The sequence below is a fragment of the Falco biarmicus genome, chromosome 12 (genome assembly GCF_023638135.1).
Source record: "Falco biarmicus isolate bFalBia1 chromosome 12, bFalBia1.pri, whole genome shotgun sequence".
In the NCBI taxonomy this organism is placed as follows: domain Eukaryota; kingdom Metazoa; phylum Chordata; class Aves; order Falconiformes; family Falconidae; genus Falco; species Falco biarmicus.
This window is the reverse complement of record NC_079299.1, coordinates 15,424,052-15,568,230: the sequence shown is the minus strand read 5'-3', so window position 1 is coordinate 15,568,230 and position 144,179 is coordinate 15,424,052. Positions and strand designations below refer to the sequence as shown.

Below are 144,179 nucleotides of genomic sequence, written 5' to 3'. Positions count from 1 at the left end.
GACTAAAGAATTCAAGGCAGTGGCAGAGTCAGAATGTGGCTGATTGCATTTTTTTAAATTATTAACACACTTATTCTAGAAAGTAAAAACATGGATGCTCTGTCCTGCATAGTCTGTTGCACTCAGCCATCTTTAGGGCTCCTCCATACAGGAAAACCTGGCACCCAGCCTGTTTGAGCTGTATCATTGCACAGAAGACAACTAGCATTTCTCTGCCAGACAAAAAGGTTTATTCTTTAGGTCAATAATGTGGATGGAAAGATGCCCTTGGTTTAACTTCTTTCTCCTAACATTGGACAGAATACATAAATAATTTCCATTGCATTTTTAAAATTAAGGTCCACATGCAGTTCAAAGTGATGAAAAAAAAAAAAAAAAAAGAACAGAAAATAAACTCATGGCTATAAATTGGGTGAGCTAAAAGGAATAGCTCCATTGAGTAGGATGGTGCTACAATTTAAAGGTTTTTGCCAACTAAAGATAAATCTGAAGTAAAATGAGAAATAGCTCTCCAGAATTATGAAACCTGAACCAGAAACTTTGCATACAGGATGCATACAACAAAATAGCAGGTCAGTGATTTCTTTGCTGCACCCAACCTTTGTCAACATGCTTTAACTGGAAATGCATTCACATTCAGCAGCCTTACAGTTTGGTGCCACGTCCTATTATTTTGCAGGATACTTGGAAATATTACATATGTGAGCAAAGCAATTGTATTCGCCATGCTGCTATAGTTTCTAACAGCAGGTCTGATGCATCAGGCTTGCTGCTTTTGGATCTGTTTCCATCAGCAGGTCTCAGCATACAAAAGGCCGAGGCACTTTCATCAAAGTATTAAAAATGTCTCTGTGCTGTCCACTATTTCTTCTACTTCCATAACACATGAGAAATATATACACATGAAGAAAATCACAAAAACATCAAAACAGGAGAACTAAATTTAAAAACTAGCAGAATTAAGATCTTCATGTAATAGTGGCATGCCTGGAAACAGAATGGACCATCTTGAAAACTAAAGAAAACCATGAAGACCCAATTTTCAGACATTTGTGTTTGTTTGGGGGCTTTTTAAGGGAAAGGCAAGCTACTACTAACAGGGGAAAAAAAAAATCCAGCAGTGACAATAGTTTTCTGTCCTACAGAGACGTCTTCTAGCCACTCTGAAAAATTAATTCTCTAGGTTAGCAGAAAATCTCATGAGCATTTGAGTGCTCAAAAGAACATTTCTCCCAGAGCCTCAAACTTGAACCAAGTGCTCTAAGATCTGAAAATTACAACAGCAGGTCAAATCTTTTAAAAACCTAAGTATAACAAAAGATGGAGCACAAAGGAAGAATATGTTACATTATTTATACCTAACTCTGTATTTTTACAGAAGGATCACAGTTGGTTTTTTTCCTCAAGTCAGTTTCTAAAAGCATCACAATTGTGCTACAAACTACAAAGTTATACTGCTGTTATAGTATAATCCACTGATAAAAAACAGAAGGTGACAAACCTATCTAAACTCCTAACACTGTTTTGAAGAGGCTGAAAGATAGTCTTCTCTATTTTCATGATGCCATTCCAATGAAGGTAAAGCTCCCTAACGTCCTGCACATTGCCATTATAAATGAACATTTCCCAGGGGCCTATAAAAGCAGTAGCCTATATGAAAGCAAGCTAAAGGCTTCTCAGTAGAATAGACACAATTCCTGGCTTTAGGGATAGCAAAGAGGAAGAACTATGGTGGGGAAGGAATCACCGGACACTACTGTGGTTGGAGCTGGTGGCCTCTTCATCTTCTCCCTCAGTAACTTTCAGCTAAGTTCCTCTATGTATTTTTATTAAAAAAAAAAAAAATCCAGATGCCTTGTTTCATTCTCTTCAAGATCTTCTTTTGGTATGGAAAGGTTGTATCTTCTACACAAGATCTTTACAGGTGTACACAAGCACTGAGCTTGTACACAGGTCACACATAGTACCTCAATAAATAATACTTTATGTTCTGTAATGAAAGATTCTCTTCCAAAAAATAGGTTCCTTAAAAGAAAAAAATACCAAGAATGATGACAAAAAGCCTTCAAACAATGCAAGCTCACACTTCTGCCTTGCCGTTTTCCCTCTCTCGAACTTGCATTTTCTTTCCTCTCTAACTTCACTTAGCAATATAGAATTCTAAGGCAATTCTTTCTTCATTAACACACAAGACATTAAAAAAAATGTATCACCAAACTGCCTCCTGTTTTAGAAAGATTCTAGTAAAACATTACCACAGATCTCAGTTGCAGAGCTCTTGGTATTTAAGCACAATATCAGGACCACATTTAGGACTCCCTATAAAACCTAAAGATGTTTGAACTCTCTTCAAAAAAAACCCCAAACCAACAACTACAAAAAAACCCCAGCTGAACCCAAACAACATATGGACAAAGGCAGTCACCTGAAATTCCATATATTTGCTTGGGTATCTCATTGTGTATGGCCTAGCTGCACTAAAAGCCAAATTCAGTAACTTAAAGAGCTTATAAACCTCTGCTCAGTTCTATGGCACTGACTGTAACGTGTTATTTTATGCATGCAAGAAAGCTTCTACATAATTAACTACAGCATAATCTATAACTATCTCATCTCTGAATACCATCAGTAGGACTGTGCATTATTTATTTTTACAAATAGTTTATTTACTAAACTGTTTTATTTAACTGTAAACAATTTACAAACTTAAGACTAACAAAAACAAAAAGATACGGAGCACAGCCACCTTTCACAGAGAAAGGAGCAGGAAGAAAAGAAAAATTGTTTTGAACTTCTGTTCAGGGAAATAAATAAATAATAGACCACTGCTCTGTCCTTACTTTAGCTTTTATGTTTCAATTCTGGAAGCTAAAGTACATTAGCAGGTTAGCAAGACTTCTGTGACAAGAAGAGCAAGAGAAAGGTAACAGCCAGAATAAATATATAAAGCTTTCAGATTTCAGGGCAGTTTTCATTAAACCTTCTACAGGAAGTACATGTACATATAGGGAACAACTTAATTTATGCCTGTTCCTCTAACTTCCCTGCCCAAAACTACAGATTGGATAATGCCATCAGTTGCACAGACTGGCAGAGTTCAAAACACAGCCTTCCAGAATTTACTCCAGTCATTTATAAATGCACACTACGCGTGTAACATCTTAGCATTTTTTTAATGCAAAAAATACTTTCCTTGATCTGACAAGCTAAATTTAAAAATATCGCCAAACTTCAAACTTAGTACATACATAAAACATTTTATTGATACAGAGCACAGGTAATTATGCAAACCCCTCGTTTTTTATGCTAGCTTCATAGGATACGTGATAAAAGGGCCTTTTTCTTAATTAAATCAGCGAGCACGCACTCAAGCATCCTTACCACAGCAAATCGATTTGTGTATGCACTGAATGGAAGCAAATTCAAAATACATGAAATCAGTTCTGTGGTGTGCTTATAAGGCATTATTAGAAGCAGTGTGAAAAGCATTTGTAAAAGCACTGTAAGAAACACTGACAGTGTTCCTTTAAAGAAAGGATAAAGGAAGTTTGATACCTTCTTCCAATCCATAGATAGATCCAAGCATCACTGTAGTAAAGAGAGCAGAACTGATTTTTACTTCAGATATACCAGCAAGATTAAATTGATCCTTGCTCATTGTACCATACAAAAATCAACAGAAAAGAACATGGAAAAACCCAGAGAATCTGCAGAGGAAAAGGTCACAGACACATGAAGTCTGAGGAAGAAATTGAAGCCTTCTCCCCAAATACCTATACGCACCCTCCACACCCTCACTCTATCATTATGCAAAGTTCCTTATGATTTTAAGAGACAGGAATATGCCAAAGGCACTATGTTGAAAAGACCTAACAGCTGGAGTAGTCACGGAGGGCAACTTACAAGAAGCTGCTGGGATGGAAACCTACAAAGACAAACCTGATATTCCTGCCTGTCAGTTTCACATTTCCTGCTTTAGAGTATTCTTGTTGAACAGGACTTGAGGATTTACAAACCAAAAAAACACAAAGAAAGGTGCAATATTAACCTTCTCACGCCACGACTGCAGCCAGGTGCCCCCTTCAGCCCAGCGGCCTGCTGCCTCCACTCCGCCATCTCGGGACAGCCGGTGATGGGCGGCTCCAGCCACCCATTTCCACAAAACCAAACATTGAACCATCGCGTCCAACAAACAGCAACCGATTTTTAAGCCTTTACACATGTGCTCTTCTGTGGAGGAATCCTTCCCAACCTTGCACCAGACCCGAAGGCAGGCAGCGCCAGGTGAGCGGGGTCTGGGCCCAGCTCCCCACAGCATGCAGCCGGGCAGGGCAAAGGGCGGGAACGGGGCCAGCAGCCATAACCACCCCAGCAGCAGCGCTGGTGCAAGGTGCGAAGGCACAAGCTACCACCCTCGAGCAGCGGGTGCAGCGTCCCCGTCCCATGAACGCTGCTTGGAAGACCACAGGCTGCTTTTGGGATCCCTTGAAGGCACACATCAAAGAGCCATATGTCCCTATGTACGTATATATTTTTATTACTACTGTTTTTTCCAGGAAGAAGACTGCAAACCCCTTTGCAAGCCCCAGCACGCTACTCCTCACAGTTCTCCCGCCACGGGTGCGGACAGCGCCCCGCAGCTTCCGGAACCGGCAGCGTTTCCCGCCGCCCCCGGCCCCTCAGGCGCTGCAGCCGCCGCCGGTGCGCAGTAGCCCAGCGCGGAGGGGCGAGAGGGGACAGCAGCGCCCCGGCCCGCGCAGCCGCCGCGCCAAGGCACGGCACCGCCGCCGAGCAGAGACGCGCTCCCCTCCCACGGCGCCGCCGGCCCGCCCCGCCATCCCGGCAGCCCCTCCCGCCCGCGGGCTCCCCCTACCTGTCCGAGGAGCCGCCAGCGGGCTCTCGCCGCTCCCGCACCGACCGCCTCACGCCTGCCCGCGGCGGGGCGGCGCGGGGAGCCGGCAGCCTCAGCCATGCGGCGGCGGGGAGCGCCTGGAGCTGAAGCGGCGGGAGCGCGCAGGCCCCCGCCTCCGCGCGCGGGGAGCGCTGCCGTGGCCGGCGGGGACTCGCCGCTGAGCCTGCAGCGGCTGCCAGCAGCGGCCGGGCTAGGGCTGGAGGGCGCGGACGTGGGCGGCCATCTTTGTTAAGGGCAGCGCTAAGAAGGAGACGGGCTACCGCCGCCCTGCGCCTGGCTCTTCGGGCGCAGCGGAGGGGCCGGAGCGCGCTTCAGAATGGGTCGCCTGCGGCCTCCGCACCCAGGGGCGAAACCGTGTGTGAAACGGGAGGGTCTTGAAGCTGCGCCAGGGACCGTTCTAGCCGTCCCGGCGTGCGGGCGCTCCGCGCTGACATCAACTGTACTCGCCCGCCGCCGCTTCTGAAGGGCCCTGCCGCCATCTTGGCTACGGGCAGCCCTGCGAGGGAGCCGGGAGCTGCTCCGGTTCGCCTGCCATCTTACCCCGGGCAGCCCCGCCACAGGGAGAGCGCGTCCCGTCCCGCCCGCCGCGGCGGGCCCTTCCGCGGGCGCTGCCCAGCCTTGGCACGGCCTTTCGGCGGCGGTGAGGGCAGGGCTGGCGGGAGCGGGGCCGGGCCGGCCGCTCTGGCCCTCGCCCGGGCGGGGCGGCGGACGGGGCCGCGGGCGCCGTGGCGGGGGGGCCTTTTCCCTGGCAGAGCTCAGAGCGGTCGGTTCTCCTGCGAGATGGGCTCAGTTACCCTCCTGAGATAAAGTGATTTTATCGTTACATGATACTTATAAAGGGGGGGAAGCTTGCCCAAAACCTTCCCGGTTTTTGGTTCTTCGACTTCTAAACGTGCTCAGTTGCACCTTCCTTCCTCTTCATTGGTCGTTTCACTAGAGTTAAACTTCCAGCTGCCAGCAGCCAGTTTTGCAGTAATGTAGCAGGTTAATACACAACTTAAGTTGTGTGTAAGCTTAAGTTTTGCTGTTCCTGCTCATCCGATTTACCTAGTGAATCAATTTCATTTCCTGGAAAGAGAGGAAGTTTTACCTGCAGTTTATGTCATGTATATTTCACATACACAGTGTGAAATGATCAGCGGTTTCGGATTTTCAGATATTTCAGGTTGACTATCAAGAAATGAAGGTCAGGACGTCATGCGTTGGACTGCAAAATCTCCTGCAAAGACTGAGCTTCAGTGTCAAACACTACTCTAAGCATAACCATCTTCAAACAGTATGTTTTTATAGTAAACTAAAACCAAAGAAATGCCACATCCTGGACTGTTCGGGAAGTACGTTCACACACTGGACTGTGCCACCTGGAACTATCCTGCCGTGGAGATTCTTTTCCTGCAAGGTATGCTGTTTTAGACTGAATGTCAACAACCACCTTGGCACATCTGTTAAGGAAGCTAGCCATATTTTTCGAATGCTAGGGAACAATTTTCTGAAAGGGTTTGAAGCAGGGGGATAAATACTAGGATTCCACTTATGTTCAAAGGCATATACCATTGTTCAACTTTCCTATACTCTTTTGATGTAAATCTGCATTGTGGTTGATTTTCTTGTCTTCTAGAAAGATTCTGATAACGTATCAGGAGAAGATTGCAGGGAGAGATCAGCTAGTGTAAAGCGTCCGAACTGGTGACGCCAGACTTAACTACTTTGAGTTGGCACAAGAAAAACTTGACTTTTTCTGTGCTGGCCAGTACATCATGGTTTGCACCATATTAAATATTAAAATATTTTATTGACTTCTCATAATTGTATTCATGTTATAAACTACACTTTAAAAGGTAATTGGATTTATTTCTATAAGTAAATACTGTGTAAATGGGTGGCAGTGTATCATGCACAGAGTCAGAAAACGGTCTGAAGTAATTTTGGGTTTTCTGTTCCTGCATTTCTAATACAATTTGTTAAAGGTATTATAAAAGTTTAATGCAGTATGACAGCCTGTAAACCGATTTATATGCATAATGCATAAGTACTATTTAAAAAGAGCGCTGTTTTGGTTTATTTATTTATTTTACCTTAAACATGTTTTCAGATGAATGTGGGATTGTTCTAAAATTGTTTCAAGTTGAGAGTGTTTCTTAAAAGTTAATACAAAGTTTATTTTTTGTAACCCTCTTATTTCTAACCATAATATAAACAGTTCCTAAGTTTGTGTCAGAAATGTAAACAAATGTTTCAAGAACAAAGGCATTCCTAATGGTGAGCAGGTATGGTTCTGTTTATTCATTGGCAGTTCACTAACACAGTTACAAATGCTGGTCTGCAACACTGGTTCCAGGATACAAACAGGTGGCTTTTACCTGAAAGGAAGCTGTGCCTTTTTGCTTTGGAGCAAATGTTTACAAACTGATTGAGATCCTCTGCTATCATCAAAATCTTTCTAGATGCATTTCTAGATGACTTGTTTTTCCTTAGGCAAGGAGGTGTACAGTAACTGTAATATATACCTACACTGTGGCCACCAGCTCCGTGTAATATTTGCTAATACATACAATGGGAACTGTTGAAAACAAAAGGAGGAGAATCATCAAAAGACTGACAAAGTGTGGAACTTGCCAGAATAAGTTGTGGATGCTAAAATTTTACGTAGGTATAAGGGAAGATGATACATGTACGTGAAAGAGGCTTTTTAAATATCCAGAAACCACATTCAGCTCAGGAACTTCCAGACCTAAAATCATTGAAGGCTGGGGAAATACCTCTTGGGGAATATCATCTGTGCTCGTCCCGTTCTTATGCTTTCCCAAGTATTGTTTGGTTGCTTATGGTTTGTGAAATGGTGTTTTCTTATAGCAATTTTTCCAGTGACTGAGGAGCAGGTGGTACACTAACACATGCTACTATTTCTTTACCTTGACCAATTACACAGTTGCTCCAGAGCTTCTCTAAGGGCTTTCAAGGTTTCTTTGACTTGTGCTTCCAATTTGATACACTAGGCTAGAGGGACCATTGGCCTGAATCAGTAGTGAACACTCATGTGCTTTCATGAATGATGTGATTTATATTCATAAATGGAGCAAGTAGTTTCTCCTTCTTTCAAAGACTACGCATAACATTCACATTTTAGATCTCGTGCATTTGTGAGGAACAAACCAGTTCTTAATGCAGAGTGAGGATGGGTAAAAAGTATATGCTGCTTTTTAAGTTTAGACACGTTCATGTAATACATTATTATAAAATTTTGTGTGATCTATGCAGTGTTCTGTACTGTAATGTATGTTGTTAAGCTTATTATTCAATCAAATGAGATTTTACAGCAAGCAAAAAGAAGTAGCATTATTCTAGCAGTTTTAATGAATTTTTAACATTTTTACAAGAGAAGACAGCTTTGTTGGCAATGGGGTAGCTTTAGTCTGCTCATGGATCGTGGAAAACCAGATCCTTAAGCTTATTCCTGATAAAACTATTGCAGAACCAGTGTCAGTTCACCGCTTCACTTCATTCTGTGCCTTATGAACATTTATACTCACACTTTTGAGGTGGTGGAGCAAGAAGCTGAACAAGCTGCTAGGACTTCTAGGAACAGGGACAGAGGTGTGGGCAGCATTGTTGTCTGGGAGAGGAAATGAGAAGTGATAGTCTTAAGACAGGAATACTATGGGAAAGCACCTCTGAAGAAGGAAAAATAACAGAATTCCATAAAAATTAACTAAAAACTAATTCTAGAATGAGAACAAACATATTTACATATGAACAATTAAGAGCATATGTTAATAGTACCCTAAATTTTGAAGAGAAGACCTCAATATATGTGTCAAATAATGCAGATTTGACAATGCCTCCTTAAAATATCAGGAAGAATTGAAGAGAAAAACTTCCTCCGACCATGTGTTTTTCTTTTTAATAGCATGTACTGTTGTAATAATGCGAAGTCTGTAGCTCAGGAAATATTATTATTGCCTCAGTATATTCATATTGGAGTACAGAGTGCTGGCTTGTAGCCATTGTCATCTTTCCTTACTTAGCAGGAAGGAACAAAAATCCCTTCCAAAAGGAAGCAAGATACATCCATAGCAACATCAGAGCTTTTGTACAAGAATCTTCTGAAACTGGAGCAGGAAAACTGGAATGTCATTTCAGCAAGATACAATGCTATGACAAAAAGAATCAAGGAAAAATTAGAAGAATTGCACAAGTATGTATTCTGTTCAGGAAGCCCAAGGGTAAGTGGCAAAAAATACAAACATTTCTCATCACTGAATACAAATAAAAGGCAGTGAAGCCATTTCTCCTATAAAATGCTGGTTTACTGATTATTTTATGGTGGTAGTTTTGCGTTTTGAATATTTTAAGAATTGTGGATAGTAACAGCATGTGTTTAGAACAATTTATACCTGTTATGATAGTGCATTTACCTTAATTTCTCCATAGGCAAAAGCAAGTAAAGATACAATAATCATCTGACTTTTGGATAAAGAATACAGGACATTGTAAGTTAAAAGAGCAATTGCAGGTGATCTGAGCCTTTTGTTAAATATAGAGCAGGTATAGGTAGCTTCAGTACCCCAACTTTGAAAGAATCTGATGCGTGCAATTCCTTCTTTAGTATCAAATATACATGCCATATTCTGTCATTTGTGTATGTTACAATTGTGTTGTATGGAACAATGATTGAATATAAGGGATTCTAAGGAAATAGTCTTAACTATACCTTGGACTTGAAACATGATTTTGTATTGAACAGATCAGATTTGGGCAGAATGTGTACTTTGAAGAGAATGGCTGCATATTTCTTTCAAAAGCAGATGATGGTAAGGGATTTCTTAACATAGTATGATTGTTAAAAATGGTGCGTATCACTGTATTTTTTTACATTAAAGCTTAATTGTTCTGTTTCTTAAAATAACTAAAAATACTTCTATAAAATGATTTAATGATGAATTAATAATTCTAGAAACGTGAATCTTGAAAGGTGAAGAGAGTTAGTATACATTGATACTAAGGCAAGTTTCTGGAGAGGAAAGAAAGAAGTCACTTCTTTTCAGAGCCCTAACAACATTTTGAAAGAGGAAATGCACATTCATGCTTTTTTGTTTCTGAGAGAGTGGGAAAAATTACTGATTGTACTTAGTAAAAACAACTGTGCTTTAGGTATCAGAACTTTAGAATGTAATACATTTACTAGAAGCCAAGGTCTACACTTTTAAAGTGTTTTAAATAAAATCTACAAGACTTTCCCCCACACACACACACCCCACCCCCGGAACTATAATTTTTTATTTGTTTTTACAGAGTGCATTTGCAAATATCTTGCAAGACAAATATTTGGTGTTAATAAATACCTGTAGTATGCTCGTGAATATTGCAGGCAGACTTGTTAAATGCTGGCATTAACAACCACTGTTCATTTTGACAGTGCTGTAATTACAGGATTTTTTTGCAATCTCTTTTTATGTAGCAGATGAAGGAAATGTTGACATTTTATTCAGTACCAAAGATCTTGGCTTTTCTGATGCCTTTATTCAACGGATCAGAATTTCACCAGATCAGAGATACATGGCCATCAGCTTAAAAAGTGAAAATTCTGAAGAAGCAACCTGTGTTGTTATGAAACTTGGTCATTTTCCCATCATGGAAGAAGTAATTCCAAGTGTATTTAGTTTTGGTAAGTTGTTTATAAATATCCTGTGAATCACACCAGTTTTCAACACAACATTTTTGTATAAGGAAACAATGTTTAATGTAATCCTTATAGCTGTTGAATTATTTCTTATATACTATTTCTTCCACGCTGCACAAGTACAGGTTACCTGATATGGATCAAAGTGACTGCTTTCATGATAAAAGTTTTCCTTCATTGTAAAAGCAAACATTTATATATGTTTGAACAGTCATGCATGTCATTCTTTTTATTTAACTCAATATGCTTCTTTATATTGCAGTTACGTCAGTAAATTTTTAAAGATTTGCTCAAGAAATGTTCTAATTATTAAACCCTTACCGCTACAACTGAAGCCACTGACAGCTGTATGCTCTTATCTTTGCTGAAAAGTGTGCATGTGCTACCTACTATTAAGCATTAGCTGGAATTTCAACTGGACTTTAGGATGTGGGTCACAATTCAGAGCCCAATTAAGACAGTCAGGCCTTGAATCAGTTTACTCAAAATACATTACAGAGCTCTACACTGCTGTTAAAATAAGCAGAGGTAAACTGAAGTGAATGGGAAATCTTTTTTTTAGAGCATATTAAAGAATCTAGCAAAAAGAGTGCAATAGTATGTATACAATGTTCCACATCTTGCTTTTTGGATCATATTGTTATATGTCATCAAGCATACATAGTGCAGTAAGCAATTTGCTTGGGCAGGGCAAAATATTAGAACTGTAGGTAAAACTTCCTAGTTACAAAAATGAAGAGTAGCAATAATTTAAAGTTGTAAGTGTTTGCAAAATTAAAGTTTATAATGCCTGTTGAAAACTGGGCCTGCAAATTTGCCAGTGACATTTTTCACTATATTTGATTTAAACATCTATCTAGGTTTGTCTAGAAGAATCAGTACATTTAAGAAACCAGCTCCCTGTTGCCTACATAGGTGTGACAGATCATAGCAGATAGTAATTTTTTTATACTCTTATTATCAGAATGGTAAAGATTACACCCATTTTGTAAACTTACTCAGGTGTAAGTGAGGTACAGCAGTACCTTGAAATACAGAGGTACCTCAATCATAAGCAAGAGAATTAGGTCTTATGACCACTTGCATGCTTGTATTGCATGATATGCAATATCAGGCAGACAAATTAAAGTTCTTGAAAATTGACATCTGTGTTTTTTAAAATGCTAGGCTATAGAAGAACTATATAATTCCCTTCTAAAGGCTTGTCTTCACAGTGAATCCTTAGCTGACTGTGCACTTTGGAGCCACATTGCTGTTGAGATAGCAGGTTGTTTGCATCACTTCACTGTGGTACTTTGGGTTTTGTACTGAAAATTAGTATTTATACATAAGACAGCATACAATAACTTTTTAAAGTGTATGTATTAAACATCATTCTGGTGGATAAAGGAACAGCAGAGATGGTAGTTTGGCTGGATCAGTCAGCTTACTAAACTTCAGAATAGTAAGGTTCCTGTATTTACACATTGCTAATGCTGGTGAACACATACATCAGCATAGAAAACTGGGGAATTTTTATCTCAGCAGTACCCATGGGACACATGCATCATCTCTTTTGTCCAAATGGTTTGCGTGCAGTCACATGCAGTGGTGCAGAGCTCATACTCTTACCATCTCACTGACTCCACGTAAACCTGTTTCTCTGCCCAGTTTTAACGGCCACACATCTTCTATTTTCCTTTTACCTCCAGAACCTCCACAGGGTCAAGAGCTTCCTCTTCCTGGGTACTGGAACACTGTCCTCTTCCTGTTTTTTTTTAAAGATATATTACAAAAATTCTTGTTCTGTGAGATTCAGAGAAAACATGGAAAAATCTTTTTGTGGCTTACCACAGCCTCTGGGATGTAGAGGTGCTGTCTGCAGTTCCACATCAGCTGCAACCCGTCTTTTTTAGCATTTGGTCCAGTGTTCGTGGAGCTTCATTTTCTCTCAGTAATAGTATATACTGTTCCAAATCTGATATGCATTTGTCTTTTTTCCAGAATGGGCTACAAATGATGTTCTGTATTACACCAGTCAGAAGAACCTTAAATGCCAGAATGTGTTTATGACCACTTTCACTGATCAGAAACATACTAAATTAGTTTATACAGAACAAGATGCAAGGTAATACTTACCTAAAATATAAAAAGTCCTTTACATATTCTATAGTATTTTACCTGTAAAATATAACTGGTTTGGAAAACAAATTCTTCTGTATCATATTCCAAATGGTAAAAGGCATTTTTAAGTTGTGTTCTGCTGTCAGTAGTGCCTTATGCAGTCTGAGAATGTGCTCTGTTCTCCTTTTGATATATGGTCAACAGAGATTTAACTTTCCTCTCTTACCTCATGAGTTCAGCTGAGTTTATAAATGTCAAGGTCAGTCTCAGGTCAGGGTGTCCTTTAATGAATGTGTGACAGTTTCATACAGGGTAAATCAGACTGTGGATTTCATTTTGTTTTCTCTGCTATTGATGTCTGATACATCTTTAAAAAAAAAAAAACAACATAGAAGTTCAGGCTAATCCTTGCTCTGGGTAATGGATGAGCAAAATCATTACAACATTCCTAGAGATAGAACTATTGTTGACTGAATACCCTCTCAATAACCTTTCTTTAAGCAGTGGTTTAGGAAGACAAGAAGGCTTTTGCTAAATTGAGTGCAGAACTAGTTTTTCAGCCATGTAGCATATGGTAGATTTATACAGCATTCCATACATATTTGTGATTATTCGTAATTCAAGTTATGTATTCAGTAAAGAAATTTCAATTATGCTTTCATCTAAAAAAAACAGAAAAAAATCTGCAATTGAGATGGAGTAAATAAGATCCTTTTGTTCCAGTTGCATTTGATGCATACTTTTGGAAAATCAAGTTGCACTGACCTGACACTTCCCCACAGGGAAACTGTTGGCATAATTCTGAAGGTCATAGTCATTACAGTAAATCTACTAGAAACTTACTCTAAAGGTTCATATGCTATTGCAGCTCATAACTGAACTCGTTCATTGGAGATGGCAAGACATTCTTTTCTGTTGCCATTGAGCAGTTCTGTTCTACATCTCACCAGCTCTTTTAGGTGCAGTCAGATTTATTACTGTTTTTTAAGAAGCTGAAATTTTCTTCACTTCCTTTTTTAAAAAAAAAAAAAGCTACAAAGACAAAAAAAAAATAGTATCAAGCAGAGTCCTTGGGAAGAAGTCTTAAGTGTGTAACCTCCATCAGCCTGATTCTCTTAGAGGTAAGGTCAGCAGAGCTGACCCGTTGGAAACTATTGAATGCAGTGCCACCCTGTGCCAAAATAGAGGCAGGAAGCTGATTCCTTGCCGACTTTAGATCCCCTGCTGTGCCTGTCCTCCTAAAGATGTTAAGAGAGTGCAATTAGAAGAAAAACCAATAGTACCAAAAAAATTTGTTCCTCCACTTGCAAATAATTAAAGGCACTGATAATGCCATCTAAAGCATCCTTTCCTTCACCAGTCAAATATTTTTGAAGTCTAGAGGTATTATTATTGCAGATATCTGTCTGATCTGTATAAGGCAGTTTACAGTACTCAGCCCTGCAATTTCTTGATGAAATCTTCTGGATCATTGTGTTGGACAGTTTTGCTTTTAGAGACATCCAGTCTTAAAGATTCAAAAGAAACTGATATGTATTAAGATTCCAGTTAATTAGGGTGACTCACAGAAATCTGAATCTGAATTTCAGCCCAAAATTGTCTGTTAGCATTCAGCACTGGTTAGCATTCTGTTTCCTGTTTCTAGATTTTAGAAGCATTTCCAGTAGGTTGTTCCTAGTTTATTATTTCCAAAACCAGTTTGTAGTTTCCAGCTTTATCATTGCAACACTGTCTGGCCTCTACTTTTTTGAAAAATAGTCTTTTTTGCCTTACTTGCTTCAAACAAAGTTAGATCAGTAACACTTGGGCATTTTATCAATTTGTCTTTATAATAGCTCTTACTTTTCTTTGATTACTGCTGTTCCCATATGATGTCCTTTATTAATTTTAATTATCCGTTAATACTGGGTTTTTTTTAAATAGCGTTACAAGCTCAATAAACAGTTATGCATTTTGCCTGAATTTTAAAGCTTGTATACATCAATGATCTTCAGCCTATCTCAGTCATGCAAAAACCTGGGTTCAGTTGGGCAACAGCTCAACTGCTTTCATTGAGATTTCGGGTTCCACACACAAGAGTGTGGGTTTTTGAATCCCAGGATAAATGCAGCAGGAATGAGTTTGGAAACCAAGTAGTCTGGAATTTTTCCAGCCTACTGACAGGCATGCTGTTTCTTACCTTGGAGATGGAAGACACAATTCTGAAGCAACTGATGGATTTTTAAAATGGTGATCATTTAAGCTCCGCCCCCCCCCCCCCAATTATTCCTGAACAGGTTCTTTGTGGACATATATTGCACAAAAGATAGGCGGTTTCTCACTATCAACAGCAACAGCAAGACAACCTCGGAAGTTTGGCTAGTTGACTGTAGACATCCTTTTAAGTTGCCAGCTCTTGTACAAGCACGAACAAAAGGGGTCATTTACCACGTTGAACACAGAAATGATGAGTTATATATTCTTACTACATATGGAGAACCTGCAGAATATAAGGTAATTTTAATTGATAATAAGATTCATGGGTTTTATTCAGATACCTGTTGCAGACCATACAGAAATAGTAAGGCTTTTAATTCTGTGCTTCACAGCTTACCAAAATAACGTAAGAGAATTATATAGAGAGCTGCATGGATTGAAAGACTGATAGTAGTACATGGAATCTCACCTGTAGCATACTAGTTTGATTCTAACTTCTTTGGCAACATCAAGAAATGAGTATGCTTTAACAGTCATTTCCCCTGTATTGAAATTTAAGTTGGTGATCTGTCTATATAATGAAACCACTACAGTTCTGCTGGCCACACTGAAAGTACTTGTTGCTGGAAAATCTTCCATAGATTAATCTGTAAGAATTCAACTAACTTTTTGAACTTACTAACTTGATGTTACTGAATTGTTCTTCCATTTTGCCCAAGTAGAGGGAGTTTAAAAACCTCCAGGTTTAATCGGGCAAAATCTCCCAACACAAACTAATAATTTTTTACAACAGAAATGTTGCATGAAATCACCTGTATGTCTGTACCTCTCATTTGTAACTCTTACTACATCTTAGTAATATGCAGGAATGGGTTTTGTTTTTATAGTTGATGAAGACACCAGTAGCTTCCAGTGGCATGGAGAACTGGCAGTTAGTTTATGCACTGGAAAAGAAAACCAAGCTAGTAGACTTGGAGATGTTCAGTGATCACTGTATTATGTTCCTGAAGAATGCTGGTCATCTTTACTTAGACGTGATTTCTTTTATTTCACATTCGGTTCAGTCAATAAAGGTATGTTTTAGCTTGACTTAAGCAGCCTAACATTTTTCCAGCACTATTTAATTTTTTTTTTAACATAACATTATAATAAATCGAAGCTCAATTATAAGAGTAGAAGTGGTTTGGAAGCTATAATACTGTCAAGTTTGTCATTATGACTGATTGTATTACCTGTGACTGTTCAGGATTTCACGTGGTTGCTTATCGCAGCATTTAGAAAGTTAGAAAGCAGCTACTCTACAAGTCAATTCTTTCTCCAACTTATTACAGTCAAGCTCTTTACAGCTTGTAAATAAGCTTGTAAATAAGTAAATATTATTTACAGCTTGTAAATAATAATGTAAAGTAAGACTTGATTCCCTAAACACTCTACTTAGTTTTACTGGGCCTATTTTTGGTTACACCCATCAGTGTAAGGCAGGAAACGAGCCTGGCCCTCCCACAGAAGAAGGATTGGAACATTGAAAGGACAAGTATGTACACTGTCCCATAATAAATGGGAAGAGTTTGATAACTGCAGTACAATTTGTGCTAAGTATTTCTTCCTTTTTCTAGTTGTTGCTAAATATTTGTGCATTAAAACCAGAATGACTCAGTTCAAAACTGATTTCTGGAGACCACTGGATGAAATATTTAATTGATTTTTTTTTTTTTTTCCTGAAAAATATGATCAGAACTACTTACAAGTTTATTGCAATAAGCTACCAATACTGCGTTCTATAAAACTGCTACAGAAAAAGGTTTTCAAAGTTCATTGTATGGTCTCTGAAAATTTTGAAAATGGTTGTAGTTTATTTATTCAGAAAGGGTCTGCAAAACCTGGACTTTTGCTGCAATTTCAGAAGTCTCTAGCAACTTAACCCAAGGAAGCAGTGGTCTGGCAGAGGGTTTGACTGTGTCCCTGCTGCTCTCAAAGAATGAATCTTGATTTCTTTTATTCTTAGCAGAGTTAAAAATCTTAAATATAATAACAGTGAGTGTCTGAGGGTGAATGTGCCAGGAAAAGGTTTTGTTCTTCACAGTGGCTGGCACTAGGAACAAAGTTAAGAGGCAGGGGTTTTCAGTGGCTTAGCATTACTGAGCTAACTCAAAGCAAAAGCCTAACAACTGACATGGACTTGGCGTGTCCAACATGTTGAAGGAGAACTGGAAGTCAGAGGGGAAATAGGATCTAAAAAATAGAAACAATGCAGAATAATTTCAAAGAATGTTTTATTTTTTTTTAAATGCACTAATGTCCATTTTAAACTGAATTTGGATTTATTTTTCTTTTTTATTTCATTGTTGAACTTTATCCAATGGCCTTAGGGGAAAAGTTTGGCAGAGTCTTTCACTTTTTGACTGTTTCGTTGCTGATTTAAAAGAAAGAGAGACTGTGCTGCGTACAGACTGAAGATAATTAGCTTGATATTCAAAATCTTTTCCTCTGAAGGACATACTAGGCAAAATTTACAGAAGCAGTGTAAGGGTCTCACTTGAAATGCCATGTTTTTCAGCTACCTACATGGGCCTGTGAATTTGAATTGGAATCTCATCCTGAACATACCACGAGCACTTGCTATTTTCAGCTTACCTCCCCAGTACACCCCCCTAAGCGTTTTGCATATTCATTTAAAGAAAATAATCTCATTGAACAAGCTGTGCAAGAGGTACCAATTATTATGAATTGTCACACTACACGTTTACTAGCTAAAAGCAAGGTAAGATTTTTTTCCAGTCCTTTTCCCATTCCCTTTATTCTTCCCTTCCTCCCCACCCGTTTAAAGAAAATGTATTTGGCAGGGAATAGAGATTAAAAAAAATGTAAAGAGCAGTTGGTGCTATAGTTACTAAACAGTGGGTGTTTTCTTCAGTGCTATAGAGAAGAACAAGAAAGATTCGTGATAAGATTTTGATTATTTTTTTTTTCCATTAACCTGGGTATGCTAGAGGAGACAGGAGTACACGATGAGTCAGGGATCTTAGTATAGTATAACTTAGAATTGCTAATTGATGTATGGTATTGTACTCTCCATGATAAATGAAAAAGATGCTAGCTGTTGAAAAGAACACCCCACAACCAGCTGTACAGTATAGCTCAAGAAAGGAAAGTTTTAACAGCCTAAGTTTAAAAATTGGAGATGTTAATAAAGAGTTTGTGCTGCAGTAAGTGGTAAACTATTTTGTTAATAATAGATATTCTTGGTGTTAAAGGGGGAAGGAAGACTTGGGTGCTTGGGTAGTTTAAAAACTCCTCAGGTGTTGCACTTAAATGAATTTTATACTCTGTGTCTGTAAGCCTACACAGCAGAGGTTCAGTCTCTTGCTTTATTTTTCAAGAGTGCTTTGTACATTCTAAGTGAAAAAAATTACTGTAATCACAAAAAACACATTTTAAAATAAATAATTGAAGTTTTTATTGCCATGTGTCATTGAGATTTCTGCAATGTCCTTTACTATAAAATACTCCTTTTCCAGGATGAAACTTTGGTGCCAATTACAGTTTTTCATAATATGAATTCTAAAGAGCTACACAGGAAACCACTTCTAGTTCATGTATATGGAGCTTATGGCATAGATTTGAACATGAGCTTTAAAGAAGAGAAGTTGATGTTAATTGAAGAAGGTTGGATATTAGCGTATTGCCATGTTAGGTAAGTCAAATATAAAATCAAATGAAGATTTTAATCTGTGGGATATACAGATATTTCTTGGTATGCAACTGAAGAGGTAGGGAAATAATTTTTTCATGTAGCTATCTATGCCTAGTTCTTCATGCTTTTCACTTTCATCTCTTACTAGATTTTAAGTAGTTTTTAAAATAAATTTACTTCAGAAAAAAAAAATTCAAGACCACATACAGCATTAAGTTTTTTTAAATCAACAGGAAGATTGTATGTAACTTCTAATCTTTTGAAGTCTCATTACTTGTCTCATCTTTGCTCAAGAAAAATTTTGATAACATTCAAACTGCAGTGACATGCTACCTCCCTGTCTTTCCAAGGACATTGTGTACTAATGTTCAGTCTGCATCTTCTGAAAGCTGTTTGCCTTCCACAGCAACAACTAAGCATTTAACATGTGTCTCTTGTTCTTTTATTGGCTGTCCTCTGTCTCCAGTTTAGCTACAGGTCTACTAGTTTTATAAAACAATGTACAATAGGTTTCACATTTACATTAAGATAACAATTCAGTAGGTAAAAAAGATAACAAAGGAATCACTTTAGAGAGGGGAAGGAAGGGGGAGAATGAGCTATTGTTTGAAACACCAGTTCCAAAACAAATTCAGCATACAAATATGTTGTCTGCTGTATTAAGTGGCAAACGTCCTGTTATTCCTCCCACCCCTCTAAGTAACTTAAGATGCAAATCATTAAGATGGATTCTTAATCTAAAGATGAAGAATTTTGGTAGACTAATCAGTTAATGCATTTTAAACTTGAAACCTGAATAAGGAAACTTCAGGTGGCTTAGAACTAGAATTGTGGTTGCGTAGAAAGCAATATAAATACATTTTAAAATTCTGTTTCACAAAATACAATTTTATGTAGTATTTGAAATTTACAAACTAGAAAAAACTACACTTCTTAACAGACTCAGAATTTAAGCTACACAGTAGACAAGTTCTGAGAGTCTCAGTGTGGAGCTGGGAAATAGTATTTAATGTCTTTAACAAATGCTAGTGTTAGTGATATATGTATTGAAAACGTTTTAGGTATCTTAATAGTTTCCTGTATAAAAAGATAGTATTATTGTCTGATTTTGTATTGCCTACAATGACAGTATCATTTCCTAAAGTAGTGCTTTTCCTGTGAGTTCCAGGACACAAGTAGCACACAAGGGCACAGAGCACCCTTAGGGAGTTAGGATTTTCAGCAGTCATCATACATGGAATTTTTTTGTTTGCATGTTGTGTATTTTAGCCATAAAGCAGGGTAAGGATAAGAATAGAGAAAGGAAGAGTTAACTGGGAAAACAAACTATGGTTTTGCAATTCTGTGGCTGCTGCTGTCCTTTCGTTATCTAAAGTTTTGCCATGTAATGTTTTCCAAAGAGACTCCAACTTGAATTGCTTTAAATTTCAGGGGTGGAGGAGAGCTAGGCCTTAGTTGGCATAAAGATGGATGTCAGCATAATAAACTCAAAGGTCTCCATGACCTTAAGGCTTGCATCATGCTGCTGCATGAACTAGGATTTTCTCAGCCGAAGTACACAGCACTAGTAGCTGCCAGTGCTGGAGGAGTTCTTGCAGGAGCCCTGTGCAACACCGATCCAGAACTTACCAGAGCCATGGCTTTACAGGTGAGGTGCTGCAGGCCTTTTATGGATTATGACATTAAACTGTATTTTGTGTTTCATTCTACCAGTTTCAGAATTGGAAACATTCCAATTCAGAATTCACTTTCCTCATTTGTTTGAGAAAACCTTGACTTAGACATCTGAGGTCCTCTGTCCTATTTGCCAACTTTTTTTCTTTCTTTTTTTTTTTTAACAACTTCTAAGGCTCCTTTCGTAGATGTTCTAAATACAATGATGAAAACTCATCTCCCATTGACAATTGAAGAACAGGAAGAGTGGGGAAATCCATTAGCGGATGAAAAATGTATGGAGTATATCAAAAGCTATTGTCCATACCAGAATATTAAGCCACAGGTAAAATGATGTTTTCTGTGTGGAATACTACCGTAATAAAGTGTAGCAGTTTATAAGAAAACAAAAAGTGGATAACTGGAATTTAAAACAGAAAATCTATTTTACCTTTTCAGTGCTTTAAACCCCGGTATTTTAGAATTGTCTTAGCTGCTGCTTTGTGTTAAAATGAATCATTAATACAAATCGAAGCTATTTGAGTAATAATCTTAGCAATATTTGGAGTCATAAATGACTACTGAAATTAACAAAATGCCTTCTCCTAAATAATCAATAGATTTCAAAAACTGCTTTTGTTATAGGATTGCCAGGAAGTTGTAATATAATCTCAACAAACCTTCTGTGTTTTCTCTCTGAGTTAACTCAGGAGAGTTAACTTTGGCCTCTTCAAGGACCTACTTGGAGAAATCCCATGAGTTAGGATTCTAGAAGGTAGGGGAGTCCAAGAGAGCTGGCTAACATTCAAGCATGACTTCCTCCAAGCTCAAGACTGGTGCATCCCTGTGAGTAAAAAATCAAGCAAAGTGGCAGGAGACCTGCAAGGATGAGCAAGCAGCTTCTGGCAAAACTCAGAAGAAGGAAATTAACAGAATGAAAAAAGGGACATGCCACTTAAGAAGAATATAGGAACGTTGTCAGAGTATGCAAGGAAGGTTAAGGTCCATTTGGAATCAAATCTGGTGAGGGATGTCAGTGACAGCATGAAGGGCTTCTTCAAGTACATCAGTAGAAGAAAGAGTTACTGAATGACTTATTTGCTTCAGTTTTTACTGGATGGGATGCATCCTTGAGGGCTGAATGAGCTGGCAGATGTTATATCCAGGCCACTCTCCATCATCTTTGAAAGGCCATGGAGAACAAGAGGGGTGCCTGAAGACTGGAGGAAAGCCAATGTTGCTACTGTCTTCAAAAAGGGCAAGAGGGAGGACCCAGGCAATTACAGGCTGGTCAGCCTCACCTCCATCCCTGGAAAGGTGATGGAACAGTTCACCCTGGAGGTCATGTCAAACCATGTGGAGGAAAAGAAGGTTATCAGGAGTAGTCAGCACAGATTCACCAAGGGAAAAATCGTGCTTGACCAACCTAATAGCCTTCTGTGGTGGAATGGCTGGCTGGGTAGATGACAGGAGAGCAGTGGATGTTGTGTACCTTGACCTCAGCAAGGCTTTTGACCCTGTCTCCCATAATATCCCCATAGGGATAGATGAGCAGACAGCAAGGTGGATTGAGAAGTGGCTGAATGGCAGAGCTCAGAGGACTGTGATCAGCAGTACAGAGACTGCCTGGGGGCCTGTAGCTCGTGCTGTTCCCCAGGGGTCAGTGCTGGGTCCAGTTTTGTTCAACTCACTCATCAGTGCCCTGGATGGAGGGACAGAGCGTACCCTCAGTGGGTTTGCTGGCGATACGGAGCTGGGAGGAGCGGCTGATACACCAGAGGCTGCGCTGCCATTCAGAGAGACCTGGGCAGACTGGAATGCTGGGTGGAGAAGAACCTGATGAAATTCAACAAAGGTAAATGTAAGGTCCTACACCTGGGGAGCAAGAACCCCAGGCACCAGTACAGGCTGGGGCTGACCTGCTGGAAGGCAGCTCTGTGGAGAAGGACCTGGGCGCTCTGGTGGGCAGCAAGTTGCCCACGGGCCAGCAGTGTGCCCGTGCGGCCAAGGCCAATGGGATCCTGGGTGCATTACAAGGAGTGTGTCCAGCAGGTGGAGGGAGGTGATCCTTCCCCTCTGTGCTGCCCTGGTGAAGCCACGTCTGGAGTGCTCTGTCCACTTCTGGGCTCCACAGTTCAAGAGGGACAAGGAACTACTGCAGAGGGTCCAGCGGCAGGCTGTGAAGATGATTAAGGGGACTGGAGCATCTCATGAGGAATGGCAGAGAGACCTGGTCCTGCTTAGCCTGGAGAAGACTGGTAGGGGATCTTGTCAATGTATGCAAATATCTTGAGGGCGAGTGTCAAGAGGACAGGGCCAGGCTCTTTTCAGCAGTGCCCAGCAACAGGCACAATCTGCAACACAGAAAGCTCCATCTGAATATGACGAAAAACTTCTTTGAGGGTGACAGCACTGGAACAGGCTGCCCAGAGAGGCTGTGGAGTCTCCTTCTCTGGAGTCAATCAAATCTTGCCTGGGTGCAATCCTGTGCAACCTGCTGTAGGTGAACCTGCTTTAGCAGGGGAGTTGGACTAGATGATCTGCAGAGGCCACTTCCAACCCCAGCCACTCTGTGATTCTCCTTTGGGGGGTGGGGAGCAGAGTTTACTGGGTTTGCAGACTGTCACGGAAGGAAGGAAGTGATTTCCACGGATTAAATACCTTTTCAGAAGCAAACAATGATATGGAAAAGGAGCTATAGCTTTGACATTGTCATCTCAGAGGAAATCTTTATGTGAAGTAATGTGTGAGCTGTGTTGCATAGCTTCATTAAGTAAAATCTTACTATATAAAACCAACTACTTTTTATGTGTAGAAAGATTGCAGAAGTAAATCTCAACTACTGTTCTAAGGTGAACCATTCCGTGACTATTACTCCTTTTTTTTGCAGTCATCAGCAAGCAGATGGTATCAGACCTTTACCAGCAGGGAGAGGATGTTGTTAATTAACTTTTGCAAGTAGATGATCCCTTAATATGAAGTAATTTTTCAGACCAAAATACTTTTTGCAGTTAGAGTGCTAAAAGTGTTTTTTTAAGAGTAGGTAATTATATAATAGGTGCAGTTTTAGATACGCCATAACAAGTAGTACAGTAAGATAAAGAGAGAAAAAATTGTTACTTCATGAGAAAAATCGGTTGTCAAGTATTTAACTGTTTTTGTTTTTTAAACTCAGTGTTACCCTTCAGTTTTTATCACTGCATATGAGAATGATCAACGGATACCACTAGCAGGAGTTTTACGATACGTTCAGAAACTTAGGAAGGCTGCACTAGATCACGCCAGCAGAACAAGTAAGGAAGGTAAGAATATGAATATGACAGATACATGGAATTAACAAAACCAGAATATATAGTCATGAATTAAATACCATAGAGATTAGCTCCTCATTTAATGTATTCATTTGTACAATATGATCCATTTAAAGCTCAGAGGTAATTTCTGTTATCGGTGAAGATGAGATGTCCTGTCATATTGACAAACAGATAAACCTCAGCTTCTAAGATGCACTCACCAGAGCCTTAAGAGGGACTAGTTACGTATTGTAGACCTGCCTGAAGATAGCTAAACCCATGTGTTAAATATTAATAGTGACAAACCACAACAGGCTCAGGAAACCCTCTGAGGTGAAAAAAAACATAAAGACTGGGGGAATGAGTGGGGCTCACTCTTTCCTAGGCCTCAACATACGGCAACTGTTGGACAGTGATAGGTGAACCCATACTGTCTAGTCCAGCTGTTGGTACAATCATGCTGCAGTTCTCTACAACACATGGATTAAAAAAAAATAATCCTATTTTTACTGCTCTACAAAAAACTACTTTTCTCAGTTTGCTAAAACTGCAGGTGTTAGTCCAAGTTAGAATAACAACAATGCCAAGGCATAAATGCTTTTATACCTGAAACTTAACACCAGCTTTGAGACTTTCCAGCAAAAGGTACATCCAAGCCTTATTATTTTCTAATCTAATCTGGGGAGAGGCTTTTACTGTCAGTACCAAAAGAGAACTTGAATTAGCTTTTCTAAATTTTTGTTATGCCTCTTCTCTGCTAGCAGCACAACTCAACTACAGTGGTTGAGAAAATACAGCACGTGCTGCAATTTTTGTTTTGGTCTTTGCTCAGGAAAAAAAGCGCATCTTTCCAAAAAGACCTGGAGAGAGAACACACACACACTAAATATATACACATTTTTTAAATATGTAGTTAATAGCAATACAAACAGTTAATCCAGCAAGCCCCTGTATGATTCTGTTTTTTTCTTAAGGAATAACAGAAGTGTCAGGACAGAAGGCAGAATTATCTATCCTTAAACAACTCGCATCCCCACTTAGCTTTTTCCTTGTTCATTCAATGTTAAGTGATTGCTAGCTTCATTGTTCCAGGAAATTGGATCCCTAATATAATCTTAGACATCCAGGAAAATGGCAGTCATTGTGATTCATCCTGGGAGGATTCACTGAATGAGGTATGTTCCCTTTATTGCACACATCTGTAACATGTTGGAGGGAAGTGTCCCCTCTGTCGATACTTCAGCCTCAGTAGTTCATCCAGTCATTGAATGTGTTTGAAGTATCAAAAGAAAAACACTGCTTGAATTAAGGCTGCTCTTGGAACCTGTTTATATATATTGCAAGAGCAATTATATATCTATATAAAAACAGCAGATGTTTTATATATATAAACACATAATTATATATTTATCAATATATATATTTTAGATATGAGCCAGTGACAGAGCCAGATTATTGAACCTCATTGTGCCTTAAGCCTCAAAGTACTGTTAAACTCCCACTGTAACGTGCTAAGAGCTTTGAATGAAATGTTCCAAGTTCTGCAAAATATTGTTCCAGCAGGAAAAGTCTTGCGCTGTACAGTATAAAGTGTTTAAAATTGTCATACTGTCTACTTCCATCTTTCTCATGAGTAAAACATGTATGATGGGTTTGAACTTTACATTCTGAAATGCATGGTCTGTATTATCAAAGGACATTACTACAACTAGGTTTCCAAGATTTTGCACTTTATACAAGTGTGCGTGTTAAAAGCAACATACTGCCAAGACCTGACATATTGTTACTGATATCTCAGACTATCACAATTAGATACAAATTTTATTACTGTTAACTTTAAGAAATCCTAGTAAATGTTGTTTGGTTGTTGTGGCAGTTATTCCCAAAGTGAATTCATTCTACCCTGAGGTAGAAAATTTCCTCATTCCCAGAATGAGGAAGAGCCTCATTCCATCTTACGGCAAGGTATTGCTTGGCATTAGTATGGGAAAGGAAGAAGGTTAGAACAGCTGTACAAGAACCTGAAGTTTTATAATGCAAAGAATATTTTTATTTTTTTTTAGGTTGCAAGGCGCCTTGCTTTTCTGAACAAAGAACTTGAGGAAGTATGCCATCTTGAACATCATAGCAAATCCTGCAAATAGCTAATAAACACATTGACCACCTGAAGAGTTTCAGGTCAAATTTTTGTTTATATGAAAAGTGCACAGCTCTTCCAGAGTATCTCTCCTCCCTGCTTTGTGGGCATAAGAAGGCAGGAAATTCAGAGACAAAGTTGGGTGTGGCATTGCTTTATAAGCATACAAGCTAAGAGCTGACTTTCTCCCCTGCCAGACTACAGAAGTAGCCACCTGCATTAATCAATTTGTTCAGCACAGTTCTGTTCACATAAGCAAGTGGTGCAGCACCGTACAAGCAGAGGTGAAGCACAACAGAAATGTGTAAGGCCTAACCTGTGAAGTTCATGCACGTTGTACAAGCAGCCTTTCCAGTCTTAAGACCTCTATTCCAAGACCACATTTTACACAAGTAAAACTCCCAAGAAGTGTTTGATTTAAAAGTCTCACTAGGTTCTTCTAAAACTAATTCCCATACATAGGTGCTGATGACTATTGCTCTTCCTAGTTACAGAGTAGCCACTGATCATATGGTGGGATTGAACAACCTGCAAAGAAGAAATGGAGTCTCAAGAATAGGAATTTTAGCTGCACTCTTTCATCTGAGTAGATTCAAAATATTGCAATTACCTTAACTGCATGGTAATCTTAAAGAGGAGGTGCTGGAGTCCCTCTGGAAGACAAGACAAATGCCCCAGAAGGAGATGCCAGTCTTTCCAGAGGATAAAACAAAAAGAATGGCCCTACTACAGCAGCCTGATTCAGAGCTTAGCTGACCTGTGAGCAAGGCATGAACCTGCTACACATTGCTTATTAAGACAGATGCATGGTGAACGCACCTAGGGCCAGTAACTGGTACAAGCAGTTGGTAGAAAATACCCTGTGTGTCTATAAGGTCTTCAAACTGAAACAGAGTTCCCCACAATACCCCCAGGTCCAAAACAGATGCTACCAAGTTAAATGCTTATCCTGCCTGTGTGTCACATAAGCCACTGTAGATGCACCAAATGCAAACCAAAATGTGAAGAGGTATGATGTAGTTCTTACTCTGAACTGATGTATGCACACCTCACCCTCAACCTTATGGTAGAAAAAGAAAGAATAGAATGCAAATGTATTCTGACTCAGTAGGGGCAGAATCAATTGGAAATGCATTCCTAGCATCGGAGCCAGACGTATTTGCTATATTTTGTTCTTTTCTTTATTAACTCTGAGGGTAATCATACTTGTTAGAGTTGAGAAAAGAGGTGAGCCATCACAGCTTTACATACTAGTCTTGCTTGCTTGCTTGCTTGCTTGCTGTTTTAAAAAATATAAGGCCACCCTTCAGAATAAGTTTCACAAATCTACAGACTTTTAAAAAGCTACTACGAACTGCTACAGGCTTTCTACTCCACAGGAGCTCTTAATGACGAGCAACTGTAAGGGGCAGCACCCAGGAAGCAACTGTTCTCTTTCCTCACAAAAATCCACACACTTAAAACAAGTTTCTTAGGACAGGTTTACTTTTCTTCTCCACAGACCCTAAGGGGCAGCATATATATACTTACATTGCCAATATAGGTGCGAGACAATTGGGTATCTGTTTTATTTTTCAGAATGTTTATTTTGTACACAAAGTTTTAAAAGCCAAAGAAAACTGACAATTGTTAGCATTTCCCTGAAAGCAACGCTTTCTAAATTAACACAAAAGCTTGGTTGGGTTCTACTCCTGCACTTAACAGTTCACATAGAGTAAATTGAAAGCACTGGAATAACAAGCTTTTTCTGCCACAAAACAATTTCCCTCAAAAGCTTCCATAGTATGAACAGGCTTTGCTGTTTTATATTCGAGGACCAGGCCTTCTCCCGTTTCAGTTTTAATTAGTTCGGTATTGATAGCTTTACCAACATTGCTAAAATTAGTACTTAGTCTTATAACAGCTTCAGATGGAAGGTTAGGAACTATAGCTTTCAGGTCTATTGTTGATTGCTGCCCAAAATTGAGAACCATCATAAACACTCTGTCTAACCCATCCAATTCCCTCACATACACAAAAACATTACTGTCATTCCAGATATAGCACATCCACCCCCGATGAATGGGGAGCTCGTTGTTGCGAAGTGAAGTTAGCTCTTTATACAGATTCAGGGTTGAGTTGGACCAGGTCATCTGGATCTGCAACAGTCAGCATTAACACCGTCATTTCTTTGCAATGAATGCAGAAAACACTTCTTATCTCTCACGCCCACACAGTCTGCTAAGACAACATCTATTAGAATTCTGTTTTGACAATTATCTCTCTTCAAATTTGTCTGCAAATTCCACTGAAAAACTGCTTTTTCTCCTGTACTTCCTTGGCATTTGTGGAGTGGCAGAGACAGAGGTTATTAGGCATGACAATTTCCCCAGCGCTAATGCTATTTCTTCCTCCCACAATGTCCTTATGGAACCATATATTCAGGAAAAAGCCACAACCATTCAAAGCTTGATACAGAATTTTTTTCATTGAGTCTCATCTACTGAAGTCACAGGGCTTGCTTTGTGTTTTATATTTTTCATATCTTAGATTTATTTCTTTCTGTCTTCAGTTCTGGACAGTACTGTAGATCAGCAAAATTTGTGATTCACTGTTCTACTTATGTTAGAGATGTTCTGTGTTAAGTCCTTGTTACAGGGCCAGTGTTTTCTATACTAATTGAAATGAAGAAAAAAAAGTCAGACCTCAATTTAATGTTAAAAAGATTAAAAGGATGTTGAAGAGCCAAATTGCTACATCTACATCATAATTGCAGTTGTGCTGCTGAAATGAATATAGATGAAAGTAGGCTTCTTGCTGGTGCAAGGATTTCCTTTTCTAATAAAATTTACGAGGATTCAGTGCTTTTTCTTCCCTTGAGTTTGTTCTTACTGCCAATTCCCACTAAGAAGTTAGAGCAAAATAGACATATTAAAATATTTTTAGACTATTAGTTTGTCACACATAGAGATACCTACCTCAACATTTACACTGTGGTAGTCAGAGTGGAGGGGTAACCAGCTACTGTTGCCTTCAGTAAAACCAGCATTAACTCTGCCATCCCACTGCATAGGGGATTTCTCTGGAAAGGTCGCCTAGAAAATTAAGTGGTGACTAGTATATTAAAAAGTTATCCCTTGAACAACGTGTTCTCACGTCTTCCAAACGATCATCATTCCAGTACTGCTTTCTTTGGTTTAAGTTAAAACTTAGTAAGGAGGCTGTAATCCTGCTCCAAATCTAAAGAGAAAGTAAGAATCAAGACAGTTCCTGAAACAGACTGGATGGTCTCATGGGTATGGCATCACTGGGTAAAACACAGAATTCCCAGATGACTTTGTTGGAGTTGTTTCCATTTGCAACAGATGGCTGGATACAAGTTTACTAGTGACAGCTAGGAAATTCTGATAAATATCTAGACATGCAGTGAGTGGATAGATGAGGTAATGAGTCCTAAGAAGAGATGCTGTTAAAATAACAGTAAACAACTAGTGAACGCTATTCAGTGTCTGTTCTTTTATAACCATCACACTTTTCACCTTAAAACTCTTCAAGCTTACATTTGCAAGAGGTACAACTTGGACAGGATTGTCTGTTAGAAAGATAAAATTATTTCCGAGTGCAAAAACTTTATTGAAAACCAGCTTTTAGCTGATTAAAAAGTGTCAATGTAGAGTCTGAAGTTCTCATTTGAAGAATTCAGAAGAATTCTGAAAAAGCTTCCTCATTGTTATTGAAGAGCTGCCAAAAGAACTGACACTTAAATTTAATGATATAAGAGGGCATAAAATATTTTGCACGTACTTTGAGTGTTTGTTTTCCATTAAAACTGTTTTTCATATAAAGGGCACTTTCAATACAATCTGTCAGAATAGCAGCTCAACAAAAGAAATTGTCACTTTGCTTTGTGACATTATAAGTAACGGGTTTCTCCTTTTAGCATGCTCTGAAAAGCAGGGGGAAAAAAAATTTCTAAGTTTTCAACACTGGTAACTCTCCCTTTCATCTTTACCTCTCTTAGCTTCTCCTGAAGCATTTCAGATGCTGGGGCTAAAAACTATACCCTGAGCAAATACTCTCCATCTTTCCAAGACACCCATTAATCAGGGAATCTTCCTCTCCAGATTGAGCGAAGAGTGGCTTTGCATTGTTACAAAGCTGTGAGCCGCAGGGTAGCCACTAAAAGAGAGTAAACCCTGAGGAGCCAAGGGCAAGCCACTTCTCTGAAGAGTATCATTCTGTCAGCAGTAATCAGCAGCGGTATGAAAATGAAGGAGATATTTTGACCTAGGTGTTTCTCAGAAGAAATGAGATTTCCTTTTAAATCGGAGAATCATTTCCTCACACCTGAATCAGCCAAACCTGGCAATGATCCCGTGCTGCTTTAAGTACCTCTTTCCCTTGACACAAAGCTAGCCAACACCACCGGTAACATCATCAGAGGCTGTCTCATTCCCTAACAGAGGCTTTCCACAGGGAAACCAGCATCTGCCATAGGACCGTGCACGGTCCTCAAATATGGTCATGAAAGGCAGTGCTGAGCTGTTCCCTTTTGGGCAGGATCTTTGCCAGTCATGGCCACACGTCTTGGACAACAAGACACAACAGAAGTCAGGTGTGATCACAGAAGAGACAAGAAATTACGGGGGCTGAACGTGAAAGCTTTGAAGGTACACAGGTCAGCACTGCAAAACGCACACTTTGTTTAATCCCTTAACCCTGAACAAACTTCTGAAAATGTCTGTAATCTAACAAACATCCTGTCGTGTGTTACTTCTAGCTACGATCAAGTGAGCTAGGCGCCTGGCTCCCAGGCTCGGGTATCTAAATCCTTTATAGAAAGGGATCTAAAAGACGGATCAAAAACCCCTGCATGACAAGCAAAAGCCACTTCTGCTTGCCGCCAGGCAATGCCAAGCAGGACTGGTCTGTACACCCACTCCTTTCCGGAGATCCCTTCTTCAGAGCTTGGGCACATTGTGGAGGGCTGTGGCTTAGGCATGTGCCTTTGCACAGTCAGAGGAAGCGGTCTGCAGGAGATGTGACTGTGGCTACGGTTTCTCTTAAACCCTGCTTTCCTTTAAATAGCAGCCAAGAAATAATGGACTTTGACACAGCAATTAGGGTACCACTGTGGGAGGAAGGAGATAATGACCCGGTTCCCCTCGCCTCGGATGACTGCCACACACCTCTCCTAACCACCAGCCCAGGCCCAGTGTTGGCACTTGCTGCCCTTTCTACTGAAGCGAAGCAAAGCGACACCACTGCAAACCATGCAAGACTGATTTGGCAGAGGACAGAAATCAGGGACCATGGCTGCAGTCTAGCAGTTTAGATACACAGCAAGGTCTTGTTTCTGGTCTCTGGCCTGGCCATTTCCACATGCCGTCCGATGGTTTTGCCATGGGGAACACAGAAAACCATGTCAACAGTAAGAGAAAGACTGAGTTTGGTTAACAGAACAAAAGTTCTAATTTTGAAAGTTCTATTGCTTGGAACTAAACAAGAACAAGACCAGAGTTTCTATACTCTTCACTTACATTTTCTGAGGCAATGTTCTCCATACCTATTTCTTCGCCATAGTAAGTTACAGGAGTACCAGGGAGGGTTAAAAGCAGCATGTTCATAACATTGACATACTCCTTCCCAATCCGAGATGAAATCCGGGCAGCATTAGGGCTTCCAACCTGAACAAAATATCATTCTCTTAAACACATCTTATAAAATTCCATGCATATGTGAAATTGATTAAGAAATTTAACAAGGCAGTAGCTGTTTTGGTATTTTTTGTATTTTCCCTCCAGCCTTGTAAGGGCAATTATCTTTTTTATCTTGGTGCCAGTACAAACTTCTGCCGCGAATGATTTAGCACACAGAAGCCCTGCCAGCAGCGACGACGCAGAAGAGCCGAGAGATAACAAATAACAACTCTCCACGTTAGAGTCCCTTTAGATTTCTGACATTTTCTCTGCTGTGTGAAGGTGGTACTTGTTTTGAAAAGATCTTTTGCACATCCCAAATGTGCTTCCTAGCAAAGACCAGCAAGGTTTTAAGTTAACTGCCCTCAGCTGCCTGCTCTGTTCTTCCCTGGCCCTAGGAGGTTTCCGGAATCCATTGCAACGAGTCAGTTTATGGCCAAAGATAATTGTACCAAGCCCATCCTCACTGGTGGTTTAGTCCAACACCCTGTGCTACATGGGAGACACTGAGGGAGAGACATGATCATCAGTACTCTTCCGGCCGGTGCCAACAACTGGCCACAGCAGCTGAGAATTTTGCGTAGAGATCTGCTGCAGCTCAGCCATGGGCTCAGGCTGCTGCTGATCCCACTGACATCGGTGGTGGGAGGGGCGTCTGTGTGGTGGTCTGTCATCGTAAGAGGAACTATCACCTATAGGGACAAGCCTTTCCTATATGAGGTTGGCCTAGAACCCTTACCGCCCAGTTTGGCCACTTTCCTGCAGGCATGTTCTTCATCCACAAGTTGACAGCTTCAGAAATACTGTTGCCCGATAGATTTTTCATATTAATTAGGTTGAAATTGAAGGGAAAATCTGCTTCTTGGATAAAAGTTGTTCCATAATACATCATTGTTGCTTCAATGTCTTCCTTTCCATCACCATCAGAACCCATAAATCTACAAAGTACACAAATACCTTTTTTGGCTCATTCTTGGTTTGCACAGAGCAGAAGGAAGCTAGGAGTGGTGTTGGACACACATACAGAATAATACAGTATTAAGAATTACATCCACTTCCCTCGTCCCCATCAAAAACAATTAATACAGAAAAACCAATACTTTGTAAAGCAGACAAGGAGAAACACACAGAAATTTCTGGAGAGAAGTCTACAAGAGTCAATGCAAGGTTGTAAGTATCTGACTGAAGTTATCTTTCTGAATCCACATCCACACATGTCATTCCAGCAATTTCTGTACTTTCCTTTACAGAAAAGGACCTGGGGGTCCCCCAAGCTGAAGAAGAGCCAGCAATGTGCCCTTGCAGCCACGGTGGCTAATGGCATCCTGGGCTGCGTTAAGCTGGCTGTGTTGCCAGCTGATGAAGGAAGGTGATCCTTCCCCTCCACTCAGCACTGGTGAGGCCACATCTAGAGTACTGTGTCCACCTGGAGTACTGTTCTGGGCTCCCCAGTACAACAGAGACATGGAACATTCCGGAGAGGATCTAGCAAAAGGCCACTAAGACCGTTAAGGGACTGCAGCATCTCTCCTATGGGGAAAGGCTGAGAGAAGTGGGACTGCTGCGTCTGGAGAAGTCTCAGGGGCATCTCATATGTAAACACATGAAGGGAGGGTGCAAAAACGACACAGCCAGGTTCTTCTCAGCGGTGCCCAGTGCCAGGACCAGGGGCAACAGGCACAAACTGAGACACAGGAGGTTCCCTCTGAACATCAGGAAACTCCTTTTCACTGTGAGGGTGATTGAGCCACAGGTTTCCCGGGGAGGTTGTGGAGTCTCCATTCTTGGCCATGCTCAAAAGCCGGCTGGCAAACCCCTGAGCAACCGGCTCTAGGTGGTACTGATGAGGGCCGGGGGGGACCAGATCACCTCCTCGGGTCCCTTCCCAACTCAGCCATTCTGTGATTTCAACAACCTCTGACCATGTGTCTGACGTTCCCTGCGCTGTTAATACTATACAATAAATCAGCCACAGGGCTGGTTAACGTCAGTGTCTCTGTGATCCACACGGCTGCCCGCCCTGCTTGCTCGCCTACAGCCTGCAGGTACAGCACAGCTGCTGGGGCCACTTCATCCCCTTTCCCTCGTCCATTAGGGGAGAGATAGCATAGCCTACGCACCACCGTCTGCATTTGCGGAAGAAAACTTTTTATTGCATATTATGTTATTAAACACACCCTACCCCCATTTCACTGTTAGCAAGAGGGTTACAAATATTAGAGAAAAAAATCACTAGCTGTAATACTAATTACCTGTATCGGCCAGGTTCGCTGCTGAACTGATTCATGGTTTGACGGAAGCTGCGGATGATATCATGCATACCCACCTGCGTGGTCGTGTAGTCATGGTAGAGCTGCGAATAGGCTGTGATACTCTCCTTAAAAGGAGGATACAATATTTCCCATTAGTTCAGCAATATTTTAATTTCACAACTCTCCAAATTCTTCCCATCCTTTCCTGATGAGACAATGCACCAGCCCAGATAAATTTTAAGTGAAATGAGTTAAGCATACCAACACTAACGGCACAGAGCCGAACTGCACTTAGGAAACTATGGATAATGACAGCAGAGGGCTGATTAGTTTGGATTTCAGGAGGGAGAGTCTACCGGCAGCACTGCCCGGCCAAGTCCACCTGCAGCAGCGAGCACAGCAGGTGCTGCAGCCACACGCCGGGCTGGAAAGATGGACAATGCTGTTGTGGGAACTTACAAAGGCAACAATACTTGCAGAGCTCACCGGTTTTATGCAATCCCCAGCACCGCAGGGGAACAGTGTCTCAGTGCTGGCACTATCTGGGAACATCACCAAGTTCACTACCTCAACAAAAGCAAATAGCATAAATAACAGGGTGCATGCTTCTGAACGTGTCTGGCCACCTCGCACTGTGACATGCTGCCGGTACGAGGCTGGTTTTGTTTTAATCTAATTCCTACTAGCAATGTCAAAGAAATATGTGCTATGGCTGCTACAGAACCCCAAGCAGGCAAGAGCTCTGAGCTTACCTCCTGTAGCGGGCTCCCCAAAGACAACCAATCAACTCTTACAGTCTTTTTAGAATATAAATTGAAAAGCAAATTATTTTAAACAGAAAATTCAGAGCAACAGCGTCAGAACAGAAATAACAAAGTGTGTATGGACAATTCACCCACCCACAGCACTCCTGCCTGCAGGTACCTCGCTGACCTACACCCCAGCGCTCGGGCTCCTTCCTCGTGTGTGTGCTCCTGCAGAGCCCAGGAGCCACCTGCCCGCCATGGGACACAGCTGACCTGGTCTTCCCAACGCCACAATTAAGATCCAAGAGAGTAAAAACATACATTATCTTGCCCCAGCAGGAAATAAAGGAAGAAAGGGCAAAGACAGAAAATATACGTTACTGGATTCTGGGACTTGTTCACTTGAGGTTCATCTCGGAGATGCGTTGCTTCTAAAAGAAATTTAACAGCGCTGAAACTAAATCCATCAATTCCTTTGCTGAGCCAAAATTTGATAATATCCTAGACAAAGGTAAAAATTGGAAAGTCCAAGTGAGCTCACCCCTTTCAAAATAGTATATGCTCAAAAAGAAAAGTAAACCTATTAGGAGGTATTAATATGTAAGATTTTATTTTTTGACTTCTACTTCAAATTTTACTAGAAGTTAAAGGGAATCACATTAATCTAAGGTCAAACAAAGATCTATATAAAGCATCTCTTAAGCTTTCATCCAGGATAAAAAAAGAAAAACTGGTCTGTAACTTCTCTCGTAATTCACGAGACCAAAGGCAGGGCATGCCTTGCTGAAACCTGTTTCTAATCCCATCTATCAAAACAATCAGGCTCTTGCGAAGTGCTGCTGTTGGTGAACACCCAACCTGGCTGCACACGGTGAGAACACATTGGCTCAAATATGCAGGAATATGTTGTTCTGCACAGACCTTGGGCCACTGATTTTCTTTTTATACAACAGAACTCTTAAAATGTTTGTTCTCTCTTATTTGACTGACGTGAAATTTCTTATTTTCAGGCTTATTTGTTGATTTGCAGGAACGTGAACAAATCATTATCCAAGTTAACTGCTATCGATTTGCAATTTCACTATGAAATTCAGAGGTTAGTCACTACCAGCAAAATTACATCCTACTTCAGTAGCTGTTATATTACTACAGTTTAAATTGTTGTAGTTTTAACAAACAACTCTAAAGTTCAGTCCCTCTGGAGCGGTTTCTTCAAATGTTCTTTTACACCAGATACTTTTCTTCATCTGAGGACAAAATTATTTTTTTTCCGAGACAGCTATTCAATTGCCTTTTTTAAAAAATGTCTGAAGTACATTTGCCTGAATCGGCTGGAGTAGAACCAGCCCACACTCAGGCTTTAGAGATTCTTGTTTGGCAAATAAAGACTCCTCCTTGCTGAGCTGTACTTTCTCGTTGAGCCATTCTTAAAACAGCAGCCCTCGATATAGTGTCTGACCAATACCGCATGCACCAAAAATTAAATTCATGCTTATGCATGTGCTCATCACAAAAAACAAGGCCAGGTACCAGCAATGCAAACATCAAGCACTGATGCACCACTCACCGAGACTGATCTACTTTTATTTATGTAAGAAAGCTGCAACATGCTGGCTGCTAACTTTCATTGCTCTTGCATGCCCTGTGGCTAAACCAAAGGTCTGACCTTCTCTAGAAGAGCCTGTTTGCTTCCTGCTCGGTCCTCCAAACCATCTGAAACAGGATTTTGAATTAAAATACTAGAAAAAGATTATCCTTTAACATGCTGGAGCAAGTAACAATGTTCCTAAGCATTTACCAAAGTTTGGTGTTACCGGGACACACTAACTAGTTTTATTTCTCTGCACAGGAAATGCAGCATCTATTTGCTGCTGGAGCTTCAGCAATGTTTCAGGTACCATTAAAAAAAACTAGCCAAGACCACTGAAAAGTAGGCGTAATGCTAGGAGAAAAGGTGCCACTGGCAAGACACAGCATTAAGGGAAGCATCAAGGCTCAGAGAGGTTACTAGTGGAGTTCTTCAAGGATCAGTCTCGAGAGCAGTCTCATTTCACGCTTCAGTTAACAAGTATCACCAGAAATGTTTTGTTTCTTTGTGCATATGCAGTGCCCAGGGTGAGGGGAGAAGCCCCGCAGAGACAGTGATACCATCACAGCAAAACTGGGCAGCTGTGAAGCTCTGCCAAAGAAATGCACCAAAATTCAGCAGTACAAAGTAGCGAACACTTAAGGACTAAATCAAAACACGAAGTAGCCGTACTACTCGATGGGGTATAACTTTGGGGGGGGGGGGGGGGGGGCAGAAAGCAGCAATTGTCAGACTCCCCATGTTCAGGGCCACTTCCCCGTATTTTAATGAATTACACATCATCTGCTGGGAAGAGACGTGATGCAGACAGGAATGAGGTTTCAGCAGAGTACCAGCACCTTGCCTTGGTGAAGCACTCTCTCTGTGAAGCTGTCCAACTGTCTCTCCCCTGTAAAGTCATCAGAGATGCAGACAGATCGAAACTCACTATCTCCCCTTTATCCACAAGCCCAGGCATTCCTCCATTCAAATCAGCATCACCTCACTTTCCCGAAAATGCAGACATCTCTTTGCTAAAGCAAGGTGTGTCTCCAGGTTTGACTGGCTAATTAACAGCCCTTCTATCAACAGAGATAAAACCTTCTCTCCACTTGAGTGATTCAGCTCTTTCAGCAACAGGCTTCAGTGCAAGAGCAGCTCTATGTTTGATGTCAATCTTTCCCTTCATCATTGTCCTTCATGCAACAGCCCAAAGCACCAAGTACTTTCACCCTCGGCTCTTGATGGAGACTAAGGATGAAAGCAGTTAACTGCTCCCAGACAGCGGGCATGTTGGATTGTTTTGAGTGCTAGCACCAGCTTCAAAGCAAGTAACAGCAATCTTGGGACACAGGTGGAGAAGTACCTGTGCCATTGTACAAGATTTGGCTCAGATATCTTTTCCATTCAATTTGTTTAATTCTGCATTTGAGAAAAACCTGAGGCTGGAAGCGCTGTGAGGAGCAAGTAGCAGCTAAACAAAGGGATGGAGAGTCTCACTTCAGGGAAGACTTGAGAGCCCACCCCATTTAATCTATCTTAACAAAAGCTGAAGGGAGGTGTTGTCAGAGCTGTAAAACAAACAAGCATAAACAAGGGTGGGAAAAGCTATTTCAGCCGAAAGTTTGATTCATAGAGCATAAATAGTTTGCCAGTAAAGTTAGGCTGAAAAGCAGAGTGCTCCTGAAGCATCAAAGCAATTTTAAGATAGCCTTTAGTGGGAACAGAAACGGAAAGGGAGCTCACTTTGAAGTGCACCAGCCTGTTCCAAAACTTCATCAAGGTCTTGCCAGGCACTTGTGAGAGCAGGTGACACTTAAGCCAGCAAAAAAAGCAATAGTCATACCTTCTTAAAACCAGAGGACTGCAACACCACCCGCTGCCAGTACTTCCACTCAAGGACAATTTTATTTGGGGTTTTTGTTTCGGTTGCTTGTTTGCTTTTATATTAAAAAGACTTGAAACTCCCATGCTGGAAGCAGTACAGCGTAAAGCTTGAATTTTGCTTATAAACTTAATGTTTGTCTAGACACCTTTTTGTTTCCATTGTTTACATACGTGGCAATCCTTGAATTGCTTCCAACTAGATTGTAAATTGTGTATCACAAACAATCAGGGAAATTAAGTGTAGAAAGAGCTGTTTTGCTATTGGCACAGCAGCGGGTTACGTACTTACATGGATTTCTTGTTGGACAGCAAGGTTGTGAAAATTTAAGTCTGGCTGTTCTTTCCCAAACTGATGATAATAACATTGCTTTCTCACATCATCAAACTGCCAACTGGAATTTCCAAAGACACTGACCTGCTCATACAAGGGAAGGGAATAATCAGAACTAATTTAACAAACATTTACTCCTATGCATACTTTAGGATGTGGTGCATTACAAGCATGTAATAAAGCACAAAATGCTTGATCAGTGGACTAAATTTTGAGTAAATTTTGGTACTTATGTTTTACATTTCCCTCCCACTTGTTGCTCTCCCTTTAGTTGTGCTTCGCCGCATGTATTTCCTGTTCAGTGTTCCGGGTTTGTTTTTTTGGTGTTTTTTTCTTTTTCTTTTTTTTAAGTAGACTTTCACTGGGAATTATTCAGACCAGAGGAGCAAGCATGGGTGGGAACATTTCTCTTGGGATTGTTTTTCCTAAAACTTATTAAAAATAGCTTTAGTTAACTGAAAGCTTTCTGCAATCTGGTATTCTCCCTTGAAGCGCTAACACCAGTCAGCCTGTTAAAATGTTAACTTTACCATAATCTCTGTAATAAGAAATTCCAAAAGCTAAGACAGCTCTTAAAGACTTGAAGTCTAGAGAAAAAAATTCACTAGTAGGTAAAAAATATTAATTCCACCTTGAGTTTCTAGAATATACAAGTTCCTAATCATGCACCATCAGTTCAAATCTCAAATAAATATATTTGAAATAGGTAACACCTGGCCTGAACACCTTCCAGAAAAAGAAAAAAGCCAAGGACATGCTGTTTTGTTTCCCTCCCCACCAGTTATCATTTCAGAGGAGCGGAGATGAAGTTTCAGGAGCGGAGTGCCCAGACACAGAAGGCGGCACACGTGAACAACCTGTGCACAGCTATCCCCTTTTGTGTTTAACAAGTGAAGATTTATCACTGAGGTAAAGAAAAGTAAATTTTAAAATTTTCTTTGACCTAGGAACTCCTCCTCCACCCCGAGGTGGTTTAAATCTTAACCTGCACTAGCTCGTTTAGTAACACCAGTTTGTAGCCCGCAACAGTCATTTCTAACCCAGCGTGCACTGGGACAGTTCCGTTACGGTGGCTTTTGCTATGTGGCAGTCTGCAGCCAGCCCGGGGTTAGCACGTGTCCCTTCCCGTGTTTACCCAGTTGTTCGGAGGAGCGACCGCTCCAGCAGCCTGCGTGCAGTCCCGCCAGATGTAGTAGTCCGTGTACTTCCCGGTCCGATTGCGGCTCAGCTGAAACCATCGGTGTTTGTCACTTGTGTGGTTTGGTATTAAATCCATTATCAACTTAAGCCCTTAAAAATCAAACCATAAAAAACCCCAAACGTTAAGTTTAAGACAAAGTTCACATTTTTTCTTAATGCAGCATCAGAAGAGTTTGGGCTTCTTCCATGCCAGAGGTCTAGCAAAGGAGAGGGGCAAAAAACCCACAAAAAGCCCCAGACTACCAGCACAGACTAAGCGGAGTCTGCAAGTAGCTACAGCGTGTCTTGTTAGTGCTGATCCCCCCAGCCCATTGCTGGGGAGGGAACGAAAGGGGAGGGAAAAAATCAGAACAGATCTCTGCTGTTAGGAACCACTTCCACTAACGCTGACTTCAACATCTGCCTCCCAGCTCCCAGGTGGGAAGGGCACTTCGCCCGTCTGGCATCAGTGAACACACATTCTCCCTCACCCTTCCCAAAGCCTGGACATTTTTAGAAATCCTAAACATTTTCAGGACCGGCAAACCGTTTCCTACCCAGCCTGGCAACTGTTAGGGGAAAGGCTTGAGCAAGCATTTGGTCTAAGGCATACGGGCTCCAACTGAGGATGCAGGCGCAGGAAGGAAGCGTGTGTTCCCTCCCGGCCCTGTAACTGTTTTCCTGCTTTCTTCAGAAAGCAGCCGGACACAAAATTCAGCCAGAAACAACTCTGCCTTGATCCCCCAGGCCATTGGCACCCGCACCGTATACACCAGGGGGCACAGCCGGTACCTCAGCCCGCCACCCATGACCATCCTCAGACGGGACCATGCCTTGCAGAGGACGTACGGCCGCCCCACAGGGCTCCTGCAGCTCCCCGCGCCCCCCACCCTGCTCCCAGCGCTATCCCGGACCCAAGGGCAGGGCAGGGCAGTCACGGCGGAGCTAACACGTACCCTTCACCGGCACCTCCACCTGCTTCTGCTCCATGCCACCGGGGGGGAGTTGCCAGATTCAAATATTGAAATCTCAGATCATAACCTAGCACTACCAGGTACATCTGTATAATATAAGCGAACATCTTTTTAACGGAGTTATTTTGCTTGGAGTTGCAGCTTACCTCTGTCATGAATGGCTGCAAGCAGATTCTCAAAATCTTTCATTGATCCAAACATGGGATCAATATCATAGAAGTCTTCAGCTCCATATCCAAGGTCTTTTAAGGGAGACTTGTAGAAAGAGGTGATCCAGATGGTTTTTATATTCAAATACGCAATATGGTCCAGTTTTTCTTGGATACCTGTTTAAAAGAAAAGTGTATCATCTCTTTAGGAAAGACAAAATATTTTTGTTGAAATAAGTTTGCCATGGGCTTTCAGTCAGACAGTACACAGGTCCCTCTGATACACAACCGTCCCGTTTTCACCGATGTCAGGTAGCAGGGCAGTCTACGTTTCTTCAGGGACAGCATAAGATCACAGCACATAAACCATTTGAAGCCACTTTTACAAGGAAGATAAAGCAGAAATTTAAAAAATCAGATTAAAACGAATTTCTATTCTGTATTACAGAACTATTTACAGTTTCGTTTAATAAATCTAACAATCACTCCTAAAAACATGCTCCTATGTTTTGCTAGGATGCAGCAACAGCATTGCTTTCCCATTTCAAGGGATATCAATTAATCCTCAGACCACCCAAGGGGAAGCACATTTTTAATGCAAAAATGACAGGGTTTCCCGGCCCTAGGAAAAGTCTCTTACAGGTTTTTTTTCTGCTGTTTTCTGTAAAGGACACACTCCAATTTTCCCTAGTATTTTTAAAGCCAAGTCTTTCCCATCTTCCTGACGTGTTACTGCTGGCATGCAACTACAGAAACAGTTTCTTCTCGTCACTTGCCAGTAGAGTACGTAATACTAGCGCTTCTGGTTTAGAAATGTATTGTCCCTGTGGTGCTGAGCCTTCCCTTTCTGAAACTTAGCCTCAGCTCAGCTGCTGGCAAGTGGCATTGCCTCGGTATCAGGTACCCCTCCTCAGCGCACTCAGAGCTCAAAAACACCTGGACCATGAACAAAAAGTAACGCATCATCCTCTCCTCTTTGTCATTTTTATTTTCCCTCACTATCGTTATGGAAAGGCAGCCAACCTAACACGACAAAGTGCTCTGCACCACCCATCCTCTGGAGTGACCTCAGTTTTGTGGAAACTTCACTCTGCCAGCAGCCTTGCTGCTGCTTGCTCTCGGCCCCACTTCCAAACGTCCGTGCTAACCCCAGCCTCAGACCCAGCGACTTGAGCAAGCGACTCCTAGATTATTATTTTTTTTCAGGACAATGGGAGTTGCCATTAATAACTGGTCAGGGAACTTCCCTTCTCCATTAGGGTGGCTTTGGAGAGTATGGTGATTGGTGATTTATATATATATATATGTATATACACACGTACACACAGAGACAACTGCCACACAGCTCTGCAAATACCTGGAAGGAATGGAAATTCACCCACCTTTCAGATCCCCATTCCCGTCCATGTTGCTGTCCTTGAAGGATCGAGGATAGATCTGATAAATTGGACTAGCCTGCCACCAGTCAAGGCACTTTGGAGAGAGCGCAATAATCGCAATTGTAGCCCCCACAAGCACCACGGCAGCAGCAATTACAAGCCAGAAGAGAATCTCCCTGGTGACTCTGTAACGGGCTTGGCTGGAGAACTTCAGCAGAACTTCCTTTGGCATCCCCGCATAGGGCTTTAGCACTGGCTCCTCTGCAGCTGCTGGGGCCACATCAACAGTGCAGGTTTTTGGCATTTCTTGGCTACTGGTATCTGTCTCCTTGTCATCAAGAGCCTCATTTTGAACAAATCCGTTGTTCTCCACACCCCTCTTCTCACTCAGCTCCATAGACAAGCTCTTGGTTTCCTCCTCGACCATTTCACTTCACAGGTCTTATCCTGGAAACTCCGTCCACAGCAGGGAAGCGTTGCCAACACACCTTTGTTCAGTGAAACAAGAAGCAGCAGAATTAGCATCTGGGTTTATAATCAATCCTGAGCAACTGGTCAAAGTTCAGAAAGAGACAAGAAGGGCAAAGTGCTCCTGCTCTTCTGCGAAATAGGCATCTTCAGCAAGATAACAAGACGCTACTAGAAAGAGCAGTCTTCCAGCTAAGTGAGCTTATTGCTCGTACCAGTCAAGCAGTTGCTTGCTGTTGCTCCCTCCAGTATACCAAACTTGTGTTCCTTTTGACTGTAGGGGAAAATCTCGGGGCTTTAACAACTGAAAGGTTTAGTAAATGTGCGGTCCTGGGCTCCCCTGCCTGAAGCAGTCTGAGCATTAATGAGCCATTTAACACGGGCAGCAAGGGAATGAGGTGTTGATAACTTCTGGCCCAAAACTAACTAAGAAAAGATACAAAGGCTGGTTGTGCTTTGTTTTTCTAAGCTGTGAGAAACAAAACTCTCCAAACTAACCTAAACCAGCCCACCCACAACCTTAAGCAGTAGGAAGGCACATACCGATCCCGTGATTCACAGCATGTGACAGGTTGCTACACCCAGAGCTGTCCCTGGGTCTGGACAGGATAGCTCTCTCCAGGCACAAGCAAGACTCAAGAGGGAAAAACCTACTGGCCACTACTAAAATATCTGCTGGGTTTTTTTTTTAAACTTGTTTAAGGTGAAGTGACATCTCCCTTCTCCCTCTTTACCCCCTGTCTACTGCTCTAGGCAGGAGAAAGCTTTGCCCAAAGTCAGCACAAGCCCGCACGGGTTCACACACGTGTGCCCCAAGCCCCAGCTGCCCTGGAGCCAGCGAGGCCACATCAGCCAGGGCATCCCCTCCAGCCCCTGCCCTCTACCCAGGCACACCAGAGGAAACGCAAAGCAACACGTGTTTGCCAAGGAGCTGCCTTATCACATGTAAAAACAGACACCTGCCCATGACCACAGGGTCAGGGTCCCAAGGAAACTCCCACGGGCAAACAGCAGTGGAGAAAAGGTTGGGTTTGCCCTCATAAAAGTATTTGTTATGTTTGCCTGAAACCATGAAAGAAATTTACGAGCTAATGACTGAAAAAAATCCAGCATGCAATATTCCAAGGATTCAAAAATGTGCTATTTATTCAGTAGCTGAGCTAAGAAGAGGTCTCTGTCGGGTTTAACTCTTTTCTTCCCCTTCCTCACAGTAGTGCCTGGCAGCAACCTTGGCCTGTGCAAAGTCAGGTGGTTGCGGGAGCATTTGAGATAATGGCAGTAGTTTCAGTGCCTGTAGCTCAGTATTGCTGGGAAACTCAGAAGTGGGAAGTTATTTGAAGTAGTCTCCCATCTAATGACTCTACAGCCTTAATATCATCGTATCTGTAAGCTGTAAATTTTCCAGGCAGGCACAGCACGCTCAGGGCACAAGGTTGTATTCAGCACAATGCTAACCCCCCGTTTCAAGTGTTTCATTTCAATTATTTCGTTTCTGATTAAAATAGGAAATGCGTAAATACAGAAAAAAATTTTAGATTGCATCACGCACACCTCAAGACCTTAGTACTCCCCACCTTGCTTTTTGCCCAGATTGAGGTTTAAATGTGCCCGTGGCTTCCTGCACTGCCCAAACGCTCCTTCAAGCACCCAAGCGCAGCAGAAAGCAAAGCGAGTCAGAGGCAAGAGCAAAGGACAACCAACGTGCTGCCGCCTGCCATGGGCACGTGGGTCAGCCCAGCCAGGGGGACTCGGGACAGCTGGGCACACAGAGACGTCTCGGAGCTGGGGCTGGGAGAGTCCACAACCAGGCTCACAGCACCCTCAGTTGTGGGTTGCTGGGTTTTGTTTGTTGGGCGGGTTTTTGCAATTGTTTGTTTTGCCTTTTTCCTGCCCCCCTCTCCTAAACTATAAACGTGCTTCTAAATTTTGGAGTTGCCACAATACCGAATCAGAGCTGAGAATACAGATCTCTCTCTAAAAATATAAATTCTGTGCCTTTTTTTGTTATATTTACATACACACACACCCAGCAATGTGGCTGACACTCCAAAAACCTCAACACTCACAAGAACAAAGCCAAGTCTCTCAGACCACAACACTGCAAGACCAACACCTGTAAGAAAAGGCTCAGCTCCTGTTGCGATATTAAGAGGTAAACAGTACCTAGATGTCAAAGAGAATCTTCACTGAAAAAAAGTCAATTAGGAGCTACCCTGACAAGCAGATAGTTATCCAAGTAGCTGTGTTTACTTATTTGCTTTTTGTTTATTTTTAAAAACTGTTTCCAGCCATAGCATCACATCCAACAGGGCCAGCCACCACCCTGCTCATTCCAAGTCCTTCCTCCCAGGCTAACAGGAACTGGGAACAACCTTGCATTTGCAAAAAATACAAAGAATGTATTCATGGTAGAAGACAACTGCATAACCAAACAGCAAAGCATTAACAGGGACGTCTTAATCAGATTTTGCTGCTTCTCTGTCCTTTCTCCCTTCCTCTCTGTAACGTTGTGCCTGCCAGGTGGGCCGGCACAGCCAGGCCAGCCGTGCTGTCAGGCTGCTCAGTACCATGTCGTGACTGCATCACGCAGAGCTTGCAAGTCACCGTCGGCACCTCTTTTGAAGAATGCAGCCCAGGTGTGAGGAACTTCACATCTACCATTTTGCAGCATGGGCATACAAATGAGAGAAGGCAGATGTTGGAGCATTTACGTATTCGAGACACAGATCAGCACTTCTGCAAGTCCCAGAAAGCATCCCTGGCACAGTACTGGGACACAGGCGTGGAATGTATAGCAAGTAGCTGCTCAATAAGCAATACTACAAGGCCACGGCTGAAGTTGCAGTTCTGTGTCTAATTCACCAGCATTTAGTGCTAACCTAATCTACTCTTATCCCTGGCTGCTTGCTCCTTCCTTGCGTCACCTCCTGCCTTGTGCCAGGTGAAGCATTTAGGCAACTGCACAGTGAACCAGATCGGGAAACAGATTTGGCTGAAAAAAAATTTAATTCTTCAGACAGTTCTATTCCTAATTGGCCTGGTCCCCATGAGAGCACACCAGCGCTTCAGCCAGCCCCACACAGGGAGGAGGATGGGGGCAGACAGGGAGAGAGACCAGGGTACAAGGCACAAGCCCTTGATCGAGCAGCTCTTCAGTCAAGTTATAGCCTTTGTGTCTCACACTTGTTTTAGTATATTCTTGTCTGTCCCTTACAGAAAGTCCTACCATTTCACTTTCAGGAGTAGAAAGCAGTACAGCTTCACACCCACAAACATCACTAGAATCAAAGATGGGGAGAGGGTTGCAATTCTGTTAACAGCTTACCCCTAATCACGCATGAAATTGTGGAGGATCAGGGGCTTAACCCCACTTCACCCAAGTACTACATTGCCACTACCCAAAACACCGTTGAAACTCTGGTTCCAAGGGAGTATTTCAGCACCTGCCCCCCCAGACACCCCCCTTCTTTAATCCAGTAAACTTAACAGTGATAACTGCCTGCATGGACATGTGCGCTTGATCGAAAGGTAGAGGGAGGTTACCCCTCGTACACACGCTTCTTACAGCTGATAAAGGCCAACTTGGTATGTTGGGAGGCAGAAGGTGCCACCGCTCTCCATGGGCGTGGGAAGCCATTACTTCCTTCTTATCCGAACATCTCGCGGGAGCACAGCGGCCAACACCTGCTCTGCCAGCCCTGCTGTACGGGAGCCCTGTCTTCAAAAGAGCCCCCTGTGGCCCAGTGTAATCCCTAAGTAACTTTAAAGGCTTATTAATACCTTAAGTAGGACAAATCGCGTGTTAATTGCCAAGCATCTGGCTGAAAAGAGTAGGATTATGCTGCTGTGGTAGATGCACGGAGCGTGCAGGTGAGTCCTTGGGCCCAACCTTCCCCTGCTGGCTACAGGGTTTAAGGTACAGGGACACGTTCTATTTTAAGGTTAAAACAGAACATAAGCCATCCCGGAAACTACCAAGTAGCTGTCCTAGTGAACATACTGGTTTCAGAGTCGGACTGCCCGCGTTTACAGCCAGGCTTCAATTGGATTTCAGATCAAGTCCACATTGCTACGTAAGAAGAGCTGAAGCACAAGCAGGTACCAGCGTGTGGGCTAGACATCTGCACCCTGAACGCTAAAAATTCTCCTAGGAAACCTGAAGGTAAAATACAGCCGAGAAGCTTAAAATAGGCCTGGACAATCAATACCACAGACCCTGGAGAACAAGCTCAAGAACTGGTACCTCCCTCCTGTATGTTTTTCCTCACTGACTAAAAAATAAAACCACACAGGTGTTTCGGTTTTATTACAGACTTTATTTCTCTCTCCTCAGCTCGAGGAGTTGCTCACCTTAAAATTATTTGATAAAGGGAAACTGCAAACTTCGTCTTAAGAGAGGCAGATCACCAACAATTCCCGCTGAGCTTAAACTTTTTGCTTTAAAAACCCATTTTATGTACGCAGGCATTATGCTCTGGCTTTCTCTCAAGCAGTTCTGAAACGGTTCCCTCCTGAGCAATTCTATAGTTTAGCAGGAGTAACTAGCCAATGCGACTGTGTTAGCAGAATCCACTGAAAAGCATAAAATAGTAAAGAAAAGACTTCAAATCCTGTGCCAGTTACTCTGTTTACCTCAGGGTTAGATAGGGAAACAAAACCAGTCGGTATGTGGGCGGTAATAGCTGCTATCTCCATACAGAGTGCCATGGTTATTTCTGCAAGATGGAGGGGTTAATTTCCACAAGTGTTTCTTATATATAATTATTTAGATGCACTGGCTGACTAAGTAGCCTGCCATTTGATGCTATACAAATGCCAAGTAGCTTGCCAGTTACTTGATACCACATGTATTACACCAAAAACCATACAGAGGGGTGATTAAGCACCCTAACGTGCTAAGTGTAGGAAGAAATTTATTGTTAAAAAGTTCTCCTGCTTAACGCTTTTTCATTAAATGCTTTGTTACCACTGGAATTGGTCTGACGATGCACTTCGCCTCTAAAAATAACCTCATTACTTACAGAATCGGGGCCAGCTTTACACCCATGTAAAGAGGCACACGCTGCGGTTGTCAGTTTTTCCTTCGTGGCTGCCCCCAGCGCGATGGCTAGCCTGACCTTTAACGCTGTGTTTCGTTCAGCACCAAGACAGTCCTCCCAGACAGCCCTCCCTTGGCGCGGAGGGGCTGGCAGGAGAGCCACGGTGCCCAGAACCAGTCTCCGATGCGATGCCTTTTACCCCAGGCATCCCCGAGAGCACGGGAGCTTTCTGCCACCAGCCTGAAGTCCTGGGGGGTGGCAAAATGGAATTGCGTGGGACACTGTGACACTGTCTGGGATTTTTTTTTTTTATGTTTTAATGCTCTTAGTCCACTAATGGACTACGTGATTAAAGGTTAATGGCGTTATAAGCGCTGTAATTAGCTACTGCTTGGCTCATGTAATGTTTCAGGGGAAGGAGGCACCTAGCCCCTGCCCCCCGTGGGTGAGCAGCATGGCTGGCCTCCCCCACTACTTCTCATGGAAACAATTATCCTCTAATTCTTGCCATTATCATAGCTCCAAGAGCAGCAGCACGCAGAGCTGCCTCCTTGTGGATGCCCTCCCCCTACAGAGGGTCAATCACTATCCTGTCACACATGCATAGGAAGTTATCTCAACTCCAGGTTTTTGTCCCTCCGGGAGGAAGCTCGCTCACATCACTCGGATCACACCCCCCCATTCCCCCACCCCGAGGATATTTCAGGCAAGTCTCTGTCCGTTATGTGAGGCACGCACGCTCTCACAGTTCTCGTGCTTTCAGCTCTGCCACGCTATCTAGGCGTCCGCAGCGCCAAGTACAGCGGGACCCTAATCCACCCACAACAAAACTAGTTTGCGTTTCAAAGACAGATCTTCTAAATGTACGAGTACTGGAGGCTGAACAGAAAGACAGCCGTGTAACATCTTTAAGTCTGCAATAACACAAGACCCATTTTGTACTTATTCTTCTACTTTGTCTAAATTTCATCCAGAAGCTTTTATTTAATGCAATTCAAAGCACAGGGAGCTACTGAGACCATAGCAGAAGTTACAGCTACAAGACAGCACTTTTCATTCAGTATCCATGACAAAGTAGACCGAGAAGTTGTTGTGAAGCACCACGCTTAAAATAACCTCACACATTGTTTGCATTAGCAGAGTATTTCCTACAGCTATATCTTTCCAAATTAAATGCAGATGTAGGAGAGCTAGAAATAGTATCTTGGTTTGATTTCACACATTCTCTGCTCTCAACACGTAAGCGTTATTATTATTTTAAACACACTAGAAAAATAGATGTGCTTTACAAACCCAGACCAAAATCTTTATTGCACCATCAAACTTAGATGTGTTTATGAACTGAAAATGACCGTTGGATAAAAGATCAAAAAAAGAAAAATCTGAGGACATTCTCCAGTTTCTCTTAAGGGCAGCAAATTAAATACTATAGATTAATGTCCAAGATTAAGCAGACACCCACCTGTCTGCATGCAAGTAACCTGCCAAACCAAAACCAACATTCACAGAATGAATTTGAGGAGGATGGTGTTAAGAAAGTTTCCTTACAAAAATAATGGGAAGTATCTTTTCATTAATGCAACCAGACGTTAACATGTACATATTTAGTTCAAAGTTTTCGACTAACCTCTAAATATAGGATGTTTACTAAACTACATGTTCACCTCGCCCAAAAAACGTAGCTAAAACACATCGATGTGGAGAGGCGTGTTCTTACCACAGTTTCTTTTTTAAAAATACAGTTCAGATTTTTCAAGAAGTTAGTATTTTTACAAGGAATATAACTTACCCGAACATTTTTGTGTAGCCTTTCTAAGTTCTGGACACTAACTCCTGAAAGTAGTGTTTTATCTCACAAGACACAGAATTTTCGTTCTATGAATTTGTCCAGTATCTTTCACTTAAGCTTTGCAGCTCTTCCAAAATGATAAAAGCAGATCCCATTTCGTCTGACATAACCTTGCATAGAAGTCCTTTGAAAAATACTTGTTTGAAAACCCCCTGTAACCACTCCCCAAGAGAATCCAGAAGCCACCCGGAAAAGGCCAGAAAAAACAGTATTTCTGTATTTACAGGCCAGATGAACTTCCAAGATGATCACTTTGCTAAGTTTTAAAAGCAGGTGCTGATGCAATCACTAGTTAATGCCAATTCACGGTCCAGAAAAGCTTTTTCTGTTGCAAATTCCTAGTCAATCTGCATGTAGACAAATCAGGACAGAAGCAGGAAACGCTCATCAGTGAAGTCCTCAGTAATCCCAATCAGTCTTTAAACCTAGACATCACAGCAAAAGAGAGCTTCAAAAATATTTTTGAAGAAAGAAAAATAAGGTATTTCGGGGTACGTGACCTTGCAGACATTAAAAATGAAGTACAGCAGCACCGATTAAGCATGCAACGAAGTGCATGGTGGACATTACAGATGACCTGGAGGAGGAGCTAAACACAAAAAGGAGGCGCAGTCACGCTAAAATGCAAATGCCACTTGTCTTTTGATTAGCAGAGAAGCAGCTGGTTTGGAATATAAAACGGTACAAGCAAACCATAGGGCAGCCAGGTCTGTACAGCAACAGTCCGAATAAACGCGAGTAGGACAAGATCAGATGGGCACACAGAGAAAGGGCTTACAAAGATGCATGAGACCCCGGGAGGAGTTTCAGCTGCATAAACTACATACTTACCTGGATTATACTGCAAGAGTTCAGTGACCTGGGTTCGTTCCTGTGATTTTTGTCAAACCGCTTTCACCTCTGGGAGCATCCCATGCAGCTGCTCACCTGCAGCAGGGGAGCTACCACCCTCTGACTTCATTTTTATTTTAAAGCTAAGAAACAACTATAAAAAGCTAAAAGCAACATACCTTCAACAGACAATCCTTAAATCCATAATCTGCTTTTTAACTTAATGAAATTCAAATACTTGAAAGCTAAAACTGCTTGGCACTCTAGCTTTTTTGCCAGAATAGACCTGATACCTAACGTTAGGCAGCACTGGTTTTTGCTGTATCTTCCAGAACTAAAAATTGCCCACTAAAGCTTGGCTCAGTGCTGTAACTAATCTTGAGTTCCTATTGATTTTGGTTTCCATTGCAAATCTTTAAAGTGCCAAAGAAAAATGATTACATTTCTGGGGCTAATTTTGCCTATAAGATTTAAGCAGGTGATTACGGCTGACAGTATAAGAAAGCTCGCAGATGAAGCGATTGACTTAACCCCACTTTGCAGCTGACACCAAGGAGCTACCCAGCACCGTTAGCCTGTGATGTGCTAAAAGAATTGGCATTTTACCCGTTTCAAGTGTATAGTTTGTTTTGATTTGGGTGTTGATTGGGGTTTTGTTGTTGTTGTTGTTAACTCTTTCACCTGAATAGCAACATCAGCATCAGATTCACCTAAGGGCCATGACAAGGATGAATATTTTGGCCAAGTCCTAGAACGGTTTGTATGCAGGCTCAAATAAGCACATGAAGATCGTGAAGAACATGAAGCACATGAAGTGAAAGTGTATTAAGAGGAGACTTTTATTGTAGTTAACATCTCATATGAGCCTTTTGAGAAGATCAGGATGACACCACTTACATTTGTATCCATTTCTTTATTCCCTATTCCATTAAACATGTTAATGAGGAACAGTTAAAACAAACCTTTATTTTGCTCAAGATTATCAGAGAGCAGATCTAAGAACTGACAGGGACTACTTAGTGTCTGTTACAGGAGAAGTCATAAAAATGAAAAGAATCAAGCTGAATTTGATGACTCAGAAAGGCCAGAGATGGAAGAGATACCCAATCATTGTTCTATAGAACTATCTTTATGTTAGTTACAGGATGGCAATACAATTAAGATAATTTTTTTAATATAAAAAGCATGTTAATTGACAAGTTATGGCAAATACGTGAACAAATTTTATCAAACATTCAGACTTCCCACGCTAAGAATACAAAGTTAACAAGCACAGTTATTTTTTTCCAGGCTGCTGAAATCTGAACAGTATTTTCATTAAACTAAAAACATTATTAGAATTTGGAACCCAGTGGATGTATGAATGGAAAGTCATGCTGATTTAGAGGCAAAAAAGGGGTCTTGGTTTTGTTGTAGCTGTGCAAACTATGGTCCTTCTCTTTGAAAAACCTATGTGCACAAACCCTATTACTTCAGGGAGACTATCCACATGATAAAAAAGCCTACACATGTAAGCGTTCACAGAGCCTGTGGAGTACAAGCACTCTTACCAGTGGAACAGGGTATTACAACTGCAGTTCATGAGAAATGCATGCAGGGGTTATGCGGTCAAAGCAGATCCAACAAAAAAGTTCAAAGAACTTAACAGAGCTCATAGACTCAAAAATTTACAGGTTGTTCTTAAACACACCTACTCCACGATAACACTGCCTATTCAGACAGGTTATTGCCATGCAGTATCAATAACACGGAGGATTTCATTTTCCTTTTCCACCCAGCTAAACAACTTCATTAGTAAGTTTTTTTTTAAAAAAAAAAAATCAGTAAAAAATTTAATATGAGAGTGTAAACATTAGAGAAATTTCCATCCAAAACACGGCACAAAAGCAAACCTGTATAGGTCTAACTTCAGATCTTGAAGAAGCAAGTTAACTAAGAAGTCAAGTTCAATCTGAATTTTTAGACTTTAAATGAATACCCTCCCGTAGCTGGAATAAGACTCATCCCAGCTGAACTGGGGATGGATTTGCCCTAGTAACTCTAAATGTTGTTTGTGCTCTTCTGTCTCACAGAGAAGCCCACTTTGAGACTTCTGGCTTATTGTGACAATGCTGCATTCGCTATAGAACACACACAAATCCATCACTAAGACACCTCATAAATCCTATTTGGTTACCTTTGTATACAGAACACCTGCACCATCCTGAAAAATCCCTCTCAAGAAAATATAAAGCATATCACACTGTTTTAGCAATCCTTTATTGAAGATAACAAGTTGGTTATGTTCACTGTATTGTATGAAACATCACAATATCATACTGGGAAGGTACTATCAGTACAGGGTTGGACCAGAGCGGACAGTCTGAACAATAAACCATTTTGCATTCTTCATTCCCTATCTTTTAACAACCCCAAAAAAACCAGTAAAGGGACAAATACCTGTTAACATCATCATTTAGAACACTTTAACTTACAAGGCTAAAATCTAATGAATAAATAAAATATACTGTGGCAATAATCCTCTCTAGACCAAAAAAATCAGATACACAGTGAATCAAAATGATTGGGAAAGCTGGCCTTCGGCACCAGTATGAAAGAGCATGTGGTTTTTACAGACTCACCATGGGGATAAAGTTACAGAAAAACACCATGAATTCCATTTCACACAAAACCAGTTGATGACTGTCATTAGCTTAAAACTACACACAAGGGCAATTACATCCTCGCTGAAACACAGTTTAAACAAATAGGAAAATGTTTACAAGGCATCCACAGCATGTAAATCATGTACAGATGGATACATTCATTGTTTCCCCTCCCCAATAGCTTTTATTTTAGATAAATACTTTACTCTTCCCCGTTTTCAGCATTTACTGGACTCATTACATGCACAACTCAAAGAAGTCAGAAAAAAGTCAAGGTTATTGCAAAAATAGAATTAAACTAAGAATCTTCAAGTACCTTACATGACAGCCACTCTGTACCATGCCCATTGCTTATAAAATGAAAGGTCGTTGAACCCATGAAAATATCTCTAATATTTTCTTAATTTAAAATAGATAATTTTAAGTGTATTTATAGTAATCTCAAAGTGATAATTTGAACTTTGAAAATAATGCAAACAATTAAAAATTATACCCATATTACACAAGACTTCTGTCCGTATTTTAAGCTGAAAAAAAATCAAAAAACTATAGAAAACCACATATAGAACAAAAAAATAATCACAATTTACATTATAATAAAGGCAAAATTTCAGCATTTTTTAAAAAACCTGCAGCTGTGAGAGATGTCAAAGCAAGTCACTACTAACTATAAATTCATCAGTTTGGTTTGTAAAGATTTTCTCTAGCAAGAGTTTAAGGGTGTGTTGTACACATGCGTAAAATTCTTACTGTTTTTAGATGCCTAGAATCTTCATATATTATTGCCAAATACACTTATCTTCAAGCAAGCAGTAGGCAACGTATCACAATTTGGACACCGCAGGGAAACCTAACGGTCTGGTAATACAGGTAAAACTGGAAAATTAAAAAAAAAACAAAAACAAAAAACAAAACACACATCTGATAGCGTATTGCCCAATTGAAATTACTTCCAAGCCACAGAGCTGCAAAGCCTTCCAACTCGTTAAAGTGAAATAAGTAATGTCTCAATTACTTGTACTCTCTCATGCTTGCGTGTTGCACGTTTCATTTCGCCACAGTGTATCTTCAGAGTACACCTACGATCCCACGTACCTCAGGTACATTACACCAATCTGCTGAGAGAATCACTCCTTCCTTCCTTAGGGCCAAAGTTCATTACAGATGTAATCAGTATGCCTGAGGCTGGTAAAAATACTGTAGTACAGGCAATGCTAAGAGTGGCAAGATCAGAAAACACAAAAATGAACAAATGATGGAAAATTCTAATATCTTTCTGCCCATTTCACAAAATGTTGGAAATCCACCAGAATTTTTCCCTTGTATTGAAGAAAACAGATTAAAAGTTTTTTTCCCCCTTTCAGAATCAAAAGCATTTTAGTAGATTTGTAAGGCTACCACGGATCTTCTAGATCTCCAGCACCCTACAGGAAAAGAAGAGGAGAAATATTACTACTCACCAATACAAATGAAAACATTTTTGTTGCACTTTGGATTGCAGTGGTATAATTAAGAATACAAGCTTTAGGACAGGCTACATATTCCTTTTTTCCATACTTGCCCACTTCCACCCACAAACATTCTCTGTTCTTCAACTTCATGAGGGAATTTACTTTTATAAAACACGAATCCAGTAAAGCTACTATAGCACAGACTTAAAAACAAGTATTAGCTAAAATTGTACTAAATCATAGCTATCAATAGATACCAATACATCTACGGACTACTTAAAAATAGCTGAAAAATACTAAGGAATTGGGCTCTTCAGGTATTCCTGGTCTGCAAGAAATTCCCAAAAGCTCTTTTTTGTTAAGGCAGTGAAATTTGTACCTATTCTGAACAAAGATATCTTCCTGCAAGTGTGATATTACGAACTGACCACTGATACAAGAATTCAATATTTAACTTATGAGCAGATTAGTTACCACCGCTGTGAATTCCCAGTATTATTACTGATCTACCCAAATGCACGTACACATCCACGGGTCTACACCAAAAGACACAGAAAAGATTTGGTAGGAAGTAAACTTAGGCAGAATAGCCAGGTTATTTATTTATTTATATGGCTGATGTTGAACTTGATCTTGAGAAATGTTGCCCAAATAGAACATTATAGTCAATGTGACAAACCCAAAGTTACTGAAATATTTGTAGAAACGAATGAACATCTTGAGTTATTATCAGAAGCTATGAAAAGTTTCAAGCCATGTCAGAATGGTAGCATTTCAAAGAAAGCTTAAAAGAGTCAATATGCATAGAGACATTATTCCACAGCATATTCTTTATTTTCACTTAAACACAAATTCTTAGAACTTGACACTAGGTACTAAATCTAAGTACATTTTCATTTCTGGATATAAGTTATGCTACAACCTGGGAAGTAATAATACAGTCATCTAGAAAAAATTATATTTATGATGAACAGTGGATACAATCTAAATTGGAAAAAATCAAACACGTTTCATGAAGATTAAGTGACAACCTGAAATGTAATAGCTTTTGTAACTTAGTTGTAATATAAACTATACACAATTCAAATACAAACATGCAGTAAAAGATGCTGGGGAACAAAAAAGACTGAAAGTTTTTTATAATTCAATTTGCACAAAAGATACAATTAAGATGTGAATTACTTTACAATTAGCAAACATATACCATCAGGATTACTATTTTTAAATGTTCTTAAAAGAAAAGATTTGAAAATTTATTTTTGCATTAGCATGTTAGATTCCTATTGTTGGTGTCACAGGATTAAAAAAGAAATCAATCTCAAATGGGAAATGAACTGCTTGCTACACAACATAAGATGCAATTACTATAATACACTACAGTAGTTGAACTTCTAAGGAAGAAAGAGCTTTGTATAAACAATCTGTACAAATAACTGAAGTAAAACCAAACAGACTTTAGGATAGATGTGACAAATGTTGAGATATAAACAAAGGAAAATATGCCAAGTGAAGCGAAGCGTTAAATCCGCTATGTAAAACATTATGTCTGTTTCTCACTCATCTCATTCATCCCTGAATCTTCGTTTGAGCTCTGTATTTCAGCAAGGAGATTCCCAGATTCTGTGTGGGTGTCTGGTACGGGGTCACTGGGTCCAGCAAGAGTATCTGAAGTAGATGCTGCAGCTGATTCAGCAGTGCACTCTTCTCCCTGCATCTTAGCTAGCCTGTAACTAGTCAGCATCTCTTCCAGCAGGTGGCGGTAGTTCCCCCTATGATTAATTCTCATTTGCCTGAGCGCTTCCACCAATTTTCCCTGCGTTCCACTTTCCTCGGCATCGCCAGGGTCCTTTTTTTAAGATTCAAGACCCCAAAAAAATCAGTAATTAAACTAGAATATTTTCTAACGACATTTAAAAAAAAAAAACATTTTTCCTGATTGAGAAAACATCAGCTTTGCTCTATTTTAATATAAAAGACCTTATTAGCAACATACATCTTAGAAAAGTATCATCCATCTTTGTCTACTTAATACAACATAAAGATTTAAGAAATGGTATCTATTCAAACAGCATCTTTAATAATTTCAATTTATTATGAGCCTGCCAGTGTCAACATGGTACTTCCCATTAACTTCATCTTGATTCAAATTGTCTTTTGATGAACATAGCTGATATTCCCCACAACTTTGGTCAGCTGTCAGTGAAAATTTGAAATTTACGCTTCTTTAGCCATCAGATCAACATACTTCGTTGTGAATTTCTGCACAACCAATAGCAACACAGTTCCATGAAAAACTTAAGGAGAATGGATAACTCTACTGCTAGCAATTTAACTGAAGCATCACATCAAAATAAACGCTCAGAGTGTTTTAGAAAACAACCCCTGATTTTTGCATGCATGATGCTGCCGTAAAAGAAACTAGCAGCTACCTATCAGCACCAGGAGCGGCGGTGTTTGAAAAACATGAGATGCTATTTTTGGCAGATATGTGTATTGCCTAGAAAAATTAATAGCTAAAACAGTTATTTAAAGTCAAATCTAACAACCTACAGCACAAAATCAAGTAAGCAGCGCCGATTAAGAAATGAAGGTCAACTCTGCAAACAACTATTTCGCCACAAGCCTCCAGCTGAAAAAAAATGGGGGTTTGTTGGGTGTTTTTTTATGTGACAAGACTCACACATCTGTTAGTGCTCTGACACTGGTACTAGGTATTTTAACTTTCAAAGTGCTAAAGGAGAACTGCTGCTTTAAGGGAATAGTACATTTTAATTATTAATATCTAGTAAGTTACCAAGCCAGACAAATGGAACTGTATCTCTGGAAGCTGGCAGATTTTGCAATACATTAGAGGCAAAATCCAGACTGCCTTGTTCTCATGCTGACCTCATTTAATTGTCATCCAGTCCAAAAGCTTCACAAGCTACAAGTACTGCAGTCACTCATTTACAAGCTTAGTAGCAGTATTAAGACAGTATCTTGGGTTCAGTAAGATTTTGGATGTTGTAATTTTTCTTGAATAGAAGCCCCAAGACTCAATAGCACAGTTTAAGTTAAAAAGGGGACAATTTTAGCACAAAAATGAATGTTACTACATATAATAATATCCCTCTAAGCTTACTCTATTGCTTAGACAGATACTACTTCCACTGTGGTTTTCTGGTCTTAGTCTGAGATGTTTTGACCCCCATGTACTAGCATTTTCAGATTCAGAGAGCTCTTCAAGGGCCCAGTGAGGGGAAGCAAGTTAAAGAAGGTAGCGTTAATGTAAGACATGGGACTGGTTTAATGCCTCATGAGCACAAAGTCAGTGAAAACTCAGGGTATCAAGATAAGGCTACAGGTGTATCCTATCTCTTAGAAGTTTTGACAAAAAAAACCCAACCAAACCATTCCTCCATCCTATCAGTTTTGCTCCGAAGCTGACATTAGCAAACATACAGCCTGAATCTCCACATTTCACAAAACTTAGATTTTTAAAAATTCTTTTTGGCAGACTGAAGTGAATAGTTTTGCTGCCGTGCAACACTGCAGCGTAAAGGCAATAAGCAATATCATAGCAGCCCTGACTCCTAAACAATTCAAATGCTAGTAGGAGTCAAAGTAACAGTGGTGTTAGCATCTGATACTCAAACTCACACCCTGCTTTGTACCAGGTTTGATGGCAGGCTATTTTCTGCTTCCCCCGTCTCCCTCAGTGCTAGCAGACAAGAAACACCACAAACAACAGTGAGACAGAAACCGCCTCATATACTACACACTACATGTACACTATAACAGATTTCTCTCTAAGGATGTGTGGCTAGAACAGGTCCCTGAAAACTATGATTACTGTGCAAGTTAACTTTTGTCTTCCTTCATGTTCTAATTCACCTCAGCGCTACTGAGCATAAAAACAAGAGTAAGTTTGGGCTCGCTACATTGAACACGAGCATTCACGATTTTTACAGAAGTTCTGCTCTGTTAAATTATATATATAAAAAGGGCTACTACATATTAGGAACAGGATTTACAATGTTCAAGGGTGTAAGAATTTTGTCCATTTACATTTTTTAAATTATCTGTAGCAGCCCTTAATCACATATTTGATTTAGCTACATGACTGGTTTCAAACACGACACTCAAAACACAGTTTTAAACAAATACCATTGAAACTATTAACACAGCCACTGTAACCTTAACATCGTTCCCTGTGTTTGAGGATACATGTAGACCCAAGTAGCCTAACTGCAGAGTACCCTCCTAGTCTTCGGAACACATTAAAAAGAATGGTTGAAGAAGCAGAGCCATTAAAGAAAGAGTAATATTTTAACATGTTAATTAGAACAACAACTCAGTGGTATTGGAACATTAGTGGTAGCAACTATTTAGCTATGAAGAAGTTCTTTTAAATTCTCTTTAAAGATCTGAAAGCACCAGGTTCCAATACGTAAGATTTCTATGATTTTACTTGCACTTCTAAACGCACAAGCCACAACATCTTCAGCAGAAGTCTCTCTGCTCAAACACTGGCAATGTTGTTCTCTGTGAGCCCAAAGCAGGGCTCTCTCCAGCCCTGGATTTACAAAATACTCACACTCTACTGAGATACTTCAAAAAAACCAAACAAACCCAAAATCAAACCACCACAACATATGACTGCTATATGCTGAAGCCACACTAGTGATCTCTGAACACTACTGTAGTAAGGAATCTTTCACTTCTCACTCTCTACATAACAACTCCTTATTTAGGCTGTATGTTAAGGATTCTCAGAACACACACGTGAAGAATTGGAAGTTACTCTACAATCACCAGCTTGGATGACCAAAAAAAATTATAAAATCCAAGCAGAACACTACCTGACATCTTGAGCTTTGTTTTTACTCAGGACTGTGATCTAGAAGAAGATACCACCTTGGGCTGACTTATATACTAAGAACTTACTTACAAACCTATTATTATCCAGTTCACACTAACTCAGGGTAACTAGCTTAGATTGCTCAATACTAAAAAGTATATTCTTCAGGAGGAAGTAATTCTCAATGGCAAGTGTTAAATCTGTTTGGTTTGGGTAGTTTTTGTGGGTTTTGGTGTTTTTCAAAATTGTTACTCACGTGCATTAATATTTTAGTAACCAATTACATTATTAACTTGTCAAGGTAAAAAGAGTGGTTCTAGCCTTATACAAAATCATCAGATAGAAATGACTGTCACAGGCAGATTTTCCAGTTAGCAACAGCAGCATTCTGCACTGTGCCCACGCTCTAACAGCATACGTGCACCGTTGTTCTCTGCAGACTCAGCACCTGTGTCTGTAGCTCCTAATTTTTCATATGAAGACCCGCTCTTGCGTCACACTAGTTTAAATAGGGGCATTATTAGTTAGATTTCAGGCTCACTTGGAAATGTCATCATTGGTATGTTTCCTTCCTACCTTTGCTTCCTGTTTAAATGCGAGATGTGTAGCAACATTATCACAGTGTGTAGACATTGTGGAGAGTCTGATGTTGAGTAACTGAACACCTTCCTGCCATTTCACCCCACCTCCCCATCCCCCCAACCACTAGAGTATGCAGTTCAAAAGACTAAGAGATCACCACATACATACTTGGAACCAAGTAAAACTAGCAAGGAAGTCATGTTCTCATCACCTCAGAGATGTGATTCCAATTAAATTAATAAACATCAATCCACTTAAAGAACAGTAAGATAACAATTCCTGCTTGCTGAGAAAGTGCAAACAGGAATTGCAACCTTCACCCAGTGGCACATCCTTCTCTCTCACTGCTCTGCGTGAGAATCGCTTAGGATGGAAAGCAAAGGTACTGACTGGGAAATGACATCTTGCCACAAGATCAAACTAAATTTTAATCCAGTGTACTTCAAACACATCATTCAAATCATTACCAACATTTGCATTAAATACTTTTGTAAACTTTGCCTTCTATTGGTAGAGTGGAGTATACGGCTCACATCTATTAAAGAAGCCAAATTAAAAGGACTCGAAACAACTACCCAGGGATTCTAATAGCCATAAAGGTCAAAACTATTAATGGTAGTAAGGGTTACAACTATATTCTTATACGAGTAACTTGCATATTTAGTTCAGTTACTTTGTTTTATTAAATTATAATGGATGACATACAGAAATTTCTTGGAAGTAGCCAATACCCAAAAGGCTGCTGTATGTTAGAATTTTCAGCAAGCTTGTATGACTATTGAAAGTAAATTAGGACTTCGAAAAGATGCGTCATAAGTGCAACTATGGCACATGGTATTTCTAAAAAGTTACCATTAGATAAATTTTTTTCTCTTAAAAAAAATGACCAAACAACTTACAAAACCTATGCTACAATTTTCAAATAAACCACTTTCACCAGTAACTTTACCCCAAAAGCAGGAACAAAACTACGGCTAAACATGAAAAGTAGTAGCAGGCTAATAGAGGTGCAGAGTTTCCTGAAGGGCTAAAGAAGCTGAAAAGAGGACACTTTTGTCTAGCTTGTTTTGGGGGTAGTGTCGCACAATTTGTTGAAAGTTAAATCAAGAATGTACACTCATCACTTACAAACTAAAAAACAAACAAACAAACAACAAATCCTAAAAAATAAAAAAGTTAAATATACAAATAGAGAAGAAATCTCTTAACAGAACAGTGGTCCCTTCCACCTACACAAGCTTTCCAATTTAAGAGAATAAATCAAATGTAGGTAGTCAAGAGAAGATGAGAGTGGGAAAAACAAATGTGGCCATAGTCACAATCTCAAGGCGCACAACTCATCATTTCAATGTATTTAAAGTAAAAGTTGACATCTCCCCAACACCATTTATTCTAATGACTACCTAAGGACCTTGTAGCCATCTCAGAAGAGCAAAAATGTCAAAGGATTTACTAGAAGATGAATTGTACCTTCACAGATTAGTTCACAAAATACTAGCAGTTATGCTTGTTAGTTTTTAAGATTTCCAAAAACTTGTTTAAAAAAAAATATCTAGCCACATTTGATATAAACACCAGTTACTACTCTTTATGCTAAAGAACCACCTATCAGGTTTAAAGTTATAGTAAATGATAGTTTTAACATACTATTTTAAATCCAGCTTATTAGGAACTGAGCAGAAGAATGTATGTCATTTTAGGAATCAGAACTGAGGTAAACTAAAGTCACTTCACACTTGCCTTAGACCACGGCACATAGGATATTCAAAGGTAGTGTAAACTCTAAAAAGGTAGTCAATATTATTCTTGTTATCTTTTAAATTCAGTGTACCAAGGTCTTCCACACTTACAGAAGACAACAAGAAGCATGCTTTCCGTTCTTGGACTATATTTCTGGTCAATAAACATCACAGCTAGTTAAGTAATTGATATGCTGACCATAATTTTTGACAATAATAAACTATAATTTATAAAAATGCTGCACTGTTGCCTCACAGGTTTGACTGACAAAGCAGTAGTCAATTAAATGTTTGAAAAGTCTTTCAGAATTGGGCGACAGCTTGCTGTCTTTTTGAGGATGAAATTCTGCATCAGATCCATCCAAAACAAGGTCAAAATGAACTGTATGCTACAATATTTTTTCGTGTTTATAACACTTCATTAGCAGTGATGTACATTTTTGCTTCATGTTTGACACTACTTTGATGTTCTCATTAATAAAGAGGTGTAGCAATCGAAATGGGAACTTACCCCCTCATTCTCTCTGTGTGGATTCAGCCTACTATACACAGCTTCAATAATATTACGCCTAAAAAAAAAGGAGAAGTTGTAAAAAAATTTAGCACAAAGTATTTCAAAACATTGAGAACTTAAAAAGGTCTGAGCACAGTAATAGTTTCAAAGCGTTTAAAGAATTTTGCCTTTAACCTGCCTCTTAAAAAAAGATGAAGACCACTCTCAGTGTCTATTCCCTTTCAATATGATGTTTGGGATTTTGCAGTACATCAGGTTTCGTAAAGATTAAGCGTGGCAAAACATTTTTTTATCTCCCCACAGTCTACCTCTTTACACCTTTGGAAGTTCCAGCCGCACAATCAGATTTTGCCAAGATAATGGTTAAATCTGTATTTTGCTTACTATAACAAAATTCTTCAGGTTTGCTGGTTTTCTTGCTTTATTTCTGGATGTAGAACTTGAAGACAGTTGGGATACAGGTTACTACTTGCCTAAGAACTTTTGAAGCGTGGTGCCCAGAGTACACAAACCTCTGAGGTGCGTTGTCCGGTGTCTATTCACATTGAAGAAATTAAAACCTAAATACCACTAGCTAGACTTTTTTCTGGTAGTGCCATCTAAGGCCACACCTTCACAGGCAGGCAAAATAAGCACAAAAAGCTTTTTTAAAAAATAAAACCCATGGTACAAATAGACTTCTGAGAAGAAAAAAAAAGTTACGTCCCTACATCTTCACCTTGCACTAAGAACTGGGGAACGTTCAGATAAATATGATCAAAGTTATGGATAGCTTCAACAAAAAAAACTGCTACATGAACTAAGACCCTGAAGTCTGGAAACAGCCAAGATTATATATACAAATGATGCCTTACAGAACGTCAACCAACTGTTGACTCTTCCAAACAAAGAGCACAAGGGCATCAGATTAAAGACAGCAGCAAATGTCTCACAAATACATATTGATGACTCTTGATGCAACAGAACCATCTGCCCCAGAATATTAGGGATGCTAAAAGTTTCATGAGGCTCCTTCTGAATATATTTAACTTCATGGAAGAAAACTTTTAAAGTCACTAATCACAAACTATCTCAAGATCAGGAAGCACCTCAGCTGTAAGAAGCTGAAAACAAAAATAATACTGATAGGGGAAGTTTTATATTCTTCCCTAGGCATCTACATTCAACTGTCCTGTGGAGAAGACACAAAACTAGAACAATCCTTGGTCCGGTCCAGTATGATGAGGCTCTTAACATTCACACCATGGAAGCAAAAGCATATTCAAATCAGAAGAGTGCAGTTTTTGAATGGAATATTGCAAGTGTGGCCACTTCTGAGACAAAGCAATAAATCAGGTAGTCTCATAATCTAGTGTCCAGAATCAGAAAATATTGTTCCAGCCATGATCCTGCATTTAAAATAGTACCTACTAAAATACTCAGAGCTCCGGGAGAGGATTTGCGGACCAGTGAATGCAAGGGATAGTGCTTCAGATCTCATGACAACTACTAACCTGCAACACCGAAGAACGAAAAGACATTGTGCTATCATGTGTTCAAAAGCAATATACATCAATGATGAAATTGGCATTTAATCAAGACATACCACACCCAGACAAGAAGGCAGGCACAACAGATACACCTGAGAACTTGAGGCCTCAAGACACCCGTGTTAAGTAGTTTGTACTTGTTCACACACAAAGGTTTTGGGTTGTGTCTGAATGAGCTCCCAGAAGGAAGTTCCGAATTAATTTTTGAAAGTGTCGCTATTAATTTATGTCTGATATCAGAAGTCCTCTGAAGAACAACTTCTCCAAGGGCCTATCAGTTAAAGTCAATGCTTTACGAAGAAATCTAGAAGAGATGCACAGCTGAACTAGTATGGAATACATCAGCACTGATGGAAGATTTTCCTAGCGAAAAGAAATAATCTTTTTGCAGACACCGGAAAATGTTTTCTCCATTTTGTCCCACATTTATTGATGGTGGAATGGCATGATTTTGACCAAATGTCTGTACTGCAGAGAGCAATGGCACCTCACACCAATGTAATAGAAAACACCTAGACAGTTCAAGCAAGGCTGCCATAGAGCAACAGCCAGCCATTGCAGAGGGTTTAAATCAGACTTACAACTCGGGCCCTGGGGAATTTCTCTGCCTTTTCAATTGACTTTTCTTTCTTCAAGTGGTGTATTTATCCATGCCTTCCTTTCACGGGAAAACTCAGGAGCAAGATGTTCAGTGCAAGTATTAATGCCCAAGTGACACAGTGGCTCAGGACTTTTGTTTTCTTCAGCGACCAGTGACCATTCTTTTGGCAGCATTTGAAGTTAGTGGGGGATCAGCGTCAAACAGAAGCCAGCCTTTGAAGAATAAGATTTTAAAGGATAAGACACCACCATTAAGTGCCTGCAGCAGAGTTGACACCTTTGGATCTCCAGTCTCGAAGAACAAGCCAGTAGGGACTTCTACACACGCGAGATGTTTGAAGTAAGCATACAAGACCAGTAGAAGCAGAGCTACTTTAAGGTTCCTAAGGTATGCAAACATACTCTAGTCCAGGTAACACAACATGGTATTTCTCCAGCTCGGACATACTAGTACCCAGGAGCACCTGCAACTGGTGCACAAACAAACTCTTCCTGCAACCTGTGAGACAGGACTTGGAGTTCAAACAGAAGGACAAAGTGTGAATTCTTCATGTCCTTGTAACATCAAAGGATAAGGATCTCAAGACAAAGAATGCTCTTTTGCTAGGTCAAAAGTCTTAAGTTACATGGTATGTGGTTTTGGGTTGTATAGTTGTACTGTTTCAAAACTTCCATTCAGGAGCTCCATCCTGCAAGTAAAGTTAACTAAAATATATCACCGCCTGTCTCTGTCCCAAGTTTGAAGGACAAAACAAAACAAACAAAAAAAAGATTACTGAATACTGTATGATATTCCCTTAAAAGAAGCTGCAGGTACACGTCCTGAAGTCAGTTTTCTGTAAGACAGGACTTTTGAAAGTCAAAATGGAGAGAAAAGCATCGAAGGGCAAATTCTAAACCTAAGCCCAATAAAAATGTAACCTGGGTCACAATAAATTAAAACAGGATTTATATGCAAAGGTTCCAGAATAATAAAGCAGTACATGATGCAATTATTAACGAACAAAACAGCAAAACACACCAACTCATTCAGCAGTTGGGAGGCACTAAGAAGAATAGGCACACCACAACTTCTCTGAATGCCTAGAATGCACAAATGGAGAAAGAGGCCCAGAACATACAGGTAATTTTCAAGGCTAGAAAAAAAAATAATCACGGCAAACAGCGCTCATTAATAAGTGCATGCAATAAAAATACACATATACACAAACGTTCAGAGGATAAGACTTCATATTTTGAAAAATACAAAGATTTCAGAATCAACATGACCTAAGCCAGGGAGCAATAATGGGTCCCATTGTTTGGGGAATTCTATATGAACTGTTTATGCGAGCCTAAATTCTGTTAATGAAAATCCTTAAAATAAATGTTTTTAGAACATCACCATTAGTCTCCCCAGAAAACCAAATTTTGAAGGTTTATTCCAATTAAGTTTTAAAGGGCATATCCTAGTATAATATTCTTGCTTATTTAACATTCAGTTTAAGACTAAGCAAAGAAAAACAATTTTCCTTTGAGAATGTTTGCTGAACAAACAAGCATTGACCCAAACTTATAATAGACACTACACGGTGGAAGGAACATGACATCAGGAAAATTGAGCTGATATTTTGATATTCTGGTTACATTATTGATAGTTCTTAACAAACGTAAAGCAGTAAAAAGCCAAGACAAACTTTTTTTTTCTTTTTAAACTGGCCATATGGAAATAGTAAATTAGTACGTTATGTACCAGAAGATGATAAATCTGTTTCCCCTCACCATTCTGGAATGGGAACAGTCTCACAAACATTCATGTAGTACAAAAAGTAAACTAGCTTGAAATACAAAAAACATTTTTTCTTCGAGTATAGCTATTACAATAAGAAAGCCTTAAAACATTTATTTAGAAGTATTTGTTTCAGTGAACTACACAATTCAAGAAATTCCAATACTGTACTCACTTGCCAGCTAAGCCACCTCCTGGTGGTAAATTAGGGATATTCTCCGCAGTTAAAATACGAATAACATGAGCAAGATCAGGCATTCCTTCTTCACCCGATTTTTCCATAATTTCTATTTTAAAAACAGAAGAAGTCCTTAGATTACTGAATTAATACCACCCATTCCTTAAGACACTAAAATACAAAATGATATCACTTTAACAGAGACATTATGAAAAAGTTACATGTAAACAGGAAAACAGTCTTTACCTTTTAGGTAAACAGTCTTTGTACGGTAGAACAGAACTATCTAAACCCATAGCCTGTCCCTCCATTTTGCTTCTAGCTATCCTCTCTCAGAGAAACTCAGAAGCAGCCTGTGGACGGGATGAAATACCCTGGAGACAGCAGCCTGTTCACCTTCAAAAAGAGGACAGCTGGGAGCCTGTTTGTTACCTCTCCATTGCATTGCAACGCATACTCAGAAATTACATGCCATAAAGAAAATGCTTCCCAGGAATTCAGTCATTGTGAGTAACACCTTGTATTCTCAAAAGGCCTGAATCTCCAGTACATAAACACCAAGAGCATCATGCAATGAAGAGGAACATATAATGGCCCATTATCACTCAAGTGGCCAAAACAGACTATAGACCTAACAACAAATAATAATACGGTATTCCATTTTCAAAGCCTAAGTATCACACAAGTCCAGTGCTACCAAGTTCTGCCTTGGAAAAGGACTGCCTAAACTGAAGTCAGTCTTCACATGTTCTTATTCATCAAAGCTGCTATAAGGCAAAAGCATAAGAGCTGCAAATACATTCACACAGGCATAAAAATACCAGCTTCCACTCCTCAGCCTCTAGTCATTCACCTACTACCATGGCAGAAAAAGGTTCACCAAGTTATCTACAAACAGTAGTTGTATACACGTCACATTATTTTTTTCCTGAAAAGCAACTACATTAAGGAATGAAATGCCATTTCCTGTAGACATTGTTCAAGGTAAAAAATTCTTTGAGCCTCAGAACAAGAGAATTAAGAAGGAATCCTCTCAAATAACATCCTGAAAAAAACCTTCAGTCAGTTTGTATGTAAAGATAAATGACTGAATTTTTTACATCAATTGATTATATTCTGGATGTCTGATTTGGAGCCTGCAACTAAAGCCAGAAGCAGCTACAATTGAAGCTTCTTAAGTTAGTAAAGCACATCACCTACCTACTTTAAACACTGCATCCCAAGTTTCCTGGTATTTAAACCTCTCTTGACCTATCACTTACCTAAACAGCAAGTGATACGCAGGCTTCTCTCAGGACTACTAAACCCAAAGTGCTTGCAAGGTATTTGCTGACTCTGTATCAGGGAGATCTGTCGGAAAGCCCCCAAAAAGCAATTCTACTATTAAAATAGCTTTACTACCCTGTAACAAATAAGGCACTATGCTTCTAAGCCCCAACTTTAAGTCAGCATCGTATCTCTGCAGTGAGTAAACTAGGTATACTAGTACTAGAAACAATTTAACATTCTTCCACAAAACTATCATCCATCCATGAAGAATGACTCATGGCTAGCAAAGGAAATGACAGCTGAGCATGTACACTTGAGTCTTAGGATTTTGATCATTTCTTCCATACACGTTCACACAAATCAGCCACAAGTCCTTGTCTACACTGTGTCCTTTTGTGCAGTTCTACCTAGTTAGAAGTAGAGTGTACCACTATAATTGTGCTGAGTCACATCTGATAGGAAACGTGCCCTATGCATACGCTGCTCTTTATACAAGAGCACACCTGGTTCTGTACATACTAAAAGTAGATGAATAGTAAAAATTTGTAAGATAGACTACAGAAGTAAGCAATCACTAAATACTAATGCAAGTGTAAGATTTTTATATCTTCTTAAAAGGAAATTAAAGCAATCACAACTAAGGATTGTTGTATACTTCTTGGTACTGGAAACTTTTACTTTATGGTATAGCCGCTTCTCAGGGAGTGCTGAAATGAACCACGAGCATCTTCTCGCCATTTCTAGGTGGTGTCAAGTCAGGAATTCTAGTGGAACTGACTATCTCCTTTTATTTCTCCTGATATTAGCGTGAATAACATCATCCAGAACATGTCCCTTTCTCTTCAAAAGAAAAAAAGCTTCCTAATAGAAAATCCGAGAATAAAGCAAATGACCAAGCATGACCTTTATTCGTTACACATCAGTTAGCAGATACACACTGTGGATTTGTTTGACAAAGGCCACTAGAGAAAGAAACCAAATGTTTTCAGAAACAGATTTATAGGCATTTACAAGGTTTTCACCTTTATCTCTGTACTAAGAATAACTCTGCAATTAGATTTTCCCTGAATGTGCAACACCACAATTGCAGAAACTTTTACATCTGGATTGCTAATGTAATTCAACCACTTAAAGAATTATTTCCTGATATCATCACATATGCAAATCCCTGAAGTCCACTACAAAGCCTACTACTTAATTCCTGAAATACTTTTCACTGAAAGCCTAACATATAACTCCAAGGTAAACATTCTGAAAATTCAGACAAATTTTTATTTCAATTTCATAAAATGCAAGCTCCCAACCAGACAGCATTACAAGTTTTCTGTATTCCAGTTTTCTGTGCTCCTTTGATTTCCAGCTATAAGATTATGACACATCAGTTTTATACACAGTATATATTGCATATATGTAAATGCACCAACCAACTATAACCAAGTATTCATCTTCTACAAAGACTGTTTAAGCCTATAAAGAACATATGCCCCTATTTATGATTGGGGGTGCTAGTTGAGTTTTGGTTTTGGTTTTTTTGTGTTTGTTTTTTTTTTTGGGGGGGGTGGGGGTAGGGGGTGGGTGTTGGTTGTGTTTTTGGTTTTTTTTAACTGCTAGTCTGATACGCTTTCAAATAAACTGAAACATATCACAGAACTGAATTGCCTACTGTGCCTAGTCTTCTCTTCCTGTGGCCAAGCTCCAGACCTCTAAAAAACCAAAGAAAAACTGAAAACAGAAAGTAGCTTTTGAAAGCGGCAGTAAGAAAAGACTGACCTAGCATAACTTGACTACTGTCCAACACACCTGCACTACTTTGGAAATTAACCAATTAAGTGACTCAAAACAGAAGCATGGCTGTGCTCTCACCATCATAAATGACTCAATCACAAGTTACTGACTACAGCATCGTACCTATTTCATAATGCTCTTGAACTGGCAGCTTTGGAATGCAGTTATACACATCCCATCAACCTCAAGACCCAAACTAGCAAAAGAGCTTTGGTATACAGTTCTTCCACTAAAAATCTCTGTAAACTATCACTTGCTGAGTTTGTTTTTTAATAACTCTGTTAAAACAAAAACTGTGTTTTGGTACTAAAATAATAATTCTCTTAACTCTGGAAATATCTTATGAAACTACTAACTCAACTCACTGCACAAATACACAGGATCTCAGCATTCTACTTAGGAACGTACAAAGACAGACTACAAATATTACAAGTGTAAGTATTAAACTGCTCTTGAACACAGATTTTAAAACAAACAAAAGCCTGCCTCAAACAATGCCTTCCTCTCCAAGCCAGAGCTTAAAATGCCCAAGCACAGCAGTGAAAAAAACCTGTTGTCTGAAAAGTTGGATGGGTTAGTCCAGTCAGTTTGAAATTCAAGGTCCACAAGAGAACAGAGAAAAGATTCTATGTTGAACAGTGTACTTTCATTAAGAACAAATACCACTGGTCTAACCAAAATTGCTTCAGGAAGTCCCACAGGATTTTATACTAAGTGCCAACGTTGCCTTGATTTAAATTAGTCACTTACTGAAAGATGAGATTATCCAAGAACTCATACACTGTATTTTTGACATCTCCATCTTTCCAACTTAGCAGTTCTAAGACAAGCTGATTTTTTTCACAATGTTATTTCTACAGGTATAAATAAAATTGTTATTGGCTATCAACCAACTGCACGTAACTTTTGAGCTGTTAATTTTTTAACAAATAAAAAAACCCATTGTTGTTCATGTTAAATTATTCTGTGCGAAGTCCAGTATTTCCCTTTTGAAAGGAAAAATCATCTAGCATGCTATTTTAAACATTAGTAAATCTGCTACAAATTCTCACTACATATAATTACTTGCTGTAACTGAACAGAGATTCTCGGACTTAGCTGCCTAGCTTACAATGTTCAGAGCTTCAAAACACATCAGAACTACAAACTATAACCAATACACTTCCCTGAAGACTACTATCCTAATATGTAAATTACATTCAGAATACATCTAAAGAAATACAAATCCTGTCTTTTGAAGATAACTGGAAGAGATGATCAAATCCGTATTATCAACATCACAACTTATCTACCAGGCGAAGTTTTTAGAATTAAGGGCAGTTTAAACACCTTTCAGGCACAGCGCTTCTACAAACTGCTTTCCAGACTACACAAGTCTACAGATGAACGCAAAACCGATTATCGCAGTTGTCCTTTCCTGATCAAAAAGATGTTACCACCTTCCCAAACTTTTCTGTACTACTCCAACACCCGAGATCATACTCTTCCCTTCTTTTTTAAACTAAACCTTAAGTAGTGTGCAGAAATACTTATGGATTGGAAGAATCCAGCATCTTCCCAAACAATCCTCCCCATGCTGCTTAGTGGTTCGAAACACTTGTTAAAGCTTCTCTGTATCATTCCTGAACTAGTAACACTCAAGACTAATGTAAGGTAAAAATTATAGTCCAGTATTTTATTCTTTTTTTTAAATTAAGGAAACAGAGTCAAAATGACAGTTTCTTGGAATTATGAATGCAAAAATTTATTAGAGAAAAAGTAAATATTTCAAGTTCTTTTGGAGTCTGTTTCCTTTATTTTCTCCACTTCTTGACAGCATTTCCTCTAACATGCTAACTCTCATTCCTTGCTAAATGCTTGACATTTAAATGCCTTGTATCCTGTCCAATTAGCAGAACATGGAATGACACTGGGAACTCATGCAGGGAAAAAAAAAAAATAATCAAGAAGTGCTGAAGAAACACGAGTCCAAGCTTTGAAGCAATTAATTTCTCTGGAGCAATTCAGTTAACATTTTGAGTCCAAATGGCTCTGCATCAGTTCAGACTGCAAACTCTTCACTTTAAGTGCATGTAGTATTTGTTAAATATGACAATATAGGTAAAATACATTTCTGCTGAGTTATTTTGATAGGTTAAAGTAGTAACTCAATTATGCTACAACACTGCATTGTTACTACCTCCTACCTCATTCTCAGTTAATAGGAAAGCTGTCAAATAACTTCTGATCAGAGTGTCTATTAATCTTCTTCACATTCACTTATGAAAGCAATAAAATACACCGCAGTTCCATATATTTTTCACCTATCTGCTAATTGAGAGACAAGCCACCAAGAAGCTGGGAATACTAACAAGTAACCACCGCGTGCACACCTGACTGCTATCAGTGAAGGTAACTGCTCCTGGCTCTCTCCCAGAGCCCATTAACAGCTCATGTACTCAGACACAGGAAGATAATAGGTATTTATCTTAACTACTGTCATCTAGGAAGGCTGGGCAGTAAGCCAACCAGTGAGAAACATGCCTAGAGTTAGCATATGAAGTGACCATTAGCGCTCTCTAATCTCAACAGAAACTACAAACAGGCAAGCCATTTTAATTTAGATCCCACTTAAGAGGGAAAGGCACCATACAGAAGAGCAGCACTTTCACAGAGAACTTGTATCATGGCCTGAAGGCCTTCTCATGTGTATTTAAAAATGAAGGTTTGTTACATCAACTGTCTGATTACTGGGACATTGAGCAAACACAAAAACATTTCTACATTTACCTCATTTGGTTAAGTAAGAGTGCAATTTGAAAAGCTATACAAAGAACATGAGTGATTTTTGCAGCTGTTCCACACAACTAAAAAAATTAAATGATACAGTATCTACAGTGTGATTTCTACCATGAAAATACGTTTGAGAATTTTTGATCCTGAAGTGGCAAAACTAAGCTGTCCGCAGCAACCAGGCTGCAGCAGCAGCATGTACATTTCCACATCACTGGTGCATTTCACACTGAATTAGTGTTAAGAAGTTACGAATGGTTAGCTGTGAGATTTTCAGTTGTGTACTCTCAGAAGATTCCTGATCTCAGACCTGCTGTGCCAGATTATTTCTCATATACCTAACGTTACTTATTTGGATATGAACTACTTTCTAATAAAAGCTACATGCTAATAAAAGCATGTCCCATCAGACTTTTCAGTATCCATTACAGCATGTTAAAAAGCCAGTGGGTGTCTTATTCAAATAAACCGAACCGACAAGAAAAACAGAAGTGGCCTCTATCTCCTGCGTGATAGTGCAAGAGTCCTGTATTAGTAATTCTCATGAAACATTCATAAGAAAGGAAATTTAAATATTTTATCTTTACAGATTATACACGCCATGGACATGTAAAAGTTTCCAGATCCATGTTGAGAATATTTGCTCAGTCACACCTTCGTTCATTTAAAAAATAAAAAGCTTTAGCGGTCGGCAGCCAAAGCTGTGGTTTATGTCATTGAGACCTCATTAAGAGTCTCAAGATGGTGGTTTCACACCGATTCTGACCTGCAAAGTCCCAACTTCTTGGCACCCAAATTTAAAGTTACTTTCATGGAATTCTGCTGAACAGTCCTGTAGACTGCCAACACCACATTTTTCAATATGAACACAGACAAGTACCATCAGGAGAGCAATACTACAGTATAAAGCTAAACCACTGGTCTTATCACCTGGGACAGAAACATCTAAGGCGGCTAAATGACTCAGTCTACAAAGGGACCACCTCTTCATGAAATCACAGTTAAACCTGGATCTAGTGACAACGATCAGAATATTCTAGTCCAGGCCTGGAACAAGAAAGGGTACAAGTTATATCAGCCAGCTTTCTCTTCAGTACACCCTCTCCTTCCTTGAATACTGTTGCTATAACTGATAGCTTCAACAAATGGGTTAATAAACTGCATTGCCATGAGCGGGTGACAGTGCTTCAGTACTCTTCTGATGAGATTATGGAAGTTTAAAGAATCATGGCAAAAAGGCTTTCAAAACCTCTGATGACTACTTCTCTCCAAGGATGCTACTTCATGGTATTATTCCAGCAACATTTGTAACAGCAAGACAAACTGTTCCAAGAACTCAGTTCTTTTCTTGCCTGGGCTGTTTCTGCAAAAACCTGTGCCAACATAAGAATCTCATAAAAAAGGCAAACTTTCAGTATCAACCCTGAACTTCAGTCAATTCTACCAAAACTGAGCTCTATCTGAACCACTGGAATAATTGAGAAGACTAAAGAGGAGGCTACTACATATAGCTGTAAATCAGACCTTCGAACAGCCTTAATCATTCATAAAAGATTTTAAATTAGAAGCAACAGTTTGAAAGCCCATTCCAAACATCAGTTTTTCTGACCTTAGGAGCACTGCAGAAAAGGAATGAATATACAGTGGCAAGCCTTCCATTCTTCAAACTAACCTTCCTTTAACTGTTTCTGCTTAAGGGAACCAAAAGATTGAATGCAACTTCTTAAGTGAAGAGTTATAAAACGAGTCACTAAATGAAGCTGGTTAGGAATTACATTTAATCCTCCATGAAAGTTCTAGATGATTATATGGTTTTTAGTCACACATACACACACAGTTGCTAACCACTCAGAACCCAGAAGGATGACTTAAGGCTCTTGCATTCATAGGTATTTTTATCATTTATACTCTTAAGTTTTCACAAAAGTACATTTTTAAAAGGCTGTCAGTGTGAGAAATAACTCACAGCTATGTTAAACAGAAGCAGTTAAAAAAGCTTGGATAATTTAATAAGTTGTCCCTTCACGAAAACCCAGTAGAGCTTTTTCTTTGTCAAAAACTTTCACAAAAAAGGAACAAGTATCCCTTTTAATACTTTATAAGCAAGATATTAGCAATACCACAATTTACTTAGTTGATGTAACATTCTGCAAGGCCAGTGGTTGCATTTTGACCTGTAAAGACAGAAGTAAAAACCTAAAGCTCAATATGAGAGAATGCTTGTGGAATACCAAGATAAACTAACCACATGGCTTAAAAAAATTTTCTTGACACAAAAATCTGAAGTCACAATCAGGCCTGAATTTGACCCAACATACAGTGGCATGATGGATTTCAGGGGTTTTGTTTTCATGCTGAAGTAGGTTATCACAGCATTTCTAGTTAAGAAAATGGATTTCTTACCTTCAACCCGTGATTCCAAGTACTTATCCAACTCTGCATCTTTTTTCACTGCTTCATCTGAGACCTTAGGAGCATTTGAAAAGCAAACTAGTACAATACTCATGTTATCACGACTCCCCTATATGACAAAGAAAAAAGAACAGTTATGATCTTAAGACTTCTTTCCATTTTTCTATCCTAGTCACATTTTTACTTGTTCCAAATACACTACTATAGATATACCTGTGAAAAAGGAAACCTTGCAATAAAACTGTATTTTGATTAATAAGAACCTCTAAGTTTCCCAACTAAACTACTCAAGTTAATTTTACTGATTTTTTTATTGTACATTAAGTCTAAACATTTAATATATTTAATGGACTGACTTACATATCAACCATTGAAATACAGTATCAAGAAAACAGGTCAGAAAATGGAGTCATGTAACATGACATTACATGACAAATTAAGCCAAGTTAAAAACAACTCATGCAAAATGAAATGCAGAATACTTATTGACTACTAGAATAGCTAGCTCTAGCTACTAATTTATTTCGGTTTGAGAGCATTCATGTAAGACATTACATTCATTACAAGTCTGTTTATCAGAATGCACCTGTGTCGTACATCACACTTTGAAAAAAAGTACAAAATATGAGTTCATTTAATACGGCCAAGATGATCTTACAGACTATCATGTGCTCATGAGTATCAGGCAATGGCTTTTTTAGGTACTAATTCTAATGCCACTTTCTTCACTACTAAGCTCTGATACCACTTTCCTGCTCATATTTTATTTTCAAAATTACAATCCACAGCCAAATTTAAGAACATAGTGCCTAAGTCTCTTACAAGGAGATCCAGCAGAACCATAATCTAAATTCCTGGTTTGAAATCAAGACCTTAATATACTACCAAAAAAAAAAAAAAAAAAAAGAAGTTAAGTGCCATCAGTCACTGTACATTGTTTCTGTGTAAACCCAACCTACTGGATGGCTCCTATCATCTGAAACAACAACTCCTTCTCCTGAAGAAATTAAGAGAAGGAATCTGACTTTAGAGTGAATTCCTTCAGAAATGCTCAGGAGTTATTCTACATTCCTTTTCATACCAAGCATATGGGGACAACTATCGTTTACAGCAGTTAATATGATGTGGTACAATTCACATCCTGAAGACAGGTGACAACATTATGATATCATTACAAACTGCACAGATTCGGGATCTAACTTCGTAAAAGAAACACGAGGTCAGGAGTCAAGTTTTACTGAAAGTATATTACAGTGATCAGCCTTTAAACAAGGCTGTTTAAGTGCGAGGTCAGAAAAGCTATGGCATTTAAACCAATCATACAGCATATGGTATATGCTGGAATACAACCCCATTTTGAAAAAAATTACTTACCCTTTAGTATTAAGAACTCTGATTTTATTATTTTCCTCAAAACTCCATGTTTTTGTCTGTGGCCTAATGAGGGAACTATTTGCACTAGTAGGAGCTGTACTTTTTAGGGAATACTGGAAATGGTATACCTATGAAACATTTGTAGACCAACCTGTATTGCTCTGAAAAAACTCTAAATTTGAGGAGTGGAAGCAAGCTCAGACGCTGAAGTAGTGCTTCTCCATCTAAGCAACAATAAGCTGAGGACACCACTTCAGAGGACAGACAAACCATAGCATACCTTGAAGAGGAGATGGTGCAAATGCTGGTTTTATGCAAACGATACAAACAGTGCTCAACTTCAAAAAAACCAGAATACCTTGCACAGAATTTATTCATTTTACAAATTCTGTATTTGGAAACAAAGTTTAGAGCTAGAACCATATACAAGCATTATTTGAGAAAATAATAAAACTTTGTTTTTGCAATCGCTATTACCTCTCCAGGGACAAAGAATGAGGCTGTATATTCTTCAGCAAGGATATATCTGCAAATGGGTGCAGAAGTTTGAGGGAACAGAGAGGGAGAAGGGGAAAACTAGGCCAGGAACTTCTCTTAACACTGTACCCATCTCAACAGATCATTTTAGAACAGCTGCTTGGGGAAAACAGTTACATACCTTATGTAAACAAGTGTCCACTACCCAATTGCACACTTTTTCCAGGTCATCTGATACTTCAAGTCTAGACTTAACAAATTCACAGAGCTCTTCATTGCTCATTACATCCCAGATTCCATCACAAGCCAAGATGATAAACTCATCTTCTTCTGCCCTTAAAATTTCACAAACCTCAGGCTCTGGAGAAACAAGTTGTTCTGTAGGGCCTTTACCGTCAACACATTTGTAGTCATAGTCCCCCAGAGCTCGAGAAACTGCCAATGAACCATTAACACGCTGAATCATTACACTGCCTCCTGCATTCTGGATTCGCTCCTTCTCCCTTGGGTTGCAAGGTTTGTGATCCTGTGTTGAAAAACAGACTTGTCCATTCCTATAGAGAACAGCACGTGAATCACCACAATTGATAAAGTATACATGCTCAGGTGAAATCATAACTCCCACTGCTGTTGAGCCACTTCTGTCCATCCCATTTCTGAGGTCTGAGAAATTGCGCATATACTCATCAATTTTCAAAAAGCCAGTTCTGATTCCACTCTTGACATTTTCCACTGAAGGTTCAAGAGCAGATCCAGGTTTTTCTGTCGCCCTAAAGTCTTCGTTGTTAGTGATGTGTTCTAGTAAGTGCGTGGAGCAATAATTTGCAACACGAGATCCTGCGTGACCATCATAGACAGCAAAAAAGGACCAATCCTCTAAGCCATGGGGAATACCTACAACAGCTGTGTGAGCATCTTCCATTTCCACTCTCCATCCCTGCATACTGCTGAGGCCATAACGCAAGCCATTCCCTGCACCATGAGCATTATGTTTTTCAGTTTTTGGTTTATCCAAAAATGCACCCATGTTTATGCAATATTGAATCTGGAAAACAGAGAAGAAAAGTCTCATTTATAAAACCACCACTCTATATAAGCTTTGTTCTCATTTTCCTGTGTTTCTTCTTTACAAAACAAGTAATAAAGTATGCACATGTGCAAAAATCAACAACTATAACAGGAGAAAAAAGTAGTAACATGAATGAAGTATGAACTTACAGATCCCTGCTTGAATTTTTAGTGGTTTGGGTTTGAGGTTGTTTTTGTTTGTTTGTTGTGTTTGGGGTTTTTTTGAGGGGTGTTGTGTCTTTTAAAGAGCTATCGCATCAAAATTAAAGGCTCTACATACGAAGGCAGGGCAGTTAATTTTGCCACCCTGCCAATTTTCTCATTCTCTGCATAAACTAATTCATGCTGGAAAAGTAACAACTCTACCATTCCTATTCTCTTTCCAGTTCTATTGTGGCATGAAAAGATAATACTTCATAAATTAGAACTGACTGGCCTCACTAGCTTTGCACATACTGTGCTACTTCTGTATTCTTGTAAAGCATGGCAAAAGTGACAATAGGGGAATGCAGACCATTTGCCAAAGGAAACAAGGTAGCAAATTCCCCTTCGATCCAAGACAACTTTTCACAAGATTCTCTTAAATTCTACTTAGTTCTTTGTAAAACAATATTCACATTTCTACCATCCCTAAAAGACATTCATGTCCTTATATGTAATTTTAAGTTCAAAGACGCACTGATCTTGATTTTAAAACGTATCCAATTACAAGGGATACAAGCTATCTAAGGGAAGAAAATAATTCACAGTAAATTAGAAGTTCTTCAGTATTTGGAGACCTACTTCAAAATGTATATGAACCATCTCTAGAGAACAAGCTTGCAGGTAAAATGTGAATAAACTATGTTGAAGCTTTAGAGTACTTCTGACTTCCTCTCCTGTACCAGACAATGTTGTCCTATGTGGACCTGAAGAACTACCTCTCACTTCACAAAGACAGCGGAGAATAAATTCTTTAATCCACAGATCCCTTAGTACTTTCCCAAGAACTTCAGAAACAAATACCACAACCTCTGATCATGCTAAAAATGACTGCCCCATGACATGCTTTATGACTGGATGTGAAAGTTATAGCAACCTTCATCCAAAAGGAATTTGGGATAATTCTCCCATGACTGATCCTGAGCAGTCAGTCACTAGGTCTCTGACACACTAGTACCCACCAAGCCTGCAAAGTCATGATAATTTAGTTCAACTGTTTGTTACCAGGTCAGAAAAAGAGGTTAAAAAATCCTTACTTCTGCCATTCCCTTCATCTAAACACATTCTCAGTATACACAGCTTACTCTGACAGGAGAGATAAAAAAAGAAATAATACAATGCAATGAGGAGAAGATTACAGTTAAATTCTGCACCCCGCCTCCCTTTTTATGGTAAAACTTTAGTATTTTCCTCCAGATAATTCCAACTTCACACTACCTCTCTGCTACAGTGACCTCCATAAAGCATCGAGGTCTTTTTTAGTTTAGTTTTACCATTTGTATTAATTGACACACAAATACTATCTATATTCTTTATCTCTACTCACCATCCACTGGCCTCTAATTATATTACCTGGGATAGCAAAGATGAAGATAAAGTGACTATACAACCACATGTTACGCATTGCAAGCTTCACACTATGTAATTTGCAAGTGAAAGTAGTAAGTTACATTCAGCTTTGGTTTTCCTTCTTTTTCCAAAAAGAATACTTGCAACACTGCAAATCAGTGGAAACAACAGAAATGAGGTATCCATTACCTAGCCAGACACACAGCCCAAACACTTTACAGCCCTTTCTCTTGCAAGATCTGATTTTGCTTTGAAAAAAAACAAAGAATCTGTGTCAAATGCTGTCATAAAAGCAGAGCAAGACAGTGCTACATACCACCACAAATAAGTGTTCTCAGCAATTGATGTTCTCAGTTAAGAGCTGAACAAGTCCCACAGTTTAAAATACAACTAACTAGTTGGATCAAATACAATCAACAGCAGCAAAGGAGACTTGTGAAAGGATTCTAGTAACTGATGACCACTTATTCACATATTACACATAATACAAAACTATTCTAAAAGCACACAAAAACATTTAACATTCAATATGTAATATAGAACTGAAATGCTGCCAAAATGACAGAAGTCCTCCAACACTTCAGACCTTGTATGAGATTCCTTTGAGTTAAGTATGTCCTTACGTTCTTAAAATCAAAAGTATGGAAGAAATATCAATAAGGAAAAAGATCAAACCCTATCTAACTGCAAAAGCCTTTAAGCTCAGTATTGAATGTTGTGTTTTATATCTATAAAAACAAAATGCACTGTTTAAAAAAAAACCCAAAGGCCCCTTTCACATCTTAGTTTTATCTATTTAATAAGTAGCTTTAAATTTTCCAGCACAAGAGCGAGAAACTTAAAAGGTCATACTATTCAAGGTTATGTTATTGACATTCTAAATATCCTTTTTAATATTACAAATATTTAATGAAGGATGCAGAGACTGACTTGCAATCAGTAAGAGAACAGACAGCTGTTCCTATAAAAGACACCGAACACATAGAAAAAAAAAAATCTTTCTACCATTGTGTATATTATGTCAACTATATAAGGCAGCAACTGGTTTGAAGACCAGCTGGAAAAGTCAAGCCATTTCAGTAAGCATCAGAGAAACAGTGATTTCACCAATTCATTGAAACTCAGGTTTTTGATCAAAGTTATCCGTGATAGTAAAGCACAAAGACAACTTAAAATGGATGAACACCTGTTCTGTTAAAAACTTAATTTAAAAAAACACTACAAAGTTACAGAAAAAAACAAGTAAATAACATGGCATACAGGTGAGTGCAGTATATTCCTCCCAGCTGTTATGCACAAATGTAATTTGAACTTCACACCTACAGTGCCACCAGACACAACTATCTCTAGCAGTAAACCCAGCCATGTATTTATCTATGTACAAGGTAGTTAAGTAAATCAGAGACACTTTAATGAAATCTGTGGTATCATACCAAACTTTACTTTTCTTAGGAAATCAGTCTTAAAAAAAACCAAAACCAAACCCCCCAAAACAAAAATGGACAAACACACACCACCACAAACAAAACATGGCTTGTTTTCTTCAAAATGAAAGATCACAGTAAGAAAACAGTTCCACTGGAAAAACATTACTCTGGCACTCCCATCTAGTTTTGTCCCTCTTAATCTCAGGCTAGATTGGTAAACAGACTTGAGCACCTAAAAATGGGACTTGGCCAAACAGACCTGCAAAAATCCTACAGAAGGCAAAGCCTGTCATAGGTCTAACCTGGTGTTTCCATCTCTTAATTTAACCATACTAGGCTAGATACAAGTCAATCCTGACACAAGCACCTAGATAAACATTTAAGTTGGGTCAGAATTCATGAATTACAGAATCATGGAACAATTCACATTGGAAGAGACCTCTAGAGCTTACCCAGTCCAACCCCCTATTCAAATTTTAATCAATACGATATCCAACAACAAAGATGGCTCAGGCTGTTTAGATCCTTGCCAAGTTTTGAACATCTCCGAGGATGGAGATTCCATAGCCTCTGAGCAACCAGTTCATGTCTGACCACATTCACAACAAAAACAGAACTCCCGTCAGTGCAGCTTGTGCCCTTTGCCTCTTAACTTCTCATTACACATCTCTGGGAAGAGCTTAACTCTACCTTCTCCACACCCTCCCATATTGCATAGTTGGAAGACAGCAACTGCATCCACCCCTTGGCCTTTTCTCCTCCATACTGGAGGCACTCAGCTTTCACCTCTCCTCATACATTACATGCTCCAGCCCCTAAGTAACGGAGTGGTCCTCTACTCTACTTGCTCCACTACGTCTATGCCTTTCTTGTACTGGGGGCCGACACTCCACACTGTATTCCAGATGCAGCCTTGTCAGTTCCAAATAGGCTAAAATAATCACTTCTCCCAATATACTGGATACACTTTTTCTAATATGGCCCAAACCTTCATCACTACAAACACACTGCTCCCTAATGTTCATCTCACTCGTCGCAGTTGTCCACCAGCACCCCATGGTTCTTTTCCTGCAAAGATCATTCCTAAATAGTCATCACCCAGCCTGTATCGAGGGACAGTTACACTATTCCAGGTACAGGGCTTGATTAAACTTCCTGAGGTTACTATCAAACCGCTTGTTCAACATGTCAAGATCTTTCTACCTGTTAAGGCCTACCCTTTGGCTTATTTGACGATTCTCCTTGACACGGTATCGCATGAGCTAAGAATGAATACTCTTTTCACTGTCCAAGCTGTTAATGAAGACTTCATTATGCTTCCCCTCAACACTTCCTGGCAGCTTAAGGAATAAGCCCCAATCATCTTTGTAGAGCAAGGTTCAATCTTAAGAGAAAACACAGCCAGCAGAGGAACAGATAAAGTGCTCACCTTCAGCTAGTAATTCAGCCATGATTTTTAATCATTACTTGTAAGCTCAAAAATTCAGTACCTCTTCAGCTTTTGGGACTTGATTTCCAAAGATCCCATTTTTAAATGAAATTTAATTATGTAATACATTAGTTTGAGAAGAAAATATTTTCATTTCCTCCTGATGAAAATGTTTTCCCTGCATGAGATTATTAGCTGAAACTTCCAAAATCTGGAAGATCCTATCTACTATAATTCCCCAAACATTCTTGGAAATTGAGAAGACATTAGTTCTCATCCATGCTCCACAGATCATTCTTTAAAACAGTATGTATTCTTCATATCAATAATGGAAACCTATGACTGACTCCCTTCTTTCAGTAGCCTTCCCAACTCTGGGGAAAAAGAGGAGTAGGAATAGTAGTAGTAGTAATAATAACAACAACAACAACAATGAATCTATCACCTGGTAAATGCCAATAATCACTGAGGCTCAAAGGCTTTTGGAAAGCCTTTAGAGGAAAATACTGGCCTTTTCCTCTCTCTGGCCGTGGAAGAAACTGAATCTGAGCAACAGGCTGCTAAAGCAGTGGCTCTAGCTACCACTTTACTGTACACTCTTCAGCTCTAGTTCTAAATCAATAGCTAAGCCATTTCCAAGAGTTCAGGGCTGAGTCTCTAACGAAAGCTGACACCCCTTTGCCAGGGCAAAAACCTAACCCAAGGCTTACTTCTCTAAAGTCCTAACATATATTCTTCTCTGATATTTCCTACCCGATACAAATTTTACATGAGGTCCTCATCTCAAATACAGAGATGAGCATTACTTCTGGCTCATGAAACCAAAGACATCTACCTTTTTGAGGTATGAAGTATGAAGACAAAAGCCATGTCCTCTGACATGCAATAAAAATTCATGATCAGTATTCTTTTCCACAGTTACGTGGTGAAGACTTTCATTGGTATTAGATTAGCCATATAGTAAAGGGTCTTAAAATCGGGTCTGTGCATAAGTTTATCTGTTTAAAAGAAAAAAAGCATGACACTCAGATCTACTTATAAAATGGCAGATGGCTCCTGTGAGTTACAGATATCCATGATTTTCTACTACACCGTGAAGGGGAAATAGGCAGCTACTTTAAATGAAAAGCATGCTCCTTGCCATATAGATTTATATTTAACAGGCAGAAATATTTACTTGCTGGTGATCATGAAGATGGACAAAATGTAATTAGATTATAAAGGTCTAAAAGCCATAATCAAAGTTTTTTTTAGAAACTACAAAATAATTTTCAGATTACATATCAGTTTCAAAGAGAACATCAGAACCAGACTAATAATACCTTGATGACCAAAAGTCCCAAAGGCAATAACGTTATCTTTTCATATAATGAGAATGGTCCAACACCAATCTTTTAGGTTTAGGTCATAAAAGTGTACTGTAAAATGTCTCTTCCTCAGAAGCATTCACTCAACGGGCCAGTCATTTTTAATAAGTCAGTGTTGTGGAAGAGAAACAGTGCCAGAGTTTCCTGTTACAAAACACATGTGTTCCTGCTATAAAAAAAGAATGACGTTTCAACAGAGAAAATGCTGTGCTAGATATTAAAGATGTAAATGATGAATAAATTATCCAAATAGCTGTGACAATTTCAAAGCTTATTGAAAAGCACAGAAAGGAATAACTTTCCTGGTTCAAGTAAAAAATTACACCTTAGCCTTAGTAGAAAGCTCCTCTGTCTTCATCTTGCACTCACTCTACTGTGTATGTACGTGCATACACCCCCACCCACCCCCCACATCACATGCGTCTACACATACCACAGGTTTGACATTCGTAAAGATTCCCTGTACCCTTTAATCTACACAAGAAAGTGATAGAATACTCTAAGTAATCTTACTAATCTTGTGTTTACTTACAATATACTATCATTATATCATCACCATACTTAGATTATACTACATGTATCCTAAATACAAGTTCATTTGATGAGTGAAAGCAGCTTTACAGATCTTTATTTTTGGTCCCAGAAAACTTGGGATCGCTTTTGACTTACTGACCTTAAAAATGCTGGCACTACATAAATGTACATTAGGCAAACAGTTACTGAATTTTTGAGCAAGAGCTCTGAAGCTTGGCTGCAACCTCTACTCTAACTAGTACAAGTTAGCCACAAGTACTGGCAGAGCCAAACAGCAATTATTGGAATCCAAGAATGTGATCTCAATATTTTATGTAGTTCATTGTTAACTGAAAGTAAAAGGACCATGATTATCATTCATGTTCCACTCACTAGGGGATTTATTTGTTTTGAGTCACTCGTGTTTTGTTTGTTGTTTTTTGGGTTTGTTCGTGGGTTGTTTTTTTTTTTTAATAATCTGTGGCCATAGGAGTCACTGTTAGGAAGGATCTCGGCTGACCAAAAGACACTGATCACAAAGAAATAAAGTATCAATATAAACCTTTAATACAGAGCTTATGCTAAGTAACTGTTTCCTGCCAGAACCACATGAAAGCAGCCCAGTAGGCTTCTAAACCAGGAACTGAAAAAATTTTGCAAGTTATCCCCATCATGACGTAGATTAAGTGCCTAGGAGCTGCCACTGTAACTTTGAAATTAATTTCTGCACCTCTATTACAACAAGTTGGGGGAAAGAAACAAAAAAAAAAAACCCCACCCAAAACACAACATCCCACCACCACACTACTTTTAAACCAGTAAGTTAAAAAGGAGATGAAAGAGATGTCAGAATGTGCTTCAGCTGCTTTAAACTGGTCTGGAGGTACAGGCGTAATTTAACACTGTGGATTCACATCTATTTTCAATGTCAGTGGCAATACTTGAAAACATTACTGCTTTTGCTCTGCCTCAGCTACTCACCACTACATTGTGCCAGCAATTTATTTTTTTTTTTTCTTTTTTTCCCTCTCTCAGAACTGCTGGCTGAGACGTTTTTGCCCTTTCATTTTGAACTGTTTCACTGAAGAGGTGCAAAGTTAGCTTTAGTATTTTGAAACTCTGTGACTTCAGCTGCACTGATCTTAGAAGCCAGCAGCTTAGACAGCAGATCCAAGGGGGTAGTAACCTTCAACAGAAGACAGTGGGGGAAAAATAGAAAGGAGCACCAGGAACTAGGTTAAGAGATATAGCCTTTTTAGCCATGTTGTTAACACCAGAATAACATGCACTCATGGTCTTTTCAGAGGTTTTTATATTCTGCTTTCTTGTGCTTTATTAAAACATGGATAAAGCTAGGCAACTACAGATCTTCAAGCTCAGCTTATATGGCAACCACCCGTCTGCGTCTCATGGACAAACTGCACACTTCAATGCTGTGGTTTCTTATTTTTCTGGAATGCAGTTTGGTAGGTACAAAGCGAGAGATCATACCCAAGATACCCAAGATGAATTTCACAAAACACGGAAGCAGACTCTGAATCTAGCTTTGCAATCATAGCATATAGAACAAAGCCATCGGTGCCCAGGCTGATGCATTTAAAGTCACCAGGCTTTTATCATGTAGCTTCGCTCTAGCTTAAGTCACAGAAGTCAGCTTCACATGGTTTTGTGGCCAAATGAAAGCTTAAAAAAAAAAAATGCAGTGTGGTTCCTAGTTAGCTACACATAATTCTGTGCTTGCCAGTGTGACTTCCGATGGCCAACAGCCCTTAATTCACAGTGGCACTGCAATGGCACTAGGGACTGAACTGAAGAGGAATGCAGCATCATTCTCAGTAAAAAACACTCTACTGTAGTCGATGTCTCTAATGTTACTCATTTTAGTCTTCCAGGTAAGAACTTCAGCCTTTCTTTATATTATTGCTTCTAGCACCTTGATGGGAACAGAATGAAGGCTGAAGTCTCCAAGAGCCAAGATAGCTCTACGTAAACCAGTGTTTATGCTCTTGTACTACGTTCTTGGAGTAAGAGTTTGCTGCACTGGCACCTGAGTGAAATGGGCCTACTTGGTCAAACCAGGTATTACCTGTTCAGGCTAATAAGCCCTGAAGTCACATATTGTCCTTAACTCAAACTCTGCAACCCAGTGTGGCTTTATTATACCACCCGGAAGACTGCACTGTACTTTTGTTTATCCCTACTGACCATACTATGACGAGATTTATATCCCATGATATTAACTGAAATTCCTTTTGTTTGCCTGCATCCGCTCATGCTTCCTGTAGCTAACAAGCATGTTTCTCACTCCTTTACTGGGCTGTTGAAAACAGATGCACGTACTGCACTTTGATATTACAAAACATTGACATAGTACAAAAGTGATCCTCCCCTAATGAAGTTTATAATTATTTCTATGCAGAATCATTTTTTTTTTGTTCTCTAAATTCAATAAAGACCAACTATTTTGAATTAGTCTGCTTCTTTTCAATCCAACCACCACCGGGTGGGTTTTTATTAAAGAAATAGCACCTAAGATTTTGAAGGAAGAGAACAAATGTTTAGCCAATATACTACTGGTACTAAAACTGAATATTTTACTGATTAGCATGAAGCAGTATGTCACTAAAAATTATTTCTCCTTTATTCTAAATTTTAGCATTTAAGAAAACTTTTTTTACCTTTTTCAGTGTTTGTTTACTAAAAGCTTCAAACACATTTTCATGAGAAAACAGCAGCAATGAATCACCAATTCATATCATCAATAACTTGTTCCTAAACAGGTCTGAAAGACCAGAGTAAGTGTTCTGCAGCAGGTCTACAAAACCACAGTAAAACACCAAACCATTTATTTACATAATTGAGGGGTGACTTGTTGATTCACACAGAAACCTGAGGAAGTCAGACACAAGGGTTAGGCTAGATGAATACTAGAAGTCCATTTCAACATAGATTAGTCTATGACTCTCACAGAATAATAATAAGAGTTGTGCCTTTTTTTCGACCTGTTACATTGCTGCAAATTAGTACTGACATTCAAATCAAGACAACAGTAACAGAAAAAACCCAAAACACTGTAGCAGCAGAACCATCGATGCCACCCTCCTTGGCAGAAATCTGTCACTGACCTATGCACCATCCAGCTTCACAGCAAGACATCAGACTGCTTGATTCAAACAGTCCAGACTCTTGTCCTGCCACTATTGACAAGTGCAGCCTAAGGCAAGCAACTCTTCTCATCAAAGATACCAAAGTAAAATCAAGACTGAAAGCCTTAACTTAATCGTATTCAGCATATGCAATGAAACCATTTCATTGATAGTCTTCAAAACACATATCCCCCGTTTAAAGACTGAAATATTTTTTTCAGAAACATACAAATTAAAATACACAGTCTCTGCAGCAAGTATTTGTGGTGGTATGTGCTTTTTTTCTTAATTAATATAGCTCTGTAGCATTGACTTTATCTTTTTTTTGTTAAAAAAGTCAGAGTAAAAGGACATTGACTTAGTTCCCTACAGGTGAGTTTAGAATATAGTGATTGAGTAGCAGGACAAGAGTTATCACCATCATTTTCAGATGATTATGGTAGTTACAATAGAAAAGCAGCAGGCAGAACATCTTCCCTGACCTGGAAGAAGCCAATCTACCCTTGAAAAGGGCATTGAAGAGTTGCAGATACAATGGACTTGTAACAAAAATGGAGAGATTTTCTGTAACTGATTAAAAAAGTCAACTTAAGCAGTAAAGCTGCCATTAGAGCATTTAAGGAAACAGCGACCTTGAGGGGAAAAAAGCCACATGCAGACAGTAAGCGGATCTCAACACAGTGGCAAAACACTTCATTGGCTTTTACTGACTGATACTGTGCAGTTTTGTGTTAGAAAATACCTTCCTCACAATCTAAGTCAGCACACAAATAAATGACAAGTAATTTTTCAACACCAACAGTGCTTTGTACTGTAGCAGAGAGAAGCTACACTTTGTTACATTTCCTCCCTATTAAAAATGAATTATGCAAAGTTCAAATAAATTTAAAGAAGAAAATACACCCTTTTATCAAACCTGTTATGAAATTTCTCTTAAATTCTTGGTCAATTACAAATTGCAAGTTAAAACAGTCAAAGTGATTATATCTTCCCATGATTTTTCAAGTGGCAGAATTTGTTCTTACCTGTAATTGCAACCTTGTCAAAGGTTCTAGTTCAGTGCTGAAAGAATTAGTTTACATTCCTGCGGCCAAGAAGCACATCACAGAATGACTTGCAAAACCTTGAGATAACAGTCCAGGACACAACATCTGCTTTATTTTGGTACTTCCTAGAAAGGAGGAAAGAAAGTAGTTAGCTTACTTGATAGTTTACAACAGATTTGTACATGATTTTTTTCATGAATACAACTTCTTCCTAAATAGAAATGCTTGAACTAAAGCTACGTGTGGACATCAAAAGACCTTTCAGTACACTCTCAAAACAGGATACTAAAGATTCATGTTAACAAAACATCAGATTATAATTCCACACACACACCCCCTATTTCCTTCACCAGCACAGACTAGCAGTTTCCTAGTTTTGGCTGGGATAGAGTTAATTTTCCTCCTAGTAGCTGGTATAGCATTATGTTTTGGATTTGTACTATGAGAATGATGTTGATAACACACCGATATTTTTAGTCCTTGCCAATTAGTGTTTATACTAAGTCAAAGACTTTTCAGCTTCTCATGCCCTGCCAGTGAGGGGGCTGGAGGAGCAGAAGACATTGGGAGGGGACACAGCCAGGACAGCTGACCCGAACTGACCAAAGGGATATTCCATACCACATGATATCGTGCTCAGCACAAACTGGGGGAAAAGCTATCTGGGTGCCACTGCTCAGGAACTGGCTGGGCATTGTTTTGCAAGTGCCAAGTACTTCATTGTACATCAGTTGTTTTGTATATTCAAATTATTTTATCATTATCCCCCCCCCCCTTTTCTGTCCCATTAAACTGTCCTTATCTCAGCTCGTGAGTTTTCTCACTTTTACTCTTCTGGTTCTCTCCCGTGTCCCACTGTGGGGACAGGGGTGGGGGGATGGGGGTGGTGAGAAGCCAGCAAGTGTCTAAGTGGTGCTTAGTTGCAAGCTGGGGTTAAACCACAAGCACTTAAAAAGTCATTTAGCCTATTACCTGGTATTCAAGTCCCTAAATTCAGTAACAGAATAGCTTTTGCATGCCTGCTAGTATAACGGCCCTATTTGCTTACTTTTATTCACCTGCTCAAATGACAGAGTACAAATCCTTGAGCATTTGACAAGACTTAAACCCACTATGTGTAGCATGTGTAATTTGTAAACTCTTTATTCTGCTGGCTTAGACGTAAAAACGCACAAGAGTTTAGAACAAAATCAATAACCTTCAGCTGCAAAAGAATTTCAGCTCCTCTGAAATAAGAATAATTGTTTCTTTAAAAGTAGTTTCTCCAAAAATAACCATAAATTCAGCTTAAAATGTAAAAGTAGCAGATAACTAGCAATTCAGCTCTATGTGTCTACAAAAGCATTTAGGCATCTACCCATTGTTTTGAACAGGATGCAAATACCCAAATTCCTTCATGGATCAGGGACTACACATTTAATCTTATGAACCACTGCATCTTACAAAAGTTACCATGACAGTACACTGGTAGAAGGAACTATTGCAAGAAGAACTCTGCATAACAGCCAGCTCTGTCCAGGGCACGAGGGAAATACAAGCCTTTTTGCAACACTGATGGTTTTAAACTGATTACAGCATTCTGATGAGCTGAATGATTGATAAGGGAGACATATTGCAGACCTTGACTTCAAGCCCACTGATCAAAGAATGGAGTTATGACAACATTTCATTATGTCTTGCCTCTTCTGAACACTAAACAGTGCTTTTCAACTACCAAAAAGTGTCATAAGCAAGAAATTGCTCAAAAGAAGGAGTATTGTGCTACAGTTTGAAGAAGAATTGTAGGGGTTCAATAAGTTGTATGCCTGTAACATCACACTGCTGCAAGCCCTGCACTTCCCCCAATATTCTCTCTTCTTAGACACCACAACAGGATGGATGGGTTCAAGGAATCAAACCCTCCGTCACTTGAGCTCTCCGATTCAGCTTATGAAATGCATGATCCAACAAACACCAATGCCAGACATGCAGAACCAGCAGCTGCTGCCGATTCAGATTTGCACCGAATATTGTGAAACCATACCTTAACCAGCATCCACTAAATCATTAATGAACTCTGAAAAGGTATTTTGAAAGACCTAGGCAGCAAGTATCCTAAATCATTGTATTGGGCTACATAGCAAAAGCCCTCCCCAAAAATTTAAAAAGTTTCAGTAAAAAAAAAAAAAGTTTTTTCCACACCCAAGAACTTCAGGGAAACAAAATCCAACCAACCAGAACGCAAGCAGCACAGATTCACGAAGTTGTACAAAACAGCCTAACTCCCTATTCTGAAATACACCAGTGACTAGGGCATGGACAAAGAATGCATGACCAGAACACAACTCCCTTCAAGCACTGTCTCCCACCTTCAGAAGATCCCATTAACTAGGAGGGTACATAGTGCTTGCATGGTGAAGTGCTCAAAAGCCTCAGTTCTGATGCTACTCCAGCAGCCCTCAGCAGCAGCTGACTCACAAAAGCAGAGCTAAAGACAAGCATTATGCTTCCCACAAGCAAGAGACTTGACCCCTCCCATACAGGGGATGTAAGAGCATTCAGACTAGGGTGAGTTTTAGTCTGCAAACAGGTTTCTTACAGTAGGGCAGATTCAAAGATAGATATTTTGGGCCAAGAGCATCTTTCCCCAGAATAATGCTCCTGTTTACACAAATTCTACCTACACTAATTCTCAGAAGAGAAGAATACAGCATTCAGTGTCCCAAAACACAAGAATACCTTAAGACATAGAATTCAGACCACTGATCATTGCACAAAGAGGGGACACTACTACTTACTTCTGCACAGCACTCTTACTTCTCCAAATAAGCTGCACTATGTTTTTTTTCCATATGGAAAGACACTTAGATTCATGACACAACTTTGCGATAACAAACTACTATATCCAGCCCCCAATAATTTGTGGGCCGAAAATGCTCACAATACACAAATGAAATGCTCTTATCCAGATTGCTCATTATAAATTACATTGCAAGAATAAAACTGAATGCTTCCTATTAAAGGCTTAACAAAATTACAACATGTATTAAGCATTTTATTTGGGCTCCTTAGATCTTCGGAATATGTAAACACAATATTTGAGTAAGGCTAGGTTAGTTCAGTGATAGTACTAAGACACCAGTACCCTACAACAGAATAGTTTTTAATTGAGCACAGCTTAAATATTCCCTGGCTAATAAGGAATTTTAATTTTACAGTATTTCCTGCAAAAGGTAAAGACTATGCAGCCAAAGCCATCATATGTAAGTCACTGTTAAAGAACTAAACCCAATATTCAAACGTAAGCACATGAAAAAAAAATCATTCAGCCTACAGAAATTTAAAGAATTCTACCATGCTATTTTACAGAAGGATAGGCATCAAATGCTACTCTTCCTGATGATTAAATATATACTTAATAACCCTGGCAGCAAGCGAACCTCAAGCTGACTCCTAACGTTTAACACACACAATACCCACTACAACATCTGGTCCTTCGCAAATTTCCAGACTCTGGTCAGAGAAGCACCAGAAAAAACACCAGATTTATTCTATTCCACAACCAGCTATGACTCTGGATAACCAAATCGTTGCTGCTATAAAACAAGTAAACAAACCAACCAACCCACTCCCTGAACACCAACAGAAAGAGCTATAGTCTAATGTGTCATAACTGACCTTACAACATCACAACACCACCACTGCTGATACCATCTCCCAGAACTGTAAACCACAAAAGTTCACACAAAAAGATAGTAAAAGATTTTGCAGAAGTAAAAGACAGCAGGAAGGAGAAGAAAAAAGAGCAATAGTGCAAGCTTACCACAGGTTAGCTAGTATACTGCAGCCTCCCAATTGCATGTTCCCAACAGACAGTAAATCCCTCTCCTGAGAGGCATTCATTAGGTTACCCGATTTTTCCGGGAACTTAAGAGCACATACCAAGGGAGCGCACTACTCGTGCTGCAAATTCATGCAGTAGTTCTTCCTTAGTCTACATATATGACAAAGCCCAAACTTAAAAAAAAAAAAGAGTTAATTTTTGTGTAATTACTTGAGACAACATACAACTTTTACCCTAAAGAGTAAGTTGGTTCTTCCTCTGTAATAAACAGATAATTAATTATCTCTGCATTTGCTAAGTGGTTCTTGGTTCTATATAAAAACATGAATCAACCAAGACTGGGCAAAGCCTTGATTTGTGTTTGTGTGGGTGTGGGGATTCCCCCCCCCCCCGCCCCCTTTTCAAACATGGAAGCAGCATTAAAATGTTCATTATTACAACAGTTAGAAGAGGGAGATTGAACAGAAATTTGAAACTAAAAACTCCATGAAGTAACTTAAGTTCTTTATCCTTTTTGAAGCAGTTGATCTAATATTATGGTTTTGTAAAAAGCGCAATGGTATCTTTCTAGTACATTTTAGAAGAAACACCCAGGGCTTCTTAAAAAGCTAAATGCCTTGAAATAAATTTACTTGGGATTCTGGTGAAAATTTAGTTCAGCAGCTTGAGGTCTGCAGTTCTAACTTCCAACAGGAACATACTATTAGACCACTATTTTACACTCGCCTAAAAACGTGGTAATACTATGTATGGACTTAGTATTCTAATTAGGTCCATACCTTTACATATCACCTCACAAATGGTAGACTTAAGCTATAACATCAGAAAGAGGGCTTTTCATACATTTTAGAAAAGCTATTCTGAATTTTTTTCCTGCAGTCCTATCTAATACATATTCGTAATGCACCTCTAATTCCTAAAATCTCCGTAATTTTCTTTTAGGTAAGCTTTAGATCGTTAAATTCATATTATAGCTATGCAGATGTCTTGGCAGCAGAAGTAGTTTAAGCAGCAATTGCCCTCCACAGCTCATTCCTGTTTCTGTGCTAGGTGGCTGCACAACAGACCTATATAGTTACACTGGTACAAGTGCATGCCTGAAGCACTGACTGCTCATCTAGCTGATGAGGAACTCAAACTCTGTTGAATTACACAAGCAGAAGATGAAGGAATATCAGAAGCCAGCCTTCTTAAATTCAGGATACAGAAATGCAATCTACATTTACCTATTGGGAGATTGCTGGCAAGCACTTACTCCTCTGTCCTCCTGTAACAGATCAGTTATGCTTATCATAACTCGAGTACGGAAAGACAAGACTCTTCTACCAGTTATGCTGGACAGCTTTTCAAACATCCAGTTTCAGGAACACTGAAGAAAAAGGTGATCTAACATGCTATACAAAAAATGACGTAAGTACAAAAAACTGAAAAGGAAAGTGATCTGACCTTTAGCTCAACTAAGAACAGAGTATCTTCAAGAATTAAAATTTATTGCATTTTTATGTTACTGTCCTTTCACAAAAAACCCCACCAAAACACCTCAATTAAAACTACAAAGGAGGATTCTAGCAGAGGACTTCTTCAAACAAACGTGTTTATTGTGGCTACGAGGACTTGCAAGCCCTTCTTCAGAAAAAGTTTTAACTAGCCTCTCACATCTTACATCAAGGCTATGGTCTAAGTTCTAGATATACATTATGCTTTTCATGGCAATCCACGAGCTGCAGATTGGGGAAGATGTGTACATATTCCTCATGGGTATGTGTTTTGTTTTTTCTTAATGCAAAGGGCAGAGCCTGCAAACACTCGTCTTCCTGATGGAGATTCAAAATTCCATGTCAAACGCACCAGAGTGATATGCATGGGCAATGTAAGATCATGTTTGCTGTTACTGAAGCACCTGTCTTTTGAGCACATCCCCATGGTGTTTCCCCATGAGGTAAATTTATTATCATATTACTAGCTAGAATGCCCATAGGTAGCAATAGCTAATGAGTCAGTTGGAAACCATCTGTCCATTTGTTGTCTTTGTGAACACCTGGCCTTCAAATCAAAGTTTTAAAAAAATACACTCATTCCAGGTAGATTACTTAGATTTTGTATATATCCATCTGCTTAAGACAAGCAGAAATCACAGCCTGAGCACTGGTTAAACATTCTGAGAAAGAATCCACCACACCTGTCATCTGATAACATTACAGGGCACATCTAGTCAGATGTCCTCCGGTCCAAAACTGCATGTCCCCTAAAGCACCCCTCACTTCATGAAGCAGTGAACCATCTCATCCACTCCACCTACTACAGCAGTGCTAAAAAGCATACAGAGTTTGTGATTCCTCTCCCCAGGAGAGGAGCAAGGTGTTACCAAACTATGGTATTATTCAAATTCCGAAGTAATCTTGCAAGTAAAAATTTCTCTATTGATTATGCCATAGAAAGGGCTTAGATAAGCCTTTCAAGAAAACATCTTAAGACCATAAAGAACTCTTACCAAATCAGCTGTCAGGAAAATCAGAGAAATTTCAGATCAGTTAACTCTGCAGCAAGTATGCACATCCGGATAATAATGAAACTCCATTGTTACAGACTTCAAAACATTGTAGGACAAAGAGGTAAAAAACTTGACATAGTTGTCTACTTTCATTGCTAAGACAGCAAAGGTGACAGCTCTGAAATTTTAAGATGCTCTAACTGTAGGACAGTCGGGACATTTGATAGTTTTCAAAGGATTAATGTAATTGTCTTTCGTAGGAAATGCTCACCAAGGGTAAGAACAGGTTCTCTGCAGAAGGCTATCTCAGTAATTCCTCTCTGAACAGCATTCAGTGATTTTTAAGTCATCCAAGAGCTAGAGTTCCCAAAAGTTAATTTTTATCTGGGAGAAGAATCTCACCCCAGCACCTAGTGGCTAGCAATGCATTTATAAGCCAGCTTTTCAATCAAGTCTTGCTAGTATCATCAAAGCCAATAAGGAGTTTTTTATCCTCAATACCACATCTCTTATTCCTGCTGCACCTGGCAGAAAAAAAAAGCTTAAACCTGGTTTCTACTTGTCTATCAGTATGGTATTCAGAGCCAACATCCCACAAAAGATCCTCAAAGGCACAACAGCATCCCATTTTGTCTATGTGAGGAATTAAGCCATTACGATATATACATGCCGACTAATCACATTTTTTCCTATCTTACATGTATAATACATACAACCCTAAGGGGGACCATGAGTAAATAAAAAAATTCAGAAGGAATTTAAACTCCACAAAGTGGAGCAGAAAACAAGCAAAAAGATCAAAGTTACAGTATTTCATTTAGCACCAGCTGCAGAAAATATAGCAAGAATTCCCAAATGTTCATATGTCTGACAATGGCAGAAACCAAGCTGTATCAAATTTAGAAGGGATAGCAAGATTGGTTTTTTTGTTTCTTTAAATATAATACTGATGATTAGGGGAAGGACTTCCCCTCTCTCCAAGAAAGTTCTTATTCTTCCCTCATCTTCTAAGGATAAGTCTTCAGCCATAAATGAACTAAAGCCAAGCCATCACAGCAGATTAAAAAAAAAGATCTGACACTGCTGATGTGTAGACGGTTACAGGAGGCATAAATCCTCTGCCACTATGTAACTACTTGGATCTATTTGTGCGCTTCTTTAGCCATGCTACCACTTGCTAGATTCATATACAAAAGGAGTTAAGTAAAACTCAAAAAAAGGTCATTCAACACCATAATAAAATCACCATCACATTCAAATTAGTAACATAAGAACACCAGTACTATAAGCTGCCAAATATTAACACTTACTGTGCTATAGGCATTTTAATGTTTACTGCGAAGGACCACTTGGAAGGAGATAATTCAAGAATCTTACGTCAACTAACAGCCTACACACACACCATCTTCCAAAACAACTAACTTAAATAATACAGGAATTGAAGGCTCCAAATAGAAATTGTTAAAATACATAGTTATTTTTACACTTCAGTTTCAGAACATTTTTTTTCTTAGTCTCTTCAATGTTAAGAATTTTTTTCTATCTACTAGCAAAGTTACTTCACTAACAGCATTGCAATTAGTATGAAGAGAATCAACACTCAGAAATGCAGTTATAAACAAATGCTTAAGAGATGTAGCAGATCCTACATGATATGAAATTATATACTCCCATACCATAACAGGATCAATATACCTGTAATCACATGACACATAACAATCAATCCACAGTGTGGTACAGAAATTTAGATTTCCAATCACAGATGGCTTGTCACACTACTTCAGAGAACACAGTATTACCCCCTGCACTTTTATAGCATGCTCTACTTCTCCATCAGGCTAGAGAAACTTTTTAAGAAAACGTCTGAAGTCTAATTAAAAAAATTACTATTCTAGGAACTCTGGAGTGAAGCAAATTTCCATTACCTTTTTTTCTGGCAGCAGGCTCCAGTATCGTTGCCTGGACACATGGAATCTTTTTCAGGTGTCTGCATTGAGGCTATATGAACTGCTTCACTTGTCATCTAAACAGAGGAGTACTTGGCAAGAAGCAGCTATTTGGCAACTTGCAAGCTTAAATACTCAAAGTTTTGTTCAATTAGTACTGCAACTTCAGTTTCACAATAAATCACTTGGACTCACTTTCAATCAATACAATTTAAACTCTTCTTGATTTGCGATATGTATTTCAATGCTGAAGTTTCAGACACATCTATTGAGTTATAACTGTTTTAATTTTGCCACTATGCAAGTATCAATGTGTGTCGAACTATACCTGCAAAAATTCAAAGGGCAATTTTGTCAATAAGAATGTTAAAACTAACATGCAAGACGACCATGCCAGTTTTCAAGAAATCAACATTAGAGAGGATGCTTAAGGGCATTACAGGCAGTCAATGCAGTAATGATAGGTCCACACAGGCTTGACAGCAAAAAGGATTCCGGGAAGCAGGCATGTTAATAATTCAACATTCATTTTATGCTACTCATCAGGTCAGACATCAGCTGCAGGCAAGTTTGGATAACACAGATTAAGATACCATCTCCAGCTCTGCCAAAGATTACTGCTCCTGTAAGACATGCCCCTGTTGGGCTGAATGGTGATGGGAACATCTTGGCACAAAGACTCATAAAAAACCACATTAGCTGTAACAAAGGGGCAGACACCCTACTCTGTCATCCCATTTACAGAGGTGGCACATCAAGATATTTTAAAACCGTTACTATCTTTCAGAGCTGACACCTCAGCCTTAGCACTCCAGTACATGTAAAGCTTAACCTGCATGTATTCTATACTAGGTTTAACAAATCATCTGACTTAAACTAGGTATCCATAAAAACTAGTATCAAGGCACACAAAGGAATACCCTTAAGTATTCAGGCTTTTGCAGAACTGAAAGAATCTGATGAATTTAGCAATTTAAAAAAAGAAGTAGGCATTAAGCTAGGGGATTACCCAGGTAATTCACTAAAACCTATTACATAAAAGAACCACCACAGTCACAACAAATTAGAAATAGGGACATGGATAGAAGACTGCTGATCTGAGCCTTCAAAAAGGTGCTGAATTCATCACAGTGAGTGCCAATTTTAGTAGGTTTCCACACACCCCAAAACTGAAGAGCTAGCATTAGGCAACCAGCTGTCTACATTGAGTGCTACTTGTACCTTCCAGTCCCCAAAATATCTCCCACATCCTTCTGAGAGACTCCATGTGTTTCCAGCACTTGTTCTATGGCTGGACACCATGGCCTTGTATTCCCCTTCTTACAAAAACTACTGTCTCTGCAAGGGATAGCCATGTGCCTCTCCATTCTTCTCACCCATACTTCAGTCCCTCCCTTTGAGTGCCATGAACATGATGCTCGATCAGTCAACAGGACAGTCCATCAACATTCTTCCCAAGACTTACCCCTCTGGAGGAAATTCCACTCTGCTACAGATTTTATCCTCCTAGTCCTTTATTATAATATCCACTGCTCCCTGGGACTGGTGTGGGAATGACAGAACGAGAATTATTAAACATTTTGTTAAACTGTGCATGGAAGCTGAAGGCAATAGCATCACTCTGTTGAATGATGTTAATGGCTCCTACCACCCGACTGCTGCTCTAACTTGCAGACAGATGACAACCGTATACCTTCTTGAAGCTATGGCTTTATTGAAAGAAATCCATCTATCATTCCTTCCAAAACACAGCAAACCTGTCCTCTGAATCCCAATTATTTCCTGATATTTTGAAATTGACTGGAAGTGTCACTCAAGAACTAGAATATTGCATTCACAGAGAAATTAAAGCTCAGCACAGGACCTTAAAGTAAACCAAAAAAAGACTAAGACACTGCCGCTTTAGTAAGACATTCCATTTTATATCATGCATCTTAGTGTATCAGTTTTAGAACACCTATGCTACCCAAAAGACAGCTTCGCATAGTAAATATTAGTTACAAGAACACAGCCAGAGCTAGCTTATATGCCTCTGATAATTAGTGTATTTCCACAGAATTATGCAGAAGTATTTAATACTTGAATATTCATAAAATTCTGCAGGAAAGTATAATATGCAAGAAGCCAGGAACTCAGAAACAGCACCATTTTGCAAGCCTCAGTATTCATGCTTTTTGTCATCTGATCACAGACAATTTTGAAAGTCTTACCTTGAACGTAGTACAAAAGTCAAATTTCTTCCAGATCTTTGTCCTTCTGACAGATTCACTTTAGAGACTCTTCCTTGTATATTAGGGGTGAATAAAGCAGAAGAGCCTGCAAGTCTGAAAGCAGTAAGATGGAAGAATTGACCAATTTCTCTCCTAGTTCAACACAATATTCAACAGCATCTATAGCTCAAGAATTGCTTACTAGCATCTTCTAGACTGGAACTAAATAAATGAACTGCTGGAAGTGGCCAAGTTAGTCAAGAAGTTCCTACTTGTCTAAGGTGATGCAGCAAAAGATCATGTGAATGCCTTTAGCTTGTTAAGAGGTGAAAGTCTTAAGTGACCTAAGCTACACTATTCAAAGGCCAATACTTGCCAAAAAACCCCTCCTACTGTCAATACATACCACTTTTATAGACACTGTGTAAACAAATCCATTTCCAAACCAGGAATATGTACAACCACGTGACAGAGAGCGCCTGCATACACTTAACGTGTACACATGCATGATTAAGCGTAGAGAGGATGGAAAAATCTAGCACCCTAATGCAGCTGTTTACAAGAATATATTCTGATTCTGGAGTCAAAGGAAAAAGACTAGAAGTTGAGATTCACTTACTCCAAAGCACAGAAACCGTGACAGAGAAGCCTGTTACAAGCCACTGCAGATATCTTTCAAAGCAAAAGCAGAAACACACATTCACTAAGGAGAAGGGCTATCACAGTTACACCCACAGTACCTAGGGACACCAGTATGTAATTTCTGTGGCATGAATCTGCCTAAAGCCTTCTGGTTTTGAGATGTCTTCACATAGCATCTAGGACGACAGTTTCTTTTCATAGGCCTGGGCAAAGAGGGAAGTGAACCAGTTTCAGAAAAAAATTATTTTCCTTTTCCTGTATCTATCTTGCCCCCAGTAACTTCCAACAACAAATGCTCCACAAACTGCTTTAGTTTACCACAAGGTTCAGAATAATGGGTGGACGGCAAGTGAGAAACAAGACATATTGGTCACTATAAAGTTCTAAAATTTATTTTTCAACACCGAGAAAGAGTATTTTTCCTGTCTTTCTTAGATTAAATGAGCTTATTCAGTGAATCTATCCTGCTTATTCCATGCTTACCGAATAGGTAGATTTCAAGTAACTAATACATAGTACCAAAGATAGTCAATGAAAGTAACTGATTATGTTCAAGCTATTTCATGTAGAAGCACTAGAAAGAAACGCCACTTGCACAAGGAATGAAGTTTCCAAATAAAACAAGATGTATTGATTACTTTGGCTAATGACTCAGAGTAGAGGGGACCTAGAGGGTCATCTAGTTTAAATTCAAAGCATAGTCAACACTGAACTCAGTCCCAGGTGCTTTGGGCTTTAGCCACTCAGGTCTTGAAAACCTCCACAGAGGCTTACAGGTTACCTCGTATAATCTCTTAAAAATCACCCTTACAGTAAAATTTTTCAACATATACCCACCCATCTCAATTTATGATCACTGTCTCTTTTTTCCCACTGGACACCTCAATAAAGAGACTGGCTCTATCTTCTTGGTATTCATCCTTGTATATACCAGATCATTGCTACTAGGTTCCCTCCTAAGCACCTCTTCTCCAGGATAAAGGCGGCTACAAAAAGCTCTCAGCATCCCCTCACAGGTCACATAGTCCAGCCCCCCGATCACCTTGACAGACTTGCCCAAAGTTTATTGATGTTGTTCTTGTTTGGGGTAGGGAGAACAGGAGCAAAACTGCACAGAATATCACAGACGCAGTCTGGGAACACCTAGAACAAATGCCAGCTAAAGGGGAATAAAAAAACATTTTAGTCACTTCCAGGGTAAACTGCTGACTTGTATTTATCCTACTGTTCACCAGAACCTGGTCCTGCTCAGTAAAGCTACAACCCAACCAGTCTGCAGCACTGCAGGAGGGTTACTGATGCTGGAAGCAGGCCTTGGCACGTACCCTTGTCGGACTGCATTAAGATTTGAACAGGCACACTCCTCTAGTATTTCCAAGTACTTCAAGATGGCCATCCTGCCTCTGAGCCACCCAGTTCTGGGTCTACCACAAACCTGACCAAGGTGCATTCCACCTCCTCCTCACAGATAACGACATTAAAAAGAAAAGTAGGTCACAGCACACCCTTGAGGAGCTCCAGCTGTAACTGCTGTCCAGGCAGAGCATGAACCATCAGCCACCCTTCGAAATGACTCTTCAACCAGTTTTCACGTGCCTAGTCATCCTCCCATTCAGACTGTAAACAGGAGTATGCTGTGGGACACTGTAAAAAGCCTTGCTAAGGTCAAAGTAAAAAAAAAACATCCACTGCTCTCCCCACAGCTGAAAACCTGGTCATTTGACAGAAGGCAGTCACGCTGGCCCAGCATGACTGACCCTTGGTGAAGCCATGCTGACTATTTCTAGCCACCTTCTTCAAGGCTCAGAAATGTTTTGCTACAGGTTGATATAAAAAAATTACTGTTAGTGCTACCCAAGTAAAGCAGTATTCCATGTTTTTATCAAGTGAAATAGAAAGTTTTCTTTATCACGTAAAATAGCTAGGATGCCTGAAACAGTAAACATGAACCATCTCTAGGCTTTAACAATTTGCAAAATTCGAGTGTCCCAAAACCTCAATGTAAGAGCTCTGTGCATAAAAATAAGCAGGTCTTAACAAGTGAACAGAGCCATCATGCAACTGAGTTTCTGGCTAATTTCCAAAGTATCTGGCAACAAGTAATAGCAGACGTTATAAAAGGAAAAAATTGGTGTTCATAACTACCTAAAATTTGTTATAGAAACTGGTGGCTGAGAAAGGGAAGAAGAAAGGAGTTGAAAAGAATAGCAAGTGCTCAACAAAATTTAAGTATGTTTAATTATGCATCATTATGCATATTAGAAAGAATTTCTGAGATTCAGATTGCTTATATCTTTTCAGATTATTTGAATTTCTCTTGGACTTTATTGAAAGAATATTCACTTCACTGAGACCTCTGAACTTTAAAAAAATTCAGGAACTCCTGGACACAGAAAACAGTCAGTGCCTGACAAACAACTGTAAACTCTAGCCTCTACCAGTGATAAGATTACTCATATTTCACCCAAAATACTTCAGTCACTTCACAGTTCCCCAAAACTTATGCTTAAGGCAGGGAGTAGATATATTCCAGCTCCACATTCAGCAGTGACCAATGCCAACTCTGTTGTATTCTCATGTGCCTACAGAATAAAGATATTCTTGTCAGTAAGTGGTGAGATTTAATTAAACCAGAATGACTGCTGTGAAGGGAGTCATATCAACATCTGTAGCAGGCTACACATTCGGGGGAAATCCAAAAGAGGAGATGGGCATTTTTAATTTAGTTATAATAGAGGTTGTAATGTAACTGCATGTTTTTACTTTACGATTGCAACATAGCTGGTGACACTGCTAACACATAACAAGTCAGTTATGTGACTTTCAGTGTGGTCTTCTCTTCATCAGCAGTAATTCCAAGTAAATTTAGGACCTCCACTTGCAAGATAGGTCACCAGGTATCCAGACCATCAGTATTAACCGATGTTAATAACTACAACTTAAAAAAAAGAACCTCCTTCGAGACATCTCAGGGTGCAGTCTTAAAAAAATTAGGCTAAGCTAAACCAACAACTGCTGTAAGCCCGCTTCCTGCCATGTGTACTTTCTACTCCAACTTTTGCATCAGTAGTTGCTATCACATCCTCATGTAGCAAGCTGATTCAAGCAGCTAAACTACAGGGAAATTAGCAAGAGATACCCCAACATACACCAGGACAGCAGAGGCAATCAAGTATCAGCATGAGAGGGAAAAGGAGCCCATGGTCAGAGGCAGAAGACTGCAGAAACACAGCAGCACTAACATACTTAGGTAATTATGTAAGCAGCTCTTTCTTAATGAAAGTCAAGACTATGAGTGGGTTCCAGAACCAAATGCCTGAGTGCACGCAGAGGCCTAACAAGAACTCTCTTTTCTGTACTGTATCAACACGGAAGAGTGGTGGAAAAACCAAATGATTCTAAGGACCTTTAACTAAAAAGAGGAATACCAGATGCTCACCAACTAGACAGCATGTAGCAGGAAGCAGTTTGGGTAGAGGGAATGAACTCCCTGCAGTGATGAGACAAACACAAACCTATATTGCGTACTTTCAGCCAGCTTCCAAGATGTTTAAAAACAATTGATGTAACATCTGTGAAGAAACAACAACAGTGTCCAGCTGACAAAGAAAACAGATATACCTAGTGCCCAGCGCTCTCACTGAGGTAGCATAAGATTTAATGACTAGAAATCAATAATGAAGAAATTCAGAATTAAAAGCTTAGTTTCAACTGAATTATATGCTAGCTACTTCTTTAACTGTGCTTGGTTTACCTTTGTCCTGTCTAGGTTTTTTAAGGCACTACACTTTGGCAGTTGAACTAAACAAGCTTTACTGCTTTTTCCCCTCTTAATGAAAAAGTTATTCTGGGTCACATCAGTCCACTCTAGCTTTCCTTTCCTTCTCTGAACATGACAGTTTAGTCCAAGTACATCCTTTCAGTCACCCGAAGACCTTGTAGTAATCTTTGCTTCCTCAGCAACAGTGATGCAAGTCTACCAATTCCATAACACCTTAAATCCATAATAAGAATAGATCATGTCATGCACTAGGTTTTCCACTGTCTGCAGGACTTCTTACACAGTTCAGGGTGAAAAAAACCCCACAACTTTTACACAGTTCAGGAAAAAGCGCTATAGACTAAATTTCTCCAACTCACTCTCAACCCTTGTCAAAAAAGAGACACAACAGGAGGAGAAAACGAGCTCAAAGAAACCACACATCAACAAAAATAATGAGAGAGACAGAAGACTAAAGCAGTCCTCCCCATTTCACTAAGCAATACAGGTGCCAGCGGTGAATTTATACTTGTTGGTTTTTACCCGTACCAGTATCAGAGAGTCACGATACCTCTGAAAGGCAAATAATTCCAGTAGGCTAGTGGCAGACAGCAGAACTTGTTAATAAAAGGTTGCTTATCTGTTGATAAAAATCTTTCACATGATGAAGAGATGAATGAACAGAAAACAGAACCCCGTGATAAGAGAATAAGGAAGAACACTTCTCTATGAGCTCTGCCTACTCAAGTGTTCTCTGGATTAGCTTAAATTCTCAGCAAATTTATGACTGCAATTCTTTAGAAAGAATTGTAGCTCTCTTCAAGAACACTACTTTTCATTTCCTCTCCTGTCTCATTTCAGTTTCTCTCCTGCAGTAACAGTATCAGACTTTGAACCAAGGAAAGGAGAGGAGAAACACTAAGAAAGAATCAACAGTTCTGAAACTGGAACAAAGTAACTGTACAGAAGAAAGTGCTCACAGGTAGTCCGGGTTCACTGGTTCTTTTTGTACTGCACAGTATCTTGAGGTGATTACTAAAAAAGGTAAATAGCAGAAAAGTATGATGGAGATTCCAATACAGTGTTCCAGGACCATTATTTTAGAAATGTTTCGGGCACAAATCTGACCATTCATGATGGATATAAGCTGTCGTGTCTGCTTTGTACTACTTTGTCTGCTTCTCTTTTAATCAGTGCTTCAATAAACAAACAAGACACAGAGGAAGAAACAATATGGAGAGACATATTAGTAAGTTTTCCACATGAACTTTGTATTCTTTGTGAAACTGACAACATAACCAGGTTTCAAGTCTGGACAAACCTTAAGAGACCTTGAAAAAAAACTTACTTAAATTATCAAATTGCTACCCCCAAATTTTTATTTATACAAAACACATTTTCATCTGGTAACTCTGAACAAAGCAAAACAGTGAAAAAAGGTAACTTCAAGTAGTAAGTGACTAGTACTTCTCCTAGATGGAGCCCTACTTTCCCTCTGTACAGATTCAGAAATACAGAAAACTTCAGACTGAGAAGGACACTGTCATTAAATATATCTGAATATACAGTATCTTTCAAGGAAAACTTTTCCCAAATATAAATTAAAGGGTTTTAAAAATACAATTTCAGAGTACTTTCCCCAGTGACATTTTTCTGACCATGTTAAATTCTATTCCCTGCAATTGGCAACAGCAGCACACAAGTTCATTTCAAGAATCCTGAAATATACTGGAATTTTATTTCTTCCCCTCTGACTCCGTAAGTCAAATCCCATTTCACTTCACGTTAAAAAAATCAGAAAATTTTTTGACAACTAAAAAAAACCACCACCAAATCACCACCTTATCCCTTTCCCTCCAGAAGTCCAACTTCTAAGTTAAAGGCATTCTTTTTTTCTTTAAATTCAAACAGTACTGCAACAATAGTAAAAACCACATAGTAAGCTGTTACAGTTAAGAGCACCTACTATTTTGAGTTCATTAAATATTGTAGAGAAGTTCTTCTCTGGCCCAGAATTGCTTGTGTTTGGTGCATTCTAGTTAATAAACTGAGAAGTTATCCTATTGGATTTTATGTTACAAGCTAGATATTGATTCTCAACAGCTCAACCTTCATCACTCTTATACTTCAAATATAGTGATAAAACATACAGAAGCGCAGACATCATCCAGCATAAGGAAAAACAAACAGGAAACAGAAGTGAAAAATCACATTGTTCACTATAATATAAATGTAAGACACAAGACACCAATGTCACTATGTCAGAGTCCTAACAACGCTTTTCTTGCACCTCACACACAAGCCTAATTATTATTTCCATTTTAAGACATGGGAAAAATGGTAAACTATAGCTCTTACCATTTATAAAAACAGATGAGCTCTCAAGGCCAGCCTGCAGCAGAGACCATACAGCTATCTGACTGTAGCAAACTCTGTGAAACATTCTCTTCCCAGCGTAACTGTTCATAAAAGTAGTATACTTGATCCCACAAATGACTACTAAAAGAGACACAAACCTTAAACTGCTTCCAGTTTCTTTACATTTTAGGAGATTCACAGAATCTAGAGGAGGGCTGGTTGGAAAAAAATCCACAAAACAAGCAATTACTACTATTAAAGCATCTTTTAAATGACCAAATGCCTATGAACTTCTCTGTTATCTTTTAAACAGCAGTTCAAACTGTGGTGCATTTATTGAGGATTTACAGAACAGGTTTCACAGATCTCCTTTCCGCCAGCTCTAGCTACTGTTTTCACAAGACTGTTTTCATTTTGCTTATTTATAAAACCCCTCCTATTTGAAGTTTTATGCACAACCTTCTACTAGTTTAGAAAAGGTGCTCCTCAGAGTAACATTATCAGCCACAACCTAGATTTTCAATGATTCTAACGAATTCACCCACCAGTCTAAGCAATCAGTAAGGAAGAGAGTGGGAAAGACATCATCTCAGAGAAAAGAAACAAAAAATCCCTTGTAATATGTCTCACGGAAAAGCGGTAGAGACACCAAAATCATGACAAGCTAGCAAATGGATAAACATCATATCTGGTAAGTCAGTTTGATACACCTAAAGGTAGCAGTCCCACAATTACCGGGTAACGCTCACTAAAGGTGCCTGTAAATCCCACCTTTAATTAGACACTGTTAATAGCCTCCTTAGAGGCATCACTTCAGTTCTTACTGAAGACACCCAAAGTGAGGCATTCGTTGAGCCTTAACACACTGGGGCTCTGTTGAGCTAGATGGAGCTTCTTTGCCTTCTAAGATGTAGGACCAATTGCTACCTAGGAGGGGAGTCAAGTCAATGTACTACCTCTGCTACGTCTGGATTCAAGTTTTACAACAGCTGAAATAAAAGAAGCATTTCATGTTTGTCTTGAATACACACACTAAAGAAGAGTACCCTTTTCCTGAGAAATCAGCAATAAACAAATTCTCCAATGCCCCACAGAGAATCAACTTTAAGTTAGACAGTAGAAACCAGCACCTGCAACTAGTACCCTATCTGAAGTGAGGTCCTGCGCACAAACTAGTATGCAGAGCACCTTTTGATCGAGATTTTCCTGTTGGGAACTAGAAAAAAACCCACCTACTTTATTACTATACGAGGGAAACAGAGCAGGAGCAGAAAGGACACAGAAAGAAACAGAGTAATATCTGTGCTAGATTCACCTTTCATACCTTTGCTGAAGCTTTCTGAAGTCAGTGCTTTGAGTATAGGCCCACTTAAAATAGAAGCAAAAGGAACAGTATCTTCAGCTTTATACACCCAAGACAGAACTCTCAGAACTCAGCCGGCAGTACTACATAGCTTCAGTACAGTACTTATCTGCAAAGTTTCAAAGCACACTACAGTTGCAGCAGTTTTTCAAGGTCACAAGGGTAATCACAAACCCAAGTCCCTGCCCCCTCCAATTCCTAACCCACTACCCTCACAATCCCACCTAGCTGTACATCAGAGGTTTCAATACATCATTAGTTTTCAAAACCTTCATTCACTTCTCTCCTAGAATCACAGCCCAAAACTACCGTATGTGGTACCAGTGTGTATTACAAAAGGTTGATATACATCAAAGGCAACTTTAGACCTGTCTACATTTATTTAAAAGTAGTTTAATAAGGATGTTGGATACTTTCAAGAATTTTATCCATCCTATGGAGACAAGATTTTTAGCATCCCTTAAGAAGTTACCATCAGGAACATAATCTCCTATTTCAGATATGCTGCCTGAAACATTGGGGAAGGGGGGGAAATATCATCTCTATTTACCACTATTTAAAATTTCTTCCAGAAGCTAAACAAGAGACAGCATTTGTGGAAAAAACCCAAAATACAACCTCAAGACACCAAGCTACAGTGTGTGTCATTCCCACCGAACACCCACCCCCCAAAAAAAATACTTTATTGAAACTGGCCACAATTCAGAAGTTAACACAAGGGTAAATATTTCAGAGACAATCAGGTCCTATGAATTTTGTGGAAATACAGTTAGATCAAGGAGATGTATCTAAACTAGTGCCCTTAAGGGCCAGTGCAGCAGGAGCTCAGCTATGTTACTAAAAACAACCTCCCATACAGGACAGCAGGACAGATAGTGCCCCAAACACATGAAAATACTTTCAGAGCTCACAATGCAGTATTACCCAGAAAAATCCAACCACAAGACACAAAGCCACAGGAAGTCAGGCTTCATAACCTGTTGCTCACACAGCTAGTTTCATTCTTGATTAACTGAAGTAAACTCATGAAAGAGCTAGTTTCCAGAATTTATTGCAGTTTTAACACCAGTCATTTTCACACACAATTACAAAACTAGGGACAACAATTTGGAAATGGAAATTCAGTTACCACTCAAGATACACAAACAATCCTTACTCAGAGAGCAGCAAGACAATATCTGCAGTCCTGACAACAGCACTTGGGAGGCAGAAGGCAGAATCCAGCCCCCTGCACAGCTCAACAATCTCTGCAGTGCTCCAAGATTCAGAGACCCAGTCAGTACATCCACATTAGCACTTCAGTTTGGATCAGGAGCACACTTTCGAAGTAAGTCTGAGCCACCCCACTCACTGTGCTTTGGTTCACATCTCAGCGAAGTTTCTGAACATATAATCTGAACATCTCTGATTAACCGAAACCAAAACTCTGGCAAAACACCTAATACTCAGTAGTATTTGAAGTACACGCGGTCCACAGAACCAGACTACAACCCATCTAAAGCCACATGAAGTACACACACTGTTGGACACTGAGTCTGCCTAACTCACAGCTTCACTCTACAATCCTCAATTGCAGCATATTGCTTGTTAATGTAAATATAATCAATGTGGCAGATATTGCCCATTCATTTGAGAGAGCCTCAAGCAGCAGTAACTAAACCCACATACTTAAGCTGCCAACACACACCTCATCAGCCCTAAAAAGAAAGGTTGCACTGTGAATTTTTGAGTGCTCCTTTTCCTGGAGTAACTATAGCAGCTGTGTCTCACCGCTCATCTACTTTTGCTTCTACCCCTTTACAGTTAGGAGTATCAAAAGCTAGTGGGATACATCTAGGAAAGTTCTCTGAAAAAGTTAAAAAACTTCCAAGATCGACACACTTAATACATTACCTACATACACTGTTTTATAAAACTTTAAAAAAAACACTTAAAAGGCAACCCACATCAATGGCTCCACTGTAGCTGCCAACAGGAAAGGAAGAGCAGCATGTGCTCAGTAATGCTTTATTATATTACTTGCACATCAGCTTAACCAAAGCTGCCCAGAAAAGAGGTTTTTTTGTTTCTGAACAAGCTGACTAACATAATATTCATTGTTACAGTTTTCCACTTGAATCAAAATATCAGTTCTTTACAAACAGTTCCATCATTTGGTATTTGTTCTCTCCAGTCACCAATTTTTCTTTTACTATACAAAATTTTAAATACAAAATCATGAGCTTTGAACAAATAATACCTGGCTTTAGCAGGACAGACAAGCTGATGAGAATAGGCCAAAGCAGTATTGTACGAATAAATTACAGTAAGTGCTAGGTCCTCTACTCAACAAGTCATCATCTTACTTCATTTACCTCCTTGATAAAAACAATTAATTCATATACTACTGAACGTAGAGCAAATCCAGCCCTGCATTGTTAAAGGCAAACTTTCTACATTGGGGTGTAGACAAAAGTAGGATTATTGAAAACAACATTTTCATGAAGACAGACAGATGCTCTCCTTTGTGACTTAACTGGAAGTTTGCGCTCATTGCCTTGTCATTACCATACACACTAAAGAACCACCATAAGCTCTCCAGCAAGCAGCCCAGTCAAACATCCTTAAGTGATGTTTGTGAGCTGAATTCCTGTTAACTCTTGTGAGCATAGACTGAAGCACCTAGTTGTACTATTTATTTGAAAGAATACTTAGTGAAAAGGTTACTTCCCATCAAAGATGCACAGAACCTACGCCATGAGATAGTAATGTAGTAACATCATAAAATGACGCATTGAAGTAATGTTAATGAGGAAGTACTGGTGCATTAAGAAAAAAAAAAAAAGTTGTGCATGAATTTTTTCCTAACAGAAAAATACCTGAGCCTGAATATTTAGCCTGTTATCTGCTGAAATATGGAGTCTTCTTTTCTATCATTTTCTACATTAAAGCATCTTTGTGCCTTCTCCCCCAGTGCAGGCTTTGCTAAGAGCCAGAAGACTAATTTAACCTACGCTCATTGGCAAACCTTATGGTTTCCTCACGCCAATAATGCTTCAAGAAGTTGAGATGAGCTGAACTGCTCATCTCCAGAAATTGATATGAGCTACACCAGCTCAGTTATTTACAGCTTTTCAGACCAGTTTTCTTTTGCAGTGACATCACTAATTCTTCAGAATTTTTATTCTGCTTTAGCACATGATACAGGTACAAACTTGTACAAGATTTGCCAAATTTTAAGCACTTTGACCAACGTTTCCCATGCTAGTTATCTGCCAAAGACTGAAAGATGTCAGCCAAATAGCTGAGGAGTTTGCAAGGCTGTCTGCTAAAGAAAAAAAGTTTTGCTTAACTTTTTGGAAACTCAGAATCTTTGTTCTTGCATCAAGGATCTTTCATTGTCCATGCAAAGAATCTCTCTTTTCTGGCCATTGTTATTTGAATCTGGGTGACTTCTTTTTTCGTTAATAACCTGCAATAACTTGTCCAGATCTTGAAATTAAATTCCCTGAAGGTCATGTGTGTAATAGTTATGCTGAAGACCAGGGCTAAACCAGACCCTTCATGAAGTTTCAGAAAACGCTTAGCCTGCATTCACACTGCTAACAGACAGTGAGAAGGAAGAAGCCACCATTCATGGCCTATACATCTATAAGCCAAGTCTTAAAGATGATCAAGCATAAACAATCAAAGCACGGAATGAAAAAAAGTGGTAAGTAGGGAAGGAGCCATGAGAGCAAAAAATTTTAACAGTTTTCCAAAGAAACACCACTGCTCTTACTGAGAAGACCAACATGCAGATCAAATCACCTGGGCTGCTAAAAGGCCCGGGATCTGAAGGATGCTTCTTCTTTTCCACTGAGAAGAGAAACACTAGTGCAGCACAGAATTCAGAGAGATGAGAAAAGTTTTGGACAAAGTAGCGAGAGTTTAAAAAAAAAAAAACCCACACAAAATAGAACATACTTGATACAATTATGGTGGTGGGCTAAAAGAATGAATATTAAAGACACAACTATGGACACAAAGATATGCGTGACCTGTTACAGTAATCCCTCTCCACAATTCACACATGAAGCCCTGGATTCTTTCATGAAGGCCTTCTCATTCACTCAGAGACTGTGGCTGAAAAGATGAACGGTTAACTAGCTATCTTTGACTGCTGACCAGAAAAGAACAGCTATTTACCACTTACTAAGCTACAGCAGCAGGCCTAAGTTTTCCTACTGGACTGACATACACTACCCAAATGATCACTTTTAATTTTCAGAGTTTTTTTTTTAAAAAAAAAACACCCCACCCCCAAAAAAACCCAACCAAAACAAATTCCACACCAACAAAACCCGACACTTACACCTAGGAATATTATGGTAGCACTTAGCTAGGTGTGCTGCAGTTTGCTTTATTCAAGATGGACAGTACTCCCTGAATGTTGTTCTACGTACAACCCCATCCCTTGCTGCAGTCTAAATAAACCCTGCTCCAAAGAGGGATATTAATTATTATAACACAAGTGCTTCACAGAAACAGATTTTTACATCCAATATTAAGAGCAGATTGTTACTGCCTTTCCCTTTTTGTAGTATGGAGGCAACGCATTCATGGAACAAATACTGCTTTCAATCACCCCCTCTTGACACTGAGCACCTTAAAAGACTATGTTCAACATGTTTAATTTCAATTGTGATGGATTTCTATTTAAGATGGGGTCTCAAGTTTATTAAGTCTGAAGCACACATTACTGATCACCATTGGAAAAGTTTAAGTGAACAATGATAATTCCACACCAGAGACAAGAAGGGAACTGGATTATCCAGGACAACTACTATGAGACTACTCTTTTCATTCTCCAGTTCCCTACCTCATTAACTGACCACCTCACAGCTACCACAATAAAAAAAAAATGGGTCCTACACGCTCTCTATACTATATTAATTCTGTTTCCCTCCTCTTGATTTTATGTCCCTTAATTAAATCATTATCTTATGTAACAACCTCCTCTAAATATTTGTGCAGAGCAAGACACGAGGGGCTGTGTAAACAAATAATACATACTATCACAAACCTGCAGAACACTGGATATACATGTGCAATTTTTCCTTATTTCCACCCAAGCCAAACAGCTTTCCTTTCTAAACGGATCATCTTTGCACAGATCTCTCACCCTCAAATGTTTACACACTAACCCTCTTTCAAACATAAGTGTATGGTCCAGTACAAAAGACTTCACACCTTTTGGACACATGCAATCACTTAAAGTGTTAAGGTATATATAACACATATAATAAATACATACAATAGACACATCTGAGCACACACATATATGGGGCTTGTCTACACCATATTAAGTACTTTTAGTTAGCTACTGACCCATCAACACCATTATGACTACTAGTTTTGACAAAAGTTTACCCTTTTCATGGTAAGTTCATGGACAATTCACCCAGTGGAAAAAACCAGAGCAAAATAAGGAAAAAAAAGCATCCTTCGCAGAAGCCCCTCGACTGTTCTGTAGTATCCCCTTTAATCTGATGATATTCTTAACAGTCACAAATTGCCGCATCTTCATTCACTTTGGTTTCCACTGGCTGTCACAACTATAAAATACTTCTTTCCATACTGACAGGAGCAAAGTATCCCCACAGGCTCCCACCTGCTTGGGACACACCTGGGACCCCAGACCCAGTTCATCATCCCTCCCGCACACCATTTCAACTTTTCATAGCCTCAGCCAAAAATGCCCGACTCCTCTCTCCATACACAGACTAGAGTTCCCACTAACTCAGCAATACGAAAACTCCAGTTTCCCTTTTGCACAAATACCATTCCCCTGATACACACATGTACACACAGCTTAATGTAATCTTCACCCTGTATGTGCATAATCCCCCCCCAAATTCATCCTACCCCCCCCCCCCCCCCGGCCCCTTTTCAAATGTACACAAGCCTTTCAAAGACTCCACCAGTCATTTCTACTTCTAAATATCCACCCCAGTCCCCTCACATTCTTACAAGCCGTGGTAACCCCTGGAAATTTACCCAGGAGTGCACTGATGCATAGACAGAAATTTACACTGTCTGACACCTGTCACAAACAGATACCTACAGTTCTACAGCTCCCCAGGACACGCATAGATTTTTCTCCAAACAGCACTATCACCACCCAAACACGTGGCATTTGCTACATGTTTTCCAATTTGTATCCCATGGCTCAACACAACAAACACCCAGCCTTTCAATTTCATCACAAGTGAGACAGCAGCTCCGAGCTCCTCTCACCCTCCCAGGGCACAGCCCAGGCTGCCTGTTGCCCTAGCCCACCTCAACATGCTCACCGAGCCACGCGTCACACAACTCCCAGAAGTGGCAGACAAACCAGCTCACACACAGTAAGAACACGCATGCTTCTCTGTCCACATACCATCCCATATTACACACTAAGGTCTCGCACATTAAGTCTAACCACACCGGCCACCACACAAAACGAGTTCAGAACCTTGTAGCAGCCTGTTACCACTGTGCCTGCGAGTTGTACATAGGCTTACCACCCAAAGCCTTCCTCTCCCCAAGGCTTTGACGCCAGCCAACTTACCACCTTACTTCTCACAACACTCAGAGGACTGTTTACCTATCACTCTTAAATTCAAAAGCCACAAAGTACTACTATTCCTAAATGCATGTGGTTTCACCCACCATCTGCATCCCCACGGTATAAACACATCCCTCACCCTACCACAGCACACAAAACAACGCGCACGCAGATTTCTCCAGCTGCCTCCAGCCCACCACAATGACCCCCTCCCTTCGACTAGCTACAAGTTATATTAAAAGCACAACCGCGTTTCTAGCCACTGGGCTGGCGGAGGGAGCCAGCAAGGCCCGAACGAGGAGAGAGAAGCTCCTTCAACTTCTTTCCCCTTCCCCGCCGAAGGCGTCCAGGCGCTGCGCATCTGCCTGTGACTTCCCCGCCCCCCCACCGCACAGCACCAGCTCGTCACAAGCGCCCGGGCCTAACGACAGCTTCTCCCTCCGGCAGCGGGGCCGCGGCCGCAGCTCGCCGCCTCCCACCACCCCACCCCGTCGGTAAACACCGGGCCCCGCCGGCCCCGGCCCGCCACTCCCCCGGCCCCAGCCAATGCACGTGCACCGGCCCGGCCCGCCGGCCGCCCCCTCGCCCCACGCCGCTACCGGGCACGTCGGCCCCCTCCCCGCCCAGCGCACGGCGCTAACCGCGCAGGGCCCGGCCCGCCTGCTCCCCCGCCCCACAGGCGGCGGCCGGCGTGCGGGGCCCGGGCCCCCTGCCACCGCCCCGGCGCACGGAGGGCGGGCCCGCCGGCCCCCAACATCGGCCACACCGGTGAGCTCGGCCTCGCCGCCACTTCCTCACCGTCCCTCCCCCGTGCGCCTGCCCCGGCAGTCCCGCTGCCGCGCCGGGAGGCCGTGTCAGCGCTGCCCCGAGCCCCCTCTTCTCCGGCGGCGGGAAGAGGCGGAGGCCTGGCCTGCGCGGCGCCTGCCCGCTGCCCGGGGCGCACACGCAGCAGGCCCTCCCCGCCCGCCGCCCCTCCAGCCCCACGGCGCAGGCCGGCGCCGCCAGCCCCCGCGTCCCACGGCACGCGCGCAGGCCCTATGCCACTCGGTAACACGCGCGCGCCAGGCCCAGCCCAGCCGCCCGGCCCCTTCCCACGCCCGGCCCGGCGCGGACGCGGCCCGCCCGCCCGCGCCCCACGGCCGGCCCTGACCCCCCTACCTGTCGGCAGACGAACGCCGGCGTCCCCCGGCGCCCGGGCCCCAGGCGGCCCTGCAGGGCCCGGCCCGGGTGAGGTGGTGGTGGGGGCCCTGGCTCGGCCTCAGGCACGGGCCGCCCCGCGCTGGCCGCCGCCGGCCGCAGTCGCCGCCCGCTCGCGCACACCGAGCGCCGCCAGCAGCGCGGACATGTTGGGAGCCCCCGTCCCAAAGGCCGCCGCAAGCCCCGCCCTCCCCGCCGCCCACGTCACAGCGCTCCGGGAGGGGCGGGCGGGGCACGGCCCCCGTCCCCGCCCCTACCGCCCCGCTGCCGTTCCCGGCCGGGGCGCCCCGCGTTCCTCCCAACCCACTGGCTGCCGCTGCCGTCGCTCACGCCGTCCCGCCCCCCCCGGTGGCCATTGGCCCTCTGCCCTGCAGGCCCTACCCTTCCTCGGTGTCATTGGTCGATCAGTTCGCCGCTCACCCGCCAGCCCCGCCCAAAAACTTTTTCCTAATTGGGCCGTTCCTCTCTGCTTTGCTAATTATTGGCTACGGCTCTTGTCAATCAAAGTGCCACTGCACGCAGTCGGTCTTTCTCCGCACCGGGTTTTGGTGTTGTTTTTTTTATTTTTAATCCGGCCTCGTAGCCTGGGCAGGACTGACGGAAGCGGCTGTCAACGAGGGCCCTTGCCCCTCCCAGCCTCCCTCCCCCCGCCACATCCTTTCCCTCCCGGCGCGGTTTGCCTGCAGGCCATTGGCTCTCAGCGCCGCCAGTCCCGCAGCCTCTCTCGCCCCGGCCGCCGCTTCGCGAATCGGGCGTGAATCGATCGGTGGGTGCCTTCTCCTGATTGGACGTCGCCCCTGCCAATAAAGCGGGGCCGGCGGGTGCTGGGGAAGGGCCGGCGGACGCCGACGGAGCCGCAGAGCGCGTCCCGGCCCGCGCGCCGCTCCGCGCGGCGATTGGCCGTGGGGCGGGCGAGGAGGGGCAGAGACGCGCGACCTCCCCCGCGGCGAGCGGCGGGCAGTACCCGTATGTGCGCGCGATTACATCACCGGCAGCCAATCGGGGGCGCGGGGCCCGTCTCCTGGTCGTGGGGGGGCGGGGCGGGGCCTTGCTCCCGCCTGCGGGAGCCGCTGCGGCTCGGGCGGCCGGGGGGCGCGGCGGGGGGGCTGCCCGGCCGGCTCGGGGGGGTGCAGCTGCCGGTTTTGCAAAGGACGGGGGCGGAGGGGGTGTCGGGTCTCGGCGTTCCCTTCTACCGGCGGGGCTCGAGCGGGAGGGCGCCCCCCCCACGCCTCAGTGGGAGGCTTCTCGGGGGGCCATTTCTGCCGCCGAGCCCGCTGGGGGAGCGAACCGGGCACCGCACCGGGACCGCTAAGGCGCCGCCTGAGGAATAACGGCAGCGGGGGAGGCGGCCGCTCCGGCCCCTCGGCCTCGCCGGCTGCAGCGAGAGCCGCCCCGCGGGAGGCCCGTTAGCCTCTGCCGAGCCCCGACACAAAAGCGTTTGTTCGGGAAGGACCGTGCCAGTCCGGGTGACGGCTCTTCAGCCCGCGCCGTTCCCATCCCGGGCGGCGGGCTGGCCCGGCGGCTCGGCCCTGCGGAGGGACCCCGCTCCCGCCTGGCCCCGCAGCCCCGCTGCGGTGGCTGCGCTGGGGCGCTGCAGGCCATCCTGGCAAAGCTAAATGACAGGGAAATGCCGTCCCTGCCCTGGGCTTGGATACACCGCCCGTACAAGCAGCGCACACATTCTCACACAAGAGCCTGCTGCTATCCCCTTACGTTTCTTCCCCACACACTTTACACATCAGGTGAATGAACCCTTGTCACAAGCAGGACTTGAGATCCTAAGTCGAAACACGGTTTATGTAGCATTTTTTATTTACACGTCTGTCTCTTCTGGGGTGTTTGCAAGGAGCTGGCCCTGGAAAAGATGGGAACTTTCCCTCAGGAGGTGGCATTCTCTCCCCCTCTTCCACATCGCCACGCTGGGGGGTGATTTTTCCCAGCTCTCCAGGGTTATGTCCGCGGTACAGAAAATACCGCGCAGCTTTTGGCTGTGAGGCCATCGGCACCGCCACTCACACGAGAAAACCCTCTGGAGGCACTTTGAGCTCAGGTGACTGATGCAACTGCAGCTCTAAGCGCCGAAGCTTTGCTTTCTGTGGGTTTTAGTGCATCTACTCCGCCGTGAGAAGCTGGGAAAGGTCGCTCCCGTGTGACGGTGCTGCTTCCACAGCCCTCGACCTGCTGATGGAGTTGATTGAGAATGAAACTTAGATTGCCTCAGCACAGGCACTCGTGAGCAAGCTCAGAAACGGCCAGAACGCTGAGGCTGCAGTTAGCCTTCTGTCATAGAAAACTTGCTCATAGACAAGCTAATTTGAGTGCCCAGACCCAGCTGCCAATCAACCTAGTTAACTTAGCAGTGTCCACATGATCTGGGACTCAAGATGCTTTTATATATCTAGCTAGGGATTTTTTTTTTCCTCCCCTTTCCCCAGGCTTATATCTCATAGTCATTTAAACACAATTTATGTATTATTACAGCAATGACAAATATAGCTAAAAATGACTATATTTTCGGGTTGATGAATGTAAAATTCATTCAGTCTAGATACTGCTTGGACTTTTGAAAGTGTTTTTATTTCAAGTGATTCACCAGGAATTTTTTGAGAGTTTGTCATTCTTTAAAGTAATGGTAAATCTTGCACAGATTTCAGCAAGTACAGAACTGGGCTGTAGTTTTAATCAGGTCTCTGTTTACACCCCTTACTTTGCTTCTTGGCTGCCAGCCAGAGAGATACCATAGGTAGCATTAGATAATTTTGCTCAGTATGACCACGGTATACTCAGCTGCTACTGAGTCTTCCGTCTCATTTACTGTAGCAGCCATTCTTCCCGCAGGGACTACTAAACAAAAAAAATGTACAGAAATACTGGAGGAAATCACAAGTTAGTCTTTCAGTTGTCATCCAAACCTTCTGACCCTGCCTTTCTCCTTGCTTCTGGGTTGAACACTTTTGTTCTTATCCCCTTCATTTCACCTTCAGCTTTAACTGCATATATCACCTTATAACAAATTCAGAAAAAACAAAACACTTCCTTATCATATCACCTCGCTACCAGTATAACCTTTACAGAATTGACTTCCCAAAATAATGTTACCCTACATTATCTCTAAAGTAATAAAACATGTCCCCTATTGCTTCTCAAACATTACCTGCTTAAATGTTAGAGATTAATAAAAATCCACACCACGTGCACTAGTCCTTAACCCAGCACAAACAGCACATTCCTAGTCACTAGAAAATGCATATCTGGCTGGTTTATGTGGGCTAAAACTGAACACTGGCATTGCTCAAGAGCTGTGTGTGGCAATAGGCAAGTAGCACAGTGACAGGCAGCAGGGGTGGTGGGTGAAGTAATAAGTAGGAGAAATAATGGTTGTATGTGGCAATGTGGAGTTAATGGCTAATCTAGGGATTTTGTACTTTTTCATGGCTGGCCCAGTTAAGCTTCATCTAATATTACTACAGCAGGATATTTGTGAGAATACATGTGTGTTGGATAGACAGTCATGTGTGCATGCCTGAAAGTGTGTGCATTTGTTAACACATACAATGTCTGTCTGATTCTTAGTGGTGATGAAAATATCTGTGAACTATAGAAATATTAACCAATAAATGGGAAGTAGATTGTACAGGATAAAGACAATTTACAAATTACTATATTTGATATGCACTTAAGAGAAATGAAAGTGAATTCTTAACATAAAGAGTTTTTAAAATGGCTTTTTTTTTTTTTAATGTTCTATTGATATTAGTAAACAGATCTGTCCTTTTAGGCGTAGTTGTTGATCACTCTCAAAAATTTGTTCAAACAAATGAACTGTAAAACAGGTCTTGACAAAATATCAGTAACTTTGGGAAACTACTCAATCTGACAGTGTTTTCACATTGTTATCTCAACTTTTACCTCTGTTTTTGAAAAAGTTAACTTTTCATCTGAAGCATGTATCCAACTAATGTTTTAACTGGCCTTCACACTGGTTTGACCACAAGTGGCAACTGCTCTAGTTTCACAAGAAAGCATTCTCAGACACTGAGAATATTCATGGTACATGAGCATTTTTTATCTGCAAAGCAAACAAACGCATTTTCAGCTGAGTAACTTCCCATGGAAATTAATTCACTAAAAAACAGTAGTTCAGTTCTTCACCACTTCCCTGCATACCCCTTTCTAGATTACACCATCTGTGAAGAAAGGAAGGAAATCACCACAGATAATAAGGTCATCATCATATTAAGAAATTAGTAGAGAAAATTTGGAAAGATTCATGTAATGTTTCACCTTGGGTTTTGCTCAAGAGGAAGAAGGTTAAATGCCAATACAGCAACGGGGAATAGGAAGAATGTGGGATGGGTAGCAAAGAAAACGTCACAGATACAGAGGCAAAAAGCAAGTAATGTTACTGTGTCAAAATGAAATAACTGAAAAGTGGATATACTATTTCCAGCATTTTTTGGGGAAAAAAAGGACGACTATCACAAAACAGTTCAGGACATCCCCCCTGTGATACAAGAAAACTCATGGACTTCCTAACTGAAACACGTGGATTAGAGAGGATTTGCAGCTGAGGAAACACAGAACTAAAGATGGATAATAACATGGTAGGTTAAGGAAGCAATGTTCCTCAAATAAAACATGGGGAACAAAACAGCTCGTAATTTAGTTCCAATGTATTTTTGGAAAAGATGGTTATAGAATGTATTGAGAGGAGAGGGATGTGAGATTGTTACAGACCCCTGAAGGGAAGTTTCTGAGGTAGCTAAAAACTCCATATTATTAAAGAGATGATACCACTTGGATACCAAGAACCAGCCAGTGAGTTTTCAAATTCCCGGTTAACAGTTTGGGGTATACATGCTACTCATAATTGGAGCTGACATTCTGGACTGGGGCAGTCAATGGATTCCTCCTCCAAACTGCCACTAAGCCTGCAAGAAGTAAAGCTTTTGCATGGTTCAGGAATGTGCCCTTGAAGGCCTGACTGTAGATAATAACCTTGGAGTAAGCCATCACAAGTTGTGCGATCAAAGGTAGGGGTGAAAGTAAGAACATACTCAATTTTAGAAAGGCAAGCTGGGCTAAATGAAGGGGCCTGGCAATAAAATCAGCTTGTATGATGAAAACAGAAATCTGAATGTGGAAGAAGCCTTAGGTATGTTGAAACCAAAATTGCTAATTCCATTGGGATTCTGTATCCCACACGAGGCAAAAATTTTTACAGGTAGAGGCTTTAAGGCGTAAGTGGAAGACAAGCGTCATCGAGGGAGAGGTAAGAATTATAAGCAGAGAGCATATAACAAAACGGGGGGGGGGGAAATGGTCTGGTTCAGGAAAGATCTCAAATGTCAATGTGAGAATGAAGAGAGAATTTACCTGGAAAACCAGGTTAATTTAGACCTTGCATATGATATCTAGAAAACCAGCAAGATGTTATCCAGCTATGGCATAATATTGTAAGAAAGAATTGCTGTTGTTTTCTGGTGAGGAAGAAGTGGGGTTTAGAGATAGTCTACATCTGATTCTACAACTAAATGCATATTTTGGCTCAATTTTCAGTAAAGATGGTGATGTTGAACACAGGGTTAGAGGGCAGGATGGCTAATAGCTAGGAGGGAAAGGAAATTGCTGTATCACATCTAAGAAGAAAATAAAACACAGGCTACAGCCTCTGGGCAGGAAAAACAGATAATGCCCATTCCAGAAGTCAGGAAACAGTGTCAAATGAAACCGTTTGTCTCATAGTAAGCTTTTTAAAGTAAGTATAGCAGGAAATGAGAAAGCATAATGATTGTTTACAAAAGGTGGACCTTACCAGATTAATCTAATATCTTTCTTTGATAATATCATTCAACTTCTACATATGGGAGGAGATGACAGGAATTAGCAGAGCAGTACCAGAGACTAATGGAGTTGATGGACTATCCATAGAGGATGAAGTAAAACCTAATGATCAGAGGTGAAGTATCTGAGTAAATTTTTCCCTTTTATCTGCCCCCCACCAAGATCAGTTTTGGAATAAGCCTATTAGACATTTTCCTTAATGATGGACACAAGAAGGTGGTGAGAAATAGATTTGCAAATGACCCAGTGCTTGGAGGTACCAACAGTAAGGAGAACTAGGAAACCACACACAATTAAACCGATGGAGAAATAGAAATGCAGTTAACGTCAAGAGTATAAAAAGCAAGATCTTTGAGGATTACTGTCAGAGATTTCCTCTAGCACCTGGGAGCTCATCACTTCAAAAAGATGATGGAGGAGGACTGAATATTCTATTTTATCACAGCATGATATGAAATGCCGTTCAGTTTCAGCATTAGAATGACAAATGCAATCTTAAGCATGGCTGAGCAACAGGTTAACTGCGTGCACACAGGCCCTTAATTGGCAGTGTGGAAGTACTTACTCGGAGCTCCACACAGGCAGCCATAAGCTGGCTTTGGGTTGTAACAAACTGAAGGGGCTGATGTGCCATGATTATTTCTGTGGCCTTCATTTGAGCTTTGTTCGTGTTGTTAAATTGGGTAGGGACAACCAGCCACAAGCTGTCAAGCCAGTTTGTAATTAAGCCGTGACTTAGCATGGCTTAATAAGTTACTACTCCACAGGCAAGCTGTAATAACTGCCTGTATGCATGCTCCCAGCCCGTCCAGCTGCTGAAGCAAGATGTGTTAGTTTAAGCTACTATATGCTGCTATAGCATCCTAGCTGATAAGCAATGATTTGCTTTGGTAACCCAATCAGTTGTGATCATACTTTTCCTCCATGCTACTAGGAAGCTCAGAACTCAATGTAGTATTGTAAGTGGCACGGGAGGTAGACTAGAAGTGTTAGTTTTGTTAACTTCTTGCTGAGATGGCTACTTTCGCAGTCTAAAATTTTGCTAAACATTTTACCTTGATGTTAGAATAGCAATTTTTGCTTACACTACTCTCACCCATTATCCCTAATATGTTTTCTTCATTATTACTGCCCTGTTTTGTTCTTCACTGACTATCTGGACTTCAGATTACTTTTTCTACTCTTTGACTGAAATATTTTAAGAGATCTTAAAATGCTATAAGAGTGGTCAAAAGCGTAAGCATTATCACTGTATAGTATTTCTGTTCTTAGCTTGTAAGCTTATGTTATTGAAAAAGTCAATCAAATTTGGCTAGCAAGCCTTCTTTTAAGCTTCACAAAATAGACAACTTCTGGTAACAATATCCTCTGTTTTCAAACATCTTTCAAATGCTGCATCGATACAAAGTTATACAGTACAGACCATTCCAATGAAAACTCAAAAATAAGCATGTGATTAAAAAAGAAACAAATTTGAAATCTGAAGAGATTATCATTAAAGTATGCTGCTATTAACTGAGATATATCACGGTCGATGCAATTCCACTGCTACCTTTTCCTGCCCACTTACACATGTTCTAAGCACATCTCTAGTAGTAATCTAATAACAATTTAACAGCTTCCTACTTAATCTTTGTGATATTTTTCTAATTCATATTCACCATTAATGTTTAGTCACTGTTTTACCCTTCCTTACTGTAACTATGACAAGTAATTGCCTGGGAGTGGAAAAGGTAGCTTCATAAAATCAGGGACACTTTATACTTTCACACGTGTCCATTCACCATCTTTTTCTCCCCATTGTTGAGGGAGAACAGCTTGAGAGCCCCAGTGAGAGATGGGGCTAGTTACACACGTTGTTCTTATCCACAATGGGTAAGAAAAGCTGCCTAGAATGGGGCAACACATCAGGCAGAAGCAATCTGATCTGTGTGAATGGTTGGTATTATTCTGTGGATGTTTCTAGTGAGGGCATTCTGTTAAGATCAGCCGAGCTGTTAAACTGGAATGGATGTGACTCATCATCCTTCTGAGGGGAAAAACACCAGCAACCAAACCATGCACAGCGCGAAGGGTTGTCGGAACACACAGCTCAAATGCTAACAATCACCAAAGTGGGTCTCGAGAAGATTTTTTTTTTTTTTTTTAAAGACTGAGGGGGAAAAATGTCATCTTCTGACAGAAACTTCATGCACATCCAGTAGGTCACTGAACTTTTTCCTAAAGAACTGAACTGCAGCAGGGGCTGTTGAGTAATTTATATATGCATGTGACTGATGAATACCACTTTAAGTAGAAAGGAAAGATGGCAAGAAATCAAACAAACCAAGAAAAGTAAACCCACAGCAAGGGAAGGGCCTCTTTCTCTTAAAATCTGTTAACATCTAAACAACTCTCTCTGGTATCCATCCCAGTGCTGCATAACCCCAGAAGGAGTGTCCTAGTAGTCCAGAGCTGCAGATGTGAGTGGTTGTGAACTTGCCAATGGAAACAATTGGTGGTGACTCGGTGAAAGAGACTCACCAACAGCAAACCCATCCGGTAAGGTCAGCAGACTGCACACCAGCTTGCTGGGAGGTAAAGCTAATCCGTGTGATAGGCAAGAGGGATAACGCTGACTCCAAATGGAGCCCCTCACAAAAAGGAGTTAATTCTTCCTTCTCTGCATTTCTGTAGGGTGGTTTGATAGGTGCTATCCCTGACCAGTGGCCCGTGTCAGACACTATCACATTGCAGCCATTTCAATTTTGAGCTCTGAGCAAAGATCTTAGCCTTCTGCGTGCCAAATCCAGGTACATCCCCTGTTCAATGCAGTATCCACTGTTTAAAAATTAGCATTTTTAATGTTGAAACATATAAGCATGTAATGAATCTTCACAAAGAAAAGCAAAGCAGAATGTAGTCCAGGTTCCATGTTTTTATTTATTAAGTTTGTTAGTTGTTTTTTTTAAATTAACAGTGGGTTTTTTTGCCAATTATATACTAACAGACAGAACAATTGTTTTAAGGTAAGTATGTTGTATTTAGTTTCAAAAGTATTGTTGAATCCTTCTTTGTCCAGTCATTAAATCCTTCCTAAAAAAGAAAATGTCTGTATTTCTTACTAGCATATCCACATGGAGATTATTCATGACAAGGGTATTAATTTATATAAGCTGTTCTTCTGGCTTCTGGAAATTATATTACTGTTGGGACAGAAAAAGAAAAAATACCCCACTCAGATACATTCTCACCATGGTGACCTACGCGAGAACTGTCACAACAGATGCTGCTGATGCCACTACAATTTCCAGAGCTCCTGCTGTTCGTGTTGTTGCTGAAGAGAAAATCCACTGCCCTTCACTGCACTTAAAGCTCAGTGAGATCAGACTGCAGCTTAAAGATAATGTTCACACTTTACTGTACATCAGTATCAAAGAGAAAATGAGATGATCAAAATATGCCAACTATAATAGTAGTGTCAACGTTAAGTATGCTGTGTTCTTCCTCCAAGGTACCGAGTGCTCTGACTCCCTCCTGTTTCAGCAAAGGGAAACTAGCCCCAGGATCACAGCCTTCGGTTCAGCTCTGCTCAAGCCAGAGCGCCACCAATCTTGGTAAGGATACACGCCAGGGAAGAAGTAGAGGATTGGTCCTGCTCAAGGAAAAAAATAAAGTTTTTGAAACAACTAAAACAAAGTAGTAGTTGTAGTTATCAAAGAGAAAATATAAAATATGTTGCCTTATGTTATAAAGAATAGACTCTCTGCACAATGAATATTATGAACTCTGTTCCCAACTCCACCAGAGAGCTGCCAGCTAAAATAAGAAAGTTGCACAGGTCCTTTTTGCCAACAGAACTGCTATGTCAGTGAAGTGCGTAAAAGCATATCTTTTTAACAGGCTACCTGTTACTCAACTAAATAAGTTTATTTCAAATGATTAGAAAATAATTTCTAATCAAAGATAATCTAAAGCTAGTGAGAAAAGGATAGTGGATTTTAAATGGGAATGTTCAGCTTCGAAGAAATTAATGAATTTTATGAATTTTACACTATGCAGTACAAAAATGAAACAAACCTACCAAAGTTGTGGTGATAGGACTTGACAGTTTAAAAGCAGTATTTCTGAAAGTGAAAGGGCTTACAGAAGACCTCCGATTAGCCTGCTCACTATCAAGAAACTCTGGCATAAATAACAGAGAAACTGCTGGGATATCTATAATTAACCATGGCTAAGGGAATTAGAGTTGGAAGTTACTATGGCAGTTGTAAAGCCTCTGATATGATAAAGTGAGGAAATAAGAGGAATGAAAATTATTTGAGAAAATGCTCCAGACCCTAAACTGATCATCGTTATTAGTGACATGCCATGTGTGAACTCTATGAATAAAGTAATCCATTTTTCACAAGCTGCGAGGTTAGGGTCTAATGTGCAGTTGATAGTTTTATTGTATGTAATTTATAAGATCTTAAAAAGCCATGAAAAAAGGTTCATAACAGAAATTATACTGTCTGGGAAATTGACACCCAAAGCAAATTATGATTCAACTGACTGTCTAAGCAGGAAGGTAAATCTAAGTTTGGAAATCGATGTGTCAGAGGACCACCATGTATTGGAGACATTTCAGGTTGAGATAAGCGTAAACATGTCATTTGCATTCATCTAAACAGCTCAGGTTGATCAAAACTACCATACAATATATTAGTTTTCTTAAACTGAAGGAAGCAAGGGAAGGCAGATGATCCAAAGAAACGTTCTGAAGTTCAGCCTCCCTTGCACTAAGCAGTTCCCTCATACTTTGGGCAGAGGCAGGCGGAAACCAAACCAAGAAGTACATCCTGAAGTTCAGTTGTACCAGCTCCTTGGCTCCCAGAACAAGGTAAGTATTGAAATTGGATTTTGTTTCTATACTTTTTGGTTTTGTGTTTAAGTGTGTTTCCATTTTATATCAGAAACTTAACTGTTGCTTTGTTAGCATAATCTTTTTTTTTCCTTATTTAACTTTGCCTGGTGATTTCAAGTGACTGTGGCAAGCACAAGGCACTATTTCTGAAGAAGCATCAAATCCAAATGAATGAGTTGGCACACATACCTTTTAGGATACTCACAACCCAAGAGAAATTTGAGAAATCAAGGCATTTCTTAACAAATAGCAAGAGTCAGTGTTACACTAGGGGGAGAAGTCTTTCCAGTGGGGCATTCATTGACCACATGAGATTGCACAGTTGCAGGTGCCAGAGATTAAATCTCTTGGAGTTGACACAGTGCTCTAGCACTACTGAGGATGCAATGTATTGCAGGGAAGGAGAGGTGAGGCAAAAGAAGAGGTGGAACTCCAAGACAGTCAAGCAGGGAACTGCAGAGTGTACAACTGCCATGATAAGCCAAGTGAGGATCTTACATCCAGAAAAAGATTCAAGAAATGTAAATATTACATTCCATTGAAAAAGGGTGTAAGAACAGTGAAATTCCGAAAGCTAGAAAAGAAAGAATGACAACAGACACTGGAGAGTACTACTGTGCAAAGCTCTTCAATGGTAACAAGCTCAGCTTTTTCATAAAGTGTTTGAAAAAAATAAATTGAGAGGCTCCACAGCTGAAGTATAATAAATACAAAAGTAAGTACATAGTGGACACTGCCAAACACTGCTGGCACTGTAATATCACAGTAGGATGCTTAAAACCGGATCCCAGCAGTGTATAAGCTATAGAGATACAGAAAAACCTCAGTGCCAGTTTATTCAGCTAGAGAGGGACCTTTGGATACAGGCTTTGCAATCATGTATGTTTATCTAAGATAGGCCAGTGTTAGCTGAAACACCATAAACTGCTTATTTGCATTGCTAGACGAGGCTTGGAAAATTTCACTCCTTGAAAAAAACATTACTCTTTCAATTATTAGCACGTCGCTATTACATTATCATTATACTTTTTTTCAAATCAGGAGTAAAAGAAGAAAAGATACAGTATTTGCAGAGACACAGAAAATAACAGGGGCATTCGGCCTCCAGTGGCTACGACTACCAGGTTTGTTTATTCAGTCTATGGCCCTCTGGAACAGGCTGTAGGCCAGATGACTTGCTTTGGTAGTGGCAGTAGCCTACTTACCACCTCCCTGCCCAGTAATAAAACATGGGAAGGACCAGGGCCCCTGAGAAAGACGGCTTTTAGAAACGAGCTACTGTCAGAACAATTAATCCAGTAATCTGTCTTTTCTCCTCACAGGTCTGTGGCACCGCTTGGAGAGGAGGATACCAACAGCGAGCTGTCTGAATTACTTGGCGATACTAATCTACTCTCAGCTTCTGTATTTCTTGGGTGCTTATCTCTTCAGCATGGGAAACTTGCTGCAAGCGGCCTGTTGTTTACATTCAGTGATTATGGCACTTCCAGGCAGTTGCCATGTCCTGCAGCAAAGGATGGACCACAGCACATGGCCCTCTGCTGTCACTAGGGAAAGGTGTAGCATCTCAGATGTGGGCATCTGCTGCAGAGCATCTGACAGGATTTCGGCAGAGCAGAGTCCTTTGTGCATGCCTGTTTGATAGAAATTACCAATGGTCTCAGATGAAATGTAGACTATGACTGGCAGTGCAACAGCAAAAGGAGGAACGTTAAAAGGCAGAACATATGGGGACCGAGGTAGAAAAACTTATTTCAACTTGTATTCAAACCCTGTCATACAGCTACGTGGTTCTCCTTGTAACATGCCCCATTACATACAAAAATGTTAGTGGCCACTGAGGGCTGAAGTAACAAAAAGAAGTTATATCTATTGTCAAGCACATTTAACTCAAACCACAAAACCAACAACTTCTGAATTCTAGTGACAGAATTACAAGGAAGCGCTGTGTGAACAAAGATGCAGGCAGGAAGGTGTGACTAAAGACTTAAAAGTCTGGGACTTTTGTTTTCCAGAAGCAAAACAAAGGACTGTACAGCCAAAGTACAAGGAAGTCAGTGAAGCAGAAACCACAGGGGATGAAGTGTCCACTCATCCAGCACTTTCAGATTTAGAGGACAGGGCAATTTAGCGAATCCCAGAGATGAGAAGACAGAATCATAGACAAACTCTTGCAGATTAGAAATCATGCCTGACTGACTGCAGAAGCAAGAGAAGTAACACACACAGCCCCAAAACACTGTCAAAGCTGACATACTTTTGAGAAATTACATGAATTCCCAGAAAAAGAAGGAAGGGTACATGGCTTGGGGGCATCAACTGTTCTTTCAGAATACTGGAAAGGTGGAGAAAAGACTAGAGACCTCGATCAATTTACTGAAGCATTTGATCATGTTTTCAGGGAAGATACATGCATCTCATTTTCTGTTGCTTAAACATTCGTTAGTCATTTGTCAGAAGAGTTTAAAAAGCAAATCATGCAGGAGTAGTCCAAGCAAATTTTTTTTTCTAGTTTTTACATAGAGGGTAAAGAATCTTGGAGTGAAGACAAGGCTAACTTAAATCCTGATCTAACATATATATGAGTCTGTATTAAAGAGTACGAGAATGAAGAGAAGCATTTATTTGGTTCCAAGAGAGAACCTCACTCGCATTCATCTCTTCAGTCACTGCAGCTTGTACTGCAACAGGAATTACTTTTCAGGCTGCTACATCACATCAGATTTTGACCAGAACTCCAAGTGAAACAAATAATTGGACTGATGATGTTCCCACTAAAGTCCACCATACAATTCCTATTTATTTCAGAAAAAGCAAAGTCAGTCTGAAGGTATTTGTAGTAGAATTTGAAGAACCGCTTTCACACCTAGTTTTATACCATTTAATTCTGTTGACTTCTGTGGGGTAACACATGATTTTTCAGTCTTAAAAATAAAACCACAATAAGGTCAATTTGTCTTTTTATTAATTATTCATTGCCTAAGCCTAGGGACTTATCGCCGTTGAGGCCCACATGCACTGCTGCTAAAGCCATAGCAAAAAGGCAGTGATTATGTATTAGGCCTTTAGGTTCATAGCATCAGTAAATTATCACTGCTTTATGTATTTGCAATGTTTTCAGACAGACCTTCATACTTGGAAAGTACAGTTGTACTTATGCACATTATTTTAAAGATTTATTTCAAAGCATTCTGCAAAACATAATCTGAGCACACATTTAATAAGACATAAATACAAATTAAGGCAACCATTGAAGAAGTGTATCTGTCTCTGTAGTTAAAGCCTACTAAATTAAATTTTAAAGAATTCACTCAGACTGGAAATCATATCACTGTGTGTGGGCACAGAAGAAGGCTCAGTAAATTCTGGCTTGGTGGGTGAGTCAGCATGAGTCATCAGCAGACATACCGTCCTACGGTTATATGAATCCACAAGGTACATTTAGAAACATTTCACAGTAACAAAATAACGCCATCCTCCTGCTTTTTGTCTAGATATTATTAATGACAGCCCCAACTCTCCTAAAATATTGTAGGTGTTCTCAGCTCAACACCTAAGGTTAAAGGGAAGCAAATCCCTCTATTTTGGTTTTTTCATTAAGCAAAGCTAACACAAATATAAAAAGCTGTTAGGAAAGCCTCAGGTTGCAAATAAAATCGTTTACATAGTTGCATTACACTGACAAACAGCTGAGCAACATCTACTTTTCAGGTGGATTTCTGATTACTTGGTTGAAACCCAAGGAGTTTCTTTTTCTCTCTTCCAATTTTAATTGTTTCCATCACTCAAAATTTTAAGTGGGTAATAAGATGCTATGACAAATGAAGTTATTTAGCTGAAGTCACCAACTGTGTATTAAGCAAAATAGTGTCAGTTTTGTTCTGGAAGAGTTTTTAGTTGTGGTGTGTTTATTGAAAGACTCCGAATGCAAAGTAGACTAGCATTTGTAAGGCTGAAACTATGCCTGCTTTCCTCTCTCCTTTCACTTTTCTAAATTTCCATGGAAAAGTTAAATTGTTTACTCTGGATTTCATTTTCCACTGAAACAGATTTCATCTTCTTCCAACCTGTCATTCTACATACAATATATAAGTACTCAGCGTATCCCAATTTGCACAGCTACATAGGAAATGCATTTTTCTTATCAATTTTGGGAGCTCTAATATTTACTTTTTCTTTAGTTTTGCCAAAGATTAGGGAAATTCACAAGTATTGTAAACTGTGCTTACAATCTAGTGAATGGATTAGGATGGCCCTTGGGCATATACATACACAGCTATTTGGCTGACTGACCACTCCACAACCCAGTCTAGAAACCAAGTCTACTGCCATGATTAGTCATCCACTCGCATCCCACTTATTACAGTGATGCCACACAGATGCAGCCAGATTCACATCAGCTAATCTAGTTACAAAACAGAGGCCCTAGTTCTATGAGATATATTAAAATCTGTGTAAACAGAAATGGCTTAACTTCTTATTTTAGGCCACAGACTCTTGTTTCCCACTCTCCTAATAGCTTGGCAAATGCATTCTCGATTTGTTCTCTCATTATTCTCAAGGGGAGGATGTTTCCTGGATTTACTTTTAACTTATGTTTTGGTTTACTAATTCCTTTCCCTGGAATTGTTGTTTTCTCTATATCACCTACTTAGCATTTCAGGCAATTAATATTGCCCTTCATATGCTATTGCTATATGGTAGTAGTCTTAGTGAAAACTTGTTTATTTTTTTAATTCTGTGCATGATATATTAACTCCTACATGCTGAGCAAAGGAGGCTACACTTGACCGTGCTGATGCCTCTACTTATTTTTGTAAGGCATCGACCACAGCTGGAACTTGTCTATTGGGTCGAGCCCTTTGGCTGCATGAGGAAACATCAGTTTTGTGAATCTTGTTGAACCGAGGAGCGAACTAGTGCCATTAGGACAGGTTACCTTAGGCACACCTTGCGGAAGAGCATAAGCCCCTTAGAAGTTTTGCAAGAAGCTCCAAGGGCAAAGTGTGTTGCGAGTGTCAAGGCACCTTAATGCTGGATTTGGGCTTCCAGCCTTCAAGTACAACCGCAAGGACAAACTCAAAGCCACATTTACCAAACATCAGTGCTGTTTACTCACTTGGCAATCAGGGTTGCCAACTCCCCACACACAGCCCAATGATTTCAGCACTTAACCCAAGTTGTAAATAAGATCAGTTGGAAACGTATCTGTTAATAGCTAGCAGGTTGCAGAAAATACACACAAAGAAAATTAGAAATACTTCAATCATGTTCATTCAATTATACTATTCAGCAATAACTTTACTTGTAGGACATTGCTGCTTTTTGACTGTAAATGGAGAGCAGAAAACATTTTCTGCAGAAAAACTCATCATTGTAGAGATATACGTGCAACATATGCTTATGTACATACACACACTTATCTTTTTAGAATATATCTTCAGCGTGTAGTCTTTCCACAGAAAGTAAATATTCAAAACACTTCGTATATTTTAAGCAGTATTTCATAAAAAAACGTAAAGTAGCATCTATTTTAGTTAACTTGTTATCAAATGTTGCTGGAAGCAACACTCAGTCTTCTGATACATTGCTCTTTCTTCAGCATCCCTTACAATCCAAGTGGGTTGATGAACACTGGTTAAAATTATCAAAAAAGAGATAAAATCCCCATTCATTATGATTTCCATTAGCTACTGAAATTAACATTTGCTGTAATTTTGGGGGAGTTTATTTCTAAATTTGCTATGATAAGGGGAAATCCACTTGGGTAGCTATACAACCAGTTCAGAACAAAGGATCTGTCAAATACAATTTAATACTTGGCTACAGAAGATGACATACCAAACAATAATTCTTGAGTTACCTTTCAGGGAGGATCTTTCTTCCAGCAAAGACCATCAGAGCCTGAAGGAGATGCATGAAATTTCCTTTTCTTTCATCAGAAATTCTCCCAGGAGAAACACCAATGCTGAAGTTCAGACTTGCAGCTAAAAAATTCCAGTCACGCCTACACCAATGAAGACCTTACGAGTACTCTAATGAGTAGGCCTGCAAGAGGGGGAAAAAACACAGGTGTATTAACACAGGTGTATCTAGTGCCCTTCTGTCCTTAAATGCTTTCAGGTGCATTTAAGTGTGAATCTCTGGGTCATGTGAGAGTGAGTCACTGTTTCTGCTTAGTATCTCCACTGCCTGGGCGGTGGAGCCTCCCCAGTACTCTGGTAGTCTCTGCTCACTCCAGTTTGGGCTGTTTGGGAGGGTGAGATGGGTTCATGTGCAGGTCTTTGGTATACCTGGGGTTAGGGCTGCTCCTCACTTCAGCTACACAGCCATTGAGCGGGTGTCTGAAAAAGTGTTGAGGTACCCCAGCCCCCTCCAGACCTCACGTAGGACTCTGAATGAGGCAGTTCCAGCCCTTGTGGCTGGGTAGTGGGATAACAATTTAAGTCTTCAAGAGGGCTTACTTCAAAGGTAGGAATGCTTTTTCTTAATATCCTGTGTAGTCTCTGTAATGTTTTTCTGATTTAAGTCATTCCTGGATGCGCTTATGACTTACTCTCTGTTTAAATAGCCTGTAGATAAATTCAGCTAAGGAAATATGTGGTCATTCTGTATCTTTGTATTTTGTGTCCTAGCTGGAAAGGGGCTAGTAAAGGCTTTTTTTTTTTTTTTTATTCTAGCAACAGGCGGATTTTCCAAGATGAAACTGCTGAGTAATCTTGGTCATTTTCCAGTATGCTGCTTCATTTAATGTAATTTAGAGCATCGTTTTCATGCCTGTACCACTTAGGTAATTGTTAGCCAAGAGTTGCTGATAGTATCAAACATTCAGCTCTGCCACACAGACCTGCTGCTATGTTTTCAGCTTTGATAAACTGGATGTCAAGATCAGGTCCAAGTGCTGATATTTCAAATAATGAAGAAAGAGAGAAAGTGAGAGAGAGAGAATGAGCAGAAGGAAATGAAGGAATGAAGGAAGCAAGCTCTGGAGAAAAAGAGCTAAAGTTTTTCATTAATTTGTTATGCAAAAGAACTTAAGCAAATATGTTAAATTATTTTTAACATTAAAAATATTATAGGAGTTAAAGACTTGCACGTGCCTGCAGGGCTATGATCTTACTTAGCATCATGGAGATGTGGTGAGATGGCTCCTATGACTGGAGTGTTGGGATGGAAGGATACAGGCTCTTTAGGAAGGACAGGCAGAGGAGATGAGGAGGTGGTGTCACCCTCTGTGTCAATGACCAGCTGGAGTGCGTGGAGCTCCACCTGGATGGATGGATGAGGAGCCCACCAAGAGCTTATGAGTCAGGGTTAAAGGGAAGGCAGGGACAGGCGACATTACAGTGGGGATCTGCTACAGGCTGCTCAGCCAGGAAGACTGAGCTGAGGAGGCCCTCTATAGATACATAGGAGCAGCCTCAACAAGGACAGGACAAGGGGTGATGGCTTTAAACTGGAAGAGGGTAGATTTAGGTTAGACATTAGGAAGACATTCTTTACTGTGAGGGTGTTCAGGCACTGGAGCATGTTGCCCAGAGAAGCTGTGGATGCCCCATCCCTGGAAGTGTTCAAGGCCACGTTGGATGGGGCTTTGAGCAACCTGGTCTGGTGGAAGGTTCCCTGGCCATGGCAGGGTGGTTGGAACTAGATGATCTTTAAGAACCCTTCCAACTCAAACCATTATATGATTTTTCAGCATCCTTTAATTTTCTTATTTGTTTGAGAAAAAGTCAAATAAAATTTCCAAAAGTAAAAATGAAGCATGACAGAATCAATTGAGGCTTTCTTATTGATAGTGACCCTTATACTTGGGCAATATTCAGTATCACTTCAAGGGTTTTTTGCACAGATGTGATGAATGTACAAAATGCAGGGCAGTGGGGAATCTGACAGTATTTTACAGGTCTATGTATATTTGTTGACTGTATGTACGTAAATATACTTGTTTAATTCTCATGAAAATTAAACATCAAAGGTTTGACTTAAAACTAATCGCCAAGTTGACTCACATGCATAATATTCCCCCTTAAACCTATGAAGGTAGGCACTGCTTAGCTCCAGCTACCGCAGCTACAGGCAGAGAGTGGAGGGCTGGAGTTGTCAGAGCACTGGAGGTGTGGACGTGAGAGACAGAAAGGCTAGAGATGTGTGGGTGATAATGAGGTCCGTAGAGCATAGCTGTAAATCAAAAATAGCTAAATAAATGCCAGTTGTTTCATGTTCTCTTTTTGTACATCATTATGTTTGTGTAGACTGACTGTGGGCAGTGCTAGCATCTGAAAAAAAATTATGCAAGTGGATGAGCTAGCTTTTACTGGGTGGGAAAGTGGGAGGCAGAGAGGAGGCAGTGATAGAAATTGCAGGTTTTACATGTTTGGGGAAAAAATCACATTAAACATGAGCATGTAAAAGCTTCTGGGTATCACAGTGCATAGCGCTAAGCCAACATTGCTCTGCTGTCTGGACTGATTGATGACTAGATTTGACATCTAGTAATGCCAGTCATGACCCACAGTGAGCAATTCTGGAGCAGAAAATCTCCAGAGGGGGCAGGGCGAAGAGCGAGTACTGGCTACTTGGCATGGTTGGGACAAGGTTAGCTCTGGCTCAGTCAAAGCCACATCACTGTTCTTTTCCCAGTGAGTGCCCGACAGGGACTTGCCCTGTGGTGTAAGCACCGTCCTTTCTTAGATGTCACTAGTGGTGCAAACCAGCTAATGAAAGGCTTATGTGTACTGCAATTTTTGCTTGGAAAGCACAAGGGCATGTGAAAACCAAGTAAGAGGATGTTTGTGCTGTTTGTGGATAATGGGCAGATGGGGACAACGAGGTGTGTGGGGTGGCAGAATGGCTGGCAGGACTGTCCTGCACGTGCTGCTGGAGCTGGGCAAGCCTGAGGCTTCCCTGGAGGGTGCTGATGTACATGTTCTCCAGCTGCCTCCATGGGAGGCTGGGGTGGAGTGGGCAGCCATGGAGCAGACCTGGGGATAAGGACTGTTAAGGAAGCGCTGCCAGAAGACAGTGCAGTAGAAACCAGTGCATGTAAAATTACTTAATTATACAGTGCTTAATTATATATATTATTTCTAAATGTAGAGAACAATGAGTAGGAGTAGCCCATATAAGTCAGTTGCCTGCAAAGTAAAAAAATTCTGTAGGTACTGCAGTTGGGTAAGTGAATTTTATCTTATACGTTTATTTTTCTTTCTTTTTTTGGAAATCCAAAAAGCTTCTCTTGTAAATTTGCATAGCTGTTGACTTGCTAAGGGTAATGCCACTAACTATGCTGGCAAGAGAAGTTCTCCCAAAAGACTAAAAACTGTGGGCTTTATTTCTTTTCACATCACTGATTCATCGCTTGCTCTCCTCCCTCAAGATTTACAGCACGTCAGGACCTGACTGGAGGAGCTGTCTGTCATACTTCCAGTTAATCAATGACCTACTTTATTATTACATTTAAAGCATGGGCTCAAAGAGAGGCTTTTTGCATCGAGTGAAGATCTGATCAATAACTAGCATGAAGGACACTGCAGGGAACAGGGCTGTGGAAGAGTGAACAGTTTTTACTAAATGTCACTTCATGACACCTCTCCTTGGTAGTACAGTCTATTTTAAGTACAACAGGATGTCATCATTCCAGTTACTCTTTCAAATACAGATGTGCAGATTGTGGAAATACATTAAGCACTGAACTGGAAGCCTTTAATATAAATATTAGCACATCAGAAGGAAACAGAACAAATTTTATTTTCGCTCCCCATCATTTAATTGTATGTATCTTCTTTGATACAATGGCAAGTACAATCCAGCTCAGCTGGACTCAGAAAGTCAAGTGGAACAGTGTGCTGAAAAAAAAATATTTTCTACTGTACTAACAAAGGCAACTCTGTTATGAAACTTATTTTGTAAGACAGCTGCTGTTTTGGGGGACAGATCTGTTCCTTTGTGTCTTCTGTGTCACAAACACTTCATTTCATTAGAGAAGTAACCACTTGTTACTTTTACGCACCTCTGGAAAGCTGCCACAACTAGGAGAGAAATTAATCAGGTTCTCCTTTGTCTCATCTATCACCAGGAGGATTACTGTTGTGGTTTTATTACTTACATATATTTATTTATATGTAGCATATACAGTTATGCTTCTGTTAAACCTCATTTAGCCAGTAGAGTCAGTGGATTTATATTGGTTTCACCAATCACCGAAACCACCCATGCACAGGCACAGCTGAAGAATGATTTGACAGAGCCTCTGTTGTCTGCCAGGACAAGAATTGGAAAGATCTTGAGTTTAAGATCCAGGCGGAATTTGCATGTCACAGACTGATTGATGTCTTAGGTCTGGGTTCATCTCACCTAGCTGTAGGCAAATGTTTGAGTCTATCAGAAGAGTAAGCAGTAACGCTCACGTCTGCATAGGGTTACTCATGAGTGACAGACTGAGTCAGCCCACCTAAGATCTGATGCATTTTCTGAAGGTTTCTGTCTTTCTCCATGAGTCAACACAGGAAACCCAGTGAGACCCTGCCCCTACCTGGACACCTTGGGAAGCATTAGCGCTAGCTGTTACCAGTCAAGGTCTTCATGTGCTCAAGGAACAGTCCTGACCTGGGAGGAGAGGACTGATAGATCTTTCTGTTGTAAGAAAAATGGGAATTCCCTAAAGTCTTGTGCCTCTGTTAACTTCCCCAGTGGTTCTGAAAAAAAACCTGAACTCTTACACTTGAAATGTGTGGGGTTTTCAAAAGAAAAAGCTGGGTCCAGCAGTAACCCCTTTCCAACGATAGCAAGCACTCTTCAGGAGAATGGAATCTTGTGGAGCCAGAAGAGGTACATGCTAATGAAATTGGGGTGAAACCATGTTGCTCTTATGATTTTGGTTCCTGCCCTTCTTTGCATAAAGGGAGGAGTTCCAACACTTGCAATTTGTGCTCTCTGCAGTGCAAAACCTCATTACATCACTTACCTGAGCTGTTATTCTGCGGCTCGGAGTAAAGCAGCCATTCAAAAGTGCTACTGAAGACGGACATCTGCTCCTTCTTCCCTGAAGTCAGAGTAGTTTTGGGATAGCTGAAAGGATGAAAAGGAGCTGAAAGTACCCAGCATCACCTGTTCTCTCCTAATATCAATACCTAGGCAGGGTAATATGTAATCCTATCACAGGCAACAGAAAAATACAGGTAATACCTTTGAAACAGGACTTTAATAAGAGTAAGGTCAGGGCCGCTCTCCCTGCTCTCTGGATTCATTATATGTGGAGAAGAATTGCTGTCAAGGCATCAAAAGCTTTGTATACGAAGACAAATGCCAATACCTGAAGCTAAGTACCTAAATAAGCATCTCGGTTTCAGGTTCTTGTCAACCATGTGGCTTTGGCATTTTGTGAAATATTTCAACAGGAATGTATTGGTTTATAAGCACGGTTTTGAAATGCCACGTTAAGCTAAGTGATAACAGGAAAGCACAGGAGTACAGCGGTGGAGTGGTTAAAATGGATTGCTAGGATGTTACAAGGATGACTTTGAGATTGTTCCAAAGAGTGTCTCCTCTCAAAACTGTAAACACATGGTTGGGCTGAGGAGTCAAAAGCAGATAAATTAGATGTTAGATACACGGTGCTTTGGCGTGCCAGAAGTTGCTATATCTTAACTGTTGTAGTTCAGAGGGCTCTGAAGATCAGACAGGCCAGGAGTGCTGATTATTACGAAATTTATATAATATGATGCAGAAAGAAAGCCTATTTATTTAGTTGCAAGATGAATAGTTAGATATGGAAATTAGTAGCCATGGGCCACATACCCATCATTTTGAGAGTAACCTCATTGTAAAAGCTGATCTAAACTGAAAAACACAAGGAACAACTTAACAGAACACATTTAACAAAGGAATAAAATTATATTGAAATGACCACATTCCAGGGAAATGAAAACCTGTTCCCAAACTCTGACTAGTGACTCAAATTATGACAGTGCCTCATACCCCACATCTCCCCAAAGGGTGTTTTTTCTTGGATGCCTCAGACAGATGCACTCCCTGTTGCAAGCCCCTCTCCCATCCCTGCTGCATGGAGCAGAGCTGCTGATGGCCTGCTTCACCCTGGGCAGGGAGAGGCTGGCCGGGAATACGTGGTTCCTTCCAAAGAAAGCAGACTTCTTGGTTGCTCAGTCAAACGGCAGTCAGTAGGCCTTGTGGACCCCTTTTTGTTCCTTCTACAACTGTCCTGCTTTGTGAGATATTTTGCCACTGAAGTCATGCAAGTAATAAAAATGGTAATGTGGTGTTTCCTGTACCTAGTCCCTATTTCTGTGTGACACAGACCCTGCAAGCTCCAAGCACTCCTGAAGCCTTTCAATCTGATGATGGTAGAGCATGGCTTCTAGCAGGTTGCAGTATAAGGTGTCCCTGAATCTCAGCCTCCTCCTTCTTGCTGTTTAAATTATCCTTACCCGTGCAAGCTAAAAAAGCACACATGCCTGAGAAATCTTGTATTAGTGACCAAACCTTCAAGTTTCTAACAGCTCCTAAAGTGCTGAGTATCCTGAGCACTCACTGGAAACTTAAGCCCCTCTGCAGCTGGCACTGGTGAGCACCGTAGAGAACGGAGATCGGCACCTCACCGTACCCATGCGAAAGAGGGAGGAATGGAGCTGCCTTCTACGCTGCTGGTGGCTGAGGACAGCATTTCTTTGCTTCCTCAGACCCAAATGGCCTTCCCTGTACCAGGAGCGGCCATGGCCAGTCCAGAACAGGGATTGTGCGGCTTCTGGATAACTCACCTGTGCACGAAGAACGGCAGGAACAGATAGCCCTGGAACAATGGGGAAAACATCCCAGCAGAACAAGGAGTGTGAGGTCTTTCTGGGATGCTGTTCACATACTTGGGGTACCTCACAGAACTCACCAGTGCTCTTTTGGACCAAGGTATCCAGAATCCCCACAGCTGCCCTAGTCCAAGTTGAAAACCTGTCAAAAATTTAGGAAAGACGCCATCTTTTCTCAGTGTTGTTATTGGATTCTGCACGAGCCAGGCACTGAATCTCTACCCTGAGGGTTTACCTCCATTTTCACAGCAGTGATGTTAATCCAAGTGGTTACTTTGATTCACATAGAGTTTCTAAGTTACCCTGTCATAATGTTAAGCAAAAAGGTCCACTGGAAAGGCGACAATAAAAATTACAACAAAGGCCAATTAGGTTCCTTTTTCTTTGACTTATTCACACAAAGAACACTTTAAAAGGTGAATTGCTGACTGAGGCACCACTCCGGCTGGGATGAGGATAATTTGGGGTTGGTAACTGTAATAGCTTCTAAGTGAAATTCATTTGCTGCCAGTAGTGCAGCTCTAACTGATTTTCATCTGCACTTTTAGAAAAGCAATTACAAAACAGCATAGTCTCCAGTATGTGAGTGTTCAAAGCTGGGACAGAAATTAATAATGTAATAGGGTAAGGAGCCTAGGGTCTGGATAAAGTGTCCTGGAATTAGAAATGGTAATGGCTTGTCTCACAGATAACTGGGTTGGAATAACGGTGAGCACAGTGGCCTGCCACGAAGCCCACTCTGCACTTAAGTTGCTCCAGAGCCTGGGAGCCAGCTCTGCTGCATGGCCAGGTCTTCCCAGCGTCACGCACTTTCACGGAGGTGGCCAGAAGCAGGACTGCTGCAGCCATTTCCCAGTGCTGATAGTCCTGATGCGTCTCACCAAAAAGACTAGGGTTGTGATGGTAAGGAAAATGTTTTCTGCCTGCTTTTGAAATTATTTGTTGATTCAGGACTAGACCTGACATTTGACCTGAGACTTCCAGTGTCTCAGAAAGGATTAAAAATCTGATTACAGCTGAGGTGAACAGGGGAATATTTCAAAAAGTCTTGCAAATTTCAGGAGTGTTCTGTTGATCAGAAAGACCTATTTCAGCAGTCCGCAATTCCACCCAAGATACTAATTTATAAGGAGGAAGAATAGGTCAGAAAAGGCATAAATAAATTGTTACCTAGGAAGTTTTTGCTGTGACCCAATATTTCTGGAGAGATCTTTAACTAACTTCTAATAAACTTAAGTTCTTAGAATCCCCTTCCACTGTTTCAATGAACATACATTCACTCATTCAGAAATACTGTGCAAGTATCTTAATTTTGCTGTGCTATAGAGTACTTATTTGTAAAGCATCCTACTTGCCTTGCATGAGGTTTGCAACTAAACGCACCAGTGTTTGCAAACTATTTAAAATAGTTGGGTGCCAATGAGTCAGAAATTAAGAACATTTGGTATTAGTTATATGCTATGTTTTTTCTCCATGTATTTTAGTCATATAGTATACATCTGAAAGAATAAAAGCAACTAGCATTGCTTTCCCTAAGACAAGTAAGTCTTTCTAGCAGCTCTGGCCCTGCATCTTTGACTGTCTGCCAGACAAGTTAGTGCTGGTATCATGAAGGCTAATGTAACTCTTGAATCACTTGACTAAATTTAGATGCTTGCCTCAGAATTGCCTCCAAACATTTAAATAGACCTCACAAAGATGCTTTTGTGGGGTTTCGTTCTTAAAACTGGACGCATGCTTTTAATTTGGCTTGTTTTATTTCTTCAGTAAAAATAAGTTATTATTCATAGTTATTCATTCAAAAATACTAATTCTGAATAGTTGAAAGGTACTTTCCTAGCATGGCATGCACTCAGCAACACGGATGCCTGAGTGCCTAGGTGCAGAAGCAATGTGCAGAGCAGCTGGTTTGTTTGCTCCTTTGGTAGCCCCTGGGAGAAGCACGTGTGACAAAAACTCTGCAGCTCAGCACTATATAACCCAAAGCACAAATGGCTGTGGCAGCATTGTCTCTTCTCCAGAGCTACTCATCAGGAGAGTGACTTCAGACCTAAGGGAAATCCAAAGGACCCATCTGGGTTATCTCCGCTCTATCCTCCCCTCCCTGAAGGTGCAAGAGGTGTGGGAAGAGTCCAGCGAAGGCAGGTTTGCAGTCACGCCTCACCACCTGCTTAGACTGACCCCACACTTGGTCTCTGAGCTGCCTTTCTGAGAAGTTGATGGTATGGTTGTGTTACAATGAGCTGTAACTGTGGGCAGTGTGAAATCAAACAAGGTAGCCATTATGAGTGGATTCCTGGCAGAAATGTGCCAGTTCACTTTTGAGTGGCAGTCAGGCAGTGACACATCTGACGAGCAGTCAGAGACCGAGGCTTGGTCAGCACGACCCACTCACTGGTGTGAAACTGTAAGCTCACAGAAAGTCCCACAGACTCATACGAACCACCGGGGAAAAGACGTGACTCCAGGGCATTTCTGAACCTCTAGCAAGGAAACCCCGTTTTCTGAGCTAAGCCCTATAGCATCACTTTTTCTTTAAGGGATATAAAAACAAAACTGTCCAACAGTGGATAAGCCCATGGATGTCTGGGAGTCCACTGTACACTGTACATACTGGTATCTGGTTGTCAGTGCACAGAAACTTCCCTGCTGCAGAGTTTCAGAAACTGAAAGCAATGGCTGTAACTTGTGTGTTTGAGAAACACCACAGAGAAGGATTGGGTAAGTGACCAGCAGAACAAGATTGATGAGAATACATATGAATGCTTCAGTTGTAAACAGCTCTCTATACCACGACTATGCAGAGATAAACAACCCTGCAGTTTAATTACTGACAGGGATGTGCAGTCCCTGCTGCTGTACTGAGGCAAATGTGAAGCAGAAGCAGGAAGTCTGGAGCGAGCTGGAGACTTGTGTTGACCTCCTCAAACTCCATACATCGCTCAGGGTGGTAACAGCTGACTCCACTCATGTTTTATGTTCTTACAATGCATGGTTAATATTCACTCACTAACTGTGGCAGCTACGTTTGGTTTATTCTATATAATTAATGAGTTTATTCCAGAAATATGTACCATAGCATCCCTTACATTTTTCTTTGAAGCATCTGACATTGGCCAGGGTCAGATCCTAGATTTTTTTAGACCAGCTTGGAAGTTCTTCCTTGTTTTATTAAACAAAGTCATAACATTTTCCTTGCATATGGCAAATAGCCACACTTGATGCTTAGAAAACAATATGCGAGCAGCATTTACCCCAAAAGAATCTGAACAAGCTGTAACATGTATTTAAACATATACAGATGTGTATGTACGTAAATATATATCTATATTTGCATAAATATATATCTATAGGAAGCACTGTCTGAAATACTGCCCTCCCTAAGGAAAAGCATAGCAATCAGCTGGTGCTGAACTCACCCCACAGCAGCAGAAGGAAGGGGAATTTTGGCCTGTGTCCACAAAGGTGAGCTCCTACAAAACCAGAGTTCAATTGGTAGTGTTCATGCACAGCATCTCTCCTGCGTTAGGCCACGGCTAAGAGCACGTGGCACCCCACAGAGCAGCACTCCTGAGTGCCTTGGAGTTGAGCAAGGCTGAATTTGCACCAAAAGACTGAAATGTTCATTCATAGCCAGAAGCCATAGAAAGCTTCCAGTGAAAGGCGTGCAGTGGAAGGTGTAGCTGGAGAAGCAAGGAGTTAGTGACGACAAAAGGAGGCCCAGAGATGTCTGAGAAACTGGTCTCTCTGATCTGCTGATGTCCATCAGTGTGGCACCTGGGCTTTCTGGGTAGTGAAAAAGTCTCAGTGATATGGGACGTTTGGGGAAAGAGAGGGAAATGGGTTTGTCAGTGTGACCAGAGGCTTCAATCATGTTGCCTGAAAACAGCCAGAACTTCAAAGATGATTACAGTCACTGGCTTTCTCTGTTTAACTCTATTAACTCTTTAATTATATAATTAATTAATCTTCCTCCTTTCAGGAAGAGAAGGTAGGGTATTTAGCTAGAGATGAATGTGGACTTGGACTTCATTTTGAACATGCACATTTTGCTGAAGAGCGTTAATTACAATTTGTATCGGAATTTTACTTCTGATTGCCTTCAGCATTTAAAAATTCTTAGATGGCTGGAAGAAAGACCTTTACAACTGGCAATGTTAACATGTGGATCTAAATTTAAAGCCATACTTGACTTGAACCCCTAGTCCACTCATACACTATACAATTACACTTTCAAGGATATAGACTTTCATTTCCCCACGTGGTCTATGGCCCAGGCTACAACTTAGTGTTTTCCACATGCCAGAGCTCAATTGTCAGCTTTAATAGTAAATTCACCAGCAAAGTCATCAAACTGGCCGATGTGATTCCTGGTTACTTTCTAATGTGACATTCTGTCTCAGATTGAATTTGATTACCTAAAGCTTTATTGCCAAAGCAAAACAAATCACTCTAATGCTGCAAGCTGAATGCTAGCTGAAGCATGGTCATTTTTTATTCTTTCAGTAAAGCCTATCTCCTTCAGTACCATTAATATCCTTATAGCATGGTCCGAGATCACCTATACCAGCTGTAGCCACTATTAAAATTATCCTTTATTCAGTCAGTTTCAGGGGGCATCCAACTGTAACTTCAATACACTTCATCTTTATGCCATGGCGAGGGACAAAAGATTCCAAAGGAAGACCTAAAAATCCTTGTTCCAGAGGTGAGAAGGATTCCTGCAGAGCAGGAACTGGAGAGACAACTGCAGGGTGTTGTTTGATAACCTTTTACAAAGTCAACAGTAGAAGGCATTGCTGTAGATGGCATTGCTGGTGGTTGGAGACAGGCACATTAAGCTAATTAAGCTGCACTACTGGCAACAGCCCAGTGTTAAGGGGGCATAAAGTTGGAATTCTTGCAAAGCAAGACAGAAATAAAGCAAAAAATCCTTTATGATATACCCACCCATCAAGAACATTTGCAAGTAACTAAAGATGGGAGCATGGGGCTGAAAAATAATCTTTTAAATTTGAGTTAATTTATCTCATAGTATTTTTCTATTGAACTTCATTCTCCACTACTCACAAACTGGGAAGTGACGTTTTCCCTATAGATTTTTCCTAGTCTTAGTTTCCAGGTAGTGACTCAGCATCTGAGTTAGTACTCCCCTCTGCGCTGCCATTTGCTTTCCTTTCCTTGAAGACTAGCCAAAACATCTGCCCTAACAGTTTCAATTACCCAACTCTGGAAGATATTGATGTGTATACAGCATCAAGTACGAACATACCCTTTACACAGCACACTGAGAATGAACAACTTGCTGTCTCACTTGTAGAACGTGATGCACAGGCCAGTTCTCAGTGAAGAAATCTCACAATTTTTCTTTTCGATGGTAGAGTGTTTCAAGGGAAGATTGAAAGAGACAAATGGTGCTTATAATCTGCGAAGCAGTGGCCTGTTCTAAGTAGAGGTGCGCTATGGAAAGAAGTGCAAGTCACAAAAGACAATGACAAAAATAAGTAGGCAGCAGAAAATGCATGGAACAGATCAGGTTTGACTCACACGGCTTTCAAGCCTGTTTATTTCTTTGGGGGTCTACACAGAGACCTATTGGCCTGGTGGACAAACACAACCTTGCTTTCTGGTGCTCTGCTGTTCTCTAGGTATAGGCCTCCTTCCTCATACGCAGGCCCTATAAACAAGCTGGGAATGTGCAAGGAAGGAGAAGGGTATTAAGAGACTTCTGTTATTTCCCTGCTCTGCAGGAAACTGAAATTAACCACTCCATCCTTGTGCTTCTCTATCTTTTATCCATATTGATGGCAGTGTTCTCACCTTTACAATATCTCCTTGCTACTGAGAATGAAATCCTAGAACATCCAGTACTGGCAGGATCCATGTACAAGGAGCAGGGAAATTATAATCCTCTGCGTCTTATGGCCTTTCAGGGACAACTCTTCATCAGCCTCATGCTGGGAAGCCGGACAAAGCAGATGCCTTTAAGATATCACATGGAGAGAGTGTGGGTAGAGTGCAGGTCTTGGGTAGCTAAAACCAAAAAGAGCTTTCAGGAGAGTGCTCAGATTAAACTTTTTACAGCCTGGAAACTTTGACATCTGCAGAATGCAATGCTTAGTTATTCCGCCTCTGTTTACATCTCCTTCAGATCTAGCCATCTGCTACACTTCAGCTGTTGTGTTTTGATGCCAACCTTCCTGTAAGCAGGCTTGCATTGATTAGATTCCATCTAGCAGTGTAGCTGCTTCTCTGTGAAAGCCTAGCTTAGTGGTTCCTTTCTTACTTCTGCTTGGACATGTAAATATTGCTTTCTCATCAGAATCAAACTGACATATCATACATCTATTAGTTGCCCACATCCATTCTTGTAAGTCCATCCATGCACTGGAAATTCCTACTATGTTAGTTCGCGTTGTACTCCCGCAGAGTATGAAAGTAGAGGCATTCCATACATGCATGGATATGACAGATTTAGCAATTAGAAGTTCCCTTTCTTGAACCTTTTGCTGGCATCTATTACATTCTAAGCAAAAGTAACTGTTCAATATATCAAGAGTGGGTCATTTTTAGAGGCTATACTCAAGGGCCTGACTTGGCTGAGGTGCAAAGATTTATTTAGACTTCTTTTTTTTTCTCTGTTTTTCTATTCTTGTTGTCCTTAAACCTGCGAATAATTTTAGGTAATATTTACCAAACGCATGGATAGTAGAGGAACCATTCAGTAAGCTACTAAATCAAAGCCATGCAGTAAAGTCTAAGGAGTGGGAAGAGAAAGGGTAGAAAACCTGG

At 40.5% G+C, this 144,179-nt stretch overlaps 5 protein-coding genes across 22 annotated transcripts in view; 2 read left to right on the top strand and 3 right to left on the bottom strand.

Annotated features, from left to right (window-relative positions):
• The window catches only part of CAMKMT (calmodulin-lysine N-methyltransferase), a 221,771-nt gene extending 216,770 nt beyond the window's left edge, over positions 1–5,001 (bottom strand). Inside the window, exon 1 of the mRNA XM_056357080.1 lies at positions 4,874–5,001. Within this exon, the coding sequence (XP_056213055.1) occupies positions 4,874–4,972 (99 nt within the window). The 5' untranslated portion in view covers positions 4,973–5,001. The remainder of the gene's footprint in view (positions 1–4,873) is intronic.
• PREPL (prolyl endopeptidase like) lies at positions 4,983–25,700 on the top strand. 9 transcript variants are annotated; one of them, XM_056357072.1, is made up of 15 exons: positions 4,984–5,552; positions 6,069–6,311; positions 8,941–9,135; positions 9,657–9,723; positions 10,374–10,577; positions 12,576–12,699; positions 14,972–15,188; positions 15,779–15,964; positions 17,449–17,652; positions 18,410–18,585; positions 20,017–20,233; positions 20,435–20,584; positions 23,414–23,540; positions 24,624–24,706; positions 25,595–25,700. In XM_056357072.1, the coding sequence occupies exons 2-15, from the start codon at positions 6,093–6,095 to the stop codon at positions 25,673–25,675; spliced, it is 2,250 nt and encodes a 749-aa protein (XP_056213047.1). In that variant the 5' UTR covers positions 4,984–5,552; positions 6,069–6,092; the 3' UTR covers positions 25,676–25,700. The 9 variants fall into 9 exon arrangements, with proteins under 9 accessions (XP_056213048.1, XP_056213047.1, XP_056213046.1 ...); XM_056357071.1 differs by having other exon boundaries at positions 8,938–9,135; XM_056357070.1 differs by having other exon boundaries at positions 4,985–5,552; positions 10,371–10,577.
• A 1,526-nt stretch (positions 25,701–27,226) lies between these two features.
• SLC3A1 (solute carrier family 3 member 1) lies at positions 27,227–42,294 on the bottom strand. Its single transcript, XM_056357081.1, has 10 exons — positions 41,814–42,294; positions 40,429–40,608; positions 39,265–39,419; positions 38,088–38,213; positions 34,726–34,845; positions 33,599–33,723; positions 32,086–32,284; positions 31,188–31,334; positions 28,626–28,742; positions 27,227–27,806 (listed from the first exon to the last, which is right to left on the bottom strand). The coding sequence occupies exons 1-10, from the start codon at positions 42,235–42,237 to the stop codon at positions 27,366–27,368; spliced, it is 2,034 nt and encodes a 677-aa protein (XP_056213056.1). The 5' UTR covers positions 42,238–42,294; the 3' UTR covers positions 27,227–27,365.
• Positions 42,295–52,237: 9,943 nt separating this feature from the next.
• PPM1B (protein phosphatase, Mg2+/Mn2+ dependent 1B) lies at positions 52,238–114,585 on the bottom strand. Of its 10 annotated transcripts, none has more exons than XM_056356884.1 (9): positions 113,799–114,027; positions 97,950–98,063; positions 95,719–95,816; positions 87,459–87,604; positions 76,114–76,977; positions 74,073–74,190; positions 65,841–65,952; positions 61,766–61,823; positions 52,238–54,066 (listed from the first exon to the last, which is right to left on the bottom strand). In XM_056356884.1, the coding sequence occupies exons 5-9, from the start codon at positions 76,957–76,959 to the stop codon at positions 54,037–54,039; spliced, it is 1,164 nt and encodes a 387-aa protein (XP_056212859.1). In that variant the 5' UTR covers positions 76,960–76,977; positions 87,459–87,604; positions 95,719–95,816; positions 97,950–98,063; positions 113,799–114,027; the 3' UTR covers positions 52,238–54,036. The 10 variants fall into 10 exon arrangements, with proteins under 10 accessions (XP_056212859.1, XP_056212858.1, XP_056212860.1 ...); XM_056356879.1 differs by lacking the exon at positions 52,238–54,066 and adding an exon at positions 54,906–55,939 and having other exon boundaries at positions 95,719–96,067; positions 113,799–114,028; XM_056356883.1 differs by lacking the exon at positions 95,719–95,816.
• LOC130157670 (uncharacterized) lies at positions 112,842–127,602 on the top strand. The gene is made up of 6 exons (XM_056357557.1): positions 112,842–113,134; positions 114,456–114,603; positions 123,175–123,277; positions 124,470–124,542; positions 125,608–125,690; positions 125,889–127,602. Exons 1-6 carry the CDS (start codon positions 112,842–112,844, stop codon positions 126,206–126,208), a joined length of 1,020 nt encoding a protein of 339 aa, XP_056213532.1. The 3' UTR covers positions 126,209–127,602.
• Positions 127,603–144,179: the final 16,577 nt, after the last annotated feature.

Bases quoted from the DNA above. Each gene is read 5' to 3' on its own strand.
- PREPL (XM_056357069.1), top strand. From the start codon at position 6,093: ATGAAGGTCAGGACGTCATGCGTTGGACTGCAAAATCTCCTGCAAAGA. The intron at 12,700-14,971 runs GTAATACTTACC...ATTCCTGAACAG, and splicing joins TATACAGAACAAGATGCAAG to GTTCTTTGTGGACATATATT. The intron at 20,234-20,434 runs GTGAGGTGCTGC...ACAACTTCTAAG, and splicing joins CCAGAGCCATGGCTTTACAG to GCTCCTTTCGTAGATGTTCT.
- SLC3A1 (XM_056357081.1), bottom strand. From the start codon at position 42,237: ATGGTCGAGGAGGAAACCAAGAGCTTGTCTATGGAGCTGAGTGAGAAG. The intron at 33,724-34,725 runs GTAACGTATATT...CCTCCTTTTAAG, and splicing joins TGAACAAGTCCCAGAATCCA to GAGAGTATCACAGCCTATTC. The intron at 32,285-33,598 runs GTAATTAGTATT...TGTACTTTGTAG, and splicing joins AGCGAACCTGGCCGATACAG to ATTTATGGGTTCTGATGGTG.
- PPM1B (XM_056356878.1), bottom strand. From the start codon at position 76,959: ATGGGTGCATTTTTGGATAAACCAAAAACTGAAAAACATAATGCTCAT. The intron at 74,191-76,113 runs GTATGTAACTGT...TTTGTCATATAG, and splicing joins TGGACACTTGTTTACATAAG to GGGAGTCGTGATAACATGAG. The intron at 65,953-74,072 runs GTAAGAAATCCA...TTTTTAAAATAG, and splicing joins CTTGGAATCACGGGTTGAAG to AAATTATGGAAAAATCGGGT.
- LOC130157670 (XM_056357557.1), top strand. From the start codon at position 112,842: ATGACCCCCTCCCTTCGACTAGCTACAAGTTATATTAAAAGCACAACC. The intron at 113,135-114,455 runs GTAAACACCGGG...GCTGTCAACGAG, and splicing joins CCCACCACCCCACCCCGTCG to GGCCCTTGCCCCTCCCAGCC. The intron at 124,543-125,607 runs GTAAGTATTGAA...TTTTCAAATCAG, and splicing joins TCCTTGGCTCCCAGAACAAG to GAGTAAAAGAAGAAAAGATA.